The sequence below is a fragment of the Neoarius graeffei genome, chromosome 21 (genome assembly GCF_027579695.1).
Source record: "Neoarius graeffei isolate fNeoGra1 chromosome 21, fNeoGra1.pri, whole genome shotgun sequence".
Lineage (NCBI taxonomy): Eukaryota > Metazoa > Chordata > Actinopteri > Siluriformes > Ariidae > Neoarius > Neoarius graeffei.
Genome location: NC_083589.1, coordinates 51,105,653 through 51,249,831, shown reverse-complemented (window position 1 = coordinate 51,249,831; position 144,179 = coordinate 51,105,653). Strand labels below are relative to the sequence as shown.

Below are 144,179 nucleotides of genomic sequence, written 5' to 3'. Positions count from 1 at the left end.
AAGGAAGGAAGGAAGGAAGGAAGGAAGGAAGGAAGGAAAAGAAAGAAAGAAAGAAAGAAAGAAAGAAAGAAAAGACAAAGGGGAAGGAAAAAGAGAAAGAAAGGAGAAAGAAGAAAAAGAAAGAAAGAAAGGAAGGAAAAGAAAGAAAAAGAAAGAAAGGAAAAGAAAGAAGAATGAAAAGAAAGAGAAATAAAGACAAAGGGGAAGGAAAAAGAGAAAGAAAGGAGAAAGAAGAAAAAGAAAGAAAGAAAGAAAGAAAGAAAGAAAGAAAGAAAGAAAGGGGAAGGAAAAGAGAGAAAGAAAGGAGAAGGAAGGAAAAGAAAAAGAAAGAAAGAAAGAAAGAAAGAAAGAAAGAAAGAAAGAAAGAAAGAAAGAAAGAAAGGAAGGAAGGAAGGAAGGAAGGGAAAGAAAGAAAGAAAGAAAGAAAGAGAAAGGAGAAGGAAGGAAGGAAGGAAGGAAGGAAGGAAAGGGGAAGGAAAAGAGAAAGAAAGGAGAAGGAAGGAAAAGAAAAAGAAAGAAAGGAAGGAAGGAAGGGAAAGAAAGAAAGAAAGAGGAAGGAAAAGAAAGAGAAAGAAAGAAAGACAGAAAGGGGAAGGAAAAAGAGAAAGAAAGGAGAAAGAAGAAAAAGAAAGAAAGAAAGAAAGAAAGAAAGAAAGAGGAAGGAAAAAGAGAAAGAAAGGAAGAAAGAAAGAAAGAAAGAAAGAAAGAAAGAAAGAAAGGGGAAGGAAAAAGAGAAAGAAAGGAGAAAGAAGAAAAAGAAAGACGAAGGAAAAGAAAGAGAAAGAAAGAAAGAAAGAGGAAGGAAAAGAAAGAGAAAGAAAGAAAGACAGAAAGGGGAAGGAAAAAGAGAAAGAAAGGAGAAAGAAGAAAAAGAAAGAAAGAAAGAAAGAAAGAAAGAAAGAAAGAAAGAAAGAAAGAAAGAAAGAAAGAAAGAGGAAGGAAAAAGAGAAAGAAAGGAAGGAAGAAAGAAAGAAAGAAAGAAAGAAAGAAAGAAAGAAAGAAAGAAAGAAAGAAAGAAAGGGGAAGGAAAAGAAAGAAAGGAGAAGGAAGGGAAAGAAAGAAAGAAAGAAAAAGAAAGGAGAAGGAAGGAAGGAAGGAAGGAAGGAAGGAAGGAAGGAAGGAAGGAAAAGAAAGAAAGGAAGGAAGGAAGGAAGGAAGGAAGGAAAAGAAAAAGAAAGAAAGAAAGAAAGAAAGAAAGAAAGAAAGAAAGAAAGAAAGAAAGAAGAAGGAAGGAAAAGAAAGAAAGAAGCATTCCATCCATCGCTGAAAATTAGTGTTAGTAAGAGTCATTCCAGGAGAGGGTTCTCTGTGTTGGAACAACAGCATTCTTCTGTCAGTTCTCAGCCCTGTTTAGTCATTAAAGTGCTCTGGCCTGCTGGATCTCAGTGTCAGCACAAGAGGAAAAACATCATTTTGCCCGAATGTTCACTCAAAGAAAACAGTCATGGAGTGGAGCTATTTCTAACCTGCTGGCTATTTATAGACTGTTTTATAAGAGAGTAATGCAGACGTGCCGTGCAGGCATTAAGAGGATGGAGAGAAGTTCATGGCCCAGAAAAAAAAAATATTCAGATTCAGTGAATTAGTTATTGGTACATGACAACCAAATGAGATGCACATAACAAGGAGAAACCAGCTGGCTAAAGCAATACATCACATATTGAGAAAGGAACAGAATGGAAGGCGTGGTGCTTGTTGGGTTTTTGTTTGTTTGTTTTTAAATGCAACAGGTAATCTACCGGGCGGCACGGTGGTGTAGTGGTTAGCGCTGTCGCCTCACAGCAAGAAGGTCCTGGGTTCGAGCCCCAGGGCCGGCGAGGGCCTTTCTGTGCGGAGTTTGCATGTTCTCCCCGTGTCCGCGTGGGTTTCCTCCGGGTGCTCCGGTTTCCCCTACAGTCCAAAGACATGCAGGTTAGGTTAACTGGTGACTCTAAATTGACCGTAGGTGTGAATGTGAGTGTGAATGGTTGTCTGTGTCTATGTGTCAGCCCTGTGATGACCTGGCGACTTGTCCAGGGTGTACCCCGCCTTTCGCCCGTAGTCAGCTGGGATAGGCTCCAGCTTGCCTGCGACCCTGTAGAACAGGATAAAGCGGCTAGAGATAATGAGAGATGAGAGAGAGGTAATCTACCCTAAAGTGACATCCTTACTGCGTGTCCTATGATCTTTGTTAGTACGGTCAGTCAATCTGAGAATAATTACCACACATCAAGAGAATGATTTTTACAAAATAAACATCACATATGGGCCACATTTATGAATGTTCTAGTAAAATTATGTGCAAAAACCTTCATAGGTCAAACTGAAAAAAGAAAAAAAAATCCCACCATATGTATGCTGAATTTCTTTGTCCTCAGGTGCCTATTGATAAATGCTAATTTATCTGTACATTACATGAACATTCACGACATAGCCGATTTACACAAAGCTCCATAAAAGGCAAACCTCACAGAAAACTGAAAATGACAAATGAGAAGACGAGTGAAACTGAAAGGGCATCATGTACTAAACCTTTTCCATTAATGCAGCTCAGCCACTGTAGCGTGACCAACACTAAATAGCTCTGGAAGTCAGCCATGTTGGAGGATATACACAAACTTACATGGCGCACATTTACTATAGAAGATACGCTCGAGAGGTTTTTACGCTCAATAATTCCTTTTGTTTTTTCGCTATGCCAACGCTTTGTGCTGTAATTGGATGCGGGCACAACTCTATTCGAGACAAGGGGACTTATAAGTTCTTTAGAATTCCAGCAATTAGAAATAATCAAGGAGAAAAACAAAAGAGCTGTCCACAGAGCGTAGACGTCAACGACTGTCCAACATAAACCGGGCTGATCTACGTGAAGAGAAAGCAAAAACCACACGAGTCTGCCGTGAACATTTTATCAATGGTAAGTGCTACAAACTAGTTATTAACGAAAGATCACAATATGTAAGAAATATTGGATGGTTTAATAGCCTGGTCGTGCAGAAACTCGCCGCTGTCAAACGTGACAAAGCCATGATCATCGAGTGTGTGATCTGGCAATCAAAGGCTTCTACGATTGTTTCATTTTAAAAAGAGCTGTATATAATTTTCAATGACGCTGCTTTTATTTTGCTTTTTCTTTCCATTAAGGAAACCAGTTGATCTCTACAATTTTACAGATCCAGACTGGGCTCCAACACAAAATATGGGCCACAACCAAATCAAAGATGGTACTAAAGCAGGAGCTCGAAATGCGAGGCTAACAGAGCGCAGAAAGAAACACAAAATTATTGAAGAATCTTCCCAAATGATCACAGAGTCAATCGAACAAGTCAATCCATGACCTCAAACACTGCAGCCTCCTCACCTGGTGAGTGCTCTTTTATAACTAATGCCGCTTTTCCACTACCAACGCGGCTGAGCCGTGCCGTGCCAAGTCGAGCTGAGCGGGGCTGTTGGAGTTGCATTTCGACTACAACCGCGCTGAACCGTGCTGGCTGGGAGTGGGTGGACACATTGGGTGGAGTTAGCGAAAGTGGGTGGACGTCATGTGATGTCGTTAAGCAGCGCAAACAGTGACATCAGTGACAGTGGCGGAACAAGTCAGAGCCGGGCCGGGGGCGGGGCAAATGACCGGGCCCTTTATTAAAGCTTATCATAACATCATTTTAGGCTACAAAATGTCCGCAACTGCGGTGTTTACCAATTTCAACACTACCGGGTGCAACTATGTTATTTAGTACATCAAGTCCTTCAAACGAACATGTAACTCAGAAACAAAAAACATTAGGATACTGTACATGGCTCATAATAAAACATCAATAGCCTATACTGCGCACATTATTTGAAGGGCATACGAATGAGCGCTCAGAGGTTGCAACGGTGACAGGAAGAGTCAGAAATAAAAGGAGGGCGGTGCAAACCTCACTGAATGCACTGTGTTTACCAATTTCAACACTACGGGGTGCAACTATGTTATTTTGTACATTAAGTCCTTCAAACGAACATGTAACTCAGAAACAAAAAAACATTAGGTGACATACTGTACATGGCTCATAATAAAACATCAATAGCCTACTGCGCGCATTATTTGAAGGGCATACGACGAGCCTTGCGCTCCGCGAACTCGTGCACGATGCTCTGTATGTCACTGATTCAGTGAGCTTTTAAGCGGTAGTCTCACGACCCGAATAGTAAACAATAAACATGGAGGACATGGAGTCGTTAGTGTTGCTGGTCTTGGTGCTGTGGCTTGTTGTCACCGACAACGCCAGCAGATACTGGCAAGAGCGTATAGATGAGGCGAGGCGCATAAGGCTTCAGAAATTCTCGTAATTCGTAATTCTTCTTCTTCCGGGTTTGCGGTGTTTACAGATCCCAGCGCGCTCGCGGGGCGTGTGAGGACACTCCTCCTCACCAATCAGTGCACAGGGGAGTGTCTGCTCACGCCCCCAGCCTCACTCGGCACGGCTTGGCTCGCTTCAGCCCCACTCCAAAACCGTGCGAGTTTTAGGGGCTGAGCAGGGCTGAAGCGAGCTGAGTCGTGCTGGTTTTTGGTAGTCGAAACGCGAGCCGTGTCGGGCTGAAGTGAGCTGAAGCGAGCTGAAGTGAGCTGAAAAAGGGTAGTGGAAAAGGGCCATAAATATGTTAATATGTTCTATAGTGTGTTAGAGCCCTGTCATTTGAAGCTGTCAAAATGATTGTTTTTAAAATAGATTTGAGAAATGACTACAAGCTTCTAAATGTAGCTATTCATTGCCCTCCACTCTGTACTCTTACCACTGTGTGTGTGTGTGTATATATATATATATATATATATATATATATATATATATATATATATACACACACACACACATACATACACACACACTAGTGCATCTCAAAAAATTAGAATATTGTGAAAAAGTTCAATATTTTCCATCAGTTATTTAAGAAAGTGAAAATATGTTATATATTATCGACTCATTACACATATACTAAAATGTTTCAAGCATTTTTCTGTTTTAATTTTAATCAGTATGGCATACAGTACAAAAACATTAAAAAAAAAAAATCTCAAAATATTAGAATATTTCATTTCGAGTTTGAATAAAACAGTATGAACACAGTGTATCTCTTGGTCTAGTTCAGTACTAGCCTGGACCCGCCCATCCTAAGCGTGACGCAACACGAGGGTCTGTTGCGAGCTTAGTCTGGCCAGGCAAGCTATCTACAGCTCTTCCAAGCTCCCGAAAAATCGGGAGCCAATCAACTTTGAGCATCTCCAACGGCCCTGGGTAGAGGCGTGTTCAAGGCACTGATGGAGAGCTTTGAAGTCGCGTTAGCCAGGCTAGTTCAGTACTAGCCTGGCTAACGCGACTTCAAAGCTCTCCGAGCTATTGGTCTGGCCAAGATATTAAGCCCAACCGTTTCCCAGAGCCCGTGGTTGACCCGCCTCCCTGAAATGCCTCAGTTTGCTACTGGTCGAAGCCAGAAAAGGCTGTGACGAAGCTTAAACCAATCACATCACTCTTTCCTCTGACGTATGTGACGCGACGGGGCTAACTGGTAGATTAAACCATAGACATCCTATTATTAAACTCTTACCGAAGCCGGTCGGAAGCAAGGCGAAAACGTCCTTTCTTTCAATAAATACCTCCAGGGCTGCTCTTTGCTCCGTTTTCAATGAGAACTTCCCGTTGAATGCTTTCAATACAGCATCTATGCGTAATAGATGCGGAAGCGTGAATGAAGCGCTTCCGGCATAGATTCTGTAAACAATCTATGGCTTCCGGTCGCAGTTCTACTACGTCAGTGCCTTGAACACGCCTCTACCCAGGGCCGTTGGAGATGCTCAAAGTTGATTGGTTCCCGATTTTTCGGGAGCTTGGAAGAGCTGTAGATAGTTTGCCTGGCCAGACTAAGCTCGCAACAGGCCCTCGTGTTGCGTCACGCTTAGGATGGGCGGGCCCAGGCTAGTTCAGTACACACAACCACAATCATGGGGAAGACTGCTGACTTGACTGTTGTCCAGAAGATGATCACTGATGCCCTCCACAAGGAGGGTAAGCCACAAAAGGTCATTGCTGAAAAGGGTCGCTGGAAAAGGTACACAAGCAACAGGAATTGCCGCAGTCTTGAGAGGATTGTCAAGAAAAGTTGATTCAAGAACTTGGGAGAGCTTCACAAGGAGTGGACTGAGGCTGGTGTCAGTGTATCAAGACCCATCACGAACAGACATCTTCAAGAAAGGGGATACAACTTTCACATTCCTAGTATCAAGCTACTCCTGAGCCAGAGACAATGTCAGAAGTGTCTTATCTGGGCTAAGGAGAGAAAGAAATGGACTGTTGCTCAGTGGTCCAAAGTCCTCTTTTCAGATGAAAGTACATTTTGCATTTAATTTGGAAATCACGGTTCTAGAGTCTGGAGGAAGAGCGGAGAGGCACAGAATGCAAGGTGTTTGAAGCCCAGTGTGAAGTTTCCACAGTCTGTGATGATTTGGGGTGCCATGTCATCTGCTGGTGTTGGTCCACTGTATTTTATCAAGTCCAAAGTCAACACAGCCATCTACCAGGAGATTTTAGAGCACTTCATGCTTCCATCTGCTGACGAGCTTTTTGGAGATGCTGATTTCCTTTTCCAGCAGGACTTAGCACCTACCCACAGTGCCAAAACTACTACCAAATGGTTTGCTGACCATGATATTACTGTGTTTGATTGGCCAGCCAACTTGCCTGACCTGAACCCCATGGAGAACCTATGGGGTATTGTCAAGAGGAAGATGAGAAACACCCAACCCAAAAATACAGATACGCTGAAGGCCACTATCAAAGCAACCTGGGCTTCAATAACACCTCAGCAGTGCCACAGACTGATCACCTCCATGCCACACCGCATTGATACAGTAATTCATGGTAAAGGAGCCCCAACCAAGTATTGAGTGTATAAATGAATATACTTTTCAGAAGTTGGACATTTCTGTATTGTAAATCCTTTTTTTGATTGATCTTAGGGAATATTCTAATAATTTGAGATACTGGATTTCTGATTTTCATGAGCTATAAGCCATAATCATCAAAATTAAAACAAAAAAGGCTTTAAATATTTCACTTTACATGTAATGAATATAGAATATATGAAAGTTTACCTATTTGAATTAAATTATGAAAAAAAGGAACTTTTTCATGGTATTCTAATTTTTTGAGATGCACTAGTATATATATGTTTGTATATTGTATATCCTCCAACATGGCGGTCAATGACACAAGCAGTTTTGGTCACGTGGTCGCAAACGAAGAATAGGGAATTACTTTTGTCCGAATCTATGGATATGTTTTTGGATTGCTTTCTTTCAAGTCAAGGATCTTTCAAGTCTTTGTCATTCACGTGTGTTTACGTCATTGAGGTGCCATTTTCAAGCTACTGTTACACTAAGCGGTACAGTGAAAGTAGCACCAAGGAACTTTTCTATTTTTACTTTGACACTCTTTGGGAACAGTGAAAGCAGTAAAACTGGAGAAGCAGAAGGAAAGTAAGAGGATACCATACCGAGACAAACTCAGCACAGATACCAGGGATTGTCGTTTGGATAAACTGTCGTCTATTAACACCATTTTACCAATAATCACGCTATATTAACACCTATCTTGTTCACGATGCGTTTAACTCTGAACAGACCCAAAACTATAAATCTCTTGAAGCCCACAGATATTTCCCCAATGGCTGGGTGCAGGAATTTTTACATTTCAACTGACGGATTGTGACACCATAGTCCTAACAGTAAAGGCAACCTGGTGTAATCAAGGAATCTTGTGCTTAGCTACATAACATAGGATAATTGGTAAACATTTTAGAGTCTTACAAAGACCATCCATCCATCCATCCATCCATTATCTGTAGCTACAGGGTCGCAGGCAAGCTGGAGCCTATCCCAGCTGACTACGGGCGAAAGGTGGGGTACACCCTGGACAAGTCGCCAGGTCATCACAGGGCTGACACATAGACAACCATTCACACTCACATTCACACCTACGGTCAATTTAGAGTCACCAGTTAACCTAACCTGCATGTCTTTGGACTGTGGGGGAAACCGGAGCACCCGGAGGAAACCCACGCGGACACGGGGAGAACATACAAACTCCGCACAGAAAGGCACTTGCCAAACAAACAAAAAAAACCCAACCTTTTATTGAATATTCTAAATCTCCAGTTATTTATCTTTAAAGTAAGAGGTCATTTGTTAAATTTGGTGCAGCGAATCCAGAGAAATTAGCAAAAATGTTTAAGCCATCATCATCATCTTTACAAAAAATCAAGTTTGGAGAAAATCATCTGTAAATTTTGTGCTAAAGTGAAATGAATGCATAGTTCATGCTTATTTGGCCCATAAAGTCATATTTAGGTTGTGTTACAGTATAATATTTTGGTGATTGATGCATTATAGATGAAGGAATGTATTCATGGCAAAAATTCGATAAACAATACTGTATGTGGGTCATTTTTAATGTACTTTCTTTTCAAACTGCCATCTCACAATGAACTTTTGAGACACTGGACTCATTTTGTAGTGACGCACCACATATAAAAAAAAAAAAATCAGAAAAAAGAAACACCCTTCGATATACATTGAAAGTCGGGAATTGTTAAAAATGTGAGGATTTGCCGGGAAGTGGATGCATGAGAACACTGATCGCATGACAGTAGGCCAAAACCCCAAAAATTACAGAACAATTCACAAAACAGCTATTTATTCTCGACACCTGGCTTCATCAAATTTTGACGGTGGTGTTCCCAGAAATGTTGAAATCAGTGTTTTGTAGGGGAAAAGAAACACTAGTTAAGACAACATCCCCAAATTTTTACTCTCTAAATCACTCAATGCATGTTTTTCATCATTTTGATGAAGGGTGCTGGTTATTCTGGTTTTGAGTCAATGTCTAGGACATTTATTTCCCCATGTGTTTCTCTGTCTACACTCTTATTACACCTGGATCGGCTCATCACGCAATAACTCAGCGTTGCTCTTCCTTCTGGAGGCTGCAGATCAGAGCTGAAAAGGGGAAAAAACACATTCTTTTATCCATTCAAAGCTAAATGAGGAGAAGTGGAGCTATTTCTGCTGTGCTAATTACTTATAGATTGATTTCTCGTCTTTTTTAACAATTTACCAGAAATTTTTATCTGTTTATAGTTACACGTAATGTTGTGGAACATCTTCGAAACCAGTTAGTTCCTGTCATCACTTCTAACAGCTATAAACAGTGATTTCCTTACCAGCCTCCATTTTAAATCTTAATAAGACAACAACAAAAAAAAGCTTGTCATGTCTTCAAGACCTTTATCTTGAAGACTTATATTTACATCGTACCCCCTTTTCACATCTGTTTAGAAAAATGCCAATGTGGCATGGTCCCTCCTGGGCCTGCAGATCAGACCAGAAAAGGAAACGACTCATTTTCTTCACAAGGGCGAGTCTGAATTTCTATTTCTGCTCGGCCAGTTATTTTTAGACTGTTTTCAAGCTGTTTATGAGAAAAGTGCAGTTGAGATTTGTGGAGGAGCAAACATTAGAAGGACAGAAAATACTTTATAAGCCTGGAACAAGAGTCTGATTCAATTAATCAATCCATTTATTAATACCATAAAATTTGTTAAAATACTGAGACGAGGGAAATGCGGAGGCCTTAGTGGATAAAAACTGTCATTAATTAGTAGACAGATGATGCAAAAAAAAAAAATAGAATATATTTTATCATCATTGAACAATGAAATTGGATGCAATCCTTCCAGTACAACATCTGCTTATAAAAATTAAAATATAGAAGAAATGTCCATACAATATATATTAACAACTCTAAAAAGACATACATACAAGACATTCACCTTCAGCAAACCAGACTGATTCTTAAATCAGTACAATCACCATTTTTACACAACACAGAACATATTTAACACGCAGATTTAAAAAAAATAAAAAATAAATCATGATGGTCATCTAAATAAATAAATAAATAAATAAATGTCATTGATTGATTAATTAATTCATTAAAAAAAAAGAAAAAAATGAAGAAAAAGGACAAATATCTTGGCCAAATGGTTAGAGGAAGCAGCTTTGGGACCCAAAGGTGATTGGTTCGATTCCCTGGACCAGCAGGAATGGCTGAAGTGCCCTTGAGCAAGGTACCTAACCCCAAGTTGCTCTGGGTATGTTGTATGTTGCTCTGGATAAGAGCATCTGCTAAATGTCATTAACATAGTGAAAAAAAAAATGAAGAAACCATTTATTTATCCTCTACTGATCTTTCTTACAATAACTACTATGCTAATTAATACTGTCTTTTCTCAAAACACCGAACAAAAATTAATTTGAAAGGATTTTAAATATAAATGCAAAGATTTGATAAAATATGAGGTTGCACATAAGTAAAATAAAAATATATATAACCCCGATTCCAAAAAAAAGTAGGGACAAAGTACAAATTGTAAATAAAAACAGAATGCAATAATTTACAAATCTCAAAAACTGATATTGTATTCACAATAGAATATAGACAACATATCAAATGTTGAAAGTGAGACATTTTGAAATTTCATGGCAAATATTGGCTCAGTTGAAATTTCATGACAGCAACACATCTCAAAAAAGTTGGGACGGAGGCAATAAGAGGCTGGAAAAGTTAAAGGTACAAAAAAGGAACAGCTGGAGGACCAAACTGCAACTCATTAGGTCAATTGGCAATAGGTCATTAACATGACTGGGTATAAAAAGAGCATCTTGGAGTGGCAGCGGCTCTCAGAAGTAAAGATGGGAAGAGGATCACCAATCCCCCTAATTCTGCGCCGACAAATAGTGGAGCAATATCAGAAAGGAGTTCGACAGTGTAAAATTGCAGAGTTTGAACATATCATCATCAAAAGATTCAGAGAATCTGGAAGAATCTCTGTGCGTAAGGGTCAAGGCCGGAAAACCATACTGGGTGCCCGTGATCTTCGGGCCCTTAGACGGCACTGCATCACGTACAGGCATGCTTCTGTATTGGAAATCACAAAATGGGCTCAGGAATATTTCCAGAGAACATTATCTGTGAGCACAATTCACCGTGCCATCCGCTGTTGCCAGCTAAAACTCTATAGTTCAAAGAAGCAGCCGTATCTAAACATGATCCAGAAGCGCAGACGTCTTCTCTGGGCCAAGGCTCATTTAAAATGGACTGTGGCAAAGTGGAAAACTGTTCTGTGGTCAGACGAATCAAAATTTGAAGTTCTTTATGGAAATCAGGGACGCCATGTCATTCGGACTAAAGAGGAGAAGGACGACCCGAGTTGTTATCAGCGCTCAGTTCAGAAGCCTGCATCTCTGATGGTATGGGGTTGCATTAGTGCGTGTGGCATGGGCAGCTTACACATCTGGAAAGACTCCATCAGTGCTGAAAGGTATATCCAGGTTCTAGAGCAACATATGCTCCCATCCAGACGACGTCTCTTTCAGGGAAGACCTTGCATTTTCCAACATGACAATGCCAAACCACATACTGCATCAATTACAGCATCATGGCTGCGTAGAAGAAGGGTCCGGGTACTGAACTGGCCAGCCTGCAGTCCAGATCTTTCACCCATAGAAAACATTTGGCGCATCATAAAATGGAAGATACGACAAAAAAGACCTAAGACAGTTGAGCAACTAGAATCCTACATTAGACAAGAATGGGTTAACATTCCTATCCCTAAACTTGAGCAACTTGTCTCCTCAGTCCCCAGATGTTTACAGACTGTTGTAAAGAGAAAAGGGGATGTCTCACAGTGGTAAACATGGCCTTGTCCCAACTTTTTTGAGATATGGTGTTATGAAATTTAAAATCACCTAATTTTTCTCTTTAAATGATATATTTTTTCAGTTTAAACATTTGATATATCATCTATGTTCTATTCTGAATAAAATATGGAGTTTTGAAACTTCCACATCATTGCATTCCGTTTTTATTTACAATTTGTACTTTGTCCCAACTTTTTTGGAATCGGGGTTGTAAAAGATGAAAAATAAAAGAAAGTTTGAAAATGTCCATTCCTTTGCTAAAAGCAGATTCTAGCCTCAAGTAGTGGTGATACCTGATTATTATCACTTCACATTTATAATTGAGCAATTCCAGCGTTATGGACGTGACACTTGAACTCAAAATGGCAACAAATGACCCAGTGCATGTTTTATTGTCTCCCAGTATTTAAACAGGTGTTGCATATTTTAAGGCTGTACCATACTGGAGAAGTGATAGAACAAGAACAATTCCCATAGTACATCTAGGGCATGCCAGAAAATGCCAATAAAAGATGCGTTATGGATGTGACAGAAAAAGTATCACTTTTCTTGGGTGACTGTACATTTTTATCAAACTCTGTGAAATTGTAAACCTAATGTCGAAATGGAGATATCCATTTGATAGAGGGGTCCAAGGTGAATATTAAAAAATCTTTGTTTAAAATATTTTGTATTTCATGCAGAGTTTCGGAAGGAAAAGTCAGCGTTATGGATGTGACGAAATTCCGTTATGGATGTGACGCGTCTGAAATAGACATGGCATATGTTTAGAAAATCAGCAATTTAACCACCATAACCCTTTGAAAAACTCTCTAAATATCAGCTAAAACTATCAAAGTTCTTAAATAATATTTAGGATGGCTATTGTTTTGCTGTTTTGTGGATTTTAGCATACATTTCTGTGGCTTGTGGCAATAATATAGAATTGTACATGATCAAAGTTGATTTTAGCTTGGGGTTTACATTATAAGAAAGAAAGACTGACAGTGACACATTAGGTTGGTTACAGATTGGTTCAACTTAGTCACATCTGTAAAATACAGGCCGAGGTGAGATCTCTGAGTGGTTTTGATGTATTAAATGTTGCTTTATTTTTGCACGGTGAGGTTGACATTTACATGGAATTGCCCATTTGCAGAAAAATAAATAACTTCGAGAGCCACCGTTAAATCATGACACAGTAACCACTCGGCTATAATTGCCTTATTTCTGCTCAGCAGGCTGATAAAATAGTGAGGAGTAAATCCAGTGTGACCGCTCCTTTAATCTTGGTCAGTAATGACCCATAATGATTCATTATGGCACAATATCACAAGGTACAGAATTTTCTAATCTGTTTTTCACTACCTGCCCCTTGGGTCACAGGCACTAATTACAACTGGCACGAGATTAGAGCACAAGCTTCAGTTTCCGTTATGAGCTAATTTTGTCAACACAGCACTGAAATTCCAGAAATAGAGAACGTATGCAGTAAAAGCATAAGTGAGAGGATATTTTGAAATATAACTTGAGTGAAATAAGTCAGGGGCTTAAATAAACAGCGCTCAAAAATGTTGCATGTGTGAAGATGCTATGATGAAAGCTTCTATCTGGCAATGCACTGGAGATTAGAGCTGGGCAACGATCATATCATGATACGAGTACACTGTCAGAAATAGGGGTACAGTAGGAGTCCATTTCTATCCAATCTACACTAATGTACCCCCCCAAGGATCATTATTGGACCTCAAAGTAACTATGGGTACCTTTTTAGGGCCAAAAAGGTACATATACAGTGGATATAAAAAAAGTGTACACACCCCATTAAAATGATCGGTTTTTCTGATTTAAAAAAAAAAAAAATTAGACCACGATCAATAATTTCAAAATGTTTCCCACCTTTAATGTGACCTATAACCTGTACAATTCAATTGAAAAACAAATCTGTTAGGGGGAAAAACACAAAAAATAAACAACGTACAATAAGCTGGTTGCATAAGTGTGCACACCCTTAAACTAATACTTTGTTGAAGCATCTTTTGATTTAATTACAGCATTCAGTCTTTTTGGGTTCACACCTGCCATCAATTAAAATGACTCTGATTAACCCCAAATAAAGTTCAGACATTTACTCAGTGGCATCCTCCAGCAAAAGCCAGGGTTCACAGAGAGCTTACAAAGCATCAAAGGGATCTCATTGTTGAACGGTATCAGTCAGGAGAAGGATAGAAAAACATTTCCACGGCATTAGATATACCATGGAGCACAGTGAAGACAGTCATCAAGAAGTGGAGAAAATATGGGACAACAGTGACATTACCGAGAACTGGACGTCCCTCCAGAATTGATACAAAGACGACGAAAACTGGTCAGGGAGGCTGCCGAGAGGCCTACAGCAACACTGAAGGAGCTGCAGGAATTTCTGGCAAGTACTGGTTGTGTACTGCATGTGAAGACAATCTCCCGTATTCTTCACGTCTGGACTATGAGGTCGGGTCAAAGAAAAACATCCAGGCCTGGCTAAATTTTGCAAAAAAAAAAAAAACATCAACTCTCCCAAAAGCATGCGGGAAAATGTGTTATGGTCTGATGAAACCAAGGTTGAACTTTTTGGCCACGATTCTGAAATGTATGTTTGGCGCAAAAACAACACTGCGCATCACCAAAAGAACACCATACCCACGGTGAAGCACGGTGGTGGCAGCATCATGTTTTGGGGTTGTTTTTCTTCAGCTGGAACAGGGGCTTTAGTCAAGGTGGAGGGAATTATGAACAGTTCTAAATACCACTCAATTTTGGCCCAAAACCTTCAGGTGTCTGCTAGAAAGCTGAAGATGAAGAGGAATTTCATCTTTCAACACGACAATGACCCCAAAAAAGTTTTGGAATGGCCCAGCCCGAGCCCAGACCTTAAATCCAATTGAAAATCTGTGGGGTGACCTGAAGAGAGCTGTGCAAAAAAGACGCCCTCGCAATCTGACAGATTTGGAGCGCTTTTGCAAGGAAGAGTGGGCAAATATCGCCAAGTCTAGATGTGGCAGGCTGATAGACTCCGACCCAAAAAGACTGAATGCTGTAATTAAATCAAAAGGTACTTCAACAAAGTATTAGTTTAAGGGTGTGCACACTTATGCAACCAGCTTATTGTACGTTTTTTTTTTTAAATGTTTTTCCCCCTAACAGATTTGTTTGTTTTTCAACTGAATTGCACAGATTATAGGTCACATTAAAGGTGGGAAAAGTTTTGAAATTATTTATCATGGTCTCATTTTTTTACATCAGAAAAACCTAACATTTTAACGGGGTGTGTACACTTTTTATATCCACTGTATGTTCCCAAGCAGTATATAAAGGGTACAAATAAATACCTTAGAGTGTACTGAGCCAGTGACAAGCCGGTGTAGGCCTAAAGGTAAAGTAACATACTTTATTTTCTGAGCGTGTACAGCAATAAACTGAGCGCTAGTTACTGTACATATCGGCTTTTGTAATGATATTCGCGTTGGCACATTGATCGTTTTATTCCTACAACCGAAAACTATAAAGTGCAAGCTCTACGTAAAAATAATCAATGATATGGTATTGAGGAGTGGAAATTATACTGCCGCTCTGAAGTGGATTATTTTCCAATAACAGCATTTATTTGTTTCGCGGTCCAGTTTCCATCAAATCCTGTGCTCTGATTGGCTGGCGAGCGGGTCCGTATCCTACGATACGGACCCCAGTTACGGACCCCGGTTATGGACCTCTGGCGACTCGCTCGTTCACAACAACAACAAACATAGTAGCATTTTTTGTCAACATTTATCTTTTTTTTTATAAGATTTATTTATAAGATTATCAAAAATCTTATACATTTTTGCCAGCATTTCTCAGGAGAGTAGCATTAATTTTACAGCATGGATAGCGATAACGACAGTGTTCACAGCGAAAGCGAGTTTTACTACCCTGAGGAAGAAGAAATAAAAGAAAACATTTCAGGAGAAAGCTAAAAACCTGTAACTGTTGCTAACGCCGAGCAAAAACATGGCTGAATCCTGAATGACTCAATTTTGTATAAATAGGGGACTACATAGGCGGCAAAATGTTTTTTTTTTCCTGCCATGGAAGTGCACTTGTATACCGAGGAGGAAGCAATTTGCATTACAGCCGTGAATGAGGATTCAAAATGGCGGCTCGGCTCGGTTTTCCCTTTCGGGCGCTCTCGTTTTCTGTTAGAATTTGGTAAAGAAAAAAATATATATATTATTTACCAGCTTAAGGTCGGTCCGTATGGTCAACTACCGCGACCTCGGCCTTGAATACTGACCTCAGCCCAGAAGGCCTCGTTCAGTACTTTCAAGACCTCAGTCACGGTATTTCATGATACGGACCTCCCAGCTGGTAAATAACATATGAAGTGTGTTATTCCTCTCACAGCACAGCGAACTGCTTACTTGAAATTAATTTGTAAGTGAGCTCATTTTCATCACTTCTGTTATAGCAGCTATAAACAATCCTTCCTTCACCAGCCTCTTTTTTCTCTCTCTTGAAGTTAATAAGACGGAAAAAAAAAGAAAACACAGCTTGATATGTTACAGAGAAATCACAAAGTCTTCCGTAGTGAAGACTCTCCCAATGGTGGAAAACTGAACACTGGTGAATACTTTATGTAGCAGCAACACAAGTGCCATTGTTCACATACTAGCCTGTATATTCTACGTACATCTAGAAAATTAAAAGCAACGTCCACTAGATGGCGTGTCAGCACCAAACCATCCCTGTCCATCCGGATTGCAAATCGAACTGGGGTGAGTTTCCCAAAAGCATCGTAGCACAAAGATCATCCTTAAATGGTAGAGCAAACATCACAATGAACACTCTCTCTCCTAGTTAAGATGCTCTTCGCGTTAAGAGGCTTTTGGGAAACCTACCCCTGTACAATAATTTCATGCACAGTGAAGTTAAATAGACTGATTGGGTTTTTTTTGTTTGTTTGTTTTTTAAACTTTCCACTGTTGTCATGATCTGTGTCTCGTATTGAAATCTCATATCTTACATTCAACAGTCTTTACTAATCTAGAAGACTGGCACACAAAACGGGCCTTTCGGTAAATCTGAACGCTGGGCGAGAGGTTTTTACTTTTCAAACGCTAAACGTAATAGGAAAAAAGTGTGGAACAGTGCACGAGTATGTGATTTGTGACAATGCTAGTCTGTTTGAACTGGAGGCAGCAGAGCTGAAGACGCTGAGATTCTCATTGGGAGTGATAACGTTGGACAGGATTAGAAACGAGTGTATTAGAGGGACGGGACATGTAGGATGGCTTGGAGGCAAAGTGAGAGAGGTGAGATTGAGATGGTTTGGACATGTACAGAGGAGAGATCCAGGGTATATTGGGAAAAGAATGCTGGAGATGGAGTTGCCAGGTAGAAGGAAAAGAGGAAGAGTAAAGATGGGATTTATGGATGGGGTGAAGGAGGACATGAGGACGGCTGGTGGGACAGAAGATGATACAGAGGACAGGAGGAGATGGAGGAACATTATCTGCTGTGGTGAGCCCTAATGAGAACAGCTGGAAGAAGAAGGAGGAAGAAGTTTGTTTAGCGAGTCGCAGACACAGTCCCTGTGTCCGAAATCGCTCACTTGTTCACTACTCCCTACTCACGATATAGGGAATTACTATATAGAGGACTATATAGTGAGCTCATTGGTAAAATGAAAAAACGCTTTCTGACGCTTGTCCGTCGCAGTTAAAACGTGCCAGATCAGTCGGCTGGCGGGTTTTCAAAATAATAAATACATGCATGTATTTTTGCGATAAATCCATATTATACTGAGCGTATTTCCCACATTAATCAATACAAAGTGCCTGCATCTTTCAGTTTTTTTTAAATCAAGGCTGAATAATTTCTTCTTTGCTGCTGCCTTTTATTAAATCAAATTTGAGACTTTTAATTTGATTTCTTTCAGCGCGACTGCAATGCATGATGGGATATATTGCTTGGTTAGTGACCATTGGTTGTACACTACTTTTCGTGATGCATTGTGGGATACTTTGAGTGCACTATACAGGGTGTAATGATCTTCACTATCATTTCAGACAGCACTACAAAATGGTGTCCTCACTATATAGTGCCCTATATAGTGAGTAGGGAGCGATTTCGGACACAGGGAGGGTCACATGGTGCTGTTCTGCTGCTGCAAGTCATGCTGGTATTCGCTTATATTTCTGAGAACAAGGATGTGGGAAGTAGGGGCACTGATACCCCTTTTCCACCAAATCAGTTCCAGGGCTGGTTCGGAGCCAGTGCTGGTGCTGGTTCACAACTCATTCAACTTGCGAGCCAGCTGAGAACCAGTTTGCTTTTCCATAGCTCACAATGCTAAGGGAAGCCACGTCATTACGTCGCTATATACACGTCAGTTACGTCGCTACGTTTGCATAAACCTTGGCGCGAATATTGAAGCAAAAACAACCCAGAAGAAGCCGCAGCAGCAACAACAATAATAATAATGGATGACTTTGCGTTTGTACAACTGCTGCTTCTCGTCGCTTAAAAATGGCGATCTTTCGCAGTCTTATTATTGTTGGTCTTAACAACTCCGCCCCCCCGCTGACGTAAGCGGTTCTTTCCTCTGGCCCAGCAGAGAGTTGGTGCAGCCTGGAACCAGTTTTTCTGGCCCCAGAGCCAGTTCTTTGTCAGTGGAAACAGAAAACCCAGTTCCAAACTAAGCACTGGGCCCGAACCAGCCCTGGAACTGCTTTGGTGGAAAAGGGGCATGAGTGTGCAGGAGATCCCACAAATTTCAGGATTTCTTTCATTGCAAGTGCTAATAATAATAATAATAATAATAAGCAACAACAACAAAAACTGTAAAACTGAATATTTTCACTAGTTTTTGAGTTTGTATGTTGGCTATACTGTAGTATTCCCCTTACACCATGGCGGTTTATCAATGTTTACAATTTTTATTTCTTTAATAGACATCCATCCATCCATCCATCCGTTATCCGTAACCGCTTATCCTATGCAGGGTCGCAGGCAAGCTGGAGCCTATCCCAGCTGACTACGGGCGAAAGGCGGGGTACACCCTGGACAAGTCGCCAGGTCATCACAGGGCTGACACATAGACACAGACAACCATTCACACTCACATTCACACCTACGGTCAATTTAGAGTCACCAGTTAACCTAACCTGCATGTCTTTGGACTGTGGGGGAAACCGGAGCACCCGGAGGAAACCTACGCGGACACGGGGAGAACATGCAAACTCCGCACAGAAAGGCCTTCGCCGGCCGCTGGGCTCGAACCCAGAACCTTCTTGCTGTGAAACTGTTGTGGAATGTCCATGAGACTCGAGTCAATGAAGGCAACATACATGCTGCTTAAAATATCTGCGCCTTCAACCTAAAAACCCCTTTCCCACCTCATGTCCCTGTCTCAGGACCTGCAAAAGCAATGCCCCGAACACCTGCAAGATCAATGCAGCTGCCATCTTGTAGATATGTACATGTATTTAAAAGCAAATATAATCCAGCTTTTTAAGTTATAGTTTTATCTCTAACTGTTGCAAAGTGCTGACACTGGAGACTCCTTCCAAAAACGTGAAATAAACATCTCCTTGGAGAAAACATCACCATATCGACAATTGTTCTTGTTTAAATGTTATTCCTGTAGAAACGTGAATGCATTAGATGAGCACATGGATGGATATAAACCTGTGATCTGAATGACGCATGGCACTACAGTCAGAGCTGCTGTAATAGAAAACTAATCATCCTCTCCTGATTTCAAAATCATGCTAGCGGAATGGAATATATCTGATATACCACGAAAAAAAGCCAGACAATATTATTACTATTACACATACATACTCTTCATATCAGCAGATCAGCATTCTCAAAGGCCAACGCTAGCTTAGCCGCAAGTTGGCACGACAGTGAAGTCACCTTCCAGCCGGTGTAACGTTAATCAGTAACACAGGCTAACGACTGAGAAACTAATATTTCTGTCTCCAGACTCCTCTTCTTCACGCTCACCACAGCATTTTCCACTCAGACTTAAGTACCGTATTTTCCGGACTACACGTCGCTCCGGAGTTTAAGTCGCATCAGCCAAAAAATGCATTATGAAGACGAAAAAAACATATATACGTCGCACCGGACTATAAGTCGCACTTTTTTGAAGGGTTATTCTATCCATAGAATCTGTGATTGTATCTGATAAGCGGCGCGTGGTTACTGCGCGACTGCATTGTTTATTTAATAAACGAACAGCTGAGCAGTGATGACGCACCCTTTGCCCTGTAAGTAGCCTAGTCTGATTATTTTAAATATCTACTACTATCTTTAATACTATCACTATCGTTATTACTAATAGCCTATATTATTATTATAACTAATATTAGTAGCCTATTACTGATGCATTAATCAGTTTGCTTTTAGAATATTTTTACCGGTAGGGCTTATTATCGCCCCATGGCTCTTTCATCTGTGTTATTAAAGCTGTAGTCATCATCGAGGAGAGTCATTCTTCATTTTTGTCGAATTTTATTTCATTAAATCAGAGGTCAAGTAGGCTATAGGTATATCATCTCCAAAGACAACCGTCTAGTGAAAAAAAAACAACCGCTTTTAAATCCCCTACTTAAATCCTTAAAAAGAGTAATTTAACTCATGTCTTGTGTGATCTGCTCTCCAATGGTGAAATAAACCGGTTGTGATATGAGTAGTCTGTTATTTTAGAAGATAAATTTAATATATAATTTAATATATAGCCTAATAAAAATAATATTTTATAACATATCACAACATATTACTGTCTGTAACTGTTCGTCACTAAAGCGTTTTCTAAGATAATAATGTCTGATATTATTATTATTTTTTTTTACACACACAATAAGCGCGTGTGCGTAAAGTTATAGTAAACCACCCCCCACCTTTTTTTTTTTTTTTTTGAGTCGCCGGACCCACCCACCTCCTGCGTTCCGGGACCTCCCATTTCACAAATTAAGCACTGCCTAAAATCATTACATAACTTATTTAAATAACTATAGCCCTATCATTAATAATAAAACACAGGTCAATCAAGTTTATCAAGCTGATGATTTCACTCCAAATCAGCAAATCCATTGAATTCCTCATCCTCGGTGTCGCTTCTGAACAACTCTGCCAATTCCAGCGGCAGACGAAGTGCCGTTTCCTCTTCTTCTGCGTGGCTGTCGTCAGACTCAGCATCAGCTCCAGTTATTCCGCGGTGAAAAAAAAAAACCATATATACGTCGCACCGGAGTATAAGTCGCATGGCTAGCTGAACCATGAAAAAAAGTGCGACTTATAGTCCGAAAAACACGGTACTCATTTCCCAGTTGAATTTACTGAATTACTTTTAAAATCAACATCGACAGCTACACACAACGGAGCGAAAATTTCTGGCAGCCACAAATCTCTCAAAATCTTCCGCTTTTAACGAAGCAAACCTGACGGCCGTGTTTGTTTACAAATTGCCACAGTCACTCGCTAGCACGGAAGTTTTATATCTCCGATGTGTCTCTTTTCCAGTTTTTCGATGTCCGTTGATATGTTTTTCTCTTGTAAATATGCATAAAGAATATATAATGGAGTTTTGGTAGCCTTTTGGGTGTTCAACGCATCTTTGGTTTCAGTTTTTAGTTTATTTATTTAGTGCTTAATTATAGCATAGCTAATCCTAGCAGTAGCGCTGGATTAGCCTCGTCGTCTCTCTTTCCCGGCGGACAAAGAAATGATTGTGCGCATGCACAGCAGAAAAGTTTTGTCACTGGGGGCGTCATGGCTCAGGTAGCTAAGGCGCCATACCATAAATCCGGGGACCCGGGTTCGATTCCGGCCCGAGGTCATTTCCCGATCCCTCCCCGTCTCTCTCTCCTGCTCGTTTCCTGTCCTGTCTCTACACTGTCCTATCCAATAAAGGTGAAAAAAAGCCCAAAAAAAATCTTTAAAAAAAAGAAAAGTTTTGTCACTGGATATTTACATGAGCTCTGACGCGTCACGTCATGCTGTCTTGACAACAATAACAACACTGCACGCTCATTCTCCATTGGGGAGAGTGGCATAATACATGGAGGATAAGCGGTATGATAAGAATATTGCATGCCATCAATAAACCCATGAGAAGGGAACAGAATACATGTTTTTATTCCATGGAAAAAGTGTCTTGTATGTATACTAAACCACTGATATTCACCCTGCGAATATTCAGCGAATAATTGTTAAATATAACGATCTAAATACACCACAATAGCACTGATTCTGAATTGTGATATGGAGAGAATGTGGATATAACTAAAATAAGGATGCAGATGTGACCGGGCCTGCAATCTTTCACTCCGAGCACATCATTGGTCCTTGTGTGTTTACATTCTCGGACGTGCCGTGCGACAACACAACATGCTGTCAGGTAGGTCTGTGGACCAGTTTCGGATGAAGCTGCCAGAATGTGCTTCAGGCTGGTGGAGTGTTGCTCGCGCTACACAGCTGTAGTCAAGGTTACTAATGTACTGCCACTTCTGAGCCTCGTATATTGCGTTCAGAGAAGTTCCTGAGTGCAGGCAGCTGGTACGATCACGTACTTCTCTGTCCTCTGGCTTTCACAACTAAACAGCTTTGAGGATGTCTAAAGTGCTTTGCTCTGATATTTACAATAGCTAATGTTTTATTTAATAGTGCGGTTGGATTGTGCATTCAAAGACCAAGACGTCCTCTAAAGCACCAAGTGCATCTCCAAGAGTCCTTATGAATAATATTCAGATAATAAGTATAAGGAAAGATGTTCAGGTAAGAAATATAACCTTATTGTTGGTGTACTGAAGCTCTGAGTCACGCCAGCCCTGAGTGTGTGTGTGTCTATGTGTATCTCACAGATATGAGAGGTAGCGTATGATAAAATTGGGAAGGTCCAGTTTGGTGATGACTTGCGGCGCTCTGGTGCCCAGGACATTCCTCAGCGCGATACGGCTCAGCTCCTGCAGAGACAGAGGACAACCTGCAGGAACACACACACACACACACACACACACACGCAGCAGCTGAGCATCAAAACAGAGCCATCGTCAGGTTGACGTTCTAATACGGATCTTCCTTTTACACCTGCTAGTCTTATAAAACCAGTTACATGCCTGCATTTAAGAGGACTGTGCACAAGTCTTAGGCACATGGAATGAAATGCTGTAACGCAAAGATGCCTTCAAAAATAACGAAATGAAATGTTTCAACATTAAATAAATACTATAGTGGGCGGCACGGTGGTGTAGTGGTTAGCGCTGTCGCCTCACAGCAAGAAGGTCCTGGGTTCGAGCCCCAGGGCCGGCGAGGGCCTTTCTGTGTGGAGTTTGCATGTTCTCCCCGTGTCCGCGTGGGTTTCCTCCGGGTGCTCCGGTTTCCCCCACAGTCCAAAGACATGCAGGTTAGGTTAACTGGTGACTCTAAATTGACCGTAGGTGTGAATGTGAGTGTGAATGGTTGTCTGTGTCTATGTGTCAGCCCTGTGATGACCTGGCGACTTGTCCAGGGTGTACCCCGCCTTTCGCCCGTAGTCAGCTGGGATAGGCTCCAGCTTGCCTGCGACCCTGTAGAAGGATAAAGCGGCTAGAGATAATGAGATGAGATGAGATAAATACTATAAACAGTAATCAGTAAGCCGTAATAAGGGTAGTATCTCACTGGGCTGCGACAGCCCGTGACTAGTTGGAGACACAACAATTGCGATAAAATATGAAAATTAGCGACAATTTTCACTTGGAATCTCACTGAACTGATATTTGCATATTTTACCGTAATTGTTGTGTCTCCAACTAGTCGCAGGCTGTCGCAGCCCGGCTTTCCCTCGGCAGGCAGGGAAGTAGAGGAAGCCTCATGGAAACTGACTTGAGAAGGGTTCGTGACGGCTTTGCGACACCAGCAACTAGCGGCTATTTTGAGAGAAATTTTGTCGCACGAATTTTTTGAACATGTTCAAAATTTCAGCGATGAAGGAGCGACACTTTGCGACTCATGCGAGGAAACCGAGAAGCCCCGCGAATGTTTCAAGACACTTTTGAAACTCTCTCGCGAATGATGTTCGCAATTTGTCGCAAGCTGTTGCAGCCCAGTGAGATACTGGCTTAAATGAAACAAAGTTTGTATTCGGCGTGAGACGACCCTTTGCTGGAAAAAATTAATTAAAAAAAAAATTGTAGCCTCAGGTACAGCGAGTGCAGTTTTATGTGGAAATGAGCTGTAGGTTTTACTGAGCATCTTCCAGAACCAGCCACAGTTCTTCTGGACACTTTGTCACACTCGCGTCTTAAAGGCGTCACGCAGTGGCGATAAAAGTCGCATTATTCTGCACCAGAATGCTTTCGAGATTCAAAATAAATTGACCGTCGATTTTTCAAAAGCTTCCCGCGGTTGTAATCGGTCCTTATTTGGTCATGCCCATCACTTGAAATTTCCCACGTTCGCAGCGCCCCCTCTCGGTCAATGGAACAGCTGCGTGACGTCATACCAGTAACCACTCGGTGCAGTTGCAATGGCGGACACACCAGAAAATAGGAGCGATGCTGAGGAAATTAGCTTTGATTTTACCGATACAGAAGAAGAAAATGGCCCACAAGTAGAGATTTTGACAGCTGAATGTCCTGGTGGTATCCAGCCTTACAGATTTGAACCTGAGCGCTCATCTTCAGAAGAAAATGAGGACAGTTCTGACGACGACAGAAACTTAGACGAGAATGAAGAAGACCGGCGACTTGAAGACTTGTTTTGGTTGTTTCTCTGACTAAATCACTACTTGTGTGTATTTTTAAAGACCATTTTCACTTGAATTAGAATGCTGTGTGATTAATCTATGATTATGTGTAATACTGATAGCTGTAGGGGGTGAAAGTATAGCTAGAAAGATTGAATTCTAGCAACTTGACAGCTTGCAATCTCGCGAAATGCAGTGGGCCTTCTGATACAGTAGACCCCTTGATATTCCAGTTTTCATCATTTTCCTTTTATTGCGGTTGATTTTAACTTGATATTCAGTATGTTATAGGCTGGGAGTATTGAGCTTTGTATTGTATTGTTTAGTAAATGTACAATCGTCAGTAATAAGTGATAATTATTAGTTAAAGGCAGCTCTGTGGCATAAATCACTGTAAAATTTGGACACAAGTCCAAATTTGGCCTTTTGGTTTCTATCCTATAGATCTATTTTGCTCTCCCATGATGATCTTAGACCTATTAAAAGCGACATGGGGTGTTGTACATAATATTGCAAGATCATGGAGGTTTAATACATCATTTCATAGTGTTTTGAGTGTTCAAAACTATCCACAAACTGAATAAATCCACAAAATCCACAATGTAAACAACTCTGGTAAACGCACGCTATACAGAAAACATGGCGACAGGCCAGCATCACCCAAGGGAGGTTACTGGTATGACGTCACACATAAGTTGACCTAGTTAACGGCTGGCTGCCTAAATTTGGCTGTGCGCGTCAACTTTAAATGCTTGTAGCGGGCGCATCGTGACACTGAGATCGCGGGAAACCGAGGGGCTTGAATAACCCACCAAACCCGACATTTTGACACGATATAGCCTGATTGCTGAAATTACCGCACGACGCCTTTAATTTTGCACCAAAACCCAGCAGCGTTCATTATGTTTTTGTCTGAAAAGTGGTCTGTTATGTAACAGGCTGCTTTCTTTCTTTACTGACATGCAAACATTTTCTGTAACGTTTAACTTTGTGCCAGAAAACTAATGTTTGGAAATCTAAAATGTTTTGTACTGGTTCCATAAATGTAGAAGTCATCAAATAAAAGTCTATAACAAAGTTTGTATGAAAAAAAATAAATAAGGTGCCTAAGACTTTTGCACAGTACTGTACATTCATCCATCTATGAATATATCAGAGGGGAACCGTCAGGGTCTTCTAGGCTTTCAGAGAAGCCCAAACATATCAGCATTTCAAATGTTTTATTCAATTTCTTTCATTCTTTCCGAATTTCATGATAATTATTCTCTTCTAATTTTAATTCGGCCTCATTTTCTATCAAATTTGCTTCAGAAATGAAAGGGTTACTGTCCTGAAAACGTTAAAATAGAGTTATCCAATGAGATTTTTTTGCCTGTTGTCTCTAGACTGAGAAGAGTTTAGAGCTGGCTCACTCATTGGTTAGGACTTCATTGGCGGAACAGAAGGCCATGGCAGTGTATGTTTATGTAGGAAGTGACAGACGAATGAACCAATCAGATCTTGAGTTATAGTGGGCGGGAACAAAAATTTATCGCCCTAGGCCTTCTCGAAGGCCAGCGTTAGCTTTACTGCGAGTCATTCATCAGTAGTGTTAGCGAATGCTAATAAAGCGGTCAAGCCAGTGCTATCGAGAGCAAGTAGCACAGACTAACGACTGAGAAACTACGATTTCTGTCTCCAGACTCTTCTTCCACACTGCACGCTCGCTACAGTATTTTTCACTCAGACTTAAAGCTATACGGCCTTTCGATTTCATAAAATCGGTGAAATTTAGTTCCCTCTGAAATTTGGTCATTGTGAAATATGTTTATTTCTGTAATATCTCAAAAAAAAAAAAACCCAGGCCATTCTGTGGCTGGGAAGTTATTTAATTTGAGGTGATTCCCGAGCAAATAATGTGCATGAAATCGCTCACTTCCTGCAGTCAAGCAGACAGAGGAAGTCCATGTACGCATGTGCAGGTTTACCTTCTTCTTTTCCTCCTTCGTTTGGGTTTTATGGCAGCTGCCATCCAGTGTTGCATTACTGCCATCTACAGGTTTACCTTTGACCGTGCACTGAGTTTCATCATTCTGTCGCTAAACGAACAGCTGATCACACCGAGGTGCTCGCTGAGCGCCGGTATTTATTAGCTTGGTCCTGCGTTTCCTTTCCTTCGCAACATAATGTCTTTTCTTCTCGCTTTCCGTTACTGTAGTCAGTCTTTCACGTTTCATTCGCACACTCACGTCCTCCATTTTCCTTTCCTGTTTCAAATTTGTATCCCACAATGCCTTGCGCAAACGGGGAAAGCCCACCATGTGATGCATGACGTAGTATCTTGAATTGGGTCATGGTGAAGCAGGAAAAAATAGCGGAGAATTTACAGCCACGTGGCCCTAAATTCATTAATTGCTCTATTTTTAAAAACTAATAAAATTGGAAGTCTGTGATTCGAATTCAGTAGCTTTCGGTCCACTCAACAAAAATAATTGGGTCTCAGGGAGAATTCTTTTTATGACCTACACTTGAAAAATCTGAAAGGCAGTCTACCTTTAAGTATTCATTTCCCTGTGTAATTTAATTTTAAAATCAACATCAACAACTACACATAATGGAGCGACCTGGCAGCCTGCCGCTAATCCCTTGCAAAATCCTTTGCCCTGTTGCTTTTTTGGCGTGTCTGGCTAAGGTTTGTCTGAGCTCAAGTCCCAAGCTCTAATAGTAACAGTTCGCCACTGGAATATATACATGTCGCAGAAGTGCCAGGATTGCTAACAAGAAAACCTCAGGAGATAAAGGAAAAGAGGATTTTTACACAAAAATCCGAGGCTATGATGGTCAGCTTCATTCGAACATACCGGAGCACCTTCTTGTTTTCTACAAGGTTCATGTATTCACAGGTCAAAGTTCACCTTGATAAAGTTAGTGAGATGTGAAAGGAACCACTGCCAGAGCATGTCCTTCATGCCCTTGCACCTTGAGTGAAAATTAAATTCCCTGAAGGGGAAAGGTCTCAGAGAGAACGTACAAGACATTTGTTTCTGGCAGTGCAGAGTTTTGACCTACAACTGTGAACCTTGGTCTTGTGGGTCAGTAGAAAGCAACAATGTGGGACTGTGGTCTCTTTGGTCAGAAAACCACGGAGGAATTGCTTATTATTAAGTACCAGAATTTTGCCTCAGTGTTATCAACTTCAAATATCTTATCCCTCTATATATCAAGTCAAAGTCCCTCTGAGGCCAGGATCTGGTCTTCCCAGGCAATCTCCTGCCCCAGTACTACTCAGCTCTTTGAAGCGCATGGGTGTGGCGCCAATCTCCGTTTCTTTCACCTTCAGCCTCTCGCCTATTATATAGCTAGAGTTACAATGGGGAGCCAATTCTCTGGTAACTGCGAAAGTTTGACTCCCTACTCGCATCTTAATTGCAGCATGCCTTACCAAATGGCAGTAGGTACCAATTTTATGATGGTTTTTGGTATGACCCGACCGCGAGTAGATTGCTCTGGTTGTAGATTTCCTGGTTGAGAGGTGGACATGCTAACCACTAGGCCAGCTCACAGTACCCCCCTCTCAGATCTCCTGGTTGAGAGGTGGACATGCTAACCACTAGGCCAGCTCACAGTTCCTCTCTCTCTCAGATCTCCTGGTTGAGAGGTGGACATGCTAACCACTAGGCCAGCTCATGGTTCCTCTCTCTCTCTCAGATCTCCTGGTTGAGAGGTGCACATGCTAACCATTAGGCCAGCTCACAGTTCCTCCCGCTCTCTCAGATCTCCTGGTGGACATGCTAACCACTAGGCCAGCTTACAGTAACCCCCCCCCCGCCCAAGATCTCCTGGTTGAGAGGTGGACATGCTAACCACTGGGCCAGCTCACAGTTCCTCGATCTCTCTTTCTCTCTCAGATCTCCTGGTTGAGAGGTGGACATGCTAACCACTAGGCCAGCTCACAGTTCCTCTATCTCTCTTTCTCTCTCAGATCTCCTGGTTGAGAGGTGGACATGCTAACTACTAGGCCAGCTCACAGTCCCCCCCCAAAAAAAAAAATTCAGTTTTTCCTCTCTGCTTGCTAGAATTTTCTTGACAGCAATGTTTTCATCGCTGATACACTAACTGGACTGAAATTCATTAATCAGTGTGCATGTACTGTACATAAAAAATTAAACACAGCTGCAGGGAAAAAAAACTCTATAAATACAGAAGTACTGTATATATCTTAAAAAAATCTTCAAGCATGTTGCTTTGGCTCCGGATAAAAAACATCCTACAGAAACTCACATTAAGTCTGGGTGGTCAACGCCACGGTCTTGAGCCTCATCCGTCACACACTATTATCTCCAAGTACATTAGCAGTCAATAAATTAAAATGTCACATTTGTTTAGACACATTCATAACAGCATTACCAGAGCACAGCACCTGCCCGAACCAGTTTACATTCTTTAATAATGTTTTGGGGCATGTGCTGCTAAGATGTGGCTGCCACAGGACCTCACGAGACAGCCCTGAGAGACATTCCATACCAAGAGCGCTGTTCTTCCATACTCGAACCTGCTTTGTGATCTGATCTCCATCCTCATTCTGTTTATTCCTGCTCTATTCCAAAACATCCCATTAAGTACCAAGGCTACATGTTGGATTATGAGCCACCACAAACAGCAAGCCAGACCCTTTAAACCAGATCTGCTGCACAAAAACACTTCAAATGTTTCTAGGAGACGTGACATTTCTGTTTTTCTATCGAGTACAGAATCAAGACTAGGAACTACTGTAGACTCATCACCATTAACCTTGAAACTACTCTGCTCTACCGCTGTTAATCATTGTTATTTCAGTCCTTATGTTAATAATTTATGCTTATTATTCATATCTGTTATCATTAAATTTCTTGTGAGAGAAGTATAAAAGCAAACAGAAAGCACGTGGTGAAAATTAAACCAAATGCGCCACCTGGTGGGAATTCCCTGAATTGCTGATTCAAACAAAAATTTGAGTGATGATTTGGGTAAATTAATGCGTATACTGTACATCAATGGATCGCAAATTAAAAGGGAAAATGGTGGACGGCATTTATTTTTGCTGGCATGGATTGACTACGCTTAATCTCTTTACTGCAATTCATCACAAAGTTCCTCCTACTGATCACCTTGGTGGTGTAGTGATTAGCACTGTCACCTCACAGCAAGAAAGTTCTGGGTTCGAGCCCAACGACCAATGGGAGCCTTTCTGTGTGGAGTTTGCATGTTCTCCCTATGTACGTGTGGGTTTCCCCCACAGTTCAAAGACTTGAGGGGTGTTCACACGGCAACTTTTACTCCGGTGTAGCACCGGGGCTGCCCCGGTAGAGCGTTCACACGGTACAAAGTTATACCGGTGTAGCCCCTGAAAGCTGCTTAAACTGGTGTAAATCTAACCCTGCTCAGGAGGTGGTTTAAGAAATTTACTCCGGAGTAAATGCTAGTTTGCGGGGCAGCACCGATATAAAATGGGACGTCTGAACGCTACAGGGGTAGACTCGCTACGCGTGAGGAGAGTCGATTACATACGGGCATTGCATAATTTGTATCCTGGTATTTTGCGCTTCCAAAATGGCGAATATCAACAACAACAGAACTGCGTGTCTTCCAGTGTTGCCAGATTGGGCGGTTTTAAGTGGATTTTGGCAGATTTGAACATATTTTGGGCTGGAAAACGTCAGCACTATCTGGCAACAGTGGTGTCTTCATCCACGTTGTTTTCCCGGCGCTTGGTGATGCCATGACAACCGGGAAAAGTACATTTTCACGCATGCGCATATTTCATTTCCGCATTATTACTATCGTATAGCACGGTCGCAAAAACTGCCGTGTGAACGCAAGTGGGGCTGCACCGGTGCTAACACGCTTCTCTCTAGTAAGCAGGTTTGTGACGTGTGAACGCTCCACAAAATTTACACCGGTGTAAGATACATCGCAACAAAATACATCGGTGCAGCATCGATGCAAATATGTGCCGTGTGAACACCCCTACAGGGTTAAAGGGGAACTGAAGTCATTTTTAAACTTGCTTTATTTCTTAATTAACGTGTTATTCAATTACGTTTTGGGTTTTAGTAACCTTATATCGTGACTCGTATTGGGAACTAATTGCAATTAAATATTATACTTATCGGCCTATTCGGTTTTTAGCCGTGTTGAATTTAGTGCGTTTGGTCCACGGCAGGCGTCGCTTATCCGCGTGATCTTCACGAGACTTGTGCGAGACTTCAAAACGTGACGTGTCAGCGCCGCCGTTTTGAAAACTGTTTTCCAAACGAAATATTGCACAAAAACGAGTTTAAATGACGATTACTGCCGACTTTTTTCAAACTTTCCTGATTGCTATCAAAACAAACAAAATTTCCGGCTTGATTACGTCAGCATTCAAAAGAGGGCGCGCGCGTCTTTTGACAACGTTGGCAGATGTTGGTCACTTTGATTTCCGCTGTACGTTTTACTTCCGTCCTACGATGTCTCGAACAGGTCTCAACGAGTCTCGTTTACGGCCGTTGCTTTGACATATGGACTGATATATTACAGAGCATATTTCAAACACTCATAACCTGCTATAGCAGCGACAAAATAGCGATCAAAAATGCGTTCCTATATTTAATAAAATTAGATAAATAGAATTTTGATGATAAAAAATTTGCCTTAAGTTTTCCTTTAAGTTAACATGTTGCGTGCGGCCTTAGGCTGAAGTGCCCTTGAGCAAGGCACCTAAGCCCCAACTGCTCCCTGGGCGCTGTTGGCATGGCTGCCCACTGCTCTGGTATGTGTGTGTTCACTGCTTCAGATGGGTTAAATGCAGAGAGGAATTTCACAAGTGTACGTGTGATGCATAAAGTTGTTGTTCTTCTTCTTTATCCTTTCACAAAACTGGATAGTTGATTGAAAAAAAAAAAACATCTGGTCCTCATCTCATCTCATTATCTCTAGCCGCTTTATCCTTCTACAGGGTCGCAGGCAAGCTGGAGCCTATCCCAGCTAACTACGGGCGAAAGGCGGGGTACACCCTGGACAAGTCGCCAGGTCATCACAGGGCTGACACATAGACACAGACAACCATTCACACTCACATTCACACCTACGGTCAATTTAGAGTCACCAGTTAACCTAACCTGCATGTCTTTGGACTGTGGGGGAAACCGGAGCACCCGGAGGAAACCCACGCGGACACGGGGAGAACATGCAAACTCCACACAGAAAGGCCCTCGCCGGCCCCGGGGCTCGAACCCAGGACCTTCTTGCTGTGAGGCGACAGCGCTAACCACTACACCACCGTGCCGCTCACATCTGGTCCTTTCCCAATATTTATGAATTGATTTAACGGTCTGTTACCACATGATTTGGAGAACTGCATGAATAAGCAGGTGTCCCTAATAAAGTGGCCAGTGAGTGTATACTCAAATACACATTCCTAGGGGCAATTTCAAACCTAATCAAACACTGCTTCGGTATTGTGCCGCTCCGATCATATAACAGTAAAGTCAATTTTTATTTTATCTCCTGTGAAATATGACTTCATCAAAGCGCTTGTACTTCAAAACATACACTACCGTTCAAAAGTTTGGGGTCACTTTGAAATGTCGTTATTTTTGAAAGAAAAGCACTGTTCTTTTCAATGAAGATCACTTTAAACTAATCAGAAATCCACTCTATACATTGCTAATGTGGTAAATGACTATTCTAGCTGCAAATGTCTGGTTTTTGGTGCAATATCTCCATAGGTGTATAGAGGCCCATTTCCAGCAACTATCACTCCAGTGTTCTAATGGTACAATGTGTTTGCTCATTGCCTCAGAAGGCTAATGGATGATTAGAAAACCTTTGTACAATCATGTTAGCACAGCTGAAAACAGTTGAGCTCTTTAGAGAAGCTATAAAACTGACCTTCCTTTGAGCAGATTGAGTTTCTGGAGCGTCACATTTGTGGGGTCGATTAAATGCTCAAAATGGCCAGAAAAATGTCTTGACTATATTTTCTATTCATTTTACAACTTCTCATTCTCATCATCTCATTATCTGTAGCCGCTTTATCCTGTTCTACAGGGTCGCAGGCAAGCTGGAGCCTATCCCAGCTGACTACGGGCGAAAGGCGGGGTACACCCTGGACAAGTCGCCAGGTCATCACAGGGCTGACACATAGACACAGACAACCATTCACACTCACATTCACACCTACGGTCAATTTAGAGTCACCAGTTAACCTAACCTGCATGTCTTTGGACTGTGGGGGAAACCGGAGCACCCGGAGGAAACCCACGCGGACACGGGGAGAACATGCAAACTCCGCACAGAAAGGCCCTCGCCGGCCACGGGGCTCGAACCCAGAACCTTCTTGCTGTGAGGCGACAGCGCTAACCACTACACCACCGTGCCGCCCCATCTTACAACTTATGGTGGTAAATAAAAGTGTGACTTTTCATGGAAACCACAAAATTGTCTGGGTGACCCCTAACTTTTGAACGGTAGTGTATTTGCAATCCAAGAAACCTTAAAGTACACACACACAATTTCTTGACCTATTATTCCTTTGGGAACTTAAGGCACTAACTTATTATAAGTTAGTCCGAATCTCCCTCTTCCTTTTAGATAAGCTTTCTTTGGAAAAAAAAAAAGTTTCTATCATTTTCCCCAAGAATTTTGATGACATTTTCCAGAACCTTTTTATGATGGTATCCGGTCTTTGTATACCCTTCACTCACAAACATCAGACGTTTTGTTCACGTTTCACTGAATGCCGTAGCCACATGAGCAACCCAGCTGAGTTTTTTTTATATACTTGGATATTTTCTCTGCTTTACATTTTATCAAAATCTTCTTTGTGTTCTAGTCGAGTCTTGAAACCTCGAGTCCGAGTCCAGTTCATTAAAGTCCAAGTCATTAAAGAAAATTTCGAGTCGAGTCCGAGAACAAGACTCCACCTGCACCATTTGACGGTGGCTGTTGCTGCCTTCATGTGAAACCGTCTCTGCTACTGTGTTGGACTAACGTTACTGCTCGACTGCGCCATTTTAGTTGTTCATCGCTCAGCAAGCCCCGCCCACTATCAACAGGGCAAATAACATGAGAGAGGGTTAACACTAGCTAGTTCATCGCTCAGCAAGCAAGCAAGCCCCGCCCACTATCAACAGAGCGATGAACATAGCGTGTCACTCCCTTCTCTGGGTGGAGTCTTGTCAAATGACGAGTGAAGTTCGAGGTCGTCCCTTCGATAGTTCTACATATGGAACACATAGCGGTGCATTTTTTCCCACCGCACGAGAAGTCTGTATTGAGGTATTTCACCTGACGTCACAGGGTCACGTGACGCCCCGGTGTCCGCCATTTTGAACGTCAAGCTACATACTAACGCTGCAGACAGATAGGGAGAACCAGCTTGAAAAAAAAAACGTGTTACAGACACCTAGAATAGATTAATTTGTCAGTAAGCACTCTATAAATAACCATGGTGTTTGCTTGTTGTGCTGTGGGCTGCCACAACAGACAGGGACAGCGTGCAGGACGCTCCTTTTACCGGTTTCTAGTGATGGGAATTTCGGCTCTTTTTCGGGAACCGGCTCTTTTGGCTCTTCTTACTATAAGGAGCCGGCTCTTTCGGCTCCCAAACGTCTCCTGAGATTTTATTTTTGATTTAATTGCTGCAATTAACTAGTTAATTAATTACATTATTATTTATATTTTATCAATAGGATGTTTTCCATTTTATTTTTTGTAGCCATTGGAAAGCTTTGTAAAGTATAGCAGTGTAACAATGTTCTAGCTATAGAAATAAATCTTACTTACCAATTAATAAATTATTTTCGCACAAACATAATGCAAAACTGTGTTATATTACCAATATAAAATACACAGCTGATTTTCCCCGCCTCAGGTGCCTCACAGACTCCTCTCCCCTGCGCTCCACAGCTTTAAGCATGACACCAATTTTCGTATTTTCGCAGCTGTGAATGACATCAACCCCCCAACCAAAAAAAGTAGGCGTACACCATGCTACTTTTTTTTCCTTTGAATGGTAATAGACAACACAAAGACGCAATCGGACAGCAACTTTTTTTGTGAAAGTCTCTCTCTCTGAGGCACCTAAGGACAAAAAACTAATTCGGCTCCCCAACTCGGCTCCCACCGAAGAGCCGGCTCCCGTCGTTCACTTCTTTGAACCGGATCGTTCGCGACCGACACATCACTACCGGTTTCCTACTGACCCAGACAAGAGGGCCAAATGGATTGCAGCTGTGAAGAGACAGGATTGGGAGCCAAAAGAGTACTCCAGACTTTGCAGTGATCATTTCATTTCAGGTTAGTTTATCAGTTAACGCAATTTTGATAAAATATATAGCAAAAAGTAAATGGGTCAGTGTTTGTTAACCCATCTGAGCAGTGAAACAAGGCAGTGTTAATTTGTCTAGGGTTGCATGTAGCAGACATCAGACATAAAACGCAATAACAGAGGCTAGAAAGAAACGGGACACAGAAATAAATAAACAGGGCTCCATACCAAGGCTGGGTACAGTGTTTGTGATAAAAGACAGATCCAATTTAACACGAATCGCAGCTTACTTTCTTGTTAAAATGTGCAAAGGTCTCCACCATCTCATACCGCCTTGCACTGAAGGACTTAAGCGTGCCGTCCAAAGTGGCTGCGTCACGTGACTTGGTCACGTGGGTGAAATACCTCAATAAGCAAAGCGGACAATCCAAGGGGCGTCTCTCCAGGCACTTTAGTGCCATTAACGTTAGTTTGTTCCTGAACATGACGTATGAACAGGTGAATGTGCATTCTCTTGGATGAAATTAGTATAAAAAAATTAATGTAGATATAAATATCTTACGCCAAATTATTATGGCATGTTTCAAAAAAATAAAGAAAAAATCAGAGTCCTCGTCTCCAATTTACGAGTCCGAATGCAGTTAATGCACGAGTCTGAGTCATCAGTGCTCAAGTCCAAGTCAAGTCACGAGTCGGACTCGAGTGCTACAACAAGCCTGCTGTGTTGAACTTCCATGCCCAATACAAATACAGCCCTTTAACCCGCTTCACTTCTTTAGCGTTCGAGCATCGTGTTACTCACTCTCGTAATGTTGCAGAGAAAGACCAGCTGGTGTGTCAGGCCTGGTGTAGTCGATGGGTTTCCTCTCGTACTTATCTTTGGCGTAGATGTTTGCCCCGAACTCCACTAGAAGCTTGATCATTTCTGCGTTGTTGGCCTTTGCTGCATGGTGTAGCACTGTTTCGTGCAGCCGGACTGCATTTACTTTTGCTCCTTACACAAACATATGAGACAAAACATTAATATGGGGCCAAGTTCTCAAATTCACATCCACATTTCTGAACAGCTCCTATAGAGATCTTGCAGTCACGTGACCGGAAAGTACACAACCGCCATCGTGTCGGTCAAAAACACCGCTGAATACTGCTGCACTCGTGTACAGAATGGATCAATTTCAACCGACGGACTACACGGCTCATTTTTCTAATGAACAGATAACTAGATATATGTCTAAAATAAACGATCTACAGATTTGTGACCCTTATGGCTTACCGGATGGAGTTTTCACGACCGGATTTTGAACTGCCAGCGGAATACCCGGACGTGTATGATTACCTCATCAACTTTCTCTCGCTGTTCAGTGGTGAAGCACTGCGTGCTTATAAATCTCTGGACAGTTTTCTTTACAGAAATTCAGGATTTGTCAGCGACTCAGATGTGGCATCTTGTAAACAAGAAAATAATCCTCATTGGATGGGTAAGTCACTTAAGTATTGAGTATAGCACTGACCAGCCGATTATAGAATAAAATAAGGTAATTCCAAATCGTCCGTCTTGTTTACATGGATCTGGCGTTGGAGAGGTAGAGGCTTAGCAGTGGAGGTTTGAGTAGCTGTTTTCTGAGCTTAGTCAACAGGCCGGCTCTGCCTGTAGCCTCGCTTTTGCTTCTGCTCCCGGCGCCGCCTCCTTCGCTTTGCTTCCAATAACAATCCACGGAGACCTCGCTGTCTCGTCCGGAATGTTTTTTTTTTTTCTCGTCCGGAATGTTGTGCATGCGATGGAAATCGCTACAAACCGTCATTTTCTGCTGGAAACCAATGTCCAGTAAGTCCATACGGTTGTAGTGGATATTGAAGTCCGGTACAGACGAACAACACGCAAAAATACACACAAAAAACGTGCACAGGTAGGGAGAGCTTGTAGCCGCAGTCGTTGTAGTAGAATTGTATATAGTAGGGTTTTCCAGAAGAAAAGGTAGAAGTAAAAGCAGAAGTAGAAATAGAAGGCGGAATATGGCGTTTGACCGACACGATGGCGTCTGTCACAATCTGGATCGGCTGTGACGTCACATGCAAGTGCTCCATTGCCAGAAATCGTGCCTTATACTACACAGCACACTACGCAGTACAACAAGAGCTGTCCATTTAATAGTCACATGGAGACTATTCAGTGTTTCGGAAATCCCACAATGCACTGCAATAAGAAAATAAGCTCGTTGCGCCTTGGAGGGAATAAGGAATAGGTCAGGATTTCAGACACAGCTTTTTGTTCCTACCTGCCCTGAGGAGCACCTTGACACACTCCAGGTGCTGCTTAGCGCAGGCTACGTGAAGTGGTGTGCCGCTGTACAGTTCGTAGGTTTCCAGACTGGCTCCATTTGCTATCAAGAGCCTTGCACATTCAGCGTTTCCTGCAGGTTTAGAAAAACACACATGGCACGTAGTCAAACGCAAGTCACGTGATCACTTTAGCCGCAGTGAAAAGATCGAGTGCCACTCTGATCCTCACCTCCTATGCAGGCCTCGTGAAGCGGGGAAGTGGTGCGAGAGGTAAGGGCGGAGTTAACCTTGGCCCCGTACTCGAGGAGGATCCGCGCACATTCAGCACTCCCAGCAGAACAGGCCTCACACAGCGGAGTGCTGCCGTCCACGTTCCTCGCGTCCACCTGCAAAGCAGCGCAAAACCACTAATATATATTCAAATAGGCGGCACGGTGGTGTAGTGGTTAGTGCTGTCGCCTCACAGCAAGAAGGTCCTGGGTTCGAGCCCCGGGGCCGGCGAGGGCCTTTCTGTGTGGAGTTTGCATGTTCTCCCCGTGTCCGCGTGGGTTTCCTCCGGGTGCTCCGGTTTCCCCCACAGTCCAAAGACATGCAGGTTAGGTTAACTGGTGACTCTAAATTGACCGTAGGTGTGAATGTGAGTGTGAATGGTTGTCTATGTGTCAGCCCTGTGATGACCTGGCGACTTGTCCAGGGTGTACCCCACCTTTCGCCCGTAGTCAGCTGGGATAGGCTCCAGCTTGCCTGCGACCCTGTAGAAGGATAAAGCGGCTAGAGATAATGAGATGAGATATATTCAAATAAAATATATGTGAAGTGATAGCGTATTCATAACACCAGATTATTCCCTGATTTCCTCCCATTTCTACTGCATATTCCACAAACCTTTTCATGTGCCTCCATACACGTCGCTTTAACCTAGTACACACTGGGACAAGGCCGTCCTTGTCACCTTTCTCTAACTTTGTACCTTGATGATGTCAAGAGGAAATAGCATTCGCACTTACTTGTGCGAAGACTGAAGAAACAGGTCATTTTCCATTAGGGTTAGACCACAAAACTTGATCAGAACTAACATTTCACAGCATCACACTGACCAGCTGCAGTTTCAGGAAAACAATCAACAACAGTGAGGTGTGACGCAGTGTGACCTAACCCCATAAATTTATTTTCCAATAACAGCACAACCTGAATTCCTCCTATACCACAGCAGCTTGCCAACAAATACAATTTCTAAATTAATCCAGAACGGCATGTACGTTTTATCCATTTATAATTACATTTAATGTTGTCAAACAACTGCAAAAAAAAAAAAAGTTATTACTTGCACGCTGAAGTCTTTTTCTTACCAGGCTTTCTTTTGTGCTTCTTTCTGTCTCTAAGCCTGACGCAAGTATATCGCTTGGGACAGGAATGATCGTACAACCCCGATTCCAAAAAAGTTGGGACAAAGTACAAATTGTAAATAAAAATGGAATGCAATGATGTGGAAGTTTCAAAATTCCATATTTTATTCAGAATAGAACATAGATGACATATCAAATGTTTAAACTGAGAAAATGTATCATTTAAAGAGAAAAATTAGGTGATTTTAAAAAAGTTGGGACAAGGCCATGTTTACCACTGTGAGACATCCCCTTTTCTCTTTACAACAGTCTGTAAACGTCTGGGGACTGAGGAGACAAGTTGCTCAAGTTTAGGGATAGGAATGTTAACCCATTCTTGTCTAATGTAGGATTCTAGTTGCTCAACTGTCTTAGGTCTTTTTTGTCAAATCTTCCGTTTTATGATGCGCCAAATGTTTTCTATGGGTGAAAGATCTGGACTGCAGGCTGGCCAGTTCAGTACCCGGACCCTTCTTCTACGCAGCCATGATGCTGTAATTGATGCAGTATGTGGTTTGGCATTGTCATGTTGGAAAATGCAAGGTCTTCCCTGAAAGAGACGTCGTCTGGATGGGAGCATATGTTGCTCTAGAACCTGGATATACCTTTCAGCATTGATGGTGTCTTTCCAGATGTGTAAAGCTGCCCATCCCACACGCACTAATGCAACCCCATACCATCAGAGATGCAGGCTTCTGAACTGAGCGCTGATAACAACACGGGTCGTCCTTCTCCTCTATAGTCCGAATGACACGGCGTCCCTGATTTCCATAAAGAACTTCAAATTTTGATTCGTCTAACCACAGAACAGTTTTCCACTTTGCCACAGTCCATTTTAAATGAGCCTTGGCCCAGAGAAGACGCCTGCGCTTCTAGATCATGTTTAGATACGGCTGCTTCTTTGAACTATAGAGTTTTAGCTGGCAACGGCGGATGGCACGGTGAATTGTGTTCACAGATAATGTTCTCTGGAAATATTCCTGAGCCCATTTTGTGATTTCCAATACAGAAGCATGCCTGTATGTGATGCAGTGCCATCTAAGGGCCCGAAGATCACGGGCACCCAGTATGGTTTTCCTGCCTTGACCCTTACGCACAGAGATTCTTCCAGATTCTCTGAATCTTTTGATGATATTATGCACTGTAGATGATGATATGTTCAAACTCTTTGCAATTTTACACTGTCGAACTCCTTTCTGATATTGCTCCACTATTTGTCGGCGCAGAATTAGGGGGATTGGTGATCCTCTTCCCATCTTTACTTCTGAGAGCCGCTGCCACTCCAAGATGCTCTTTTTATACCCAGTCATGTTAATGACCTATTGCCAATTGACCTAATGAGTTGCAATTTGGTCCTCCAGCTGTTCCTTTTTTGTACCTTTAACTTTTCCAGCCTCTTATTGCCCCTGTCCCAACTTTTTTGAGATGTGTTGCTGTCATGAAATTTCAAATGAGCCAATATTTGGCATGAAATTTCAAAATGTCTCACTTTCGACATTTGATATGTTGTCTATGTTCTATTGTGAATACAATATCAGTTTTTGAGATTTGTAAATTATTGCATTCCGTTTTTATTTACAATTTGTACTTTGTCCCAACTTTTTTGGAATTGGGGTTGTATATTATCTTTTAGCATACAGTTGAAAGGAGGGCATTAGGTCCTGTTTGGTATTAAGCCCCACCATATTGAAAATGTATGGACCTTATTACCAGCATATCAGATGTTATTCTATCCATGTTCACTGGATATGACAGGGCTCTACGTTAACTATGAGACATGGCTGCCCATTCGGGCAACCATTTGTAGAAATCTGGTTGCCCGAACTCAGAACATGGTTGCCCAAATATTACATACTTTTTTCCTTTGAATATGCCACAAACACATATGCTTACAACACAATGTTCACTTGCATACTCTACTAATGCATCTTAAAAGCTTATTTTGTTGATTTTCTTATCCTTCTTTGTGTTCCCTTGGTTTCTGGGTTCAATTATATCGTGTCTAACCACTTTTTGTGTAAACCACCATGAATGTGCAGTCATTATTATTACTCCCATCAGCATGATCAGTATCAGTTGAATGGCTGGTACTAGCTCTGGGCTCATCTGATTCAACATCCAAATTGGGATCATCTTTGGAGAGTTTGCTGGGTGGCCCAGGTTCATTCTCAGGTTTGACCAACTTCAATCCAGGAAACTCTGAATACCAGCTGGGAATAACAGTTCTTTGCCTTTTCACCTCATACAGTTTCTTTGAATCCACTGATGAGCTTGACTGAGTTTTCTTTTTCTTCTCTTCCTTGTCTTTGTTTATTTTAAAACCAAATTTCTCCAAACCAGACATAAAGTTTGTGACTTTAATCTCATCTCATTATCTCTAGCTGCTTTATCCTGTTCTACAGGGTCGCAGGCAAGCTGGAGCCTATCCCAGCTGACTACGGGCGAAAGGTGGGGTACACCCTGGACAAGTCGCCAGGTCATCACAGGGCTGACACATAGACACAGACAACCATTCACACTCACATTCACACCTACGGTCAATTTAGTGTCACCAGTTAACCTAACCTGCATGTCTTTGGACTGTGGGGGAAACCGGAGCACCCGGAGGAAACCCACGCGGACACGGGGAGAACATGCAAACTCCACACAGAAAGGCCCTCGCCGGCCACGGGGCTCGAACCCGGACCTTCTTGCTGTGAGGCGACAGCGCTAACCACTACACCACCGTGCCGCCATCTAAGCGTAATCCAAATGAACAATTTAAAAATCACAGAAGCAAAGTATACCAAGTGTCTGTACTTTATATTATTCTACTCTTACCTCTTACAGTTTTCGAAACTGAAACCTCAGAACCGAGGCTGGTATATACACGCTGTCGCCATGACCGAAACTCTTATTTCCTGGAAATGGCCCGGCGCTAGAGCTCAGTGGAACGCACTTTCTGTCTGTAATAAGCATAAACATGTCTGAAAGCGATTTCTTTAGTCTCGTCCATTTATTTTGAATGGTGAATCAAATTGTATACACTCACCGGCCGTTTTAATCGGAACACGTGTATGCGCATGGGCACTGTGCAATCGTTACATTCTTACAGCACGATGAAAACAATACTTACTCCGTTAAGGTAAAAATGCTCCGTTTCTCAAAATCCAGTGAATGTGGATAGAATAAAACAGTATGCGTCAGCCCTGTGATGACCTGGCGACTTGTCCAGGGTGTACCCCGGCTTTCGCCCGTAGTCAGCTGGGATAGGCTCCAGCTTGCCTGCGACCCTGTAGAACAGGATAAAGCGGCTAGAGATAATGAGATGAGATGAGTTATTCCACTCAATCTCGTTGTACACGGCTCATAGCCAACTCGGTGCTACCTTGTCGGCGATCAGCTCGTGTACAACTTGATTTCGTGGAATAACTGTTAATTATTGCAGATTCCTCAGGAGCTAGTCGGAGTGTGAGATAACTGAACCCAGTAGAATGAAATAGAAATTGAAAGTTGGACTCTTCTGCTGTGGGTTTATTGCCCCACCCCTGTGTGGAACAGTCTCTCCTGTAAAAAAGATGACTTGTTGGAAAACTCTTGCACTTTTATCATTGGATTTGATGCCAGTTAATTTATAATTATGTGTCTGTTTGTTCTAGGACACTGTTAATAAATGTTACGTTCTTTATACCGTATAATTTTTTTTTCAAAAACAAAAAAACGTGTGGGGCCAAATGCCCCCTTTCCCCGACACAATGTAAATAAAAAAGGTGAATCCATGGATTATTGTCTGAACAAGCCTTAAACAGGTCACCTTACAGTCAATCATCTCTATTTTCTTAAAGGGGAACTGAAGTCATTTTTAAACTTGCTTTATTTCTTAATTAACGTGTTATTCAATTATGTTTTCGGTTTTATTAACCTTATATCATGACTCATATTGGCATATTATATTACACTTATCGGCCTTTTCGGTTTTTAGCCATGTTGAATGTAGTTCGTTTGGTCCACGGCAGGCATCGCTTATCTGCGCGATCTTCACGAGACTTATGCGAGACTTCAAATGTGAAGTGTCAGTGCCGCTATTTTGAGAACTGTTTACACAGCGGCCAGATCGCCATATCATTCCAATTTAGATTAATTCTGAGACTTGCCAGCTTCATCAGTGACGGAGATTATTCCATACGACTTTGAACCAACGTGGAGTAGAGTTAAGTAGGATAAGGACTAGTCCGCTGCGCTGGTATTTGCATCATGACTGTCGCACAATTAAAATGTGCCGGATCAGGTGGCTGGTGGGTTTTCAAAATAATAAATACCTACATGTACAACCCCGATTCCAAAAAAGTTGGGACAAAGTACAAATTGTAAATAAAAACGGAATGCAATAATTTACAAATCTCAAAAACTGATATTGTATTCACAATAGAACATAGACAACATATCAACTGTCAAAAGTCAGACATTTTAAAATTTCATGCCAAATATTGGCTCATTTGAAATTTCATGACAGCAACACATCTCAAAAAAGTTGGGACAGGGGCAATAAGAGGCTGGAAAAGTTAAAGGTACAAAAAAGGAACAGCTGGAGGACCAAATTGCAACTCATTAGGTCAATTGGCAATAGGTCATTAACATGACTGGGTATAAAAAGAGCATCTTGGTGTGGCAGCGGCTCTCAGAAGTAAAGATGGGAAGAGGATCACCAATCCCCCTAATTCTGCGCCGACAAATAGTGGAGCAATATCAGAAAGGAGTTCGACAGTGTAAAATTGCAAAGAGTTTGAAGATATCATCATCATCTACAGTGCATAATATCATCAAAAGATTCAGAGAATCTGGAAGAATCTCTGTGCGTAAGGGTCAAGGCCGGAAAACCATACTGGGTGCCCGTGATCTTCGGGCCCTTAGACGGCACTGCATCACATACAGGCATGCTTCTGTATTGGAAAAATCACAAAATGGGCTCAGGAATATTTCCAGAGAACATTATCTGTGAACACAATTCACCGTGCCATCCGCCGTTGCCAGCTAAAACTCTATAGTTCAAAGAAGAAGCCGTATCTAAACATGATCCAGAAGCGCAGACGTCTTCTCTGGGCCAAGGCTCATTTAAAATGGACTGTGGCAAAGTGGAAAACTGTTCTGTGGTCAGACGAATCAAAATTTGAAGTTCTTTATGGAAATCAGGGACGCCGTGTCATTTGGACTAAAGAGGAGAAGGACGACCCAAGTTGTTATCAGCGCTCAGTTCAGAAGCCTGCATCTCTGATGGTATGGGGTTGCATTAGTGCGTGTGGCATGGGCAGCTTACACATCTGGAAAGACACCATCAATGCTGAAAGGTATATCCAGGTTCTAGAGCAACATATGCTCCCATCCAGATGACGTCTCTTTCAGGGAAGACCTTGCATTTTCCAACATGACAATGCCAAACCACATACTGCATCAATTACAGCATCATGGCTGCATAGAAGAAGGGTCCGGGTACTGAACTGGCCAGCCTGCAGTCCAGATCTTTCACCCATAGAAAACATTTGGCGCATCATAAAACGGAAGATACGACAAAAAAGACCTAAGACAGTTGAGCAACTAGAATCCTACATTAGACAAGAATGGGTTAACATTCCTATCCCTAAACTTGAGCAACTTGTCTCCTCAGTCCCCAGACGTTTACAGACTGTTGTAAAGAGAAAAGGGGATGTCTCACAGTGGTAAACATGGCCTTGTCCCAACTTTTTTGAGATGTGTTGTTGTCATGAAATTTAAAATCACCTAATTTTTCTCTTTAAATGATACATTTTCTCAGTTTAAACATTTGATATGTCATCTATGTTCTGTTCTGAATAAACTATGGAATTTTGAAACTTCCACATCATTGCATTCCGTTTTTATTTACAATTTGAACTTTGTCCCAACTTTTTTGGAATCGGGGTTGTATTTTTGTGATAAATACATATTATATTGAGCGCATTTTCCACATAATCCTCACTAAGGGTTCGGACAGCACTACAAAATGGCGTCCACACTATATAGTGAGTAGGGAGCGATTTCGGACACGGGGAAAACTTCCGGCTTGATTACGTCAGCATTCGAAGGAGGGTGTGCACGTCTTTTGACAACGTTGGTCACTTTGATTTCCGCTGTACGTTTTACTTCCGTCCTACGATGTCTCGCACAGGTCTCAACGAATCTCGTTTACGGCCGTTGCTTTGACATATGGACTGATATATTACAGAGCATATTTCAAACACTCATAACTTGCTATAGCAGTGACAAAATAGTTGTCAGAAATGCATTCCTACATTTTATAAAATGAGATAAATGGAATTTTGATCATAAAAAATTTGCCTTTAGTTCTCCTTTAAAAGCTGAGAATGATCTCACCTGATGAGTAACTCAGAGAAGGAGGGATTAAACCTGGAGCGACCAAGTGTGTAGATGAAAGGGTTTAGAACTAGCAAAGGTATGTGGTTGTGTGTGACTGTAACCTGCGCTCCAGCATCCAGCAGCAGCCTCACACACTGTGTCTGTCCTCGAACAGCTGCCTCATGGAGAGGTGTGATGGAGTCGACAGCTACGACATTCACTGAAGCTCCACTCTGGATCAGACTCTGCAAATAGGACACCTGGCCGTGATACGCAGCCTTGTGGACCTCTGTCCTCTCCGACCAGAAGCCTAACACACACACACACACACACAAACACAGAGTGTAAAACACTTATCACACTGCAGGGGCAGCACGCTGGTGGACGGGCATCACAAGCCCTGAATGCGCCAGGATTTCCGGTTCAACTCTTAGCTTGGTCTGTGTAGGGTTTCGCATAGGTTTCTTCCCCCCTCCCAAAAACATGCCAGTAGGTGGACATGTACAATCTAGATGGATTTGAGCCTGTATCGTAAAAGCAAGTCACTAGGTCAAGATGAATATTATTGACAACAGACTTAAAAGTAAAATCTGGATTCATATGAAGATAAGAATCCATGGCGATTAATATCACAATAACAATGAAAAATTCAATTTCAGCGCTGTGTTTACACAACAATTCTATTTAAATCTCATTAGTAAGTGCATGCCACTGTAATGACGGGGTATCCAGTAGCCTGGCAAGCCAGACTAAATGTGAATATTTAGTCTGGTCTCGGTCGCAGACATTTCCGAAGGGTGTGGGAGGAACAACCCGCTGTCTTTCAAACTGTCTCTGTGCGTATAGGCCAACGCTCTGACCAATCAGCGCAACTGTGACTGTGACGTAGTCAGAGCGACAGAAAGCAGTGGGGGAGACCTTGAAATAAATAATTTTTCAAAATGCGTATTAATTAATAAACAAACAGGTTCTAGATATTAAGAAGTTTGGAGATAATGACCACAAGTTTGGAGTCTGTACCACATACTTAACATACACTCTTATTTTTTTTTTTCCAAGTGTTTTTCAAGGGTTTGCTTAAACTGTTTTTGAGAGTTTTTATTTAGTGGTGTTTGGTGAAATAATTTCCCTTAAATTTAAAATAACGGGAAAATAAGAAACAATCAAAAAGTAATGTTTCAAAGCTGTTTATTAATTCTTCGTACTGCACAAACTAGCCCCATCCTTTTGGCTACGAGCGGAGCCAGCTGGTAGATCAGACTTTTGCCATAGCCGGTCGGCAAAACAGCGAAAACGTCCTTCTTGAAAAGGAATGAGCGGAGAGCCTCTTCCTGCTCATGTTTCAACGAAAACTCCAAGTCTAATTCTTCTAAAACTGATTCCAAAGCGGAGTCAAACGCGCGCTGTTCACTAGCCGTAGCCATCTTTCCTGTTGTGCTTTCTCCAGCGTCGCGCAGCCTTGTCGTCACTCCTGCAAAAGCCCGCCCAAAGAATCCAAACAAAAACCTTGCGTTGTGATTGGCGGGCACGATTTGATGCCCGGGGTGTTTTGTTGATATGGTGCGAGGCTAGACCCACTCGTCGGCAAAAATATTTTTGGCCGCTAGGCGGGTGGGTCTAGTTTACTAGGCTAGGTATCCAGTGGTTTAATCCACAATGTTTTAGCCCCATCTTCAAGTGGTTTAGTCCCATGTTTAAATGTGAGTAAAGTTGATCAAACGTGTATATAATAGATCATTCTAGATTTAAAGAGAACAGAGCTTTTTTTTTAAAGGAAAGTTTGAACTTGAAGTTTTTGACTGAATTTTTCATTTGACTTATGCGAACTAACTTAAAGCTAGATGACCTTTCGATTTCATAAAATCGGTGAAATTTAGTTCCCTCTGAAATTTGGTCATTGTGATATATGTTTATTTCTGTAATAGCTAAAAAAAACCCAGGCTGTTCTATGGTTGGGAAGTTATTTAATTTGAAGAGATTCCCGAGCAAATAATGTGCATGAAATTGCTCGCTTTATGCAGTCAAGCAGACAGAGGAAGTCCGTATGCGCATGATCACCTTCTTCTTCTTTTGGGTTTTATGGCAGCTGGCACCCAGTGTTGCATTACTGCTATCTACAGGTTTACCTTTGAGCGTGCACTGACAGTTCCATCATTCTGTCGCAAAACGAACTGCTGATCACACCGAGGTGCTCGCTGACCGCCGATATTTATTAGCTTGGTTCCGCGTTTCCTTTCCTTCGTATATAACATAACGTCTTTTCTTCTCGATTTCCGTTACTGTAGTCAGTCTTTTAACATTTCATTCGCGTCCTCCATTTTCCTCTCCTGTTTCAAATTTGTATCCCACAATGCCATGCGTGAACGGGGAAAGCCCACAACGTGATGCATGACGTAGTATCTTGTATTGGGTCATGGTGAAGCAGGAAAAAATAGCGGAGAATTTCGGGCCATGTGGCCTTAAAGGAACAGTCCACCGTACTTCCATAATGAAATATGCTCTTATCTAAATTGAGACGAGCTGCTCCGTACCTCTCCGAGCTTTGCGCGACCTCCCAGTCAGTCAGACGCAGTCAGACGTGCTGTCACTCCTGTTAGCAATGTAGCTAGGCTCAGTATGGCCAATGGTATTTTTTGGGGCTGTAGTTAGATGCGACCAAACTCTTCTGCGTTTTTCCTGTTTACATAGGTTTATATGACCAGTGATATGAAACAAGTTCAGTTACACAAATTGAAACGTAGCGATTTTCTATGCTATGGAAAGTCCGCACTATAATGACAGGCGTACTAACACCTTCTGCGCGCTTCGACAGCGCATTGATACTGAGCTCCGTCATTATAGTGAGGACTTACCATAGCATAGAAAATCGCTACGTTTCAATTTGTGTAACTGAACTTGTTTCATATCACTGGTCATATAAACCTATGTAAACAGGAAAAACGCGGAAGAGTTTGGTCGCATCTAACTACAGCCCCAAAAAATACCATTGGCCATACTGAGCCTAGCTACATTGCTAACAGGAATAACAGCGCGTCTGACTGACTGGGAGGTCGCGCAAAGCTCGGAGAGGTACGGAGCAGCTCGTCTCAATTCAGATAAGAGCATATTTCATTATGGAAGTACGGTGGACTGTTCCTTTAAATGCATTAATTGTTCTATTTAAAAAACTAATAAAATTGGAAGTCTGTGATTCGAATTCAGTAGCTTTTGGTCCACTAAACAAAAATAACTGGGTGTCGGGGAAAATTCTTTTCATGACCTACACTTGAAAAATCGTAAAGGCAGTCTACCTTTAAAGTATTTGAAACTCTGACTAACTGAATCAAATCAAGGGTTTGCATGTTGAAATCTACGCAGCTCAACAGAGCACTTTCAGAGGACATTCGAAATTTAAATCCTAAGAATTTCTAAGAACGATATTCCGGTTCACCGGTAATAATTCAGCGCGATATCGAATTCTCATGTGGCGTGAATAACCGCCGATCATAATTTGGAAAGATTTTGAATTCCTCGTCTTTAGTATGTTCAGTCATGTCACATATCAGATGTTAAACAAACAGAAGCAATAATCCTTCCTCCACAGAGCGATGAAAAGCTGAACTGAACGCTTCGTGTCAGGATTTTGTTACTGACGGTATTAATTAACTTTGCCATGAAATCGACATGCATGTAAACAACAAAATCGAAACTACTCGTATTTCGGAGCAAATCACAAAAACATAAGTTTCACTTGTCCAAATGGTTATATTTTGGCTTCTGCTGATCTTTTGAAGATAATCTGAATGGCATAAAGCTATCTGAAACAGAATTAAGAAATTCTTGTAATGATTTTTAAAATCACGGATGGTGTTTTAGCCCCACGTACAACATTCCTGAAGATGGGGAGAAAGCATCAGGGGGCTAAAACACTGGGGGGGCGACGCCTCCGGGGGGCTGAAACACTGGGGGGGCGACGCCTCCGGGGGGCTGAAACACTGGGGGGGCGACGCCTCCGGGGGGCTGAAACACTGGGGGGGGAGACGCCTCCGGGGGGCTGAAACACTGGGGGGGGAGACGCCTCCGGGGGGCTGAAACACTGGGGGGGGAGACGCCTCCGGGGGGCTGAAACACTGGGGGGGGAGACGCCTCCGGGGGGCTGAAACACTGGGGGGGGGAGACGCCTCCGGGGGGCTGAAACACTGGGGGGGGAGACGCCTCCGGGGGGCTGAAACACTGGGGGGGGAGACGCCTCCGGGGGGCTGAAACACTGGGGGGGGAGACGCCTCCGGGGGGCTGAAACACTGGGGGGGGGGAGACGCCTCCGGGGGGCTGAAACACTGGGGGGGGGGAGACGCCTCCGGGGGGCTGAAACACTGGGGGGGGGGGGAGACGCCTCCGGGGGGCTGAAACACTGGGGGGGGAGACGCCTCCGGGGGGCTGAAACACTGGGGGGGGAGACGCCTCCGGGGGGCTGAAACACCGGGGGGGAGACGCCTCCGGGGGGCTGAAACACCGGGGGGAGACGAAACACTGGGGGCGACGCCTCCAGGGGGCTGAAACACTGGGGGGCGACGCCTCCAGGGGGCTGAAACACTGGGGGGCGACGCCTCCAGGGGGCTGAAACACTGGGGGGGCGACGCCTCCAGGGGGCTGAAACACTGGGGGGGGGGGGGGGGGGGGGCGACGCCTCCAGGGGGCTGAAACACTGGGGGGGGGGGGGGGGGGGCGACGCCTCCAGGGGGCTGAAACACTGGGGGGGGGGATGCCTCCGGGGGGCTGAAACACTGAGGGGGGGCGACGCCTCCGGGGGGCTGAAACACTGGGGGGGGGGGCGACGCCTCCGGGGGGCTGAAACACTGGGGGGGGCGACGCCTCCGGGGGGCTGAAACGCGGGGGGGGGGGGGGGGGGGATGCCTCTGGGGGGCTGAAACACTGGGGGGGCGACGCCTCCAGGGGGCTGAAACGCTGGGGGGGCGACGCTTCCAGGGGGCTGAAACGCTGGGGGGGGGTTTTGACACCTCCAGGGGGCTGAAACGCTGGGGGGGGGTTTGACACCTCCAGGGGGCTGAAACGCTGGGGGGAGACGCCTCTAGGGGGCTGAAACACCGGGGGGGGGCGACGCCTTCAGGGGGCTGAAACGCTGGGGGGGCGACGCCTCCAGGGGGCTGAAACGCTGGGGGGAGACGCCTCCAGGGGGCTGAAACGCTGGGGGGAGACGCCTCCAGGGGGCTGAAACGCTGGGGGGCGACGCCTCCAGGGGGCTGAAACGCTGGGGGCGACGCCTCCAGGGGGCTGAAACGCTGGGGGGAGACGCCTCCAGGGGGCTGAAACGCTGGGGGCGACGCCTCCAGGGGGCTGAAACGCTGGGGGGAGACGCCTCCAGGGGGCTGAAACACCGTAAACCTAATGAACGGAGCAACATGGCGCTGTTCTCAGAACCGATTAAAGCTGTAATTAAAGCTTTTGCACTTACCGATATCACCGATAAAATACGGCCTTCCTGTTTCCATCTCCATCTTTCACCTCAAATATTATATTATATTTATATTATAACACGCTTTAGAAACCGGCTCGTATTCAGTTAGTAAGCCGCATAAACGCGCCATGCCATGTTTACAAACACAATGTGAGTCACGTGATCATGTTCCTGTTCCGTTTCCGGTTCTGCCGGAAATATGGGACTTGTAGTTCAACTGCTCAGAACTCTCCCACTGATACTACACTTCCAAACATCAACGGAAAGTAAAGGTAAACAAATAAATAATAATAAAAGTTGGAACGTATCTAAAGTCTCTCATGATTTATAATCATTAAAATACTTTTTTTTGCATTAATGTGTGAATCCATTCATCACTTCGCGCTTGATGTTATCAAAAACCTACACTTTAATCGCACAAGATTGACTGAGCCCATGCAGTTCCCTGAGAGCGTCTAGAATGTTCCACAGGACGCCGCTTCATCCAAATATCCTGAAGATGACAGGAAGAGCAAAGCTCAGTTCCTTCAACCTGTGTTCTTTATTTTGAGTTTGACCGATTGTATGATCCTGTTCCCTAAATTATAGTTTAAAAGCATATTATAACTAAATTAAAACAACAACAACAACCCTGTTACTGTCAGCAAATACATGCAGCTGTAATCATTTCATCAAATTTCCTGAAGATGCTCAGATGGCAGGAAGAAAAGTTATCTTGTGATATTGACTTATGAAGTGATTTTGAAAACACAACCATGGGACCTAAATTATAGACTGAAAGTATAATTGAGATTCAATGTTGAAAAATGACAAGAAATAAACTTTAATTGCAGATGAAATGGCACCATAATGGTGGAATCATCCGGATGATGGGGGAAACCCACCCAGAATCATTATTTTACAGTTTATCTACAAACAGAATAATGTCATTATTTTCCTGTTAAAATCCCCTAAAGAAAATATTACAGCTCAGAATGTTTTCAATCTCTAGTTAATTCATGTGAATGTGTCTCACTGATATATCAAATTACTTAAAAGTTTAAAAGACACTAAAGAGCAAGATAAATAACCTGCAAGCTGATTAAAAGTCCACATTTATATGACATTCTGAAGCAGATTATTTTTCACTCTTAATATTCAAACATACTGTCATGCCAATCTTTAAAAAAAAAATAGAGAGGTAACAAGAAAAGTTGAGTGAAGGTTCCTCTTTTTTTTCTTGGCAAAACAAATCCCAAAATATTTCAAGTTTCTGAACTGAATCCAGCACTTCAGTGTTTTTTTTTTTTTTTAATATTACACAATTTCTACACTCACCGGCCATTTTAACAGGAACTTGTTCCCTGTTCTTGGCTGCAGGACTGGAATCCAATGTGCTCCTGCATGCTGAGATGCTTTTCTGCTCACCACGGTTGTAAAGAGTGATTATATGAGTTGCTATATCTTTCCTTCATGGCAGTTCAAACCAATCTGTCCATTTTCCTCTGACCTCTCTTATCAACAAGGCGTTTGTTTCCACCCACAGAACTGTCGCTCACTCACTCGGTGTTTTTTTGTTTTTCACACCATTCTGTGTCAACTCTAGAGACTGTTGTGTGTGAAAACTCCAGGAGATCAGCAGCTTCTGAAATACTCAGTCCATCTGGCTCAAACCAACACCCATGCCACAGTGAAATTAAGTCACACGTCGAGATCACCATTTTTCCCATTCTGATCTTTGAAGAAGTGAACATTAACTGAAGCTCTTGCTTATGAGTTGATGCATTGTGCTGCTGTCAAGAGACTGGCTGATTAGAGAACTGCATAAAACAGCAGGTGTATATATGAGTGTACTGTATATATCAGGGGTCATCAAACTACGGCCCGCGGGCCGACACTGGCCCACCATCCCCCTTTGACCGGCCCCTCTGCCCCCCACCACTTGAACCGGCCCTGTGAGGCAATCCCCAAAAGTGGTCATGGCCAATTTTTTTTAAATTGCTTTTTGGCAAATAACATGTCTGCATCTTGTATTTTGTTGATTTTATCAATTAAAATTGATATTTAGTTATAAAATGAACTATTCATATTTTCCGAATTTTCGTCATATGCTCGCGATCAAGCAGTGACAGGCAGCGCACACGCAGAGAACTGTCAGTGTTCAGGACAGCAAAATGGCTAGCGGTAAGTGAAAAGTTGACAGAGTGTGCAGAGTTTTTAAAGAACAGTGGACCACCGATTATTTTTTCGTTCAGTGTAAGGACCGTGCAGTTTGTCTTGTATGTAAAGAAAGTGTGTCAGTTTTCAAAGAATATAATCTGCGTCGTCACTACTAAACCCGCCACAAAGAGTATGCTAGTTTGCGAGGGCAAACAAGAGAAGACAGGATTCGGAGGATGAAATGCGGACTGGCTGCACAACAGAACGTATTCCTTCGCCAAACCCAGATCAACCAGGCTGCTGTCCGAGCTCGCTATAAGGTAGCTCACCTACTAGCTACCCATGGAAAGCCGTTTACTGATGGGGACTTTGTTAAAGTATGTATGCTTGCTGTGGCCGAGAAGGTGTGTCCCGACAAGAAGGATGCGCTCAACGCGGTGAGTCTCTCCGCACCTACTATGACCAGGCGAACCGAAGATTTGGGGGACAACATGTATGACCAGCTGAATGAGAAAGCGTCAGAATTCGAGTTTTTTGCTTTGGCCATGGATGAGAGCAATGACGTGCAGGTCACAGCACAACTGCTGTGATCTATTGATCTATTGCTCATGTTATTATAATTTCACTGTTTTTTTCAATATATTTATTTTATAGGCCTATTTATTTGACCTTTATGAAGTGCTGTACACAATTATTATTAATATTATTAATAATATCAACAGGCCGACCTACAATTTATAATTTTCCACTCACCTTTGCCAGTGTCAATCACCTCAACTAGGCAGATGTTTCTTACCTTGACAGCTTTGATGTTATTTTTATTAGAAAATAAATAAATGGAATATCTGTGGTATTTCAAATTAAAACAAAGTATGAAGACTCGATTACTACTTTTGCAAACCACTAGTAAAGATAAACAAATATGTGCCAGGAATCAAGTGTTGATATAGTAGTGGGGGATATAGTAGCGTGGATCTAGTAGTGGGGATGGCCGTGCCAGGCTAGTAATCTCTACTACACAATGAGGCCTGCTGGTGGTCATATTTGTCTGGGTCATACAATTCTACGTTATATAGCTGACCTGACCCCAGCCCCCCCATCACAGTCAGGAACGACAATGTGGCCCCCAGAGAAAAAAAGTTTGGTGACCCCTGGTATATATAACAAAGAGTTTACGTACACTGTAATTAATTATCCATTACATGAGACACAGGACTTATTTCTAAAGAAACAAATGTAAAACTGAACTTGTATTCAATATCTTCTGCACATTAAATCAAATATTTGCACATTACATCAAACAGTTTGATTAATGCACCATGAAACAATGGACAATATTTCTCACAGCGTACAGTACTATATTTAAGGACAACAACATAAAAATGTTTAGTTGACTTTGCGTGTGCTCGTTATTGCCATTTTCACAGTAACACAAACTCGCATGGAGTAGTTTTGCTGTATTATTTGTAACAGAGGTAACTGATGATGCGTTGAGAGATGTCTAGTCTGGGGATGACCTGCAGCGCTCTGGTGCTCAGGACACGCCGCAGTGCGATACGACTCAGCTGCTGGAGAGACAGAGGACAACCTGCAGGAACACACACGACAGCAAAACTCATACTCGTCCCTTCACAGAAATAGTCCAGTGTTTTTTTTTTTTTTAAATTAAACTAATCTCTATCCCATAACATCTGTAACTGATGTGTGATTTCCAAGGATAATAATGTCAGCATGTTTTTCTGTACTAGGGAAAGGATAGATAACGTGTTTATTTATTTATAACGGATGATTAAGGGCAGTTGCTGAATTCCAGAATTAAGCATCCCCATGGGTGGCATGGTGGTGTAGTGGTTAGCACTGCTGCCTCACAGCAAGAAGGTTCTGGGTTCGAGCCCAGTGGCCGACGATGGCCTTTCTGTGTGGACTTTGCATGTCTGCGTGGGTTTCCTCCGGGTGCTCCAGTTTCCCTCACAGTCCAAAGACATGCAGGTTAGATTAATTGGTGGCTCTAAATTGACCGTGAGTGTGAATGGTTGTGTGTCTCTATGTGTCAGCCCTGTGATGATCTGGCGACTTGTCCAGGGTGGACCCCGCCTCTCGCCCATAGTCAGCTGGGATAGGCTCCAGCTTGCCCGTGACCCTGCACAGGATAAGCAGTTACGGATAACGGATGGATGGAACATCCCTGTGTTTATTCCTGGTTATAGTAAAGATCTTATGATTTTGAGCTGAATTTAAAAGTATCTTAACAGAAGAATTAATGAATGTTCTACAAAAGTATATATGTTTTGCACAAACATTTATTACGTTAATGCTCCAACAACTGCCCCTAGACTTCCATTATAAGCGAGACTTCATGCAGAGAGGTTTTTTGGGGGGGGGTTCCCCTCAAACAAAATGTTTTCTTGTGATAATCATACACACGCTACACATGCAGTGCATAGAGATTAAGTTAAACAAAAACAACATTGGACTATTTCTTTAACAGGCTGCATTTTTTATGTTTAGCATTTTTTTATAAAACATGACTGTATTCTCACTCTCGTAGTGCTGTAGACAGATGTGAGATGGGGATCCAGGGGTTGTGTAATCTATTGGTTTGTGTTCCAGGTTGTCCCTGACATTAATGTCTCCACCAAACTCCACCAGTAACTTGATGAGGTCCGTCCGAGCCACTCTCGCTGCGTGGTGCAGAGCCGTCTCATGGAACTTTATGGCATTCACACGGGCACCTTTAAAATGATTCCATTTCAAAACTTTGTATTAAAAAGGAATACGAAGCAGCTTGATATTTATTTATTCTCATACAACTGTCAATCTTTTAATAAAACACTATACTAGGCTGATCATGTCATTATTGTTACACCTCTACAGTAAGTAAGGAATAAAACATGACAAGGTGTGCTATAAGAGGAAAATAATCACTGACGAGATGGTGTTCCCTTTACTACTCAGGAAATGATCTTATAACAGCAAGTGTTTTATTCCTCTTATACCACAGCAATTTGTAAACAAAGGCATTTTCTATTTACAGCCCCAGTTCCATAAAAGTTGGGACGCTGTGTAAACTGGAAATAAAAACAGAATGCGATAATTTGCAAATCACGGAAAACCTATATTTCATTGAAAATAGTACAAAGACAACGTATCAAATGTTGAAACTGAAAAATTGTATTGTTTCTTGAAAAATATATGCTCATTTTGTTTTGAATTTGATGTCAGCAACATGTTTCAAAAAAGTTGGGACAGGGGCATGTTTACCACTGTGCTGCATCACCTCTACTTTTAACAACACTCTGTAAACATTTGGGAACTGAGGAAACCAATTGTTGTAGTTTTGAAAGAGAAGTGCTGTCCCATTCTTGCCTGATATACAATTTCAATTGCTCAACACTTCAGGGTCTCCTTTGTCATATTTTGTGCTCCGTAATGCACCAAATGTGTTCAGTGGGAGACAGGTCTGGATTGCAGGCAGGCCAGTTTAGCACCCGGACTCTTTTACTACGGAGCCATGTAGAAAGTGGTTTGGCATTGTTTTGCTGAAAGAAGGAAGGGCTTCCCTGAAAAAGATTTTGTCTGGATGGAAGCATATTGCTCTGAAATGTGTATAATATCATTCAGCATTAATGATGCCTTCCCAGATGTACAAGCTACCCATGTCATGTGCACTAATGCCCCCTCATACCATCACAGATGCTGGCTTTTGAACTGTGCACTGATAACAAGCTGGATGGTCCCTCTCCTCTTTAGCCTGGAGGACGTGGTGTCCATTATTTCTAAAAAAGAATTTCTACTTCTGATTCGTCAGACCGCGGGACAGTTTTCCACTTCGCCTCAGTCCATCGTAAAAGAGCTCGGGCCCAGAGAAGGTGGCGGTGTTTCTGGATATTGTTTCTATCTGGTTTTAACTTGCATTTGTGGATGCAGTAATCAACTGTTTTCACAGACGATGGTTTTCTGAAGCGTTCCTGAGCCCATACAGTGATTTCCACTACAGACACGTGTCTGCTTTTAATGCAGTGTCGCCTGAGGGTCTGAAGATCACAGGCATCCAGTGTCAGTTTTCAGCCTTATTTCTTGCATACAGAGATTTCTCCAGATTCTCTGAATCTTTTAATGATATTATGTACCATAGATGATGTGATCCCCAAATTCTTTGCAAATTTTACATTGAGGAATGTTATTCTTAAATTGTTGTACTGTTTGTCCACGCAGTCTTTCACAGAGCGGTGAACCCCTCCCCATCTTTACTTCTGAGAGACTCCGCCTCTCTGGGATGCTCTTTTTATACCCAATCATGTTACTGACCTGTTGCCAATTAACCAAATTAGGTTTTGTTTTTTTAGCATTACGCAACTTTTTCAGTCTTTTGTTGCCCCGTCCCAACTTTTTTGAAACATGCTGCTGACATCAATTTCAAAATGAGCACATATTTAAAAAAAAAAAATACAATTTCTCAGTTTCAACATTGGATGTGTTGTCTCTGTACTATTTTCAATGACATATAGGGTTTCTGTGATTTACAAACCTTCACGTTCTGTTTTTATTTATCTTTTACACAGTGTCCCAACTTTTTTGGAATTGGGGTTGTATTAAAGACTGATACAGTGTAATTTTTATCAGTTTACAGTTACGTATAATGTTGTGGAATGTCTGTATACCAAGTTAGTTCCTGTTATCACTTACGTTATATGCAGTAATATCTATCAAAAGGTGTTTCCTGTCAGATTTTTCACTCTCTTGAAGTCAATAATAATAAAAAAAAAGCTTTCATGTTATTAAAAAACAAAGTCCTGTGTCATGATGTCTTTCCCGTGGCAGAAAACGTGGGACAAAGCGCGGACACTGAAGACTCCAACCATAAATACAAAATAAACATCTCCTTATCGAAAACGTATATCAACAATTAAATATCAACTCATTTATTTTAGGCTTAGATTATGTGGCACATAGCTGTGAATTATGTTACTATAGAAACAATATCATATACAGCATTAGAATGAGTTTGTTAATATTAATATAAACCTGTGATTTGCCTTACAGCCGGAACTACTTTCAGAGTTGCTGTTAGAAAATTAATCAACATCTTTTAGCCAATCAGAACAGAGAATTCAACATCATTGTGGTATAACAGATAATAAAGCATTCAGTGAAGAGTCTGTAGCTGTCCTCGTCTTTTTCTTTCTCACCTGCATTGAGCAGCTGTACGGCGCACTCCAGATGTGCTTTAGCGCAGGCGGCGTGCAGCGGTGTCCCAAAGTGAATGTCGAAAGCCTCCAGCAGGGCTCCATTTGATAAAATCAGCTTCACACATTCTGCACTACCTGTACCCAAAATATGCAAGCATCCCAACAGTGGTTTATAATGTGCGCGTGCATGTGCGGATGCCGATCTCACCAATACACACTGTTCCTCTGTCCTCATGGTTACACCAATGACTGAATATATGTGTCTTTGGGTTACACAAGCGCTTAGGGCTGCACAATTAATCACAATTTGATCAACACTCTGCTCCCCGTGCTCCCGAGTCTCACCTCGTATACAGGCCTCGTGCAGTGGGGAGGCAGTGAGGGCTGTCAGAGAGGGATTCACGGACGCTCCATGCTCTAGGAGCAGTCTCACACTCTCCACACTGCCTGCTGCACACGCATGGCACAGAGGGGTGCTACCATGAATGGTCCGTACATCCACCTAAAACACAACACACACTGGGATAGTGGTTTTAAGACAATACATCTGTGAAATAATCTGTTTTTAGATACAAAGTTCGGAGCGGACAGAAGAGACAACACAACCTGTGCATCGGCGTTCAGAAGCACTTGAACGCACTCTGGGTGATCCTGTATGCAGGCTTCATGCAGAGGGGTTATGTTGTCTACCGTCGCTGCATTTACTGAAGCACCAGTATCAACCAGAATCTGGAGCTTCTCAACTTGTCCTAAAGACGCAGCCTCGTGTACTGGTGTCCTCTCAGACCAGAAGCCTAGAGGAAATGTTTAGGAGACCTCGTGTATACATTACTCTACTGTATAATTCACAAACTGCAATATTGACAAATACAGTGGTTAGACAGCTGAAGGTTCGGAGGGAAAAGTGGTTGAGTTTAGGTACATTAGACTAAGTTAGCGCAATGCCAAACAACTGAGAGCCAAAACTAACTGACAGGTCTCTGCTCGCATCTCTGCTTGCCTGCATGACATCCAGACCTGGATGGACAACCAGCACCTGAAGCTCAACCCAGGCAAGACGGAGGTGATTTACATTCCCACTTCATCCTCTCTACCCTTGGGCTTTGTCATCACTCTGGGGGACATCTCTTTGTCACCTATCCACAGTGTGAAGAACCTAGAGGTGGTGTTCGATGACAAACGAACATCACTGCAGTGATCTGGACGTGCAGATTTCTCCTTTACAACATCCGAAGGACACGCCCCTTCCTCACCACCTACTCTACTCAGCTCCTGGTCTAAGCACTGATCCTCTCGCACTTGGAATACTGTAACTATCTCCTTGCTGGCCTCCCAGAATCTGCCACCAGACCCCTGCAGGTCCACAGCCTCCCTTGTTCTTCCCAACCTGCACTGGCTACCTATCGCAGGAGAGGATCAGTGCTTGGACCAGGAGCTGAGTGTCCTTCAGATGTTGTAAAGGAGAAATCTACAAGTCCAGGTCACTGCAGTGATGTTCATTTGTCATCAAACACCTCACCACCTACTCTACTCAGCTCCTGGTCCAAGCACTGATCCTCTCCTACTTATAGGTAGCCAGTGCAGGTTGGGAAGAACAAGGGAGGTTGTAGACCAGGCGGGCTGCAGGAGTCTGATGGCACTGATCCTCTCCCGCTTAGAACACTGTAACTATCTCCTTGCTGGCCTCCCAGAATCTGCCACCAGACCCCTGCAGCCCGCCTGGTCTACAACCTCCCTCATTCTTCCCAACCTGCACTGGCTACCTATCGCAGCTCACATTAAATTTAAGATATTGGTGCTAGCTTACCAGGCAGTCAAGAGGTTAGGTCCAGCATACCTCTAGAGATTGATCCGCCCCTACATGCCAGCCAGATCCTTATGTTCCGCTACTACTGGTCATCTGGCCCCTCATCCTCTCTGCTCCTGCCCAGCCCACTCTAGACTGTTGTCTGTCCTGGCTCCCCATTGGTGGAATGATCTTCCCATTGAGGTCAGAACTGCTGACTTCCTGACCACCTTCAAGCGCAGACTGAAGACTCACCTCTTCCCTTCTTCCCTGCCCACTGTGTAATCACACAGCAGTCTTGACCAACCCAGGCTGTGTACTGTCTAGCCAGGTCATGATGACTCAGTGTTCACCGATGCGGTTTTATTTTTCTCCATTTAGTTGTACTCATTTGTATGGCTGGCTTGTTTTCCTTGGCTGTTTGCTGCTTGTTACTTCAACAGAATATTACACTAAGTGTTATTCTGTCACTTGTTTAGCTGGCACTAGAACTTTCTTGTCTAGAAGTTCAGCACTTATTGTACATCGCTCTGGATAAGAACGTCTGCTAAATGCCTGTAATGTAACGTAATGTAAAAATGGCATGCTGGTGGTTGTGATTTTCATAAATTGCACATTTCTTCTGTAAACGTTGTACAAATGATTTATGAATAGTTACTTATGGCCGGGTTCTTGCCCGAACTGATAATCGCATCATCAGTTTTTCTCTGGCTAATCAGACACAAGGTACGTCACCACTCTTGCTGGAGCAGTTGGGGGTTGGATGCCTTGCTCAAGGGCACTTGAGCCAGTCCTGCTGGTTCAGGGAATCGAACTAGCGACCTTTTGGTCCCAAAGCTGTTTCTCTAACCATTTGGCCATGGCTTCCCCCTGAGTTATGAATTATGAGATTTATGGATAAATCTGTTCATATCCAGCTCGATAAATGCAGCACAATAATTTGCTTAGTCAAATCAAATCAAAGTGTTCTGGATGGAGACAGGATATTAGGAAAAGCTATTTCAGCTGAATGAAACCAAATGTAAGGAACTCAGGATGAGCTTTGAAAAGAACAAGCCAGATTTCAAGCCGATAGTAGTTAATGGAAAGTCAGAGACGGTGAACATTGTCAAAGTTTTAGGCCTGAACATTACCTGTGATTAAAAGTGAAATGTATATATACAGGAGTTAGTTATGAAGACCTCTGTTAGACTGTATTTCTTGAGGCAACTCAAGAGATCCTCCATTGCACCAAGCGAGTTAATACTGTTTTACGTCACTTATATACAAGTAATCCTTGAATATGCCTGCCAAGTCCATCACCGTGCCCTACCGGAGTGCCTTTAGGTGATGATCTAGAAAGGCTGCAGAAACGGGCTCTCAAAATCACCTATCCTGGTTTGTCTTACAGAGAAGCCCTTGGGCAATCTGGTCTTTGCACACTTGTTGGAAGAAGAGAGGCAATGGCATTCAAACTGTTTGGTGAAATTACGTCTAACCCAGCATTTCTCGACCTTTTTTCAGTTACGGCACCCTTCAGAAGTATGCAAATTCTCAAGGCACCCCCAAATAACATATACGCAGTCACGCTGACCCCGGCAGTGACATTGTGACATGGGAAAGGGGGCCGTGAGACAAATTTTGATGATGCATGAGGTGGCGATGATCTGCATTAGTGTAACTATCATTTTTTGGAATTTTAATTCATTTTATTTATTTCAGTGTTAGACGATAACATTTTTTGACAGCACCCCTAACGAAGCCAGACGGCACCCTGGTTGAGAAAGGCTGGTCTAACCCACAGCATAGGCTCTACAAGCTCCTCCCTGCAAAGAACATTTGCACTTACACATTAAGGAACTCTAGGAAGTTTGCCTGCCCCCCTTGCAAGACTGAACGCAGTCTTAAGAATAGTTTTAGAATGAGTTTTGCATTTACAGTACATCTTAATATTTAAATTCTAGAATTTTAAAGTCAATAATTTATATATCCCATTATCTCTAGCTGCTTTATCCTGTTCTACAGGGTCGCAGGCAAGCTGGAGCCTATCCCAGCTGACTACAGGCGAAAGGCGGGGTACACCCTGGACAAGTCACCAGGTCACCACAGGGCTGATAGACACAGACAACCATTCACACTCACATTCACACCTACGGTCAATTTAGAGTCACCAGTTAACCTAACCTGCATGTCTTTGGACTGTGGGGGAAACCGGAGCATCCGGAGGAAACCCACGCGGACACGGTGAGAACATGCAAACTCCGCACAGAAAGGCCCTCACCGGCCACGAACCCGGACCTTCTTGCTGTAAGGCGACAGCGTTAACCACTACACCACTGTGCCGCCTAATTTATATATATATTTTTTCTCTCATTCTTATGCATTTGTTAGCTTAAACATAATTCAGCCAATATGGCTGCAATGTTTTAGTAAATTAAGTCTCTAAGCAAGGGCTCTTGTGAAAATGGACTTTTTCTTGTGAGAACTTGAGTCGAAACCCGGTGGACTCTGCCAGGAGGTTACAACTTGGCTGCAGATGTAAATCAGCACAGAAATGTTTGCATGAAATTACATGTTTTGCTTTGTCCATATAAGAGGACAGACAGAGGACATATGATGAAGAATACTGTGTAAAGTACAACCCCGATTCCAAAAAAGTTGGGACAAAGTACAAATTGTAAATGAAAACAGAATGCAATAATTTACAAATCTCAAAAACTGATATTGTATTCACAATAGAATATCCCCCTAATTCTGCGCCGACAAATAGTGGAGCAATATCAGAAAGGAGTTCGACAGTGTAAAATTGCAAAGAGTTTGAACATATCATCATCTACAGTGCATAATATCATCAAAAGATTCAGAGAATCTGGAAAAATCTCTGTGCGTAAGGGTCAAGGCCGGAAAACCATACTGGGTGCCCGTGATCTTCGGGCCCTTAGACGGCACTGCATCACATACAGGCATGCTTCTGTATTGGAAAATCACAAAATGGGCTCAGGAATATTTCCAGAGAACATTATCTGTGAACACAATTCACCGTGCCATCCGCCGTTGCCAGCTAAAACTCTATAGTTCGAAGAAGAAGCCGTATCTAAACATGATCCAGAAGCGCAGACGTCTTCTCTGGGCCAAGGCTCATTTAAAATGGACTGTGGCAAAGTGGAAAACTGTTCTGTGGTCAGACGAATCAAAATTTGAAGTTCTTTATGGAAATCAGGGACGCCGTGTCATTCGGACTAAAGAGGAGAAGGACGACCCGAGTTGTTATCAGCGCTCAGTTCAGAAGCCTGCATCTCTGATGGTATGGGGTTGCATTAGTGCGTGTGGCATGGGCCGCTTACACATCTGGAAAGACACCATCAATGCTGAAAGGTATATCCAGGTTCTAGAGCAACATATGCTCCCATCCAGACGACGTCTCTTTCAGGGAAGACCTTGCATTTTCCAACATGACAATACCAAACCACATACTGCATCAATTACAGCATCATGGCTGTGTAGAAGAAGGGTCCGGGTACTGAACTGGCCAGCCTGCAGTCCAGATCTTTCACCCATAGAAAACATTTGGCGCATCATAAAACGGAAGATACGACAAAAAAGACCAAAGACAGTTGAGCAACTAGAATCCTACATTAGACAAGAATGGGTTAACATTCCTATCCCTAAACTTGAGCAACTTGTCTCCTCAGTCCCCAGACGTTTACAGACTGTTGTAAAGAGAAAAGGGGATGTCTCACAGTAGTAAACATGGCCTTGTCCCAACTTTTTTGAGATGTGTTGTTGTCATGAAATTTAAAATCACCTAATTTTTCTCTTTAAATGATACATTTTCTCAGTTTAAACATTTATGTTCTATTCTGAATAAAATATGGCCAGCCTGAGACAGAAAATATACATTTGGACAAAATTTATATATAAATATAAATACAGCATTCATTTATTATCTGGGGCAGCTGACTGTCCTTGACTTTTTAATTTTATCCAGTCAACATTTTGTGTTTTATACAAAGCAGATAAACAACGTTATCTTTCTTCCAAATAAGGAATAAATCTGCTTCCTGGTCAACCCGGAAATGAATCATTTCAGCTCGAGGAAAGTCTGACTCACCGATTTCTCCAAAACTCGTCCTCACTGCACGTGAATCCATATTTATGGTTAGTGTGGTGTTTATTATTATTATGGCCAATATGATCAGACACAGTGGTACAGTCCATCACCCCCGCTGAATGGTTTAATCCCCGGAGCCAAACTTGAGCTAGCATGAAAACCCAAACACCTTCCTTCAGTTTCCTTCTCACACACAGCTGTGTTTAGGACTAAACTATTACTTTCAAAGAAATAACATAAAACTGAAGATTACGATTCAAATCAGACTTTCTAGAAATCATGGAAGGTTTTTTTTTTTAATGGTCCTGCCTGCATCTTTATTTGAGATATTACAAAAGCTTTTCTTTTATTTCATAATAAAAGTCTCCTCAAGTCAAGTTTATTTGTATAGCGCTTTTAACAATAAATATTGTCGCAAAGCGGCTTTACAGAATTTGAACGACTTAAAACATGAGCTAATTTTATCCCTAATCTATCCCCAATGAGCACGCCTTTGGCGACGGTGGCAAGGGAAAACTCCCTCAGACGACATGAGGAAGAAACCTCGAGAGGAACCAGACTCAAAAGGGAACCCATCCTCATTTGGGCAACAATAGACAACATCTCATCTCATCTCATTATCTCTAGCCGCTTTATCCTTCTACAGGGTCGCAGGCAAGCTGGAGCCTATCCCAGCTGACTGCGGGCGAAAGGCGGGGTACACCCTGGACAAGTCGCCAGGTCATCACAGGGCTGACACATAGACACAGACAACCATTCACACTCACACCTACGGTCAATTTAGAGTCACCAGTTAACCTAACCTGCATGTCTTTGGACTGTGGGGGAAACCGAAGCACCCGGAGGAAACCCACGCGGACACGGGGAGAACATGCAAACTCCACACAGAAAGGCCCTCGCCGGCCCCGGGGCTCGAACCCGGACCTTCTTGCTGTGAGGCGACAGTGCTAACCACTACACCACCGTGCCGCCCCCAATAGACAACATGTTAACAGTTTTAACATAAAGTCAGCTTCGTTGATGCTATAAACCCCCCACCGACAGAAACCCGAGCGCAAAACCGTTCACGACAACTGCAGTCCCCAGCCACAAAAGCACCACTGCAAGAGTCCAGAGCGTCCTCCAAGCGCGACCCCCAACTGTCCACATGGGGCCGTCCTCTACAGGAGCGATGCGATGAGACTCCAACCAGACACAGGGCACCAGGATGGATCAGGCAGGTCCAAGGAGCATAAGAGGTCAGCATGTCGATCCCAGGACCGACATGTAACTCAGTGTGAGAATATTAATTACACAGGCTCCTCTATTTTCTTTCAAGGGGGGGGAAAAAGTCTCTTCAGCAAGAAGGTCCGGGTTCGAGCCCCGTGGCCGGCGAGGTCCTTTCTGTGTGGAGTTTGCATGTTCTCCCCGTGTCCGCGTGAGTTTCCTCCGGGTGCTCCGGTTTCCCCCACAGTCCAAAGACATGCAGTTAGGTTAACTGGTGACTCTAAATTGACCGTAGGTGTGAATGTGAATCGTTGTCTGTGTCTATGTGTCAGCCCTGTGATGACCTGGCGACTTGTCCAGGGTGTACCCCGCCTTTTGCCCGTAGTCAGCTGGGATAGGCTCCAGCTTGCCTGCGACCCTGTAGAATAGGATAAAGCGGCTAGAGATAATGAGATGAGATATATGTAAAGGTACACAACCTTTTAAGCACAGATATAGTGTCTTTCGTAAACTTCAAACCTCAATACAGTATAACCTACAAAATCAGCATTCTTGTCCCAGCCCATAATAATTCAACTTTACCCAAAAATGTAATCAAGATAGGGCAGTACTGTGGTTAGCACTGTTGCCTCACAGCAAGAAGGTCCGGGTTCGAGCCCTGCGGCCGGCGAGGGCCTTTCTGTGTGGAGTTTGCATGTTCTCCCCCTGGCCGCTTGGGTTTCCTCTGGGTGCTCCGGTTTCAGTCCAAAGACAAGCAGGTTAGGTTAACTGGTGACTCTAAATTGACCGTAGGTGTGAGTGTGAATGGTTGTCTGTGTCTATGTGTCAGCCCTGTGATGACCTGGCGACTTGTCCAGGGTGTACCCCGCCTTTCGTCCGTAGTCAGCTGGGATAGGCTCCAGCTTGCCTGCGACTCTGTAGGACAGGATAAGTGGCTACAGACAATGGATAAATGTAACCAAGATACTTCAAAGTTTAACACAAAGCCATGTTCTTAGTCCACTCCTTTACTCACTCTTCACACAGGACTGTTCTCGCATTCATAACTCAAACCAAATGTACAAGTTTGCAGATGAGACAGCTGTGATAGGGTTGATAACCAACAGCAATGAGGCAGCCTACAGAAAGGAAGTTCAGGCCCTCACATCTTGGTGTCAGAACAATGACTTGTTCCTCAACTCTAACAAAACAAAGGAGCTTGTCATTGACTTCAGAAAACGACCGGTTAAAACAAATGCCAGCCTGGTGATCTCTGGAGAGGAGGTGGAACAGGTAGAGAGCTTCAAGTACCTCAGTGTTCACCCCTCAGAGGACCTGACATGGGGAGTGAACATCGGAGAGGTGGTGAAGAAGGCCCAGCAGAGACTCTTCTTCCTGTGATCTCTGAGGAAATCTAGGCTCTCACAGAAGCTCCTCACCAACTTCTACCAGTGCACCATACAATGTGTTCTGAGCTATGGATGCATAGTGTGGTTCTCCAGCTGCACCTCAGAGGAGAGGAGAGGAAAGATCTGCAGCGGATCATCAGGACTGCATCTAAAATCATTGGTACCCCTCTCCAATCCCTGGAACAGATTTACTCTGCCAGGCTGAGAAACCGCGCCACAAAGATTAGGACTGACTGCATTTAGCCCGGACAATGTCTTTTCGACACCCTTCTCTCTGGCAGGCTTAGGGTCAGAAAGTCACAAACAGCAAGACCCCAAAATAGCTTCTTCCCCAGGGCTGGAAAAGCTCTGCTGGAAGCCTGATCCAGACTTGGACTCTCATTCTGCACCTTACTGTGTCTGGTTACGTTGTATAATTACATACTGCTGCTTATATGCCAATATGCTGCTTTTTAAAAGGTTATGTATAATATTTATATGCTGTTGTGATCTGAGCCCTCAAACAGTGTTTCGTTGTATAGTAATGTGCAATGACAAAGAATCTATCAAATGGTCTAATGATTTGAGAAGCAGCTTTGGGACCAAAAGGTCACCAGTTTGATTCCCTGGACCAGCAGAAATGGCTGAAATGCCCTTGAGCAGGGGTCATCAAACTACGGCCCGCGGGCCGACTACGGCCCGCCATCCCCCTTTGACCGGCCCCCCAGCCCCTCTGCCCCCCACCACTTGAACCGGCCCTGTGAGGCAATCCCCAAAAGTGGTCATGGCCTATTTTTTTTAAATTGCTTTTTGGCAAATAATAACATGTCTGCATCTTGTATTTTGCTGATTTTATCAATTAAAATTGATATTTAGTTATAAAATGAACTATTCATATTTTCCGAATTTTCGTCATATGCTCGCGATCAAGCAGTGACCGGCAGCGCACGCGCAGAGAACTGTCAGTGTTCAGGACAGCAAAATGGCTAGCGGTCAGCGAAAAGCTGACAGAGAGTGCAGAGTTTTTAAAGAACAGTGGACCACCGATTATTTTTTCGTTCAGTGTAAGGACCATGCAGTTTATCTTGTATGTAAAGAAAGTGTGTCGGTTTTCAAAGAATATAATCTGCGTCGTCACTACGAAACCCGCCACAAAGAGTATGCTAGTTTGCGAGGGCAAACAAGAGAAGACAGGATTCGGAGGATGAAATGCGGACTGGCTGCACAACAGAATGTATTCCTTCGCCAAACCCAGATCAACTAGGCTGCTGTCCGAGCTCGCTATAAGGCAGCTCACCTACGAGCTACCCATGGAAAGCTGTTTACCGATGGGGACTTTGTTAAAGTATGCATGCTTGCTGTGGCCGAGGAGGTGCGTCCCGACAAGAAGGATGCGCTCAACGCGGTGAGTCTCTCCGCACCTACTATGACCAGGTGAACCGAAGATTTGGGGGACAATGTGTATGACCAGCTGAATGAGAAAGTGTCAGAATTCGAGTTTTTTGCTTTGGCCATGGATGAGAGCAATGACGTGCAGGACACAGCACAACTGCTGTGATCTATTGCTCGTTATTATAATTTCACTTTTTTTTCAATATATTTATTTTATAGGCCTATTTATTTGACCTTTATGAAGTGCTGTACACAATTATTATTATTAATAATAAACAGGCCGACCTACAATTTATAATTTCCCACTCACCTTTGCCAGTGTCAATCACCTCAACTAGGCAGATGTTTCTTACCTTGACAGCTTTGATGTTATTTTTATTAGAAAATAAATAAATGGAATATCTGTGGTATTTCAAATTAAAACAAAGTGTGAAGACTCGATTACTACTTTTGCAAACTACTAGTAAAGATAAACAAATATGTGCCAGGAATCAAGTGTGGATATAGTAGTGTGGATGGCTGTGCCAGGCTAGTAATCTCTACTACACAATGAGGCCTGCTGGTGGTCATGTGTGTCTGGGTCATACAATTCTGTGTTATATAGCTGACCTGACCCCGGACCCCCATCACAGTCAGGAACGACAATGTGGCCCCCAGAGAAAAAAGTTTGGTGACCCCTGCCCTTGAGCAAGGCACCTAACCCCCAACTGGTCCAAGTATCGTATGTCGCTCTAGATAAGCGCATCTGCTAAATGAATGTAATGTCACGCAGGAGTCCGTTTAAACGTGAACATGTTTGAAACATCCTTTTCCAGGAGTCATCTTTTACAAGCTAATGTACATTTTCGTTCATATTCACTGTGAGGTCCATGAAAACACAGGTTGCTAAGGCTGAAGCGGAAGAACTTGAGCATCCTGCACAAAGCCCTGAACTGAACAGAACCCCAGGCCTCCTCACCCACTCAAGTTCTCGTGGCTGAATGAATAAATTCCCACAGGCACGCTACAAAACCTAGCGGAAAGCCTTTTCCAAAAAGTAGAAGTTCTAACAAGAGCAAAAGGGAAATAAATCTGAACAAGTGTCCACAAACTTTTGCCCATAGAGTACTTGCTAACCATACTTAGAACTCAACCCTCTATTTTTGGTGCAAAAGAACGTTTGTAAAAAAAAAAAAAAAAAAGACCATTACCCAAGATGGGTTAACAACTTCTTGAATGGTTAATGCAAATGCTGAAAAGAGAAATTCAGTTAATACTTCTATTTAACAGCACCACAGTAATTCTTTCAGATGACGCGAGACGTTGATTTTTAGATTTGCAGTGAATTTTGTGATGCGTTAAATCTACTCTGAAGAAAAACACAAAGCACAATCACACATGTTTATTACTTAATGTCTTTACTTTAGCAGTACAGAAATTATACATGTGAGAGCCCCATCTGCTCAGCACAGTTCTTCCATTCATTAAAACACTGATGACATTTTGCACAGGGCCCCTGCCACGTCAATACTGCAGTAGACATTTGGTCCTTTCTAAAGCAAGAGGGATGTAAAAGTAGAACTCGGCCACGTTTCTCGTGCGTTTAAGAGCTTTTTCTCTCGGCTGCTAAAATAAGAGCACAGTGTTCAAGCAGCTTCACAGACTAACGTTAAAGGAACAGTCCACCGTACTTCCATAATGAAATATGCTCTTATCTGAATTGAGACGAGCTGCTCCGTACCTCTCCGAGCTTTGCGCGACCTCCCAGTCAGTCAGACGCGCTGTCACTCCTGTTAGCAATGTAGCTAGGCTCAGTATGGCCAATGGTATTTTTTGGGGCTGTAGTTAGATGCGACCAAACTCTTCCAACATTTTTCCTGTTTACATAGGTTTATATGACATGAAACAAGTTCAGTTACACAAATTGAAACGTAGCGATTTTCTATGCTATGGAAAGTCCGCACTATAATGACAGGCGTACTAACACCTTCTGTGCGCTTCGACAGCGCATTGATATCCAAGCTCCGTATCAATGCGCTGTCGAAGCGCGCAGAAGGTGTTAGTACGCCTGTCATTATAGTGCGGACTTTCCATAGCATAGAAAAATCGCTACGTTTCAATTTGTGTAACTGAACTTGTTTCATATCACTGGTCATATAAACCTATGTAAACAGGAAAAACGCGGAAGAGTTTGGTCGCATCTAACTACAGCCCCAAAAAATACCATTGGCCATGCTGAGCCTAGCTACATTGCTAACAGGAGTGACGGCGCGTCTGACTGACTGGGAGGTCGCGCAAAGCTCGGAGAGGTACGGAGCAGCTCGTCTCAATTCAGATAAGAGCATATTTCATTATGGAAGTACGGTGGACTGTTCCTTTAAAAGTCTGACATTTTCGTCCTAAACATTTTGTGTACACTTTAGTGTTTTAAAAATTACCTCCAAAAGGCTTCTCCGACGTGTAGAATGACTGAAAAACTGCTTTTAAAAAGCAACACCACAGAGCAAAAATGTTACCTCTTCGAAAAAACACACTCTTGGCACTACTTTATTGCTCATTTTCAACTTGGAGGCAGTTACACACGCTGGAGGCTTTTTGAAGGTAATGTTTACCATACAAACTAAAATGTGCAAAAAATGTCATTCAGAAAGGCTGGAGCTAACCATCAAGTATATATACACACACATGCATGACTGGTGGCCCAAGAAATCACACACTTCCTCTTTAACAAAGATGTAAAGGCAAAAGCTGCAAAACTCCTGTCCCTTTTAACAGTTATGCCAAACTCTTCATTATCATCATGTATATATAATCCTCATTTGTATAAATGTTTAGATCAGTGATTGGATAAGTATTATTAAAGGAAAAGGTTATATGAATTTGGTGTTCTTGCCACCTTCCTTATATTTGCAAAGCAAGGTTTGGACATAGTGCTAGCTACAGTGCAGTAACTAGTAAAAGCACCAATCTGTAAGAAAATACAACGTACTGAATCTGATGAGGTTGGCATCGAAAGCTGGTAACTGCAGCTTAAAAATCAAGCAAACTTGACACCTCTGTTCGAGAGACGATCGGTAGGTTTTTGTATACAACTATAAAAAATACTTCTGCTTGTGTTTAATTCACTCTTACTTGTGCCTTTATATATTTACCACTTGAACACATCTGATGATTTGGCATCTTTAGACTAAATGCCCTCCCTGCGCGAACAGGGTGAAAACACAATGATGGCAACTGAATACAGGACGTCAACCAACAATCAGTGCAATATGTCTCATAACCTGATTATACAAAGCAGACCACCTGACCCATCTCCCCTTTTAAATGCTAAATCTGTAACTGTATACATGAACATCCTTTATTTTGGAAAAAAAAAAAAAAAAAAAAAAAACAAAAAAAACAAACCCTCATCTGAAATAATCAGCTAGCCCATTTTGGTTTCCTTTTTTTTTTTTTTTATTTTATTTTTTTCCCTCTCCTTAAAGATTACCATCCTCTGAATATCTGATATCCAACAGTGTTAAGAGCTCAGTTACTGATCGCCCGCGTCGCCAAAGATGTCGTTCTTCTTGCGCTCCATCTCGGCAAAGTCAAAGTCTGTGCCGGTCATACGCTTGTAGACGTCCTTGATGTCATCACAGGTGGTCTCGAAGTGGGTCGTGGCATCGTAGGAGCGTGAGATGAAGATCTGGGGTCAGACAAAGGTCACAGAGTTCATTAAACTCTGGAGCAAGAGTGGTCCAGATGTGTGAAAGGAAAAGTAGTTCAATGACTCGGTTCTAAACACAAACCAGCTCGACTTCTGTCGCAGATCCTGTGTTGTTGCTTGCCCAAATACATACAATTTTATTTTTAGCTGAAGCAGAGTATATACACCAATCTTTGAGTCAATTTACTACCATTTAATACCTTTTTTTACTACCTTCAGATTTTTTTTTTTACAACCACCACGACATCGAATTGCACCAAGTATCAATCAGAAAGATTTTGTGACATGCAAACGTTGTCATCAACTCAAATAGCTGCGGAATGACGCAAGTCATTATAGAAACCCGAGAAAACCAGGCACTGTTCTTGTTTACATTTCAAATCCATCCGTTTCGGGCGTGTAAGAAAAATATCCCCGTAAACTCCGCTTTTCCATTTAAAGAGCCGAAAACTCTAAGTCTAACAAATTGGCCAAGTGAATAAAGCGTGTGTAACAGAAAAGGCTTTCCGTTATGATGTCTGTCTCCACCTGCGTGCGTTTGCGCTGACCGCAGTTAACCGGGTGCAGCTGAAGTGTCAAATCACCAAATTAACAAGGGGCAGCGCAAACGCACGCAGGTGGAGACAGACATCATATTATCATGTTAATGATTTTGAGGCACACTTTACAGTATGCCTGCCTGTCGTTCCCGACGACAGGCCTTATCCAAGCTTGAAAGCTTGGATCCCGGAGCCAGGATCGGGAAAACTTACATTTCCCCATTTCTAAACTTTTTGCCACCCGCTAGAATTCGATGAAGAGATACTGGTTCACTTAGCACTGCTTTCCGTCTCCACTTGGACTTGGCTATGCGCACGCAGACGATTTCAGATTTCTATCGACCAATGAATACAATGCATTGATATGACGTCAATATCAAGTTCATATCACACATTCATTTTTGAAGTAGCGGCGCAAGCAAGAAAGGATTTATTTTATTTTGCCTATTTCATCAAAATGAAACCAGTCATTGTCCAAAAGAAAAAAAATACCTATTCTTTAAAAATAATACCTTTTGACCAAATTTATCACTTTTTAAGGCCATTAAATTTTGCGTTTTTGATTTATCACTTTTTAAAACCCCGCGGACACCCTGTGAAGGCAGCTCCATCAGACCAGAGACTAGCTACATGACAAGCCTAGATCACAACCGGCCATACGTGCTCCTACGGCCGGTCTACGTGCAAAAAACGCATGGAGGGCGCGCGTGCGACGTGCTGATTTTCGAGCCGTAGACCGGCCGCAGAGGTTCTTTGTCATGTCAAACAAACTCTACAGGCGCTTACGTTTTTTTTTCAGGTTGCAAGACAAACTTACGGCCAACGTGCGGCTTTCTCCACGTACAAAAAAAACGCAGCGATTTGGGAAACGCCAAAAATTGCACGTCCAGTTGTGACCTAGGCTATAGGTGAAAATCAAACTCTAATTAAAAACAGGTCTCATCTTTTCAGAGTCAATAGCACTCATCAAAACTAATATGAAGCATCGTTGTGAAACGAACCAAATCAGATCATCAAGGACGTAGTAGCTCATCAAAACCATGACTACTGAAACGCGACAGAGGACCAACCTCCACGACAAACTGTTTCCAACAGGAAAGTCAACAAAAGGACTAAATTTTGTTCCCCGAGAGAAGACTGACCCAAAATGTCGATCGGAACTGAATTCGCATGATAAATCAGAGGAGATATAATTCTAGTCAGAAGAAAAATGTTAAGTTGACCTAATTGCTCGCAAAAATTTGACAATACAACGACCAAGACTACGTTCAGACTGCACCCTGAAACGACCCATATCAGATTTTTTTTGCCCATATGCGACCTGTATCCGATTTGTTATTGACAATCTGAACGAGACAGATACGATTTTTTTTCACATGCGACCCAGGCCGCTTGGATATGTGGTCCTAATTCCAATGCATATCCGATATTTTCACATGCGACTGCAGTCTGACCGGACAGGTCGCATTCATGCCACCTACACGTCATCAAGAGACAAACGTCACTATTCTGCGTTGGCTAATCCCGACTCTTTGGTGGAAAACAACATTTGTACAGTTTTCAGAATTTAAACAGACTTTTATAGAATTGATCAAGCTAATGGTGGATTTGGTAGGGACCTGGATGTTGATCTGTTAGCCTGATTAAATAAAACAGTTTCTATAACTGATTTATAACTTAAACCATCCTGTATTACAAGATTATAAGATTGTTCTGGAAATTTCCAGTAATTTGACACCTTCGGTCTCAGTCTGCTGCCCACATTAATCAGATTATTGTGTGAGTTCCGCCACCACCACAAAAACCACATCGCCAGGTCTCGCCTCATCTCCATCGCAAACTGCACTGGTGTTTCTGCACCTTGAGCCAGCGCTGAGAGAAGCTGCAGAATTCAGCTGGCTATAAACAATCTAAATAAATATTTATAAAAATGTAGAAAAAGTTTATTAATATGATGAAATAAATATGTGCAAATTATTAAGCCTGAATTAAGAGTTTGGTAATACAGCGGCCGTATCCCAAATGACTGCCTACTGAAGCTCGAGTGCACTATATAGAGTTTAAAAATCCATTACTTCCTAGTAACATGTAGTGCACTTATATAGAAATTAGAGAGACATTTAGGAGTCAACCCTCGTTACCAGGCGACACGTTTTCATTTCAGTTCAGAAACAAAAACACAAACGAGACCTCACACTTTAACACTAACCAGATAATTAAACAAACAAACAAGAAAGTCATTAAACTTGAACAGTGCGCTTTTTTGTTTACACGCATTACGTAGATGTGCTTATTACGTGTCAATTTGCGCATGCGGGACACTTTTGGGTCATTTTCCGTTCATATTGGAGATCGCATACAAGTCTCATATAATTGGTAATGTGAACGGCCTAACAAAAAAATTGGATTTCACAACAAATCGGATATGGGTCGTTTCAGGTTGCAGTCTGAACGTAGTGCAAGTGCTGTGCAGAAACTTCAGCTCTTTCAAATAAAACAATCAGAACTGAAATCCATCAAGAACTGAGGGAGGAGATACAATTCAACTGAAAAACAAAGCTGTGAACAAATTGTTTACAACAGGACAAATCAAACAAACAACCAAGTTTTGTTCCCCGAGGGAAGATCTACCCAAAACATCGATCAGAACTGAAATCGGGTGAGAACTAGTCTGGTTAACACCAGACCATATCACAAGTGCGAAAGTTGCGAATGTCTATCATTTGGCGTATACGTAGCCCATGGCCAATCATGGCAGTTGTACCTGGTGACGTAGTTAGAGCGACGAAGAGGCGAAGAAGAGAAGGAAAGAGAAAGAGAAGGCAAAACAAAAATAGGAAAACAATGGCACCGAAATTATTTCACTTGTGATATGGTCTGGTGTTAACCAGACTAATTCAGAACAGTGTCTAAAGCTTGATCGGAAGTTTGGTTCGTATCGCTCGCCGCCATGTTAAATGTGATCCGTAAACAGTCCCAAATAAACTACAAGCTTCCGTTTGTCGAGTAGTACGCGTCACCGTCTTTCCACCCCTCCCCACTCTCTGATTGGCTCCCTAACTCAGGCGAGCCTTTAGACCATAGTTTCCATGCTGTCTTTTCAGATCGGAACAATTGTGCAAAGCAGCATGGGATTTCCCAGGCTAGGTGAGAACTGCGAGAGATACAATTCGAGGGAAAAGTCCGAAAACTCGTTAAGGTGGCCCGATTAGCAATTCATTAGCAAAATAGACAATACAATGACCAAGTGTTGTACAGAATGACTAGTTCTTTCAAACGAAACAATCAGAACTGAATTCCAGTGAGAACCGAGGGAAATGTGATTTAACTGAAAATAAACAAAGTTGTAAACAAGTTATTTTACAACGGGTAAATCAACAAAACAACCAAGTTTTGTTCCTCAAGAGAAGATCTACCCAAAACATCAATCAGAACTGGAATCAGATGAGAAATCAGAGAGGAGAGAGAATTTGAGTGAGAGGCCTGGAAAATTTGGTATAATTAGTAACTTGTTGGCAAAAAAATAAACAAATAAATAAATAGACCAGACGACCAAGTTTTGTATGGAGTGAGGAGTTCTTTCTAACAAAACAATTGGAATGGAAATCCGTGGAGAGCAGACGGAGGAGGAGATGAGATTTAACTGAATTGTGGACGATGGACGCCACGCCATGGCAACAGCTCATCGGCCTTATGGTCAGATGAGCCAACAAACTGATGTGCGTCTTATTTATAGCTACAATCTAATCATTAAAAGGTTAAAGGTAACTGTTGCTTCCATTCGGTCATATTTGCTTCTTTTCCAAGTAAGAAATTTTATACAACTGGATGGTTATTGATTTTAGTCGAATACCACTGCTCTATAGCACGGAAGCTGAGAGAGGCCCATCATATAATCCTTTTTTTTTTTTTTTTAAATTCACCTTATCCCGAGATAACGACATAATTAATTCGAGATCTCGAGTAAACAGCTGAGAAATGGTTCATTCAGGTGCGCCAAGAGACTTGTGATATGCTGACTTTGGGGCTATTTCTCATTCTGTATAGACGCAACTTTGGTCATTAGAATGTCTGGAATAATCGATCACCTAATATTTTGATCAGGGGTTGACACAGGGAGAGATTGCATCAAGTCTTTTAATAAGGGATAATTTCAAAATTAGTCCGCCGCACCTCCGCGGAAGACTGGCCCCCATCTCTCTCAAGGCATCGTAAAAAGCCATTTCTGCTCTGTTACATGTCCACCAATTTCTAAGTCTTCGTTGTCTGACCCACAGGGGGCGCAGCTCTGCTAGAAATCTCAGCTGTTTTCTCGAGATCATGAAATAATTGTTTTTTCGAGATCACAGAATAATTGTTTTGTTTTCTCGAGATCTCAAATTAGTTGTGTTGTTTTCTCGACATCCTGAATTAATTATGTCGTTATCTCGGGATAACAAGGTGAATAAAAAAAAAAAAAAAAAAAAAAGAAGATTATATGAAGGGCCTCTCTCGGCTTCCGTACTATAGCATGCTCAAGGCTTTGATCATTTTTATTTCTATTTAATGAAGAGTAAATTAGCATACAATAATCCATCAGAAGGCCAAATTAACAAAAACACACTAACCTGGCTGTCAGTTCCCAAGTCAGTTGGAGCATAAAGATCACTGATGCTCACAAATCTGTGGAAGATCAGATGGGAGAAATAAACAGGGAGCATGTTGTATTTTCCCACTACATCATATACAATAGCTTCAGCATAGTAATCACATGTCCAACACATACTTCTGCTCGATAGGTTCCAGCAGGTCCAAAGCTGGTTTAATTTCCTTCTCAGGGTCGTTAGTTTCCACGGTGGTGCTGGCGATGGCGATGTATTTACCCTGCGCTGCCACGTTGTGTGCATACGAGATCATGCACACGTAGATATCTACAAACATTGAAGGAGAAAACATTGTAAATTGACGTCAAAATGAAACCGACAAAGCCCCATACACCACTGGCAGAAATTCACTTCCTGTGTGCCTCACCATGCTTCCTGTTGACCTGGTTCTGAGGGATGATGAGCTGGCAAGAGTTGGCATCTGAGGTGTTCTTAATGGGGTGGCTTAAGATACAGATGACTCGGATCACCTTGCCGACGACTTTGGCCCGGTCCGTGACGTAGCTGGGGTCGCAAATCAGCTGCTTACAGCGGGCAATCTGAACACACGACGTACAAAGTTTAAAATCCTACCATTTCCATGCCAATTATTCATTCATAACGTAGCATGCATTACATTTTTGCACTGTATTTATGATTTGTTTACTCCATATTAAAAAACACAGTATTGAGAAGCAGAACGAATTTTCTTGTACATGGAAAAATCAAAGCTTCTGATCCTGACAAACTACACTGCAGCACAGACATAAAACAGAAATGCTGCGCAATGATAACGAGTCCGTGATCACATGGATATGCACGTGTAGCTTCAGCCTTCTGTTCATCACAGATTTTTATGACCTGCACTTGAAAAATCTGAAAGGCAGTCTAGCTTTAAAATTTCTAATTAGAACTCATGCTCACATAAAACAAACCGGGACTGAGATCATTGCCTTCGGAGAGTTGAACGCATCTGCTCGTCGCCATTGTGGGGATGTTTACTAGTAACGATGGTGTTGGTGGAGGTACCCACGAGGCAGGTGGTAAAGAAAGCCAGCAAAATGTACCGTTAGTCTTGATAAACAATTCTACAGTCAAATGCAGACTGTGCAAGACTACGCTACGCTTTAAGGGAACGTTAATCACTTTCATATCACATTGTATGAAAGTGTATCGGCATAAGGATTTTTTTTTTTTTTTTTAAATTCTACACCCGCCCGTTTCATAGATGGAACTTAATGGCATTCCTCCTGCAGTTATTTCTGTTGTCCTCTGAAGATAAATCAACTTTAAATAAGAAAAGTCTTGCACTGTGCCATAGTTAAGTCCATCATGACCAGCGCTGTGTTTTTAACCCTTTGATGCAAAACATATGCACACCCCTTCTAATGCACAACATGGGTCAAAAATGACCCGCATTCATTTTCCAGGTTATTTCATGCTGACTGAGACCCCGTCCACACGTAGCCGGGTATCTGCTAAATCGAAGATATTTTTCTACGTTTTGGCCTGTCATCCACATGAAAACACATCAAAAACGAATATTTAAAAAAAAAAAAACTCCGGGCAAAGTGAAGATTTTTGAAAACTCCGTGTATGCCTTTTCGTATAGACAGAGATAACCGGAGGTTTGCGTTTTAGAACGTCACAATCTGCACCAAAAAAAAATGACAAATCTGCCCTGACGTCAAACGTGCGACCTTTGTTTACTGCAGAAGCCAGATTAAGCATGGACAAAGAGTAATGGATCGGAGTAGTGCCTTGAAAGCGTTAATTATTGTGCAGGTGCTATTCTGATGTGATTAGGGGGTAGGATTTGGGGAAATAATGCCATCTACAGGTTTGGAATGCTTATGAACGTGATTGAAAACGCAGATGTTCGGTTATGTGTGGAAGGGATTTTTTTCGAAGACGAGGTGGTGTGGATAAAACATTTTTAAAACGTTCGGTTTTAAAAATACCCGGCTACGTGTGTACATGGCCTGAGTTTTTCTTTGCTCTATCTTTTGAAATCAATTTATTTTATGATTGAATATTCCAAGTATTCTTTAAATATCTTGTTTTTAATTACCACAAATCATTAAACTTTTTCTTTCCTACTTTATGAACAAAAATACTTTTTATATTACTACACATGGGTCATCCAAGTGTGATTTAAAATTAAATGTCTTAATACTATAATAATAATTTGTTTCAAGTAATTACTTTAGCAGTGAATGGGGCCAGTTATTTATTTATTAACTATGTAGTTAGCTAAGCCAACTACAATAAAATTAGCTAACTAAAGTAGAATATGTCAACAGCTCGGTAGCTAATAGTAATTACTTGTAACTTTGACAAGTAATCTACTCTCAAGGGAACCTAAACATAATCAATTTTTTTCTAAGGTAATGTTCGAACAATTGAAAAACATTACTTCCATGTATTAGATGGGCAAAGGGTGCTGTGCTGAGCTGTGAAATGTCTGACACAAGCACAATTCACAGTTCCCACCAAACGCTGGAGTAAATGCATGCGGGTCGGTTCTGACCCATGTGTGTAAACTTGATGTAGAATTACAAAAGCTGTGCTTGTTCATAACTTAAGAAAGGAAAAATAAAAACGACGATTTGTGCTAAACAAAAACAAGATATTTACTGCATATTTGGAAAAGTAAATGACAAAATGAATTTATTTCAAAAGTAGATCATAGAAACACTCAGCCATACATGAAATAACCTGGAAAATGAATGCAGGTCGTTTTTGACCCATGTTGTGCATTCGAAGGGTAGTGATACAAAAAGGGTTTTTATTCAAAAAGTAAGAAAGGAAAAATTAAAATAAGGATGTACGATGATCAAAAACAAGTTAATTGAGGAATACCTTGAATACTGAATGATGGAATTCATTTATTGCAAAGATATAGAAGATAAAAACTCAGCCGGGTCACTTTTGACCCATGTTTTGCATCAGAGTTTTTTAAAAAAAAAAAGTGCATTCAGTGCAGTGGGTTGGATTATACTATTCAAGGCAGCTGACAGTTTCCAATCCAAACTCGCACGCTATTGAGGAATTAAGCGTGGTGGGGGCTCAACTACCAGGTTATTAAAAACATGCAAACACATTCCACAAGCTGCAGCAGACGGAGCATCCTCCATCCAAGGAAGGCTACTTGTAGAGCCATAAGGAGTCTGGTCAGCAGCATGAGCTTCAAACTCCATGCACTCCCAGTTCTAGAATCAACTGCTTCAGCTGAGCTGCCAGGTTATCAACATGAGTGCATTTTACAAATTATTACACCATTTAATGGTGTACCGTGATACACAGAATTATAATTGTGCTGATTTAAGTGCCCTTGACTGTTTATTTTATGTCCTTTTGCTCCAATAATAAAATAGTCTATTTCTTATCTAAAAGTGTTTATACTGTTTCAGTTATTCTATTTTTATTTATCGCATTGCCTGTTTGCACCGTGGGTCAGAGAGGACTGATAGTTCATCTGTGCTGTATGTTGAGCATGTATCGAATATTTGACAAAGTTGACTTATTCATTTCCACCAATCACCGAGGAGCCTGAGGCCCTGTCCACACGGCAACGGATTCAGGTGAATCTGATAAAATTGTTTATCGTTTTGGCCTGGCGTCCATACAGCACCGGCATTTTGGGTGCCCCAAAATGAAACCTTGAGAGAACGGGTCCCAGAGTGGAAAAATCTGGCAACGGCCCCGTTGCGAAGTCGTCTGGATGAGTAGAACGGATTTGTTTACGATGACGTCACAACCACATGACTGAGTGCTTCACGCCGGGTAGAAGTGTAACGAACTCGATGCGAGTTGTCAACAAATCCTATAACTAGTCCAAACACTGCAGAAGCAGTAACCAAAACCGCGCACCGCCCGTGCGCTTTCCAAAAACAAAACCAATCCTGCTAGGAAAAATGGGGGGGAGGAGCGATCTCACCTCTTCAGATGTTGGTTTAAGTCCGACAATGCATTCCTCAAAAAGTGCGTAGAAGAAAGTAATCCATCAACGTGTAGCATTCAATTTATTCCAGACCATTAAAGAATTCTGGAGGATATCAGAATGTTGGCGTACCAGCTTCCATCTACCCCCATTCATTCCTCCTTCCGCGTCTTTTGTTTTACGCTACTGATTATCATCAAAACTTTATGTGGCTGATGCTACAGAAGGGGTTTATGCGCATGCATCTACTTCTATTGTTCTGGTGTCTCCGATGGGACCGTCTTACAGCGCACCTAGAGGTGTGGCATGTGCATTGCATCATTTTCAGCAAGCGTTCCGTTGCCATATAGACCTGAAATGTAACTGATCCGTTGCCCATGTGGACGCGATATTTAAAAAAAAAAAAAAAAAAAAAAAACAACTCATTGCTGTTGTGTGGATGTAACCTAAAACGCACTGAAGCTGGAAACGTGATTTACAGTCTGTTCATCAAAGTCCAGTTTGCTGTCAACATTTAACTGCACGTATAAAACAGCTGAAAGAGATTTCCTGCATCACTTTTGCTTGAACAACCTGCTTGTTCTGAATTAGTCATGCATGCAGAATTAATTCCTCACCTCTCCCTCAGATTTCACGCCCACTATTTTGCCATTCTCTACAACGATCTCTTCAATTGGCTTGTTAAGCATGTAGGTTCCTCCATAGATGGCACTTAACCTGGAAAACGCAAATATTAAGGTTTTCTTTTTTTTTTTTAAACACAAAAGATGAAAATATTTGTTACAGCTTCTGAAAGCACTAAACCAAAACCCCTGGGCGTGTGAGAAGAAAGGCCGACCTGGCAAAGCCCTGAGGCAGTTCTCCCAGACCATACAGCGGGTAAAGATAAGGGCTCTTTCCATATCTCGCCAAGGACTCGCTGTACAACTTAATCCTGTTTATTGCGTCGAGGCAGGGCTGATCCAGATAACTAGAAAGAGACAGAGAGAAGGAAAGAATAAAGTCGCACACTAACCTCAAGAGAACACATCCGGCTCCCTGCTATCCACTCTGTCGGAGTGAGATTTCTGAGCGCCGAGACAACTCACCTGTCTGTGCGGTAGAGCGCGATGGCATGGCCTGTGAAGTCAATGACATCCTGGCTCAAGTCAAACTTCTTGTAAACCTCACGCATGGTCGTCTTTTTGGGATCCATACCCTCCATAGTTTTGGGATCGTTCTCATCAAAGTTGGCGACGAAGACCAGGAACTTCCGGAAACGTCTCTTCTCAAACAGCCCCATCAGGCCTAGAGAGAGAGGGGGAAAAAAAAAAAATTGTATAGAAATGCGTGAGACTGGTAGCCCAGGAGTAATAGGGTTATACCCGGAACAAATTAGTAACAAGCTGAAAATTTCAGAATACCTTTAGGAATAACATACTAAAAGTCCCTGGAAATCCCCCTTGTGCTCTCTGAGAAATTCAAGATGGCGTCCAAAATGGCCGCCAAATGGAGATCTGCCCATATCTCAGGCCCGAAACAAAATATTAATGCAATTAAAAGGTCAGAATATATGTTCTGTAGGGTAGGAGAGTAAATTCCAACATGTGTATTAATTACATTGTGTATTAACATTATATAATAACAATGTACACATTATTATAACAGTACATTTGTGTATAATGTGTTCGCTTGCCATGTCTGGTTAGATTGCCATATTTTTGGCACTGGGAGTTTCACTAAAACCAAAAACATCATGAACTCCAAAACATTACCTTCAATCCATTATAACAATTTATTTACATACAATTGTTCATTATAACAAGAAGCTAATCCAACACAATAAATCATGGCGACTGAGTGTTCCTCAAATAATGAACCTATTTACAAGAAGACAACTGGTCATTGTTCTATAACTTTCAACTTCCACAATCAATAATAATTACAGACTTATAATTGTAAATCTATACATGTGCTATTTAATGTACACTACCGATTATAGAGTGTGGATCCATTGGTTACTTGTTCACTCCGTATCATCCTATTCTGTTCACAAAACAACAAACACAATTACTAGGGGTTGGAGCACTTACTTTCATTAATATTAAAGTAAATTGGTGGTGTAAAATGAAAAAATGGCATGTTAAAAGGTCATGCGGAGTTTAGTCATTTTTTGTCCGAACACACTGGCATTGCTAGTAGCAGCGCTCGAAACTAACGGTGTCCCGATGTCCCGGGGACCATAAAAAATGTCATCGGGACACAAAATTATCATATCTGGGACAATCCCGGGACAATGGAAAAAAAATAGATCTAGAAAAAAAGTTCTACATTAATATTATTTACAAAGCCGTAACACGTACGTAGACATTCACCTAATTTGTCAATTTTAATTTTAAAACGTTAACAGCAAAAAATACATAGTAGCTACACTTTCGATGCACCTGCATCCGTAGGCTACAGAGCAGCGCATTCTGTTCTAGAATCTTCGGCCGGAGTCCGCATTATATGGACTTGGAATGGAATTGCTAGCGCGCACGCTGCGCCGACTCTTGCCAGAACAAAAATGCTTAAGTGGTTGAAGCGGACCGACCGCGGGGAAGAAACTGAAAGCCCAGACATAACGTCTCCGGGACCTTCAGGATCCAAAGTGTCATCGCCTGGTCTGCAGGCAACGCTAGCAACTGAATGAACTTAATGAACACTGTTAGACACGTTATAAAATACAACAGGAATGATGTGGATGATATTGACGGAAGATACCGTTCAACAGAATAAGTGAGTTTTCTTGGTGTCTTTCTAGTTCAGAAAGTTTAGTCAGTCAGCAGCACAACTAGGCTCGGACCTGGCACTATGCTGATGGTGCTAACATTTACACCCGGCAGCGAAAGTTCATAAAAGGGATAACGGAAAGTTCATAAAAATGGATAACGGAAAGTTCATAAAAATGGATAACGGTAATGGTGAAAATTATAAGTTGGCCTTATAAGTGCCAACAGATATTCAAGGTATAAGTAGATGAAATGAACATAAAAGGGGTCTTATTTTCAACTAAAGTGTACTGCAGATGTAGGGAGTTGAAACATTTTCTGAATGAGCTAGTTGGCCCCTTTAAATAAACGGGTATCTATTCATACAGTGAGATCGCCAAAGTTTAATAAACTGAAAATGCAATAACTAATTTTGAAGTAGATGATGTATAGGACATGTGTCGCTTGTGTCTTGTGACTTATTGTAAAAATGATATAAAGGGCTCAAAATCGCATAGTTACAAATATAATAGTAACTTCATATGATAAATATTAACCACTGGTTATTTCAGAGAGGAAAAAAATGGGGACACTATTGCTTCCATTCGGGACAATACAACACAGAATTCGGGACCACTGGGGGACACAAAGAAAAAAAGTTAATTTTGAGCCCTGGCTAGTAGTAAAGACTGGCGCTAGAAACTCAAAGATTAATTTTTTTCCACCCTTAAACAAGCTTGAATAAATTCCCTACTTCATTGATGGTACAACAAAGGTCCAAGCATTACAACTGAGGCACTGAGAAGTGTTTAAGTCTACTCATTGTTTATAAGCAAGAGCTTTTCCTGAGGCAGACCTTTTTGTCATGAAAGTCGCTGGAATGTTGAAGTGTACTGAAACAGCTTGCCATTGTAGTTTTAGAAGATAGAGTTCTCAAATTTAATTTCCCTTTAATATTTCATCAAAGCTTAAAGATGCACTAAATATTAAGGAAATTGATGTCTAATTGTTGTCTTACATTATGTTCATGTATGTAAGTAGCCTACTAAGCTAATCTGTCAATCATGTCAACCATCAAATTCCACATTAATGACCTTGTAATCTTGGTTAATTTTAATTTCAACAGTGTGACAATGGTGAATTTGCATTGCTTGTATGAGAGAACATATAATTTAACATTTTAATTGCATTTATATTATGTTTTATCCCTGAGATATTGAAAAACCTCCAATCGGTGGCCATTTTGGACGCCATCTTGAATTTCTCAGAGAGCACAAGGTGGATTCCCGGGGACTTTTAGTATGTTATTCCTAAGGGCATTCTGAACATATTCTGAAAAATTCAGCTTGTTACTAATTTGTTCCGGGTTGGACTCAATTTTGAGCCAATGCTCTTGGGCTATAGACGAGAGAGCAACACCTGCTGATTAGGAGTGTTCGAGGAAGTGCAGTGCACTTAACTTGTAAACAATATGATGATCACCACAATGCAGTGTCCCGTGTTTTTTCAAAAAAAAAAAAAAAAGGGGGGGGGGGGGGGGGGGGGGGGTTTACACCGATATTTAAAATGTTCAAAAACCCACTTCAAGATATCCCTCTCTCATTTACCTATAACATATTTGAATGTCGTACACAAAAGCCAAGCAACAACTTTATTGCTTCCCTAACAAATTCAATCAATAAATCAAATTTGACTAGTGCTACAGTTTGTTTAAAAAAAAAATAATAATAATAATTAGTATGCATAAATGACATGCATGTACTTGGAACCATTTAAAATCTCACTCTACAAGAATTTTAAAGGGGAACTGAAGTCATTTTTAAACTTGCTTTATTTCTTAATTAACATGTTATTCAATTACGTTTTCGGTTTTAACCTTGTCGTGACTCGTATCGGCATATTATATTACACTTATCGGCCTTTTAGCCATGTTGAATGTAGTTCGTTTGGTCCACGGCAGGCGTCGCTTATCCGTGCGATCTTAATGAGACTTCAAACGTGAAGCGTCAGCTCGGCCATTTTGAAAACTGTTCACACAGCGGCCAGATCGCCAAATCATTCCAATTTAGATTAATTCTGAGATTTGCCAGCTTCACCAGTGATGGAGATTATTAGCCTGGGCCCGCCCATCCTAAGCGTGACGCAACACGAGGGCCTGTTGCGAGCTTAGTCTGGCCAGGCAAGCTATCTACAGCTCTTCCAAGCTCCCGAAAAATCGGGAACCAATCAACTTTGAGCATCTCCAACGGCCCTGGGTAGAGGCGTGTTCAAGGCACTGACGTAGTAGAACTGCGACCGGAAGCCATAGATTGTTTACAGAATCTATGCCGGAAGCGCTTCATTCACGCTTCCGCATCTATTACGCATAGATGCTGTATTGAAAGCATTCAACGGGAAGTTCTCATTGAAAACGGAGCAAAGAGCAGCCCTGGAGGTATTTATTGAAAGGAAGGACGTTTTCGCCTTGCTCCCGACCGGCTTCGGTAAGAGTTTAATCTACCAGTTAGCCCCGTCGCGTCGCATACGTCAGAGGAAAGAGTGATGTGATTGGTTTAAGCTTCGTCACAGCCTTTTCTGGCTTCGACCAGTAGCAAACTGAGGCATTTCAGGGAGGCGGGTCAACCACGGGCTCTGGGAAACGGTTGGGCTTAATATCTTGGCCAGACCAATAGCTCGTAGAGCTTTGTCGCGTTAGCCAGACTAGGAGATTATTCCATACGACTTCGAACCAATGTGGAGTAGGGAAGAGTTGGAAAGACGACAGGATAAGGACCAGTCCATCATGCTGGTATTTACGTCATGACTGTCGCACAATTAAAACGTGCCAGATCAGGCGGCTGGTGGGTTTTCAAAATAATAAATACATATTATACTGAGCACGTTTCCCACATAATCCTCACGAAGGGTTCAGACAGCACTACAAAACGGCGTCCTCACCATATAGTGCCCTATATAGTGAATAGGGAGCGATTTCGGACACAGGGAAAACTTCCGGCTTGATTACATCAGCATTTGAAGGAGGGCGTACGCGTCTTTTGACAACACTGGTCAGTGATTTCCGCTGTACGTTTTAATTCCGTCCTACGATGTCTCGCACAGGTCTCAACGAACTCGTTTACGGCCATTGCTTTGACATATGGACTGATATTACGTAGCATATTTCAAACACTCATAACTTGCTATAGCAGTGACAAAATAGCGATCAAAAAATTTATTCCTATATTCAATAAAATGAGAAATATAGAATTTTGATGATTAAAAAAAAAAAAAAAAAAAAAAATTGCCTTCAGTTCCCTTTTAAGTTTTGAAAATGAATGTTTTAACCCATGGACGCCTGAAACGCCCGCAAAAAAAAAAAAAAAAGTCTGCAAATGCCTAAGCCAGTTTTTAGAAAAGGTCCCCATCTGCCTGAGGGTTTTCTGAAATAAAAATAATAAATTGAAAACACCTACGAAAAATTCAATATCTCAGCCTCTGAAGCACATAAAGACATGAAATAAGTTGCATTTAAAAGATAAAATTCTCTGCTTTTATTGGATCATGCTCATTCAGCATTAACGCTAACATTTTTATAAAAAAACAAATCTGGCATGCGTCTTGAAAATAATGACAAAATCAACAATGCTGCGTTATGCAGCACCCAGCATTTGGGGCAATGCTGCGTTATGCAACAACCGGCGCTAGGGGCAATGTTGCGCAACGCAGCATCCGGCATCAATGGGTTAATACAGATATACATTGACAACTTTATTCATCCCACATACAGCCACGCTTTAGCGCCTGGGGAGCAGTTGGCGGTTAGGTGCCACGCTCAAGGGCACTTCAGCCTAAGGCCGCCCTATATTAACCTAACCGCATGTCTTTGGACTATGCAGGAAACTGGAGCACCCGGATACAGGGAGAACATGCAAACTCCATACAGAAAGGCCCCTGGACTTGAACCCAGAACCTTTGAGACGTGTAGTGGTTAGCACAGTCCACTGTGCCACCCTAAAAGAACTGAAATTATATTGAGTATGAAAGCAGGAATTATTTTTTAAAATAATCTCTACTGTACACTCTGGTAATGGCACGACAAAGATGCGCACCTAAATGGCGTCCCATCCCATAACACACCGAACTCTCTCTACTTTCGCCCAGATCAACGTATTGGCTTTGACTGTGTGCATCATTATTGCACACCAACTTGTGTCTCATGTCCTCTCGACTACATCACCACATCAATGCCTTAGAAGACAAAATTCACGATTGGACCGTATTCCGCATCCAGTTCAAAACATTGTCGATTTCAAATGGAAGCAAACAATTAGACGATTTTTTTTTTTAAAATAAACTATGCGTCAAACCTAGTACTAAACTCACTTTTTTTTTTGTATTGCAACACATTGTCAGAATAGGATTTCAGGCTTTCGTCTAAACGGGGGAACAGGGGCGCTGCGCCCTCTTACTCTCAGCGTGCGCCCCCTTACCGACTCCGTGAAAACATCCCAGCAACACTACGTGACAATGTGTCTCAGGGTTTTTTCTAGAAAAATTTAGTATGAGGGCGCTCACCATGGCGAGGAAGCGAAGCGGGGGGGATGGTGCCGGTTGTCCCCCCCCGCCGTGCAAAGCCTTTGAAAAATGCTCCAATTGGACATTCTGAGGCTATCGGAGAGGGAAATTGTAACAAATTGTTTGCCAACATTGAAAAAGAAAGAAGTAATCATCTTCTGCCCCGGACAGTCTTTGGCTTTCTTCCGCTTCGTGCCGCGGGATGACATCTTTAAATGCCCAAGTGTCAACAAAAACAACTCGCGAACTACTTCTGTCAAAAGCTCCCACGCCGGTGGCTGAAAGGCCATTCAGTCTCGAGAAATCTCGCTCTACAAGTCAGCTGACCTTGTATGTAACCCATGTCAAATCTCGCGAGAGCAGCCGCGACAAGTAAACATGGCGCCTCAGTCTGGAAAACGCCAATTCGGATTGTTTTTGCACCGTCTGGCGGTGTATCTACTATGATTGGAATATTTTTGGAGCAATTATAACGTATTTGATGATCAGACACATTGTCACGTGGTGTTGCTGGGATGTTTTCACAGAGTCAGTAAGGGGGCGCACGCCGAGAGTAAGAGGGCGCAGCGCCCCTGCTCCCCTATTTAGACGAAAGCCTGTGTCTGATCAAATACGTTATAACTGCTCCAAAAATATTCCAATCATAGTAGATACACCGCCAGACGGTGCAAAAACAATCCGAATTGGCATTTTCCAGACTGAGGCGCCATGTTGTTTAGTTGTCGCGGCTGCTCTCGCGAGATTTGACATGGGTTACATACAAGGTCAGCTGACTTGTAGAGCGAGATTTCTCGAGACTGAATGGCCTTTCAGCCACCGGCGCGGGAGCTTTTGACAGAAGTAGTTCGCGAGTTGTTTTTGTTGACACTTGGGCATTTAAAGATGTCATCCCGCGGCACAAAGCGGAAGAAAGCCAAAGACTGTCCGGGGCAGAAGATGATTACTTCTTTCTTTTTCAATGTTGACAGACAATTTGTTACAATTTCCCTCTCAGATAGCCTCAGAATGTTCCATTGGAGCATTTTTCAAAAGGCTTTGCACAGCGGGGGGGGGACAACCGGCACCATCCCCCCCGCTTCGCTCCCTCATACTAAATTTTTCTAGAAAAAACCCTGGGATTTGGCCGTGAATATCAGACCTGCAGAGCCTACTTACTGGAAGCCAGAGCCTCAGTCTCAGTGGAGGGCACTTTGTAGATTCCACCCTTCTTGTAGACAAAGCTGCCCTCGATTACTTTGAAGTCCAGGTAACGCGTCACCTGCGTGATCAGCAGCATGCGCACGAGCTGACCTAAACACACAGACAAGATAATCAGAACCGCTCCGATTTTCATCTTATTAATAATCAATCAGTGGCACAGAGGTACTGATAAAAACAATCACTGGGATATTCATATGATCCTGTCTGAGTGAGCTGGCAGAAGTGCGACATTATAACTGATTGCTGGGCAACAGGATCAGCAGTGTTACTGAAGCTTGGCACGTGTGCGCGCACACAATTTCCAGATTATAACTCTTTAATTCCTTTGGCATTGAGGTTTTCCTACCATTTGCCATGAGGAACTTGGGGATGAGGTCCACATTCCAGTCACGACCTTTCCCCATCGACTCCGGAGGGGCACCGGGCAAGGCAAAGCGCTTGTACAGCTGAGAGAGGAAGGGAAGCACTTTATAAATCACTGCGATACATTAACATTAAACAAACCATGGGGGGGAAATAAATAAAATAGTGCACACTTGTGGGAAAAACAAGAAGGTGGAGTGATGCAGACAAAACACAAAATGGTTTAGTGTTACCACCCTGACGTTGACCGTTTTCCAATAACAGCATGTTCTGGTTTTATTCCTCATGCACCTCAGCAATATGTCAAAGAGAACAATGAATTTGTTTATATTTATTAATTAGTCACAATTCATGTTGTGGAACGTCAGACGAATTAATCATCATAGAAGCTATAAAAAAAAAAAAAAAAGGTCTCTCTCGACGGAGTCTACGGGAGGGTATTGTTTTCGGTGGGGGTCCTTTGTTAAAGGTCCCATGGCATGGTGGTTTGTTGATGCTTTAAACGGGCTCGTGGAGGTTTCCGAATGTTATATCCGCAGCCTTTCTCGAAATGAACCCTCGGCACGTAAATATAGCCTCCTGGGAGAAAGCCCCATTTCAGCACTTTTCCCAGTGCGTCGTTTTGCTAATGAGAAGCAGGAGGCGGGGAAGGGTAGAGGGTGGAGGCGGGCCATGGGGGAGGGGCTTGACCAAGCTGCGCGCACACATACTCGCTGCTATCAGCGCCTGTAGCCACGCTGCTAAGACAAAACCCCGTTCTCCCTCGGACTCCTTTCGTAAACTCAACGTGACACAGAGAACAGAGAGTGAGAGTGTTCGGAGTGGTAGTTTACGAACGTATAATACCCTAGGCTTGAACACGCACTCCATAACCAAAGAGGATAGAAGCAGCAACTAATCGCTTATCCAACAGAAGACATGCACTGCGGAGCAATAGTCAAACATAAGCTCATAAGTTACAGTCAATTTCCAGACTAAACTCAGTTTAACAGAGCATGCTGCATGCTCTTTAGTTTTGTAGCGCAGATTACCTGGCTAACTGCAGGAAGCGGTTAGCAGCACAGCTAATGTAGCCATTGCTAGGCTAACGCACCGATTTTAAAACACGGCAAAACGACCAGTTATACACTTACTTGTTCGGTGTTTGTGGCTGATGCGGCAGGGATGCTTGGCACGGACCCAGGCTTCAGTGACAGTTGATGTGCAAAACCTGCCCTGTACTGTCCCAAGTTGTGGAAACATTCCTCAGGAAAATGCTTCCGACAAACATACACCGTCTTAGGTAGACTCGACGGCGTATTATTGAAGTAAATAAAATTAAGCCACTGCGTCTTCAGGGGCTCTCCCGTCGGCAGTAAAAACAGACTCTTTTCTGTGTTGTCACATCCATGTACAGCGCAATTTCCATGTTTCGCTCGCTGAGGTGATGCCATGTTGTGTCCTCTATGGTCTCCTCACTACAACTGGGCGGGGCAATCCATACAGTGGGTGGGAATCCAGAGGGGGGGCGTGAGGATCATCTCCCTTGCTGACGTAGTAAAGGGAAGAGCTCATCAACGCGCCGTTTTGACGCGCCATTCTCAAATGTTGGGCATAGTTTGGTTTACACATTATGAAATTTCTAGCCACTGGGGTGACTTAAGAAGGTCAGAGGAACTCATTTTAACGTTAAAAAACCTCAGAAAGTGAAAATTTCATGCCATGGGACCTTTAATGCTATTACAGGAAAACGGCTGGACCAATCTTCATGAAACCTTCAGGATAGATAGGCAACGATCTCAAATAGAACCTCGAACATTTTGAGGGTCATCCAGTCAAGGTCACCAAAAAGGTCAATTTTTTTTTCCCACGATATCTTCCTTCATATTCATTCAGATGTGTTTTGATTGGCTGAGAGCAGTACGGCGTTTTAATGAGAATCAGAACCATGTTTATTGGCCAAGTATGTTCACACACAAGGTCAAAATCAAAGTCACCATTGGGTTTTTTTTTGTGATACATCTTCCTTCATATTCATCATAAGTGCTACCAGGCGAGGTTCGTTTTGCCTGGCAACACTTAAAGATCTCAGTTAATTTATTCCTCTGAAGACAGAAAAATGGAAATCGTACTGAATTTTCCTTCATAACAGAGACGCTCTCTGATAGCAGTAGGTTCCAAGAGTGAATGCGAAACACGACCTCATTCAATCTCTTGCCCTGCCTACTATTTCAACGAGAAAAATCAAATGACATTTAAGTGTCAGGCGGAAAAAAAAAAAAAAAAAGTCATTATTTTGAGACCATGCACATCACCACCAGGGACAAGCTAAGAAATGAAATCCAGCCAGTTCCTGGAACTCTGGGCTACTGATCAAGAGCTCAAATGTAGAACTAGGGATGGTGAAAACTAAAAAAAAAAAAAATAAAAAAATTAAAAAAAAAAAACTTGGCCGACCACCGAGCCTCATTAGCCGGTTAAAGTCGGTTAACCTACGAGTTTAAAATTCTAGAATTGGAATTATTACAGGGATGCAAACGGCACGCCTTTTGGCGGATGCCGCCCTCTCCACGGCTGAATCACGCAGATCCGACCTTCCTTTCCCAAGGGGGGGGGCGTTGGAGCGTCCGACCACAACTTCTTCAAAGCAAATTCTGCATATAAGCAAATGCCGCCACAATCCACGAAACACAGGAAGTACAAGCACGAGAAGAAAACAGCAAATCAGAAAGCTGCACACGCCCGCGCCGAAGCCACGCAAAATTTAATGTACAGTTTAATAAACTGATTGTGCAGCTTCCGCGCAAACGCGCACAGCCCCCCGATCCACTGCCCTCCTCCCACACCCCCCACGCCTCATGGACTGCAACGGCACCCGCCTATTTAGTAATTTTAATACAGAATCCACCTTGAAATTACAATCAGACACTCCAACGCCTCCCCCCCCCCCCCCAAAAAAAAAAAAAAGTTCTGCACGATTCAAAAAAAAAACCAAAAAAAACAACAAGTCAGCATCTGCGCCTTTAGTTTGTGTGGAGAGAGATGATCTGCAATAACATGCATTGTTGGCTACAGACCGAAAAATACTTTCAGAATGCACTGGCCAAGGCAGGACTAAACTCCATGTGCCTTCTAATAATAATTTAAAAAAAAAACAGAATAGTAATTTGCAAGCTAAAAAGCCTGTGTCTGCACTTTTCTTTCGCCGAGTGGCAGCTGGGCAGGACATGACTGAATAGGTGTTTCTGATTTGTCAGCCGTCTTTAACTGGGGCGGGACATGACTGAATGGGTGTTTCTGATTTGTCAGCTGTCGTCCTTACACCGTATGGCATGCCCCAAGCGTCTACAACACGGAATTCCAGGTTCTCCGCTCCAAAATCGGCAGCTTCAAAACGATTGATTTTTTTTTTTTTAAACCAACAACCAAAAAAAAAAAAATTAACCGGTTGACTTTGATTCGGTCAACCATCGGTCACACGGTCATCGGTTAACATCCCTATGTAGAACACTCAGGATAAAAGCACATGCCTGACGAATAAATGTACATACAAGTTGTCTAAAGCTTTTTGAACAGTTAAATGGACTTACATCCTCCAGAGGGGTGATGGAGGCGCTGTCTCCTCCGTAGTAAGAGTTCCTGTCCATGTGCAGGACCTTCTTTCCCTTCACAGACATGATCCCGGACAGGATGCATTCCTGTGAGAAACAGAAATCCCAGGTACAGCATGTTTACATACACAACCTCCTGTACACACAACAGCATATTCTATAAAAGCAGGGCTCTACCATTTCTCTACATCAGAAAAATTGAGAGGAGCTTAAACACACAAACAAACAAACAAACAAACAAACAAGCGACACCCCACGATGTCAGGGCTGCAATTTACAAAAGTGCAAAAATGGTGCGAGTTCTAAAAGGTCTTTATACACTGGATACAACATGAAACTGTGATGCGAAAGAGTGAAATTTCACAGTATGCACACAGTCTTCGGCAATTTTTTCAGCTTTCCGTGCTCGTTTCACACTGATCTCGTGCTGTGACTGTCAGTAGGATCTTGAGTGATTGATGGAGTTGTCTAGAACTGAAGACGACAATAATTATATACATGCTCAAGAACGAGAAAGTTTTGGGGATGCACATTGTTGGAACAGAGACGACAGCAAGGAGAGTTTCGTAATCTCATTCAAGAGCTGAAGCTGAGTGACGGCGATACACAGAAGCTCGCTGCTACATTCGTGGCTGTATAGCCGGCTGTCACCTACGTCACCATGAGATGTCCATTCCGCACAACATGACTGGTGGATGCCTTTGTTTGCGAAAGCTCAGAAAAAGAGGGAGAAAAAAAAAACAAAAAACCTTTTTTTGGTGTATGTTATTCACATTGTGCGAGAAAATACTCCACAAAATCAGTTAAAAAGAATTATATGACCAAAATTTGTCCAACAAGGTGATTAAAACCGTTACCATTTCAACTTTAATCCTTTCCTACAAAAAAAAAAAAAAATTACAATTGACTGCATCTTAAGACAGTTGCTATGACTGAGCATTTACAGATTTAAGAAATCACTAGTACAGATTAAGTTGAGTAATTAAAATGCAAGACTTAAACCCTGTGTCTGAAATAACCCTCATTCACTAATCCCTACTCACAATAGAGGGAATTACTATATAGAGGACTATATGGTGAGCTCATTGGTAAAATGAAAAGACACTTTGACAAGACTCTGCTGTGCTGTTATTTACGTCATTGTCGGACAGTTAAAACGTGCCAGATCAGTAGTCTGGTGGGTTTTCAAAATAAATACATACATGTTATTTACCAGCTGGGAGGTCCATATCGTGAAATACCGTGGCCGAGGTCATGGTATTTCACCATATAGACTGACCTTAAGCTGGTAAATAATATTTATTTTTTTCTTTACCAAATTCTAACAGAAAATGAGAACCGCCATTTTGAATCCTCATTCACAGCTGTAACGCAAATTGCTTCCTCCTCGGTATACAAGTGTACTTCAATGGCAGGAAAAAAAACAAACAAAAAAAACTACAGTTTGCCGCCTATGTAGTCCCCTATTTATATAAAATTGAGTCATTCAGGATTCAGCCATGTTTTTGCTCAGCGTTAGCAAGTTACAGGTTTTTAGCTTTCTCCTGCAATGTTTTCTTTTATTTCTTCTTCCTCAGGGTAGTAAAACTCGCTTTCACTGAAGACTGTCATTATCGCTATCCATGCTGTAAAATTAATGCTATTCTCCTGAGAAATGCTGGCAAAAATGTATAAGATTTTTGATAATCTTATAAATCTTAAAAAAAAAAAAAAGTTGACAAAAAATGCTACCATGTTCGTTGTGAACGCGCAAGCTGCCAAAGGTCCATAACCAGAGTCCGTAACTGGGGTCCATATCATAGGATACGGACCCGCTCGCCAGCCAATCAGAGCGCAGGATTTGATGGAAACTGGACCGCGAGAAAAATAGATGCATGTATTTTTGTGATAAATCCATATTATACTGAGCGCATTTCCCACATTAATAAATACAAAGTACTTTGCGTCTGCTGCATCTTTCAGTTCTTTTAAATCAAGGCTGAATACTTTCTTCTTTGCCGCTGCCTTTTAAATCAAACTTGAGGCTTTTGATTAATTCCTCGCTCAGCACTGTAACTTATTCTTGTATTTCATCTGTCTTATTCTATTTTAGCTTATTTTCTATTCTCTTACTATTTAATTGTACTTGAACATCTGTTTATAATACGTTTCTTCCTCCATCTGTTCATCCCAACACATTTTTTCCCCAGCATGACGGTATATATTGCTTGGTTAGTGACCATCGGCTGTACACTACTTTTCATGATGCATTGTGGGATACTTGGAGTGCACTATATAGGACGTAATAATTCTCACTATACATCTGGACAGCATTACAAAATGCCGAACTCACTATATAGCCCACTACATAGTGAGTAGTGAGCGATTTCAGACCCTTTAGGGAACTTGTCGAAAACTCTTAGCCCTTTAGACAAAAATGCCCCTAAAGAGACAAAATGATAGCATGTGTAAGGCAAAGCCAGTGGGAAAGAATACCAAAAGCAACATCCTTTTTCGAGGTGGCACAACATTACACCACCACTCCTCAAACACCTCTTTAATTGTTGAACAGGACCACAAGATCTCAAAAAAATAAAATCCCTCATAAAACAGCACGTGTTCGCCTGCCTCCTGAATCTGTAATGTGATTAACTCTAGTTATAGAGATCATGTGATGAAGCGGACTTTATACAGAGCGTGCTGTACGTCCCATCCGCACTAAACCAGGGCATACCTGCCCTGCTTGTTAACTTCATCCTGAGGTTGTTTTCCGATACACTGCTGGCATGAAAACAAAAGCCAGAGGATTCCTCTAAAAAGGAAGTGAGCCAAGCCACAGGTCTGAATGCAGCTCAGCTCTCAGAGCACTAAAAAAAAAAAAAAAAAAAAGTGTTCGAGACTAAATGAACATTGCTTCCTTTGCCAAAGTGGCTAAATTCAGTCTTTTCTAGATCGAGATGAAGGAAGAAACGCACTGCTGTGGTCCAGCAGAGAAAAGGCAGACTGAACTCCGCTGTGGAAGAGTAATGCATGTTGTTGGTTTCGTTCCCTACCAGAATATCCTCAGCCCCATCCCATGACTACAGGCCAACAACCACTCCCTAAAACAAACCACCAGCTTTCACTGCCGCAAGCCCTCACTACTAACCGCTTGCTCTTTTTTTCATGCTCTCAGTGCCTAGAAATGCAACGCAGCTATAATGAAAAAGCGCAAAAAAAAAAAAAAAGCGCCACTCACCATCTCTATGAGAAGCCTCGTGTGTACCGCCTGTCAAAAGCAACGAGCTCCGTTACACAGAATCAGAAAACCAAAGTCGGGGAATTTAAGAGAGTTTGAAATGTTTTTATTTTTAGATCTAACTGATAAAGGCCAAAGATGTGTGTGTGAAATTGTGTGAGCAGAGTTTTCACACAGCAAGATACATATACCGTAGCGCACCGTCATTTTTCAGATTAACAAATGATTCACAGCCTGCCCGATGGAGTGAAAGGTAAGCAAGCTGTAGACCTGCTCAACACTGAAAATTTTATTTACACAAAATCAACTGCTCAAATAAGGCACAATATTTAAGCTTTGTACAGGCTTAGCGAGCTGTGCAGCCGTGTTTTACACAGCCAATTCTTAAAAGGGAAAAAAAAAAAAAAAAAACCTCAGACATAAATCCCCAAATGCAAGCTATAAATTTTATACTAACCTGTGCTAACCAAAACTGTGTGAAATTATTTTGTACATTTCCGTGGACATGATCATCAACAGTCAGCAGTTTCCCGGGGCATGTGCTTTCCATATACGGAAGTTAAATCAAGAAAAAATAAATAAATAAAAATCAACTTTACCACCAAAAACGTAGCGTTCTTACTGGCCAGACTTTGAAAACGGGGCTTGAATGGAAGCAAAATACTATGAGTTTTGAGAGCGTTTCGCCAGCGAAGCTAGGCAGGTTTAGAATGAGGAGGTAATGTATTTGGGCCATTATTAAAAAATGTTCTGTTGCCGGTCCACCGGCCGGGTGAGTGCCGTTTGTGCGGTTGAAATTTTTTTTTTTTTACGCCGGTCTTTCGACATTTTTTTTTCGGGTTTGTAAATCTAAAATCAAACTTGACATTTACATTAGTGCTGTCAAAGTTAATGCGTTACCGCAATCTCAATTTAACGTGATTTATAAAAAAAATAGTACCGTTAACGCAAATTCTAATTTGGCCCTGCGAGTCACCCGTAGTTCCTGTTGAGGCTTGTCACGCGCTGCTTCAATAAGTGTGAGTGATGGAGAAAGGCATAGACAAACATAGACGCCGCCTTCTGCGTAGAATCATACGTCATCCTCGCCGCCATATTGGATGTGGCAAAGTGGAGATTCTTCAACCGTCTCTGGTATAGCGTCTAGACAGTAGCCGAGAATAAAGATGCCTCATTCATGTGCTGCGTTTAACTGTACCAACAGGTTTACCGTCCAAACGAGATCACATGGGATTACCTTTCACATGTGAGACTGGAAAAATACTTTTCAATACTGTTCCTTCAGTCTTCAGTTTCCTAGCTCATCTCATCAGTAGGTGTAGAGTTATAAGCAGTGAGAATTAGATAATACAGCGCCACACTATGATGAACGTTTTTATTTTTGTTATCTGTTTTTTTTCTTCTTTTATGGCAAATACTTCTCTTCAAAAGAAACTAATGCAGAGTAAAATAAAACTTTATTTTCACAGTGATATGCACTTTACTTTTCATCCCTTGGTTTTCTCATCTAATATGGAAGTTATGGATGTCAGTGGCTGTGACAAGACGTGTTGTGCTCTGCAATAAAAAAAACCAAAAAAACAAAACATTGGTACAAAGCAAGCCCATTCACTTTATGCTGATAAGAGAATTACAATGGTTTTTCATGTGACAAAAGTGTGCAATTAAATTGCGATTAATCGCGAGTTAACTATGACAGTCGCGACATTAATCATGATTAAATATTTTAATCGCTTGACAGCACTAATTTCCACATTCCCAGGGCTTTCCACTAAGACTCATACTAGCCAGCCATGACAAATAAGTAGCCAGCCGGGGGGAGTAAACACAAACTCCTGTGCACGCAGTTCCCAGGGTTAAATGTATTTTCCACAGACCATTTATTTATTCACTTGACTCAAATACAAAGTAAAATGGCAGTAAATCTTCTCTCTTTTCTTGCGTATTGCATCATGAGGCATTCCTGGCTTGTAAATCTCTTATTTTCGGTGCATGACACATTCATGCAACTGAGCATGCTATGAATTAACAACAACGGTCTGCAGTGGGGCTACACAATTACACACTCAGCCAACATTTCTCCATTTGTGTATGAAAATACACTCCAACGACTCAGTATGGTTTCATTTACAACCAACGGTGTCTTCTGATGCCAGCACGTAATTGAACGAGAGAAGACTGGTTTACCGGAGACAAAGTAAGCGTCATTTCTGCTTCTGTTCCCTCCGACGGCCCCGACACACTACTGCCTCCGCCGAGTGCGCGCGCACTCTGAACTGAATCAGCTCTGCGCATGCACCATGTGGCACCAAAAAAAAAAAAAAAATGGCAGCCACCATGAAGGAAGGAGATCCGGAGTTTTCAACATTTGCTTAAGTGTGAAATCGCAAAATGGTATTCTAGCGAACAACAAAATAAAGATTCAGAAAAACAAATCATTCAGTGATCATTTTAATAGTGTAATTTCATCCAAACTAGGCCTAACGCTCGATTTATAACTACAAAAATCCGTGTGTCAGACATTTTAAGTACCTTTGTAAAAGTTTTGCAAGTTTCAGTTGATTAAACTGTCATTTTATTAAATGTGTCTGCTTTTGTAATAAAAAAAAGTACTGAAAGAAAAAGCAAACAGCATTGCAATTTCATAAAAAAACCTCCAGACTGAAAATTTTTTTGCCCACCCGGTGGACAGGAAACGGATTTTTTTTTTTTTAAGGATGGCCTTGGATAAATATCTTCGAGTTTATCATAAAAGCATGATAAACATACTGACAGAAACTTTATACTTTACACTTTCCTATGTGCCTACTGCCAAATAACAGTTTTTAAATAACCTAAATTAGATGAAACATAAAACTTGTCACCTTCCTCATTCACACCGGACTCGGTGCGCTGAGAGCCCACTTCCTCATTCATAAAAGACTGTTCCCATGGTAACGGCATGATAATCATTTTCACTCTTTTGGTTTCGAGCGGTTTCTCTTCTGCCAAGATTCACATCTTAAATAGTACTTCCACAAGTTACCATTACTGAATTTTTTGTATTGCTTACAGTATTTACATTTCAAGTAACTACAGGAAAAAATTATTTCATTTGTAACTTAAATTTCACTTATTTTTCCACTCCTGTTTATTGCACTTAACAGAATCAAAATTATTCCGAACAACTTCTAATATATAATATATACCCGCCCCTTAAGTGTAGGAAGTTACACTCCCTACTTTCAGAAAAACACTCCCAACCTTCCCAATCCTGGCAAAGCCCCTGAACAAGAGGGATATTTGGTAAGATTTAGCACCATTGATTTTCTCATCCCGCACCTTCCACACATACCTCAACAACGGTAGGTTATTCCAGCAGTGTTTCCTTGGAAACAAAACAGGCGCCCAAAAAATTAAATAACTATGTAAGGTATTGTGTGGCACTTTATTTCTATTTAGTGGTAAGTGTTAATATCCAATTACTTAAGATCTATTACGCTACCGTTCAAAAGTTTGGGGTCACTTTGAAATGTCCTTATTTTTGAAAGAAAAGCACTGTTCTTTTCAATGAAGATCACTTTAAACTAATCAGAAATACACTCTATACATTGCTAATGTGGTAAATGACTATTCTAGCTGCAAATGTCTGGTTTTTGGTGCAATATCTCCATAGGTGTATAGAGGCCCATTTCCAGCAACTATCACTCCAGTGTTCTAATGGTACAATGTGTTTGCTCATTGCCTCAGAAGGCTAATGGATGATTAGAAAACCCTTGTACAATCATGTTAGCACAGCTGAAAACAGTTGAGCTCTTTAGAGAAGCTATAAAACTGGCCTTCCTTTGAGCAGATTGAGTTTCTGGAGCATCACATTTGTGGGGTCGATTAAATGCTCAAAATGGCCAGAAAAATGTCTTGACTATATTTTCTATTCGTTTTACAACTTATGGTGGTAAATAAAAGTGTGACTTTTCATGGAAAACACAAAATTGGCTTTTGAACGGTAGTGTACATAATACACCACTTAAGATGCAGCTCGAGATCAGGGTCACTGATTAGACACGCAACTTCTACTGCCGTTTTAAAACCGATGCTATATCTGAGTCACGTTCCCCCCCCAAAAGCATTAGAAAGTGAACCCATCCGAGTGTACATGCATTTAATAAAGTATTCAGATACAGCCCTTTTACAATCAGAGAGCTTAAATACACACACACACGTCTTAAATCTTCAGTGGAACACTTGGCTGATTTTTTTTTCTAATTTTTTAAAAATAATATTTTTCAAATTATCTGTAATTGTGTCAAGTTAATTCCTGTTCGCTTGTTAACAGCTATAAACCGGCTTAATTTTTCCTTTCTTGAAGTTAATTTAAAAAAAAGCTGATAAACAAAAAATAAATAATTACAGCTTTAACTCTGACTCATAGAAAGCACTAATATGGGAGACTCTTTCCAAAAGTGCGAAATAAAAAAGAGCATGTAGGGAACTATCAACAATTATTCTATCCACGTTCACTGGATGAGCAATCGCATGCTCCGAGTGGCTACTCTACTACTAGGATATCAGCTCATATACCGCGAGGAGAGAAAAACAAAATGGCAGAGCATGTTGCTGAACCAACCGAGGATGAAAAAAAAAAACCCTCAAAAACAAAATCCCAAAATATGGAATCAAAGTATTTGATGGTAAGAATGTCTATTTTTCAAGAACAATAACATTTTTCACAAACTGCGCCCATCATTTTGCCAGTTTGTTTACATTCTTCATCTTTAAAATTTGATTTTTTTTAAAGTTTTTATTTATTGAATTAATTTTAAAAAAAGCTGTTTCTCAAAATCCAATGAATGTGGATATAATAAAACAACCATCCCTACTCACTCATATCGCACATGGCTGAAAGCCGACTCAGTGCTATGCTCCTCGTCGGCTATCAGCTCATGTACGACTCGATTTTGTGGAATAACTGTTAGACACTTAAAACAACTTTCCATCCAATCAGAATCAAGAACTCAGAAAACTGCAATTAAGCATAATTATTGACCTATATAAAAAGTTGAATAGTAAGAATTAGAGCCATGTTAGAAATCATTTAACTAAAGACAGACACTGTCTAAAGGCCAAGCTAACAAATGTTGGATGAACTACAAATTCCATAATAAATCAACTTCTGGCACCATCACCGTCCTCGACCTGGATATGTCCAGCGTACAAGGAGAGAAAAGGTTACTCAAGAGAAATCCTCCTGCAGTGGTGCACTTGGTGTAATACTGAAGTTCTGGACGAGTTAAATGTTAACAGAAGTCCCGCAAAAATCAGCTGACTGCATGCAATACACGCCTGGCTTTTCAGTCACATGAAAAAAGTGTTGTCGTCTCAGCTAAACTGACATTTTGACTCCTTTTTGATGGCGCTGGCTGCCTGCTGAGACTCAGATATTTGTCCGTCAGTCGGCTCCAAATGTCAGCATGCTGTCACCAATTCTGCCACGGCTTGCTGCTTCAGAAAGTGCTGTCTCCCTCCTCTGTTCATTCTGTTTTCTTCTTGGACAGTGCAACACTTGCTCAGACTTTTTTTTCCCAGTGATGACTCAGTTCATCCCACTCCCTCAAGTTACAGACAACTGGCACTCTGTATTGGACTATGACGTGAGAAACGAGTGCTTCCATGCTATTCATTTAGAGGACAGACAAGCGGCAATCAGTGCAGTTTGAGTTCCGTGAAGGAGAAAGAAAGACAAAAAAGCAGACAAACTACAATAAGGCTTTTGGCAAGCACAAAATGCTTTGGGGCGGGGGAGTAGTACAAAATGCCTCTTTAATTAGGTGACTTAACTTAGTAAGATGTACTGAACTCTACTAAAAATTCTATAAATTCATGTGATTGTCGGTTGACGTTTGTGCATCACAATTTTTCTTTTGCAGAACTAACTACACGTTACACTTTCATTTCCTTGCCGTTACATGGCCATGCATATTTCTGAATAGTACAGAGAATATAATACAGCGCACCTACAGCAAACACTTCACACCCAATTCCCAACTTCCTCTTTCGTTGTGCTGCACTCTGCAAAGCCAGGCTGGCATTTAAAGGTTTCCTGAAACAACTCCGGGTTGTCACTCGCACATCCAGATCCACAACAGCACCACTGGAACATGCAATCAACCAGCAAGGCTGTGTTTGCTTGATTACACCAGCATCCTAAGATTTTTCCTGCTGTTATTAAACCAGTCTCTTACTCGATGGATCAACATCAACCATGATATTACGTTGTGCTCCTGTGCATGAAATAAAACCTAGCGATTTCTTTCAAGGTTTAATATTAATAATAAAAAAAAACTGGAAAAAGGAAAAAAAAAATATCAACTCGATCTAAAAGAAAAGACAGATTTTATAAGAATCAATTTCATGCACAATGACACTGCAGAAATCTGATCCTAAGCATGATGCAAAGGGTTTAAAATGCTGGATCAGCATCAGATCAGACGTGATGCGTTTCACAATTGGATCCAATGATGTAATCGTGATGTTGACAATACAACGTGTCCTATCTTGCACACAAACACTATTTGCTGAATAAGCTCAGAGGGTATGAAGCCAGAAGAGCATTACAGCCTGGAAACACTTTAAAGTGCACATCACGGGTAAATTCAGGAGCAAGATCGATGTAATTCTATTTTATATTAAACTTTGGTCAAATATCTGTCACATTTTGTGCAGTTTTTTTACCTTGCGCAATGCCAGAAAAATTCAGTTGGAATCAAGCCATTCGAGGCGACTTCGTCTGCCTCTGAAAAAACTTGCCATTTGGATTTACCGGCAGACACTGATTTTCGTGACGTCGCGTGTGGGACGCCTCCTTCTGAATCCTACGCCAGCGCTGGTTTGTTTATGAGAAAACGACCTGGTGGTTTTCTGCAAACTTCAACGTTATCACGTAATTATTAAAATGGTTAACAGATGTATCGTAGGAGGGTGTAGCAACACCAATCTTGATGGGATTAGTACTCGTCGTTTTCCAAAAGACCGGACAATGAGAGAGAAATGGGAGCGCTTCGTGCGAGGCACCCGGAAAAACTGGCTACATGCTACAGCATTATTTGCGGTGCTCACTTCACAAGGCCCAATGACTGAGAACTATTTGCAGTGGGAAATGGGCTTCGTGAGGCAACTTGATCTGAAAAAAGACGCAGTTCCATCTGTCAGAATGCCTAAAGCAACACCGTCTCCATCTGTGTCAGCGTCACCAAAGGAGCCAGCCGTGTTCTTCTCCCCTGACAGAAGGCGAAGTGCCGCATCCACTGAGGCCCTCGAAGCCGAGGACCAAGCAGAGCCGAGAAAAAGACCAAGAAAATTGGCAATTCACGAGTTGACTGCTGCCAGGGTAAGAAATAATTCCGACATCTCATTGTATTCTTCATCCAACGGTGAAGTAACATTGGGCTCAGGTGACAATTCCATTTTTCAATGCAAAATCGCTCGCTGCTAAACTTTGTCTACACAGGCTGTGCACTGAAACCGTGCAAGCTCTCGCAGCCTGCTGGCAGATCCGCAGGTGACGTCACAAATCTGGCTCCAGACTCTCTTGGGATTTTTCCAGCCAGACGCGTTTTATTTTTTTCTGCTGTAGACAGATGGCCTTGTGCAAAATTACCCTTCTGGATGAGTGTGTAAAGGGACATACTTTCATATTTAAAAAAAAAAAAAAAACCACACAGAAATTGGTCCAGGATATGCACTTTAAAGACTGGCATGTGTGTGTAGTAGTTTGCCTCGCATCATTCATACTATTCCGTCAATAAGACCTTGTGATAGGGCTGGGCGATAAAATGATAACGATACGTATCGCGATAGACATACTTGATATCAATAGAAAATGCGTTCGATAGAACGTTTCGATAGAATGTTGTTGTTTTTTTTTTTCCAAGAAACAAGCGTTAGCCAGAGCCCTCTCTGGTTTAGGTCCGCTTTCAATCAACTGTTGCTGCGAAGCAAGCTTGGTTGCATGAGCAAAGGCACTCGTCCTCTGGTGCCTAGCAACGCATAGGGAGTGACACGCTGATAGCCAATCATGTAACAGTATCGCGTCTGGTTGCGCCATCTCGTTGTCTCATGGCCGTGTTTATTTTTTTTCCAGAAACAGCGTGGCCAAGAAAAGAAAGATGAGTGCCGGAATGAGCGAGGAACTTGTGGATAAAGTCAGTAAGGTCAGATGTTACAGGTGTAAAGTCTTAAGTCTACCTCAGTTTTACTTTAATTTCTTCTATGTTTACAAAACACTATTTTTATTTTATTAAACCTTCAATGAAAATATACTTGAATAGTTTAAGAATAGTCTAAGTCTACCTCAGTTTCACTCAATTTCTTTTATGTTTATAAAGCACTGCATATTTTTATTTATGTTTTTAAATGTTATTCACCAGAGGGTGAATTTTTTTTGCACTAAACTTGCAGTAAAAATTTAAAAATATGACAGTCCTTCTCACATAGCAGGTTTTGCCATGTTTACATTTAACACTCTGCTCATGTTTTTATAACACTTGAGTTTTTTAAGCACTTTATTATTGATAATTGCTCAGTTTTTGTTGTGATCGTAACATTGAACATGCGTGTTGACATTCCTTGCTTATTGGCTGTCAGAGGAAGTTTAAAATAAATGTTTGAATTTAGTATCGTTCCCTCCTGGTCCTTATTTTAAATAGGTCATAAAATGTTTCAATAATTATCGATATCGACCAATATGAAACACTTTTATATCGTGATACAGATTTCAGCCATATCGCCCAGCCCTACCTTGTGATATAATCTACTGCAGGAGTTTCACTGCTGAGCTATCGATCGATAGGAGCCATCTGCACACAAAGATCGGATATCAGAAACCGATAAAACGAGGGATCAGAGCATCTCTAGTGAAATATCCTCCACTGCAGATCACGAGGGCAGCAGGTAACGTCGTCTGTCTGGAGCTTCACATGAAGGGAAGTTTCTTCGGGGTTCTCTGGTTTCCCTCTCACCTACCAAAAACATCTTGGGAGGTGAACCGACTACTCGGAACGCATGTGTGCCTGGTGTAATTGATTCCCACCTCATACCCAGTATCCCCAGAATAAACTCCAGATCCTCCACCACCCTGATCTGACTGAAGATGGATGATGATTCTCTCTCTCACTACATTCAGTCTAAATAAGGAAGTTTCATAACCCAAGTTACACCTGGACAAGTTAGGGGAAAAAAAAAAAAGTTATATGAAACCGGAAATGAGGTTTCTGTAATTTAAATTCTGACGTGTACACACACACCTCTGTGGACTATTGTTAAACATGACTAGAGTCCAGATGAATTGTGTGAGGAGTTAATCTATAATAAATGAGTGCAGCTGTTTATTGCTTACAAACGTTTAACAACTAATTATCTTTCGCTCCAAGCACTGCTTTTCACATAAACTATTAAAAGTGGGAAAACAACCATCTCAAACAAAAGCCAATATTAAATACATTTTTAAAAAAGTGGAGGTAAAAAGGCTAGCTAATGTAGCTAACTAAGCTAATGAACACCAACAGACTGCAAACGTCACATCCGCGAGCTACTTTTTTTTTCCGCTTCGAAAGCTAATAAACATCTAATTACAAAATTTTGTCGTTCTTAAATTTTTTTTTTTACAGCTAAAAGTTGTACAGCTCGCTGTCCAGTTAGCTCGGAGAGTGATTACAAGCTAACAAGCAGCTAGCAAGACTTAACTAGCCATCGAGCTAATTAACGAACAGAGTGGAGTTATCGATTCAATTTCAACGTTTACATGGAAAAGTCTAATAATATAACACGACCAGCAACTTATTACTGCCGGAAAGTGGAAAAAAACTAAATCAGCTAATCGAGGAGAAGAGGGGGAAAAAAAAAAAGCTAACCGTTTGGCGCTACTTAGCAAGGCGATGTCAGAGAAACAAACCGATTACTCATAGACGAGGGCGGAATCCGAAATGGCTCTTTATTAGAAATGTAGTGCACTATAAAATCATACCCAACCTATATACTATATAGTGCACTAAAATAGTGAGCATGCAACTATTTGGAATTATAATAAAGCTAGCTAGCTAGCTAACTAGCCAGCTAAGCACTCCAGCTAGCTGATCAAGTCAGGGCTTAGCCTCTCGTTATATACAATACAAATTCAGAAAATGGGTTAGCTTTTATCAATACAAGTCTATACCGTAAGTCCAGTTCCCAAAACGATAACGTCGTATTCTTCATTCATTTTGCTTAGCGAGTTTTAATCCCCTTTTCCTGTGCGTCGGGCCTGAAGAAGAAAATGGAGCTCAGCAGCAAAGCTGGAAATGAAAGAAAGGGTGGGACGTTAAACAGGCTGGATGAACCGGGTGGGAGGGACATGTGCATATGTGGGCGGGGTATATGCGTGTGGGAGGGGCTGATTATTTTTTTTTCGTGCCGAAACACAGAGAGAAAGGACAATATTATCAATCAATTATTATTAAACACATCCATGTGGTATTCTCAACTTTGATTGGTCAGACGACAATTTTAAAAAGATTTAGATTTCTGTAACAGTGATTCCTACCAATAAGTTCTGCATGTTAGCGCCGCTAGTGTAGTGGTATCATGCAAGATTCCCATTCTTGCGACCCGGGTTCGATTCCCGGGCGGCGCATTAGTTTTCCTCTCATCATTAAAATCATAAAATCGGTGAAACTTAGCTCTTTCTGGAATTTGGTCATCTCATTTCATTATCTCTAGCCGCTTTATCTTGTTCTGCAGGCAAGCTGGAGCCTATCCCAGCTGACTACGGGCGAAAGGCGGGGTACACCCTGGACAAGTCGCCAGGTCATCACAGGGCTGACACATAGACACACAACCATTCACATTCACACCTACGGTCAATTTAGAGTCACCAGTTAACCTAACCTGCATGTCTTTGGACTGTGGGGGAAACCGGAGCACCCGGAGGAAACCCACGCGGACACGGGGAGAACATGCAAACTCCACACAGAAAGGCCCTCATCGGCCACGGGGCTCGAACCCGGACCTTCTTGCTGTGAGGCGACAGCGCTAACTACACCACCGTGCCGCCCTTCTGTAATAACTATTTAAAAAAAAAATAGTCCATTCTGTGGCCGGGGAAGTTATTTAATTTGATAGGCTTCCCGAGCAAATAATGTGTGTGAAATCGCTCGCTTTGCGCAGTCAAACAGACAGGAAGTCCATGTGTGTGCATGCGCAGGTTTACCTTTGAGCGTGCGCTGACAGTTCCATCATTCTGTCGCTAAACGAACAGCTGATCACACTGAGGTGCTCGCTGACCGCCGATATTTACTAGTTTGGTCCTGCGTTTCCTTTCCTTTGTATATAACATAACGTCTTTTCTTCTCGCTTTCAGTTACTGTAATCGGTCTTCTACGTTTCATTCACACACTCATGTCCTCCATTTTTCTCTCCGGTTTCAAATTTGTATCCCACAATGCCGTGCATGAACGGGGAAAGACCACCACATGATGCATGATGTAGTATCTTGAATTGGGTCATGGTGAAGCAGGAAAAAATAGAGGAGAATTTAGGGCCACGTGGAGATAAATTCATTAATTGTTCTATTTTAAAAAAAACTAATAAAATTGGAAGTTTGTGATTTGAATTCAGTTGCTTTCGGTCCACTAAAGAAAAATAACTGGGTGTCGTGGAAAATTATTTTTATGACCTACACTTGAAAAAATCTGAAAGGCAGTACAGCTTTAATACACAAATACATACACTGTGCTGCTCTCCACCTTATATAATCCAAGTTGGATGTTTATATTAATGTACATTTCCAGTACTTTGTCATTTTTGTAGTATTTCACAGGGACGTGTATGGCAGACGCTCCACACACACCACGGATTGAAAACAATGGCTAGTTGTTTCTATAAGGTGATGTTTGCTGAAAATTCTTGGAAGGAGTCTCCAGTATCAGTCATGGGTAAAACTGGAAATGTAAGTTTCCTGACTTCCTGGGCTTTATGGTAAAATGGCAAGCTGTATTATATATATATATATATATATATATATATATATATATATATATATATATAAAACATAGACACGAGTGCTTTACTGGGAAAATTTTTCATACGAAATACATCACAGATCTGAATGACATATTTCAATAATATTGGCTGGCATTGACTGGTATATCAGATATATTCTATTCAGCTAGCATGAGATTGAATGAGTCGAAGACGAGTTCACTATCATGCTAGCTGAATGGCATACACTATATTGCCAAAAGTATTCACTCACCTGCCTTGACTCACATATGAGCTTAAGTGACATCCCATTCCTAATCCATAGGGTTCAATATGATGTCGGTCCACCCTTTGCAGCTAGAACAGCTTCAACTCTTCTGGGAAGGCTGTCCACAAGGTTTAGGAGTGTGTTTATCGGAATTTTTGACCATTCTTCCAGAAGCGCATTTGTGAGGTCACACACTGATGTTGGACGAGAAGGCCTGGCTCTCAGTCTCTGCTCTAATTCATCCCAAAGGTGTTCTATCGGGTTGAGGTCAGGACTCTGTGCAGGCCAGTCAAGTTCATCCACACCAGACACTGTCATCCATGCCTTTATGGACCTTGCTTTGTGCACTGGTGCACAGTCATGTTGGAAGAGGAAGGGGCCAGCTCCAAACTGTAAAAATAGGCTGCATGCCTAAGTGCTTGATTTTATACGCCTGTGGTCATGGAAGTGATTGGAACACCTGATTCCGATAATTTGGATGGGTGAGCAAATACTTTTGGCAATATAGTGTATATCTGATATACCACGTAAAAAGCCAGACAAGATTATTATTATATATACACACTCTCGTCATATCAGCATTCTCAAAAGCCAACGCTAGCTTACCTGCAAGTTGGCGTTGTTAGCGCAGCAGTGAAGTCACCTACAGCCAGTGTAGCATTCATCAGTAGCACAGGCTAACGACCGAGACTCTTCTTCCACGCACACTCACCACAGCATTTTCCACTCAGACTTAAGTATTCATTTTCCTATGTAATTTACTGAGTTACTTTTGAAATCAACATCCACAGCTACACACAACGGAATGATCTGGCAGCCAAAATTATCTCAAAATCTTCTGCTTTTAACAAAGCAAACTTGACAGCCATGTTTGTTTACAAAATGTCACAGTCTCTCGCTAGCGTGGAAGTTTTACATCTTCGACATGTCTCTTTTCCAGTTTTTCGATGTCCATTGATATGTTTTTCTCTTGTAAATATGTATGAAGAATATCTAATGAAGTTTTGGTAGCCTTTCGGGTGTTCAGTGCGTCTTTAGTTTGAGTTTTCAGTTTTTTATTTTGTGCTTAAACCTAGCACTGGATTAGCCTCGTCTTCTCTCTTTCCTGGCCACAAAGAAATGATTGTGCGCATGCGCACCAGAAAAGTTTTGTCATTGGATCTTCGCATGCACTCTGATGTGTGACGTTGTGTTGTCTCGACAACATGCAATATGATAACAATATTGCACGCTCATTCTCTATTGAGGAGAGTGACGTAATACATGGAGGATAAGCGATATGATCACAATATTGCATGCCATCAATAAACCCACTGGAAGAGAATAGAATACATGTTTTTATTCCATGGAAGAAGTGGCCCGTATGTATAATAATTCCCAATATTTCACTCCGATGACGTCACTCACAGTGTTTTCCCGCTGACTAGACGCGCGTTGTCAAAATGGCGAACCGGTTCAAAATTAAAATCTTTTTGATTTATAATATAAAGAACATTACACGGTGGCATGAAGATATGAAGTTTATCTTTTCATGTTGAAAAATATATCATTCGTTCGCTTCACTCACTCATGAAATATGCATTCACCGCTCAAAGATAAACTTCATATCTTCGTGATAAATTTCATATCTTCATGCAGTCATGCATGGATAAAAAGTATGGTGTGCCATTCTTTAACAGATAACAATTGTTAGTGTCGGCAAATTGCTGTGGAATAAGTGTAATAAAACACTTTCTAGCATTAGTGTTGCAGGACTTGAGATCGATCTTGGTCTCAAGATCACTTTGTGAAGGGCCCAGTCTCGTCTCAGCATTGACCACATTTTTACTCAGTCATGTCTCGGTCTTAGAGAACTTGGGATTGAATTTCAAGATTGATCAAGATCAAAACTGCAGGGATATCACTAAAGTGCTTCTCATCTCATCTCATCTCATCTCATATCATCTCTAGCCGCTTTATCCTGTTCTACAGGGTCGCAGGCAAGCTGGAGCCTATCCCAGCTGACTACGGGCGAAAGGCGGGGTTCACCCTGGACAAGTCGCCAGATCATCACAGGGCTGACACATAGACACAGACAACCATTCACACTCACATTCACACCTACGGTCAATTTAGAGTCACCAGTTAACCTAACCTGCATGTCTTTGGACTGTGGGGGAAACCGGAGCAGCCGGAGGAAACCCACGCGGACACGGGGAGAACATGCAAACTCCGCACAGAAAGGCCCTCGCCGGCCCCGGGGCTCGAACCCGGACCTTCTTGCTGTGAGGCGACAGTGCTAACCATAAAGTGCTTCTGCCTTTTCTAATTTATTTGTTAACATCAGTACTGTGACTGGCTATAAAACTGCCTGCTTCAAATACAACCATTAATATTGCATTGATACACTCTGGTCTTGGTCATGATTGGTTTAGATGGTCTTGACTACAACATTACATGACATGTTACGTATGGCAACATCACACCACCCTGTTGGTGGTTATTTTCCTATAACTGAAGACCTCGCTGTTTTTTATTCCTTTCTTTACATTTGCCAGTACATTTTTTAATGAGGTTTTAGAAGACTCCAGTTTATTCATGAACATTCTTTCGGTGCATTGTTGAAGCCTTAAAGTGCATATTCTGGACCAATTTTGTTTTTTTTTTATATGAAAGAATGTCCCTTTACACACTCATCCAGAAGGGTAATTTTGCACAAGGCTATATGTCTACAGCAGAAAGAAAAAAAATAAAACACGTCTGGAAAAATCCCAAGGGAGTCTGGAGCCAGATTCGTGACGTTACCTGCAGAAGCGCCAGCAGGCTGCGCAAGCTTTGCACGGTTTCAGTGCACAGCCTGTGTAGACCAAGCGCTCCCATTTCTCTCTCATTGTCCGGTCTTTTGGGAAACGATGAGTACTAATCCCATCAAGATTGGTGTTGCTACACCCTCCTACAATACATCTGTTAACCATTTTAATAATTACACGATAACGTTGAAGAAATTTGCAGAAAACCACCAGGTCGTTTTCTCATAAACAAACCAGCGCCAACGTAGGATTCAGAAGGAGGCGTCCCGCACACAACGTCACGAAAATCAATGTTTGCCAGGAAATCCAAATGCCAAGGTTTTTCAGAGGCGGACCAATTCGCCTCAAATGGCTTGATTTCAACTGAATTTTTCTGGTATTGCGCAAGGTAAAAAAAATTGCACAAAATGCAAAACGTGACAGATATTTGACCAAAGTTTAATATAAAATAGGAGAATTACACTGATCTTGCTCCTGAATTTACCCGTGATATGCACTTTAATGATTTCGTTTTTAGGGTCAAAAATATAAATATTGTACTGAGACATGTATGAGTTTTCTAAAAAAAAAAATTTATATTATTGCCAAAGTACACTTTCATACAGTTTGCCACCTACAGCCATACTATGATAATTAGATCCTATAGAACGTATCTCATGCATCAGATCTTTAGTGTTTATAATCTGATTTAATTTGCACAGGTATTGCTTTACAGTAACCTGTAAATACTGTATTCTGTGCCTCATTTATAAGGCTTCCATAGAAAGAACTTCTTTTAAAAAAATAAAATAAAAAATAAAAATCATTGCCATGTTGCTTAGACTCTGGGACGAGGTATAAGAATGTTTTAAAAGTGTCAGTGCTTTTTACTTCACCCCAAAGCCTCACTTGGGGGTAGTTTTAACAGATAATAGCTAACGAACCAAAGACAAAAAAACAAGTATACATTTCTACACAGAAGTGCTTGATTTATTTCAAATACATTTGCACAGAACTGCTTTAGTATTATAATTTAATATGATTTATCTGGACAGCTGTTTGTTAAGGCTCTGGTTCTTCAGGTGCCTCAAACACTCTGGTTACGTCTGGTTTCTTGGCGTGCTGTCTAGCCGTATTGCCCGTGTTATCCTCTGTATCCGTGAGTCCGAGCTGTAACAGGGTGCGTGCTGTGATCGCATGCTGGCCGATGCACGCCATGTGTAAAGCTGGGGATTATAGAACAGTGGATCATTTAAAATTCACTATTTACCAGTGTTTTTTTTTTTTTGTGACAGTTAAGATATTCATATGTGTACAAAACAGTAATACAACTCCACTAAAACCAACAAGAAGTGTCCAGTAGATCCCACCAAAGTTCTTAAACGTACTGTATTTTTAAGTTTCTTATAGTTGCCTTTGTTTTTTCACGAGACGAGGAGAAAAACAAAAGCAGAAGAAAAAAAATTAAAATAAAACTTCAAAAGGAAAGGAAAGAGAAAAAAAAAATTAAGCATATTATTAAGCATGATGTACTAACACATCCAAACCGAAACCCAATTTGGCAGCAAAACAAGAATGAATACAGAGGAGAAAAATAAATAACTAAACAGAAGGGGGGGAGGAGGAAGAGAGAAAAACAGTCCAATGTGGAGAGAAACAAAGCTGTCAAATTTCTAACCGGTCAAATAACACCAAAGCTCCGAAAAAATTTGGTGTGCTTGAAAATCAACTCAATGTGAAATCAACCAAACAGAATGAAAAAGATTCAATATTACAAAAGACTGAACTCTGGTGCTGATTTCAGCAAACAATCTGGGTGTGAAAACTTCTTACCTGACCGTCCTTTCTTATCCCGAGCATGAAGATCAGCACCCAAGTGCAGCAGGGTTTTTATGGTGTTCGTGTGTCCTTCCTGAAAAACACACCAGACCAGAGAGTGAGTTCTCTAATGGCCCTTTTCCACTACCCTTTTTCAGCTCACTTCAGCTCGCTTCAGCCCGACACGGCTCGCGTTTCGACTACCAAAAACCAGCACGACTCAGCTCGCTTCAGCCCTGCTTAGCCCCTAAAACTCGCACCGTTTTGGGGTAGGGCTGAAGCGAGCCAAAGCGAGCCGAGTGAGGTTGGGGGCGTGAGCAGACACTCCCCTGTGCACTGATTGGTGAGGAGGAGTGTCCTCACATGCCCACACACGCCCCGCGAGCGCGCTGGGATCTGTAAACACCGTAAACCCGGAAGAAGAAGAATTACGAATTATGAGAATTTCTGAAGCCTTATGCGCCTCGCCTCATCTATATGCTCTTGCCAGTATCTGTTGGCGTTGTCGGTGACAACAAGCCACAGAACCAAGACCAGCAACACTAACGACTCCATGTCCTCCATGTTTATTGTTTACTCTCCGGGTCGTGAGACTACCGCTTAAAAGCTCACTGATGTCACTGTTTGCGCTGCTTAACGACATCACCTGACGTCCACCCACTTTCGCTAACTCCACCCAATGTGTCCACCCACTTCCAGCCAGCACGGTTCAGCGCGGTTGTAGTCGAAATGCAACTCCAACAGCCCCGCTCAGCCCGACTCAGCACGGCACGGCTCAGCCTGACTCAGCCGCGTTTGTAGTGGAAAAGCGGCATAAAAGCACTGTACCATAACACTTACCATTAGAGATAGTAATGGAGGTTTGTCCCCTTTTTAGAAATTATATCCAAAGGATTTACCACTTTACCCGACGTTAAAGATGTGACTGAGAGAATCTAATGCATATTAATTCAGCCTTTCATCAGACCCAACATTAAGCCAGTCCAAACTCTGAAGCAGATCTTATCACAACCACAAGCCCGCATTCCAAAAAAGAAAACCATGGGCGTCGTGTACCAGATTCCTTGTAAAGACTGTAATGCTCGGTATATTGGTGAGACTAGACATTCACTTGATACAAGAATAGAAGAACGTAAGGCAAGTGCTACCTCGGCTTTAGCAGACCATGCTAACAGCCTGAGCCATGATGTAGCATGGGATAACAGCAATGTACTCACTTTACTCATTTCTCAAGACCATCGGTTAAAGAGAAAAATAGCCGAAGCATGGATGATCGCTAGTGATAGCAATGCACTAACCAACCAGAGACTGGGACAGGAAAATACCTGAAAGTTCTCACACACACACACATACATACATTTTATATATATATATATATATATATATATATATATATATATATATATATATATAATTGAGTCGTACATGAGCTGATAGTCGATGAGGCACATAGCACCGAGTTGACTATAAGCCACATTCGACAAGATTGAGTGGAATAATTGTTTTATTCTATCCACATTCACTGGATTTTGAGAAACAGAGCATTTTTATTTTTTGCAAATTCAATCAATAAAAACTTTATACAAAATGTCAGACAAAATAATTTCCGCTTAGAATGTAAACAAACCGGCGAAATGACAGGAGCGATTTGTGAAAAATGTTATAATAATAATTCTTGAAAAAAAAAAGATACGTTCTTACCATCTAATAGTTTTATTCCATATTCTGTTGCTTTTTTTATTTTTGGGGTTTTATTTTCGAGTGGAGTTTTTATTTCGTCCTCGGTTGGTTCAGTAACACGCGCCGCCATTTTGTTTTTCTTCTTCTTTAGGATTTTTTTTTGGTGGCTGGCAAACCAACTTAAAGGTGCATTATAGCCACCGACTGGGCTGGAGTGTGGAACAGGAGATATTTGGGGGGGAGAGATACCCTATATTCTTGCAGCTCTTTCTGTTTCTTTTAAATACTTGATAAAGCGCTATATCTGACTTGATGCGCGCCGCCATTTTGTTTTTCTCTACTCACGGTATATGAGCTGATATCCTAGTCGTAGAGTCGCCAGTCAGAGCGTATGATTGCTTAGATTCAGTGAATGTGGATAGAAATATATATATAAATGAGAATTTTATGTAAGTTTTTTTATCCCTCGCTGGCTGAAAGGCCCGAAGGGGGATTATGTAATGGTGATTTCCGTCCGCCTGTCCATCCTGGGAAGGGTGCTCACCTTCTGAAATCAACTCCTCTCACAATTTTTGGACGAATTTCTCAAAGCTTGGCAAAAGGCCTTGTTATATGACAGTAATACACATTGTGATTAATTTCGTTTGTGAAAATTTGACCAGAGTTTTGACCCTTGATTAAATAACTTGTACTTTGACAATTTCATGAGTTGTACGTTCTACTACAATCAACTCCTCTCACAATTTGTGGAGGAATTTCACCAAACTTGGCAAAAGGCTTTGTTATATGACAGCTATACACATACTGAAATTTTGTTAAATTTGGGCAAATTTTACCAGAGTTATGTCCTTGATTATTAACAAACTTGTACTTTGGCAATTTCATCAAGGTGTGCTTGCTTTCTGAAATCAACTTCCCTCACAATTTTTGGAGGAATTTCATGTAATTTGGCAAAAAGTTTTTATCCCCCGCTGGCCGAAAGGTCCGAAGGGGAATTAGGTCGTAGCGATGTCCGTCTGTCCATCCGTCCTAGGAAGGGTGTTCACCTTCTGAAATCGACTCCTCCTACAATTTTTGGAGGAATTTCACAAAACTTGACAGGATTCTTTGTTATATGTCGGTAATACGCGTATTACAATTTCGTTAAATTCAGTCGCATTTTACCAGAGTTATGGCATAGTTGCCAGTGGGGGATCTTGTGCTCTCAGAGCACTCTTGTTAGTTTATCATCTCGTAGCATTTATCTATCTATTTATTTATTTTTCCCTCTCTCAATTCACTGTTTCTTGTAAATTATTTTATTTTACAAGCCCGTGACCCATCATAACGCATGTGACCGTTTAGTTGTCGTTGTTATTATTTTTGATTAAACCGGTTTGTTGACGTTTGTAAATACACTTTCCATTCTGTCTGGCCCATAGGTCCGAAAGCGCAGAATAAAACTTCATAAATTTATGTGGAAGACATATTTTCATTGATTGAATTTGAGAAATTGTTCAAAAAAGCCTTGACCTTAGCAGCATAATGAAGAGCTGTGAGCTCCAACGCTGTGGCTCTCACATTCACGTCAACGCTAAGCTCGTGGACGAGGAAACGCAGCGACTCCTCTTGGGCTGTTACAGAGGCTTGGTGTAAAGGTTGCGCTCCTAGAATATCTACAGCAGTTGGACAGGCCTATGTACGACACACACACACAAAATTAACTATATTTTTATTTAGTAATTGAGGTTCAAATAAATTTGCCAGTCATATTGTCTTTTACTTGGTGCTTCTCCAGCAGCAGCTTGGCTACATCCAGATGTCCATTTCTCACAGCGTCCATGAATGGTGTAACTCCACAGCTGTCTTTCTCATCAGGCTTATAATCACATCTGAATAAGACAAAAGAAAGTTGGGTTTTTCACTACCGTTTTCTAACACAATTAACAGAGATACAAACCTGCTCGGGCTACACAAATCTCAACTCTTACATTCAGTCGTTTGGATAAATCACATGAATTTTACATCCGACACAAATAAAAGCAGCTCTGAGATTAGACACATTTTGTTTTTTTGTTCCGAGTCTCCAGGGTTAGTGCTGGCGTTCGTAACTTTCAGGTTTATGAAATGCGAAAGTCTTCAGGACAGAGGATTTTGCCCTCTGCGTTTTCTCAGTAACATAACAAGCTGCAATTTTGCTTTATTCACAATTTCAAGAGCGAGAAAGAGAAGCCGGTGAAGGAATGGCTATTTATACCTATTATAACGCAAATGATCACAAGAACTAAACTTTGCGGACATCCCACTACCTTAAATGTTACTATAAACTAAAAAGTACAACGTGTCGTGCTTTAATTACAATTTAAAAAACTGCAATAATTGGAAAATCGCTGTGGAATAAGAGGAATATGCGCAGTTATCGGAAAATAATCCACAACTGGGTGGTGTGATGCGGCTTGCAAGAAGCAGTCAGTGGTACTATGCCATCTTGTCTTGTTTTATTCTTTATAGGTTGCCTTCTCAACACTGTATGATCACAATATCATCGTTTGTCCATATTGTGCAGCCTTATAATATTTCAAACAGAATATACAATATCAGCCACTGACCTCTCCAGAAGAATCTTGACAACTTCCAGACATCCATGCATTGCTAAAAGACAAGTTGGGAATTAAAATAAGGCAAAAAATAATGTTTATCATGTTACATTGATTGATTATCTAAATATTAAACAGTAATAGTGGTAGAGTAGTTAGCTGGATCGAATATCACATTTTATTCAATCAACGTTCATTGAATATGAGCAATCGCACGCTCTGATTGGCTACTCTACAACTACGATATCAGCTCATATACCATGAGTAGAGAAAAACAAAATGGCAGAGTACATCAAATCAGATATATCGCTTTGTTATCAAGTATTAAAAAAAAAAGACACACAAATAGTGAAAAGAATATAGTTCCCCCCCAGTATTTCCTGCTCTACACTCCAGCCCAGTCGGTGGCAGTAATGCACCTTTAAGTTGGTTTGCCAACCGCCAAAAAAAACCCTAAAGAAGAAGAAAATGGCGGGAGCGTGGTATTTTTTTTAATTTTTATTTATTTTTTTTGTTTGTTTGTTTTCGTCTTCCCAAAAACTTTATTTAGAACATATAGATACAAACAAACAAGGCACTTCAAAGTCACATACAGCTCCTTCTTTTGGTTGAGCAAAATAAAAATAATAATATAATAAAATAAAGAATAAACAAAATATAAATGGCTCTCTCATATTAACTTAAAGGTATCAAGTAATGAAAACAATTTAAGGGCTTTTTTTTTTTTTAAATCATTAATCAGCTTTAACAACTTACTAAGGACCTTAAGCTTATTCCTCCACCTAATCAGACAGGGTTAAATGGCGGAGCGTTTTGCTGAACCAACCGAGGACGAAATAAAAACTCTACTCGAAAACAAAACCCCCAAAAATACAAAAAAAAAAAGAAACACCATATGGAACAAATGTATTGCATGGTAAGAACGTATCTTTTAAAAAAACATTTCAAGAATTATTATTATTATAGCATTTTTCACAAACTGTTCCTGTCATTTCACCAGTTTGTTTATGTTCCAAGCAGAACGTTTGGACGTTTTGTATAAAGTTTTAATTTATCAAATTATATCGTTTTGTATAAAGTTTTAAATTTATCAAATTTGAAAAAGATAAGAATAAAAATGGTCTGTTTCTCAAAATCCAGTCAATGTTGGATTGAATAAAACAGTTATTCCACTCAATCTCGTCGTACGTGGCTTATAGCGGACTCGGTGCTATGCGCCTTCTCGGCTATCAGCTTATGTACGACTCGATTTCGTGGAATAACTGTTAAATATCTGAAAAATAAAGAGCAATCCAAAGAAAAAAATAATTTCCAGCTTATTATATAAAAGCGGGCGGCACGGTGGTGTAGTGGTTAGCGCTGTCGCCTCACAGCAAGAAGGTCCGGGTTCGAGCCCCGTGGCCGGCGAGGGCCTTTCTGTGCGGAGTTTGCATGTTCTCCCCGTGTCCGCGTGGGTTTCCTCCGGGTGCTCCGGTTTCCCCCACAGTCCAAAGACATGCAGGTTAGGTTAACTGGTGACTCTAAATTGACCGTAGGTGTGAATGTGAGTGTGAATGGTTGTCTGTGTCTATGTGTCAGCCCTGTGATGACCTGGCGACTTGTCCAGGGTGTACCCCGCCTCTCGCCCGTAGTCAGCTGGGATAGGCTCCAGCTTGCCTGCGACCCTGTAGAACAGGATAAAGCGGCTAGAGATAATGAGATGAGATGAGATTATATAAAAGCCTAAAGAGCCGACAGAGCTGGTAATGATAACACTTTACTTAATAGCAATCATTATCATCATAATAGCTCTTCGGGTTACATGGCACTTCTTGCTGTGATGCTTTTGGGAAACTCGGGCCAGAACAGCGACATGTAAGGATTTGTTGCATGGTGATGGTTTTCGCAATGACAATCATTTTCTCTGCCTGCTGAGTAAAACGAGCTTCTTATTTCACTTTTATGATGTTTATTACAACCCCGATTCCAAAAAAGTTGGGACAAAGTACAAATTGTAAATAAAAACGGAATGCAATAATTTACAAATCTCAAAAGCTGATATTGTATTCACAATAGAACATAGACAACATATCAAATGTCGAAAGTGAGACATTTTGAAATTTCATGCCAAATATTGGCTCATTTGAAATTTCATGACAGCAACACATCTCAAAAAAGTTGGGACAGGGGCAATAAGAGGCTGGAAAAGTTAAAGGTACAAAAAAGGAACAGCTGGGGGACCAAACTGCAACTCATTAGGTCAATTGGCAATAGGTCATTAACATGACTAGGTATAAAAAGAGCATCTTGGAGTGGCAGCGGCTCTCAGAAGTAAAGATGGGAAGAGGATCACCAATCCCCCTAATTCTGCGCCGACAAATAGTGGAGCAATATCGGAAAGGAGTTCGACAGTGTAAATTGCAAAGAGTTTGAACATATCATCATCTACAGTGCATAATATCATCAAAAGATTCAGAGAATCTGGAAGAATCTCTGTGCGTAAGGGTCAAGGCCGGAAAACCATACTGGGTGCCCGTGATCTTCGGGCCCTTAGACGGCACTGCATCACATACAGGCATGCTTCTGTATTGGAAATCACAAAATGGGCTCAGGAATATTTCCAGAGAACATTATTTGTGAACACAATTCACCGTGCCATCCGCCGTTGCCAGCTAAAACTCTATAGTTCAAAGAAGAAGCCGTATCTAAACATGATCCAGAAGCGCAGACGTCTTCTCTGGGCCAAGGCTCATTTAAAATGGACTGTGGCAAAGTGGAAAACTGTTCTGTGGTCAGACGAATCAAAATTTGAAGTTCTTTATGGAAATCAGGGACGCCGTGTCATTCGGACTAAAGAGGAGAAGGACGACCCGAGTTGTTATCAGCGCTCAGTTCAGAAGCCTGCATCTCTGATGGTATGGGGTTGCATTAGTGCGTGTGGCATGGGCAGCTTACACATCTGGAAAGACACCATCAATGCTGAAAGGTATATCCAGGTTCTAGAGCAACATATGCTCCCATCCAGACGACGTCTCTTTCAGGGAAGACCTTGCATTTTCCAACATGACAATGCCAAACCACATACTGCATCAATTACAGCATCATGGCTGCGTAGAAGAAGGGTCCGGGTACTGAACTGGCCAGCCTGCAGTCCAGATCTTTCACCCATAGAAAACATTTGGCGCATCATAAAACGGAAGATACGACAAAAAAGACCAAAGACAGTTGAGCAACTAGAATCCTACATTAGACAAGAATGGGTTAACATTCCTATCCCTAAACTTGAGCAGCTTGTCTCCTCAGTCCCCAGACGTTTACAGACTGTTGTAAAGAGAAAAGGGGATGTCTCACAGTGGTAAACATGGCCTTGTCCCAACTTTTTTGAGATGTGTTGTTGTCATGAAATTTAAAATCACCTAATTTTTCTCTTTAAATGATACATTTTCTCAGTTTAAACATTTGATATGTCATCTATGTTCTATTCTGAATAAAATATGGAATTTTGAAACTTCCACATCATTGCATTCCGTTTTTATTTACAATTTGTACTTTGTCCCAACTTTTTTGGAATCGGGGTTGTAAGACTTACATCATTGCCATAACCCCATGAGTGATGAATAACATCTCTGACCCTATAAAACTTGACTCCGGTATTTCGCCAACTTATGATCAAAGGAAATGAAAGCAATCTTTATTACAGCTAATGTTTGTTAGAATAGTATCTCGGAGCTACTTATTTAATGAATTATATTGTAAATCATAATAAGCACATGGCTGTTTATAGTACGAAATACAATGGCATTGTATTTTTGGCATTGTGATGTACAAATCTATGCTATATTTCTCAGTTAGAGTGGATTATTTTCGGTTCTCCTGCTGTCCTACCAGCGGTATGTAGAGGAGTCCGGCGTGTCTTGCTCTCGGTCCTCCACACTTCCGGCCGGACGTACAGAAGGTGCTTTATCACGGCTGGATCACCCTCTCGACATGCAATATGGAACGCGTTCCAGCCGTCTTTATTCTGCAGTGTCGGGTCAGCACCGTGGTCCAGAAGTACTCTGATAACCTCGAGGTTGTGGCGTGTGCAGGCCATCATCAGAGGAGTCCTGAAAGGATTTGTGTAAATTGATTCATTTCCAGTAAATCCATGTGCTTTATTCCTGTTATACCAGAACAATTTGCCAGCGCTTATAATTTATATTTATTAAAGAATGACACGATATTTATCAGTTTATAGTTACCGCTAATGTTATGGAAAAGTTACAAAACACATTCCTGTTATCTCTTATGCTACAGCAGCAATAGTCTATAGCAATAGCAATAGTCCTTCCCTCACCAGCCTCTTTTGTTCTCTTATTAATTATACAAAAAAACAAAACAGTTTATCACAATACTAAGAAGACGCAAAAGCACACAGTTCTCTGTCCTGAAGATTTTCCCGTGAAGGACAACTTACTGACTGTTACAAAGCACCGACATAGGCGACTCCTTCCAGAAATGTGAATAAATGTCTCTTTACAGAAAACTTAACCACACCAGCAATTATTTTTCTTTGCACGTTTTTAACCAGTTTATTATTAGGCAAGATTATGTGTAGCGTCTGGCATGTAAGTTCCAGTGTTCCAGCCGTGAGTGACAGAAACTATAATTTATTCAAAGGAATGCGTTGATATAAACCTCTGATTTACAGCAGCACTACAATCAATCAATCAATCAATCAATCAATCAATCAATCAATCAATCAATCAATCAATCAATCAAGGCTTCATTTACCATCGATATGTACAATAAGTCAAAGACTTGTAACAAATACATTCAAACTAATAAAGGAGCCAAATTAAAAATATTTTAAAAAAAAGGATTAAGTTACCAGAGAGGCGTCTACAATTATCGACAGTCCATAATTATCAACACCTTTTCAGATTTACCAATAAAAAACAATTTTACAAAGGTGAGTTTCAGTTACAACAGTTATTATTGGTTAATTAAATCAACTGTAAGACCCGCCTCGCCCTTTGATCTTGTCATCTGATGACGCAGCTCGTTACCTGAGATGGAATTTTTTTCAGCACGATCAGTAATTTGAGGAAAACCCGGACGTTATCATCGCAGATAAGCATGGTGGAAAGGTCATGGACATGTTTTTACTCCTCAAATTCACTGATATTTCATGATCTCCTTGTCGAAACCTACTTTGTTTCTTACTCTTTTATTTGACAGTCGCTGTTTTGTATCTAAACGCGCGTTTGAGAAGTCACGCGCGTGAGGTGTCGATAATGGCGATCACTTTCACCGGTGTCCACCATTATCAACACGCTGTGGAATTAAGGGACATTTACAACTGTTATGGATCGATCTTTGTGGAACATTGTTGAAGTAGATGAAGTACTTTAAAAAAAAATAAAAGTGCTGTGAGTTAAAATTTTTTTTTTTTCTGATTCATAACAGAATGGAATGTTTATAGAGTATTTGGAATCTGATTGCAATAAATAGAATTGGACCAGAATTAAATTCCTATCATATAAAAAAGTACATGCTTGAAATATTCAGATTTTTCTATTCCATTCAGAAAAAAAACAACAAATATATATTTTTTGCAGTTTGTTGTAAATATCTACCACATACAGTTAGGTCCATATATATTTGGACACTGACACAAATTGTTTTTTTTTTACCTGTTTACTGAAACATATTCAAGTTATAGTTATATAATGGACATGGACATAAAGTCTAGACTTTCAGCTTTCATTTGAGGGTATCTACATTAAAATTGGATGAAGGGTTTAGGAGTTTCAGCTCCTTAACATGTGCCACCCTGTTTTTAAAGGGACCAAAAGTAATTGGACAATTGACTCAAAGGCTATTTCATGGGCAGGTGTGGGAAATTCCTTCATTATGTCATTCTCAATTAAGCAGATAAAAGGCCTGGAGTTGATTTGAGGTGTGGTGCTTGCATTTGGAAGATTTTGCTGTGAAGAAAACATGCGGTCAAAGGAGCTCTCCATGCAGGTGAAACAAGCCATCCTTAAGCTGCGAAAACAGAAAAAACCCATCTGAGAAATTGCTACAATATTAGGAGTGGCAAAATCTACAGTTTGGTACATCCTGAGAAAGAAAGAAAGAAAGAAAGAAAGAAGGAAAGAAAGCACTGGTGAACTCATCAATGCAAAAAGACCTGGACGCCCACAGAAGACAACAGTGGTGGATGATCGCTGAATAATTTCCATGGTGAAGAGAAACCCCTTCACAACAGCCAACCAAGTGAACAACACTCTCCAGGAGGTAGGCGTATCAATATCCAAATCTACCATAAAGAGAAGACTGCATGAAAGTAAACACAGAGGGTTCACTGCACGGTGCAAGCCACTCATAAGCCTCAAGAATAAAAAGGCTAGATTGGACTTTGCTAAAAAACATCTAAAAAAGCCAGCACAGTTCTGGAAGAACATTCTTTGGACAGATGAAACCAAGATCAACCTCTACCAGAATGATGGAAAGAAAAAAGTATGGCGAAGGCGTGGTACAGCTCATGATCCAAAGCATACCACATCATCTGTAAAACACGGCGGAGGCAGTGTGATGGCTTGGGCATGCATGGCTGCCAGTGGCACTGGGTCACTAGTGTTTATTGATGATGTGACACAGGACAGAAGCAGCCGGATGAATTCTGAGGTATTCAGAGACATACTGTGTGCTCAAATCCAGCCAAATGCAGCCAAACTGATTGGTCGGCGTTTCATAATACAGATGGACAATGACCCAAAACATAAAGCCAAAGCAACCCAGGAGTTTATTAAAGCAAAGAAGTGGAATATTCTTGAATGGCCAAGTCAGTCACCTGATCTCAACCCAATTGAGCATGCATTTCACTTGTTAAAGACTAAACTTCAGACAGAAAGGCCCACAAACAAACAGCAACTGAAAACCGCTGCAGTAAAGGCCTGGCAGAGCATTAAAAAGGAGGAAACACAGCGTCTGGTGATGTCCATGAGTTCAAGACTTCAGGCAGTCATTGCCAACAAAGGGTTTTCAACCAAGTATTAGAAATGAACATTTTATTTACAATTATTTAATTTGTCCAATTACTTTTGAGCCCCTAAAATGAAGGGATTGTGTTTAAAAAATGCTTTAGTTCCTCACATTTTTATGCAATCATTTTGTTCAACCCACTGAATTAAAGCTGAAAGTCTGAACTTCAACTGCATCTGAATTGTTTTGTTCAAAATTCATTGTGGTAATGTACAGAACCAAAATTAGAAAAATGTTGTTTCTGTCCAAATATTTATGGACCAAACTGTATTACAATATCAGTAGACATTTTATATTTTGGTTCGAGGAATGACATGTGACCTTTGACCTGGATTTTCACGTGGTTATAATGTCAATTCCCTATTGATATTTATTGGTAAACTACAAAACTAGAAATTAATACAAACAACAACGACTGATTAACAAAATGTGATCTACGAAAATACTGAGAAAGTGGGTAGAAAGTGGAATAAAAGATTTTCTGACGCAGGTTAAACATTATCAGTTAATTTGTTTACAAACATTAGAATTACTTCCTCATTTACGTACGCACCGACATCGATATATTTATATAAAAGATATTTTGTACTAAATACAAGTCTATGTAAAACAAATTTTAAATAAAAACTGTTTTATTAATTTAATACCACATACTGTTTTTTTTTAATATAAATAGTCATCTGGATGTCAATAATTGTGGAACAGTGTCACGTAATCTGATACGCTAAGTAATCAGGAATCAACTCTTTTTTTTTTTTTTCCAGTGGAAGTTTGAGTAATTATTCATGAACAATTTACATATTGAAAATCTTTTCTACTTTTGCAACAGCCGAAAGATTGTTAAGGTGTCGATAATTGTAGCCGCCGCTCTATAATAGATAAATATCAAATATATCATTATATCAAGGAGGTCTTACTATATCTTCTTCTTCTGGCTGCTCCCGATTAGGGGTCACCACAGCGGATCTTTCGTCTCCATTGCTCCCTGTCTTCCGCATCCTTCTCTGCTACACCTGCCACTTTCATGTCCTCTCTCACCACATCCATGTATCTCCTCTTTGGCCTTCCTCGTTTTCGTGTGCCTGGGAGCTCCATCCTCAACATTCTCCTTCCAACATGCTTTGCCTCCTGTCTCTTCGTTAAGGGTACGGTCTCCAATCCGTACATCACAGCTGGTCTCACTACTGTCTTATACATCTTACCTTTCACTTTCGCTGGGACTTTCCTATCACAAATGACTCCTGAAATCCTTCTCCAACTGCTCCACCCTGCCTGCACTCTCTTTCTCACCTCACTATCGTAGCTCCCATTTTCCTGCACAGTTGACCCCAGGTACTTGAATTCACCAACTTTCTTTACGTCTACTCCTTGCATCTTCACTACACTCTCATCCCCATTCTCGTTGATGCACATGTATTCTGTTTTGCTACTGCTCACCTTCATTCCTCTTCATTCCAATGCATACCTCCATCTCTCCAAACCTCCTTTCTACTTTCACCACATATCACAATATCATCTATAAACATCATGTTCCATGGTGACTCTTGCCTCACTTTGTCCGTCAAGCTATCAAGGAGGTCTTATATAAGACATTAAATTTAAAAAATTTAAAAATTAAAATGTCGACAATCAGAGCTGCTGTTAGAGAAAATTAATCAACCCCTTCCCAAATCAGATTAGACAATTCAACAGCACTGTGGTTTAATTAGTATATATAATCAGGGAGCATATGTAACCTCATCTCATCTCATCATCTCTCGCCGCTTTATCCTGTTCTACAGGGTCGCAGGCAAGCCGGAGCCTATCCCAGCTGACTACGGGCGAAAGGCGGGGTACACCCTGGACAAGTCGCCAGGTCATCACAGGGCTGACACATAGACACAGACAACCATTCATACTCACATTCACACCTACGGTCAATTTAGAGTCACCAGTTAACCTAACCTGCATGTCTTTGGACTGTGGGGGAAACCGGAGCACCCGGAGGAAACCCACGCGGACACGGGGAGAACATGCAAACTCCACACAGAAAGGACCTCGCCGGCCACGGGGCTCGAACCCAGACCTTCTTGCTGTGAGGCGACAGCGCTAACCACTACACCACCGTGCCGCCCATATGTAACCTACTTTGCAAAATTTGCCAAGTCTTGTTTCTCAGTATTAACCCTTTATTTACATCCCAAACAAATTATTTTTACTTGTTGTAATGTCCGCAATCACCATTTTCACCAAAAAAAGGAAATGCTAAATATCGCATGTAAAAACATGAAAAAATAAAATCATATATCCGTATCACTTAAGTCCATTATAACATCTGTATTTTTTTTTTTAATTACCAGTTTACTAACGGGGCGGCACGGTGGTGCAGTGGTTAGCGCTGTCGCCTCACAGCAAGAAGGTCCTGGGTTCGAGCCCCAGGGCCGGCGAGGGCCTTTCTGTGCGGAGTTTGCATGTTCTCCCCGTGTCCGCGTGGGTTTCCTCCGGGTGCTCCGGTTTCCCCCACAGTCCAAAGACATGCAGGTTAGGTTAACTGGTGGCTCTAAATTGACCGTAGGTGTGAATGTGAGTGTGAATGGTTGTCTGTGTCTATGTGTCAGCCCTGTGATGACCTGGCGACTTGTCCAGGGTGTACCCTGCCTTTCGCCCGTAGTCAGCTGGGATAGGCTCCAGCTTGCCTGCGACCCTGTAGAAGGATAAAGCGGCTAGAGATAATGAGATGAGATGAATCAGGGAGCATATGTAACCTCATCTCATCTCATCTCATCATCTCTCGCCGCTTTATCCTGTTCTACAGGGTCGCAGGCAAGCCGGAGCCTATCCCAGCTGACTACGGGCGAAAGGCGGGGTACACCCTGGACAAGTCGCCAGGTCATCACAGGGCTGACACATAGACACAGACAACCATTCATACTCACATTCACACCTACGGTCAATTTAGAGTCACCAGTTAACCTAACCTGCATGTCTTTGGACTGTGGGGGAAACCGGAGCACCCGGAGGAAACCCACGCGGACACGGGGAGAACATGCAAACTCCACACAGAAAGGACCTCGCCGGCCACGGGGCTCGAACCCAGACCTTCTTGCTGTGAGGCGACAGCGCTAACCACTACACCACCATGCCGCCCATATGTAACCTACTTTGCAAAATTTGCCAAGTCTTGTTTCTCAGTATTAACCCTTTATTTACATCCCAAACAAATTATTTTTACTTGTTGTAATGTCCGCAATCACCATTTTCACCAAAAAAAGGAAATGCTAAATATCGCATGTAAAAACATGAAAAAATAAAATCATATATCCGTATCACTTAAGTCCATTATAACATCTGTATTTTTTTTTTTAATTACCAGTTTACTAACGGGGCGGCACGGTGGTGCAGTGGTTAGCGCTGTCGCCTCACAGCAAGAAGGTCCTGGGTTCGAGCCCCAGGGCCGGCGAGGGCCTTTCTGTGCGGAGTTTGCATGTTCTCCCCGTGTCCGCGTGGGTTTCCTCCGGGTGCTCCGGTTTCCCCCACAGTCCAAAGACATGCAGGTTAGGTTAACTGGTGGCTCTAAATTGACCGTAGGTGTGAATGTGAGTGTGAATGGTTGTCTGTGTCTATGTGTCAGCCCTGTGATGACCTGGCGACTTGTCCAGGGTGTACCCCGCCTTTCGCCCGTAGTCAGCTGGGATAGGCTCCAGCTTGCCTGCGACCCTGTAGAAGGATAAAGCGGCTAGAGATAATGAGATGAGATTATCAACTTAAGTTTAACATTTAAGTAAATACAGAAAATAAAAAAGCCGGAAATATTTGACACTATTGCTACAGAACTTGAGAATATTTATAGCTTGTCTACATTCCAGAACTCAGCTCACAATCTCTCATTTCAGAAATTTCTGTGATCCATTTATTACTAAGCTGCTAGCAGTTTTTTTTTATATCCAAACTACATCAAGAAGTCACACTTTGCCTAAGGATTCAAACACAAAACACGAAGATAAAAGCAGTTATTGGTAACACGTATTATGACCAGAAATAAAGCAGAATGAGCGTTTTCTAAGAGCATGCATATTAAGCTACCTTCAAATGTGTCCACATGTTTATGACGCAATGAACTCTATCATTTGATATTCCGTATTAATGAATAAGTAAAAAACGAATTCGAAATATTATATTTGACAGGTTTCAAATTTTCATCTCATCTCATTATCTCTAGCCGCTTTATCCTGTTCTACAGGGTCGCAGGCAAGCTGGAGCCTATCCCAGCTGACTACGGGCGAAAGGCGGGGTACACCCTGGACAAGTCGCCAGGTCATCACAGGGCTGACACATAGACACAGACAACCATCCACACTCACATTCACACCTACTGTCAATTTAGAGTCACCAGTTAACCTAAGCTGCATGTCTTTGGACTGTGGGGGAAACCGGAGCACCCGGAGGAAACCCACGCGGACACGGGGAGAACATGCAAACTCCGCACAGAAAGGCCCTCACCGGCCACGGGGCTCGAACCCGGACCTTCTTGCTGTGAGGCGACAGCGCTAACCACTACACCACCGTGCCGGTTTCAAATTTTGTCTTATAAAAAAATATAAGCATTATTAAGAATTAGCATATTAGCACAAAGCATATTTACAGGATCTGTGCAAGGATGAGGAATCCGTTGTGGTACGTGGTTGTGTATGGAGAGTGCAAGCATCAGACATTTCAGTAACTCTATAACTAACAGGTTCACTAGTTATCTACAGTTTGTAAGAAAGAGTTATATTCTTAATTATGGCAGACGTCTGAGACAAGCATGCAAACGTACACATAGGCAAAGATAGATACACAAAAAAGCGACTAACTTGCTGAAATATTTTCGCAACAAATCTCAGAGTTATGGGACCCCAACAGAAAATCAGTCACCTTGTGAAACTGTGGGTGGTAAAAGAGAGCAACTGGACTTGCTTGAGATGCCGACAATCCAACATTATCCCCACTAGCCTACGCCTGTATTCAACCGTCAAAGGACACAGAGCTGAAATAATCCTCCAGAAAGCCCAGAAGCAGCTGGGCAATTCCATGTAAATGTCAACCTCACCATGCAAAAATAAAGCAGCATGTAATACATCAAAACCACTCCCAGAGATCTCACCTAGGCCTGTATTTTACAGATGTGAATAAGTTGAACCAATTTGTAACCAACCTAATATGTCACTGTCAGTCTTTCTTTCTTATAATGTAAAACCCAAGCTAAAATCAACTTTGATCATGTACAATTCTGTATTATTGCCACAAGCCACAGAAATGTATGCTAAAATCCACAAAACAGCAAAACAATAGCCATCCTAAATATTATTTAAGAACTTTGGTAGTTTTAGCTGATATTTAGAGAGTTTTTCAAAGGGTTATGGTGGTTAAATTGCTGATTTTCTAAACATATGCCATGTCTATTTCAGACGCGTCACATCCATAACGGAATTTCGTCACATCCATAACGCTGACTTTTCCTTCCGAAACTCTGCATGAAATACAAAATATTTTAAACAAAGATTTTTTAATATTCACCTTGGACCCCTCTATCAAATGGATCTCTCCATTTCGACATTAGGTTTACAATTTCACAGAGTTTGATAAAAATGTACAGTCATCCAAGAAAAGTGATACTTTTTCTGTCACATCCATAACGCATCTTTTATTGGCATTTTCTGGCATGCCCGAGATGTACTATGGGAATTGTTCTTGTTCTATCACTTCTCCAGTATGGTACAGCCTTAAAATATGCAACACCTGTTTAAATACTGGGAGACGATAAAACATGCACTGGGTCATTTGTTGCCATTTTGAGTTCAAGTGTCACGTCCATAACGCTGGAATTGCTCAGCTTCTCAACGAGAGAGTGAGACAAGTACATTTCACCATCGATGCTCTCCAGAACAGGACTGAACTGATGTTTGAAGAGTTGACAGTACTTCTTCCCAGTGAAGTTTTGGAACGAGTCTCTGAGTTCGCTGAGAAGGCAAGGCAAGGAACGACAGATGTGCAAATTTCAAACATTGCTGTCTAAAACCACCTCCTCCAGCAGGACAGAAGTGCTGACTTGGAGGAAGAAATCTGACCAGGCTACACAACCGGACATAGAAGAGAAATGGGTGAAGAACTTATCCGACAGGGTACTCACCCAACCAGAGAAAGATGTTTTATCCAAGGGACTTAACTTTGCAGTTTCACCAGAGCGGATACCAGTGGTAGACCTCATCACAGCCACAGAGTCAGCCATCAGAAACAACAATCTGACCAATACAGAGGCAGAACACCTTAGACTGAAGATATCAGCTGCTCTGCCCAGTGCAAAAGCACCCCCCTCCAACCTCACCAGCCAAGAAAGGAGGGCTCTTACATTGCTTCAAAGAGACCGGAACATCACCATCCTTCCTGCTGACAAAGGGAGATGCACAGTGGTGCTAAACACAGCGGACTACCACTCCAGGATGACCAGTCTCTTCAGCGACACAACCACCTATGAAACCTTGAGGCGAGACCCCACCAGTTGTTACAAAAAGAAAGTTGTTAGCTGCCTGCAACAACTAGAAAAGGACCAAGCCATCAACCGATCTCTGTAGTACAGATTGTACCCTGGGGAAGCCGTTCCTCTCATATACGGACTCCCCAAGATTCACAAGGAAGGAGCTCCACTCAGACCTATCATCAGCAGGATAAACTCTGTCACCTATAACATTGCCAAACACCTAGCCACCATCCTGGCTCCTCTTGTTGGGAATTCAAGCAAATCCAGTTGCTCTCTTTTACCACTCACAGTTTACTATGACCTGGATGACTGAGAATCTTCACAGACATGTCACCTTGTTAAACACTTTTTTTCATCAATCTTGAAACAAACATCTCATCTCATCTCATCTCATCATCTCTAGCCGCTTTATCCTGTTCTACAGGGTCGTGGGCAAGCTGGAGCCTATCCCAGCTGACTACGGGCGAAAGGCGGGGTACACCCTGGACAAGTCGCCAGGTCATCACAGGGCTGACACATAGACACAGACAACCATTCACACTCACATTCACACCTACGGTCAATTTAGAGTCACCAGTTAACCTAACCTGCATGTCTTTGGACTGTGGGGGAAACCGGAGCACCCGGAGGAAACCCACGCGGACACAGGGAGAACATGCAAACTCCGCACAGAAAGGCCCTCACCGGCCACAGGGCTCAAACCCGGACCTTCTTGCTGTGAGGCGACAGTGCTAACCACTACACCACCGTGCCGCCCATTGAAACAAACATACTTTTAGATAAAGAATCTATAGAGTAACAAACTCCTAAAAGTAAAAAGTTATGTCGGTTGAATAGACTGAGCAGCACACCACACCACCTCTGAGGTTCGAACTGATCCCACTCAGTAGTTTAGGTCCTTTTAGGGTTAAATGGGTATCTAATGTACGAACCATGCTTTTGACCTGAGTGAAAAGGTTGTGTGCCACAAATAACACTGATTATAGATATAATAATTGCATATTAATGATGTAATACTTTTATACCAATTTCCGATGTGGTTTCAGGGCTCTTTTTATGCGCAAAGTTCCCCTGCATAATTAACTATGAAACAGCAGCCTACAAACATAACAACAAGTCCAGCTTTCAGAGGTGGACACAGTACCCAACTTCATTACTTAAGTCAAAGTACAGATCCCACCAGTCAAATGTTACTCCGATACAAGTGAAAAGTTGTACAGTCGAATTTTTACTCAAGTTAAAGTACTTGCTTTTAAAAATACTTAAGTATTAAAAGTACATTTTCCGTCAATGCATTGTTGTATTATTGCCACAACGCTTACAATACAGAATGCCGCTACCAAGGACAGAAATGTGGATTCACAAAATGAACGCATGCTGTGCCATCATGGTGGTTTAATGTTAAGCTACGTAGCTAGTCAGTGAAACTCCATCTGATGCTAGCAAACTCTTTTCAATCTTGAAATCATACTGGGTAGCTAACGCTACTAGAAAAGAAACATTTCTACATTTTGTTTATTTGGCAAGATTATGCTAAAACATTTCTGAAAGGACTTCAGATAAGTTAACGTTATTCATCTTAGCGTAACTCTGTTTTTACATGCTAACTAACAGTGTCCAAGTTAACTAGCTGTGTGTTAACATTAGCCGTGGACAAGGCGATGGCAACTTGGCAGGAAAATCCATAGAAAGTCATTTGACTAACCAGACTGCATAGCTATTGCAACATTATCGCTAGCTCTAAAAGCTCAGATGACTTCGTTGCAAGCTTTCTCTTGGAATAAAATGTTTATATCCCTCAACACAGGTCAGACGGCGAGTTTTTGTAGGCTGCGATGTGGTTCGTTTTCAGCAAACAAAGCAAACTTTTAAAACGAAATGTATCTTTAATCCTTTCAGAAAACTGAAACATGGGTTCTATTTAAAGCCATGGGTGTGTGCGTTCTCCAGAAGAACCGCCTCCTTCCATTCTGCCATCAACCGATCATGTTAAATAATGCTGCTGAGAAATAAGTGAACTTGATTTGATACAGTCTATGGATGTGACGTGACCCTAGTGATTATTGATAGGCTGTCTCAGTGTCACCTGCGAAAAAAACATTCACATTTTAGAAAAGAAAACTAGAAAAGCACTCGGAGAGCGCAGACCTCCGCCAAGAATCCTTTAAAAAAATCCGGGTTCCAGAAGGTGATCCGGATCACCGCCAAAATTTAATGGATTGTTACTTGTGCCCAGTCACACCTCTGGAAAAAAAATTCAGAGCAGTCCGTTCATTACTTTTTCCGTAATGTTGCTAACGGACAAACCAACAAACAAACAAACCAACGCTACCGAAAACATAACCTCCTTGGCGGAGGTAATAATAATAACTAGAATGCACTTCCGGAGAAAATGCGAAAGTGTGCTTGCTCAGGCACGCCGCCATGGCGACCCGGCAAGAGAGGCGACCGCACGCCCACACGACAAGTTTTGTGTCAACACGCGAAAGTTTGGCCAAGACACAAGGCGGATTCTCATACGGAGATGACAGGCTGGCAAGGCTCTTTACAGGGACATCCCAGAGCATCACTAACATGAAAATTTAGATGTAATTCTAAATCCGTAAAGAGATATGACCCAAAACATGTTTTTGCTCATTGTGGCGCCCCCTAGTGGCCAAATGACACCAAATTTGATGAGGGTACGTGAACTGGTGCCCAAAGTCATCTCAACAAATATGGTCTTGATACGTCAAAGCGTTTCTGAGATATGAGCCAAAATACGTTTTTGCTAATTGTGACGCCCCCTAGTGGCCAAATGACACCATATTTGATGAGGGTAGTTTGGATGGTATCCAAAGTCATGCCACTAAATATGGTCTTGATACGTCAAAGCGTTTCCGTGATATGAGCTCACTTCCTGTTTGGTGGTGTCGCCATCGATTTTGATTGGCTGCCATGGGCGAATGCTTCGACGTATGACAGCGAAAGGAATATCATTCATTAGGCATGGACTGGAGATCATGTGTACCAAGTTTCGTGATGATCGGACAAAACATGCGGCCAGGGTCACTCTACCTTCACTTTGGACAAAATTCAAAATGGAGGAAAATCTAATTGGCGGAGAATGACCTCATAGGGTGCGTTGGAATCGTCCACCTCCAAGGATTCCAACGGCACCAGAGTTATAAAAATCGGACATATGGATCAAAAGTTACATGCATGAACACATGTACGACTGTGATCAGTTGGTGGCGCTAGAGCGTGAGACGTACCAACATGAAACTTGACGAAATCAAACAGGGTCCACTCCTCTATCAGTGTACCAAGTTTTATGACTTTACACCTTACGGTTTGGCCTACAGAAGGAAAAATCTGTTTGGGCGCGCGACGCAAAATTAATTTAAATGGGGAAAAATTAATCCTTTAAAAAAATCTGGGATCCAGAAGGTGATCCGGATCACCGCCAAAATTGAATGGATTGTTACTTGTGCCCAGTCACACCTCTGGAAAAAATTTCAGAGCAATACGTTCATTACTTTTTCCGTAATGTTGCTAACAGACAAACCAACAAACAAAAACAAACAAACAAACAAACCAACGCTACCGACCTCCTTGGCAGAGGTCAAAACAGTCACTTCATAGTAACAAGTAACGAGGAACTTGCTAGAAATGTAGTGGAATGAAAAGTACAATATTTGTCTTTCAAATCTAGTGAAGTTAAAGTCATAAGTTTCCAAAAAAATAATAATCAAGTAAAGTACAGATACTCAAGAAGTGTAGTTAAGTACAGTACTCAAGTGAACATACTTTGTTACTGTCCACCTTTGCCAGATTTATGAATTTATATTTGAACTTGTAAATTATTACCAAAAACAAGACTTGGCAAATTTTGCAAAGTAGCCTCCAAATATATAAATGTTATTTACCAGCTGGGAGGTCCGTATCATGAAATACTGTGGACGAGGTCTTGAAAGTACTGAGCAAGGCCTCAGGGCCGAGGTCAGTATTCAAGGCCGAGGTCACGGTATTTCACCATACGGACCGACCTTAAGCTGGTAAATAATATATTTATATTTTTCTTTACCAAATTCTAACAGAAAACGAGAGCGCCCGAAAGGGAAAACCGGGCCGAGCCACCATTTTGAATCCTCGTTCACGGCTGTAATGCAAATGGCTTCCTCCTCAGCATACAAGTGCACTTCCATGGCAGGAAAAAAACCCTACATTTTGCCACCTATGTAGTCCCCTATTTATACAAATAAGCCTAGGTCACAACTGGACATACGATTTTTTGGCCGTGCGATTTTTGGCGTTTCCCAAATCGCTGCGTTTTTTTTTTGTTCGTGGAGAAAGACGCACGTTGGCCGTAAGTTTGTCTTGCAACCTGAAAAAAACGTAAGCGCCCGTAGAGTTTGTTTGACATGACAAAGAACCTCTGCGGCCGGTCTGCGGCCAGTTTACGGCTCGAAAATCAGCACGTCACACGCGCGCCCTCCGTGCGTTTCTTGCGTTTTTTGCATGTAGACCGGCTGTAGGAGCATGTACAGCTGGTTGTGACCGAGGCAATAGGAATCATTCAGGATTCAGCCATGTTTTTGCTCGGCGTTAGCAAGTTACAGGTTTTTAGCTTTCTTCTGGAATGTTTTCTTTTATTTCTTCTTCCTCAGGGTAGTAAAACTCGCTTTCGCTGTGAACACTGTCGTTATCGCTATCCATGCTGTAAAATTAATGCTATTCTCCTGAGAAATGCTGGCAAAAATTTATAAAATTTTTGATAATCTTAGAAATAAATCTTATTAAAAAAAAGATAAATGTTGACAAAAAATTCTACTATGTTTGTTGTTGTTGCGAACAAGCGAGTCGCCAGAGGTCCGTAACCGGGGTCCGTACCGTAGGATACGGACCCGCTCGCCAGCCAATCAGAGCGCAGGATTTGATGCACCGAGAAAAAAATAAAAACAAATACTGCCTAACTAATACCTGTGACTAGTGTTTATGTGGATGTTGTTTATTGTGATGTAAGAAAACAAACTATGAAGCTGATTAAAATAAAAAAAACAAACAAAAAACATTGCCTCCTTCGAGCCGGATTCGAACCAGCGACCTAAGGATGTCAGCTTGCACCTCTACAGTCCTCCGCTCTACCAACTGAGCTATCGAAGGGCATGACGGGTAGTTCTGCATTACCCTATATCACAGCATAAACGGATCCGAATCTTTTGAACCAATTCCCTTCAACTCACTGTCCAGAGTCGACTCGGAAACACCAGCAATTTTTGGTAGATATTACTGTACTATTACTCTTGCAGCGTAATTTTATGTTTCCCTAGAAACGTCTTTTCAAAAATATTTGCCACAGTTAATGTAATACGGACAATGCTGGTCATATAATATTCGGTTTGAAAATGGACGTTTGGGAGTTGATTCAGTCGGTGAGCTGAACAAATGATTCGACTCATTGAAAGGATCCAGTCACTAGTACACGAAAAGCAATGGAAAAAGCAGCTTTAATCAACTTCAAAAATTATTATAACGTTTAACTTACCAGTCTGCCTTCTTCAGACAGTCAATTTTTGCTCCTTTATCGATCAGATACCGAACACATTGCTCGTGACTCATGGAAGAAGCTTCATGTAAAGCTCGTTTATAATCATTATTATACAGTTCAACGTCCATTTCCATGTCCTCAATAAAATACTTCACAATATCTAAATGTCCATGCCTGGCAGCATAATGCAACAGAGTGTCTCCAGATTTCCCCAAATGGGCATTTATAGACTGTTTAATTTCACTAATTTCCTGTATTTTCTGTTTAATCTTACACAGATGTCCATCCTGAGTCAACTTGATTAAGAGTTTAAATATGCTTTCATCAGCCATTTTAAAACTTAACTATAATAACAATCATGTAGCCGATAATTATAACTATAATTCATATATAAACACGACACACGAATTTCCTTCTTGGATTTTAATGTTTGTTGTTGTGATATGTGAAGCAAGCAGCAACCTGCACACCATCGATTCAAAATGGCCGCCAATTTCTTTTTCAAAGTAAACCAACATGGCTGAATGAGAGGACTGAAGTGTCCTCGATGCTAACATGGAAATTAGCTAACTAACCTAGAAGAAGCCTGTGGTGACACTTTCCATGACTTTCTGTTCATTTTTATTGTATTTTTTTAACAAGAACAGCAGGCTATGTGTTTACAATCCTTCATACAAGCACAGAATTAAAGAAATAATCAGAATTTTTGAGATATATTTATACAATAGTGAGCAAAGATCTCAGGTACATGCAAATAAACGATGTAGAGCAGGGGTGTCCAGACTAACGTGACCAGACGTCCCGGTTTGACCGGGACAGTCCCGATTTTGAGTTGCGTGTCCCCAGTCCCGACAAAGGTCCGTCGGGACGCTGAAATGCCCCGGTTTACACCAAACACTGTCCCGGTTACAGCGATCACGTTCACACTGCAAGGCTTAATGCTCAATTCCGATTTTTTTGTGAAATCCGATTTTTTTGTGAGGTCGTTCACATTAACAAATATATGCGACTTGTATGTGATCCTCAGTATGAACGAAAAGCGACCTAAAAGTGTTCCGCATGTGCATTGCAGGATACGACGACGTCACACGCAGTGAGCATGGCCAGTGTTTATGGAAGTAACCTAAAGTTTCCTGTGTATGACAGTAGCCAGCATGGAGTACCTGGCGATGATGCAGTTGTTGTTGCGACGGAGCCAGAACATGCACAATAGCCTGATGTTAAGGAGGAGGTTGAGAAGAAAGAGGGCAAGGGTTTTGGCTCAGGCGTTCTGCGGGGTAGTGACTGCAACCTCCGTTCAAAGGAACATCAAAGCCATGTTGTTGTAACTTTTTTTGAGAGACCCGCCGCCTACTTCAGCGCAGAATAGTGACGTTTGTGGCTTGTTGATGACGTGTAAGTCGGATGAATGCGACCTGGCGGTTCGCATATGAAAAGATCGGATAGGAATCGGAATTAGGACCACATATCCAAACGGCCTGGGTCGGATTTGAAAAAATCGGATCTGTGTCGTTCATATTGTCAATAAAAGATCGGATACAGGTCACATATGGGCGAAAAAATCGGATTTGAGTCACTTCAGCTTGCAGTGTGAACGTACCCAACGAAATGTCAATAAAGCTTCTAGCAATTCAGCATCAATGTGCGTGTGTGCTCAGTTAACCTTACAATGTATCTATTTGTATAATGTTGCAATATAGAGGCCGCGTTATAACGTTTTTTTCGCTAGCGGCTGTCACCTACTAGGCGACAATGCCGCACAGATGAGCGCTGGGCGGAGATGTTGTTCGCGCACTTCAAGAGTAGGGAGATTCCTTACAGCAATGTCAGCCAGCTTTGCCAGTTTGCCTACCTGGCACCAATGCTCCAGTTGAGCGAATATTTTCACTCATGAGCAACACCTGGACTGATGAGAGAAGGCTACTCTTGAAGCCTTGCTCATTACCCGGGTTAATTTCGACGATACTTGATCACAGTTTCACAGCAGGCTCTCGGGCAATAAAGAGCTACTGGAGCAAATTCACTCATCATGTAATTATATGCAATAAAATGGCATCTTCTTTAGGGTGGGTGGGTTGGGTGGCTGTGTTTCTGAAACATTTTTGTTGTCTTTCATCTGTCTTTAATCTGTATCACAGATTGTCTTGACTTGTTTGATGCTGTTGTCAACTCAAGGTTCACGTTTTCAAACTAGTTAATAGTCGACACTGGTTAAGATTAAACAGAGGCATTTTGGGTAAAGGTTCAGAGGTGACAACGATTAGGCTCATGCGCTCCTTCCTGTTACAATGCATAGCCTATTGTTTAAAAAACAAGTTAATCGCATAAAATGTTGATGTTAATATGCAAACAATACATTTTCTTGGTGTTTTCACAAAGGTGAAATAAATCAGTTGAAATGTAGGCTGTTGGCCTATTCCCTATCATCACATCTGTTGTCTGATTTTCTTACTTTAACTGAATTGTGATAGAAGTGCATGTAGATAACAAGAAAATACTTTATTCTCTGAAATGTTGATAAAAGTGACTTCTACAAAATTATAAAAGCACGTGTCTGAGCCGGCGCATGTTTACATCAAAACGCATGTGCGTGCACGAGTATCACAGTCACACGCAAAGTGTCCCGGTTTTAGACTCGGGAAATCTGGTCACCCTAGTCCAAACTTATTGCAAAGAGGGCCAGATTTGGTGAGGTGAAAATGTGTGAGGGCCGACCATTCAGCCTGACATTCTTTGAATCATTAACATTAAATGCAAATGAATTATTTAATGAATTTTTTTATTGCAAATGGCATACTTTTCATTTTTTCACATAGAACACAAATAAATCTAAACAAGTTTTTACCAAAATCACTCTGCCTTTCATATTTGAAGACTACATAAAATGAAGAAAAAGTCTGACTCAGGAAAAAAAAAAACTTTCGGGAAGATTAAACATATCTAGGTTCATTTGAAACATTACATATTATTCATTATTTTTTTCGCGGTCCGGTTTCCATCAAATCCTCCGCTCTGATTGGCTGGCGAGCGGGTCCGTATCCTACGGTACGGACCCCGGTTACGGACCTCTGGCGACTCGCTCGTTCACAACAACAACAAACATAGTAGGAATTTTTGTCAACATTTATTTTCGCATTTCTCAGGAGAATAGCGTTAATTTTACAGCATGGATAGCGATAACGACAGTCTTCACAGCGAAAGCGAGTTTTACTACCCTGAGGAAGAAGAAATAAAAGAAAACATTTCAGGAGAAAGCTAAAAACCTGTAACTGTTACACCGAGCAAAAACATGGCTGAATCCTGAATGACTCAATTTTGTATAAATAGGGGACTACATAGGTGGCAAAATATAGTTTTTTTCCTGCCATGGAAGTGCACTTGTATACTGAGGAGGAAGCCATTTGCATTACAGCCGTGAATGAGGATTCAAAATGGCGACTCGGCTCGGTTTTCCCTTTTGGGCGCTCTCGTTTTCTGTTAGAATTTGGTAAAGAAAAAAATAAATATATTATTTAACGGGCGGCACAGTGGTGTAGTGGTTAGCGCTATTGCCTCACAGCAAGAAGGTCCGGGTTCGGGCCCCGTGGCTGGCAAGGGCCTTTCTGTGCGGAGTTTGCATGTTCTCCCCGTGTCCGCGTGGGTTTCCTCCGGGTGCTCCGGTTTCCCCCACAGTCCAAAGACATGCAGGTTAGGTTAACTGGTGACTCTAAATTGACCGTAGGTGTGAATGTGAGTGTGAATGGTTGTCTGTGTCTATGTGTCAGCCCTGTGATGACCTGGCGACTTGTCCAGGGTGTTCCCCGCCTTTCGCCTGTAGTCAGCTGGGATAGGCTCCAGCTTGCCTGCGACCCTGTAGAACAGGATAAAGCGGCTAGAGATGAGATATTATTTACCAGCTTAAGGTTGGTCTATATGGTGAAATACCGTGACCTCGGCCTTGAATACTGACCTCGGCCCAGAGGGCCTTGCTCAGTACTTTCAAGACCTTGGTCACGGTATTTCACGATACGGACCTCCCAGCTGGTAAATAACATATATCTATTAAATGCTCACTGTAAACTTCTAAATTCAAGACATGTGAACAGGAAAATAACACTAACAATTATCTTATTCATAAGTACAAAATAGGGTGCATCAGTTGCACTCTAAAAATGAAAAGTTCCTCCGATCATGATGCATTTTTGTTTTTAAGTTCCGTTTGGTAAGAAAACACACTGGGTGAAATATTTTGACAAAATTCAAAAGTTTAATGGTGGCACCAGGAGCTCAAAGTTATAGAAAAAGCTGCTATTTTATGACTTTTATGACAAAATTTCGATCACTTTTCATGAAACATTATGGCACCTTATAGAGTATACCAAATATCTTAGATGCACATTTTTAGTACATATTCTAAATATATTATCAAGCACAGTTTGAGTTTTAGCTGTTCATTGAATCATTGTTCAACTACTTTTAAACAATACAAATGTATTATGAATCACATTAATGCTTCTCAACCCCTTGCAAAGGTTCTTAACATGATCTCCGGGTCACAAGAAATCAATAAATGGAGTCCAACATTGTGATTCAAACCTTACGCGAAAACATAAAATAAGCGTTTTTTGGCAAAAAATGAACCTCATGGTGCCACCATTAGACTTTTGAATATGGTCAAAAAATTTTACAGGATGTCTTTATTGGTGAAAAGGAACACCCAAACAAAAATGCATCAGATTTTATGAAAGTGAGGGCACCCTAATACAAAACATTGAGGGCCATATGAATCCGTGTATCACTCGTTCTTTCGTTTTTCAATTGACAATCAAAAATCAAAAAACGAAAATATGTTATTTGATTTTGAATTGGATATCAAAAATGAAAAAGGCCGTGTTTTTCATTATTTCAATTTTAGACTCAGATCAAAAATAAGTAATAGAAAAACGTGCTGCCGGACCGAATTTGGATTTAATATTTAATTTGTCAGGTTTACGAGACCCGGTTTAATTGTCAATTGAAAAATGAAAGAACAAATGATATATGGATTGAAAAAACTCAGTGCATATTCAAAACTGTGGTTTTGATCATCTCATCTCATTATCTCTATCCTTCTACAGGGTCGCAGGCAAGCTGGAGCCTATCCCAGCTGACTACGGGTGAAAGGCAGGGTACACCCTGGACAAGTCGCCAGGTCATCACAGGGCTGACACATAGACACAGACAACCATTCACACCTACGGTCAATTTAGAGTCACCAGTTAACCTAACCTGCATGTCTTTGGACTGTGGGGGAAACCGGAGCACCCAGAGGAAACCCACGCGGACATGGGGAGAACATGCAAACTCCACACAGAAAGGCCCTCGCCGGCCACGGGGCTCGAACCCGGACCTTCTTGCTGTGAGGCGACAGTGCTAACCACTGTGCCGCCCCCGGTTTTGATCATCACAAAAAAAAAAAATAAATTCACTGAGATTTTAGAATTTATTCACCTCAGAATACTAAACAAATAACTTGGCTGCACTAATGTGAAGGGTGATATTGAGATGTAGCATGTTTCATCTGGTAGTGCCTCATGAATGAATGAATGAATTTATTTATTTCGAACATGTATAAAAATGTATGTAACTATTTGTACATACAAAAGAAAGAAAACGAGAAATAAAAAAATAATAACATAAAGAGCTAAGACATTACAAAACACCGCACAGTGTTTGAAAAAGGAGTGGGAAGAAGTACAATACTTTTTTAATTTCCCACCCCTTTTTAATTACCCCGAAATCCAAACTACATTAATACACCTTATAAAAATATATACCATATATACAGTTCATGAATATCTATATAAATATATAATTACAAAAATAAATATATACTACATACCATATATACACTTCATAAATGTCTATATAAATATATAACTACAAAAATATATATACTATATACCATATATACACTTCATAAATATCTATATAAATATATAATTACAAATATAAATATCTACTACATACCTATCCCTGTAAATATAAATATATAAACTATCCCCATAAATAAATATATACCATATATACCATATACTCAGTTAGTTTTAATATAACAATCAACCCTATTCTATTTATAGATTTATCCCTCATCATCCTCCGTTAACATACTTCCTCTTCCATATACTTGTTTAAAAATATTTTTTGTACCTTTTTTTAAACAGATTTATATTTGCACTTTGTTTTATTTCTGTCTCCAGTCTGTTCCATAAAGTCACCCCACAGCTCGATACACACATGCTTTTCATATTTGTTCGAACCTTTGGTTTTTTAAAATTTAGGTCTCCCTTTAGATTATATCCCCCCTCTCTCTCACTAAACATTCCTTGTATATTTTTTGGCAATAGATTATTTCTCGCTTTGTACATTATTTGTGCTGTTCTGAATTTGACCAGATCCATAAATTTCAACATGTTTGATTTTATGAATAGTGGGTTTGTGTGATCTCTGTATCCTGTTTTGTTTATTGTCCTTATTGCGCTTTTCTGTATTGTACATATCGGCTGCAGAGTGGTTTTGTAGGTGTTTCCCCAGACTTTGACGCAGTAAGTCAGATATGGCAAAAATAACGAGTAATATAGAGTACGCAAAGATTTGCAATCAAGAATATGTTTTGTTTCCCACAGAATTGCCGAGCACTTTGCCAGTTTTGCTCGTATGTATCCTACATGAGGTTTCCAGCAGACTTTATGATCCAAAATCACACCAAGAAATTTAATTTCCTGTACCATTTCTATCTTAGGCCCACTTTACACGGGGACGGTATAAAACAAAAACGCAAAAGTCCGTTTTCGTTCTCACTTTTTTCCGCGTCTACACGACCGTTTTCAAGGAGGAAATCTGCGTCTATACGGTGACGCATAAATGTCTCCGCTATGTCTGCACGCATGCGCAACATCTTCCGTCTTGTCTGATCTGCACATCTGCGTCGCTGTTCTGTCAAGTTATCCTACCAAGCCTACTACACATGCACGAAATCCAGGAGGGTAGGAAAATTCAACAGTAGTTTTGTCCCACCGATCAGCTGGGCTGATAGAAAATCGGTGAGAATTTCACGCATTTGCCAATTTTTATGTTTTGTGCGTATTGGTCGAGTCTTTGGCCGAGTCAAATAATTTGTAATGACTTGTTTTAAATAATAAAACGGTCTGTATGAGAACTTGCTAGGATAACTTTACAGAACACCGGTCCGGCTGAGGTACTGTAGTGCTCGAGGGAGGAGCAGGAGCAAACTGAAACTCTTTTAATCTGCCTTTATTAAGTAACACTCACTCTTGTTTCGGTGAAGAGAAAAGGCAGTGTCCATCTCAGCAAAATAAACCCGTTCGGCTGCTAGTTTTGTTTTCAGTCTCGGGTTTATGGTTTCATGAGCGGCTTGAATAGGCGGCGCGCGCGTGCGTGTGTGTGTCACTTGGCGACACCAAACTGAGGAGCTCCAGCCGGGCGGGTGAGCAGGAAAACACATCTACTGCATTAAAACACAGAGCAGCTTGAAGGTCCGTTGGATCGATGTAATCAGACATGCTCTTACTTTTTTACTTACTTTCTTACTTCCCGGGTTGGCATGTGCAATATATTACATATGTATGACATAAACGCGTACCCGACGTGAGCAGATCCGAGCCGAGTTTCGCGTATTGGGTAGTTTAGACGGATATGCAACGGGGGCCGTTTTTAACTTATCCACTTTGGAAGGCGTTTTCAATTTTATCCGTTTTTCAGCCTCGGAAACGCCGTCCCCGTGTAAACGAAAGGCACTTCTGATAAAATATTTAGTCGTTTTTACCCGACAGCGTCCTCGTGTAAACGGGCCCTTAGTATTGTCTCTTATCAATTCTACATTACAATCTATTTTGTGTCTCCTAAACAACATGATCTTTGTTTTGCTTAGATTTAATGATAATTTATTTTTGTCAAACCATAGTTTTAGTTTATTTATTTCAGTTGTGATTGTCTCCAAAGTCTGCTGCAAATTCTCACCGGAACAAAAAATATTGGTGTTGTCTGCAACCAAAACAAATTTCAGTACTTCCGAAACTCTACATATGTCATTGATATATAATATGAATAATTTCGGACCTAATATTGACCCCTGTGGTACCCCGCATGTAATGTTCAAGAAATCAGATTTATGGTCACCTATCTGCACAAACTGTTCCCTGTTTCTTAGATAG

The 144,179-nt window shown here is 41.6% G+C and overlaps 4 protein-coding genes and 2 non-coding genes across 7 annotated transcripts; 1 reads left to right on the top strand and 5 right to left on the bottom strand.

Annotated features, from left to right (window-relative positions):
* Positions 1-18,897: 18,897 nt before the first annotated feature.
* On the bottom strand, positions 18,898-50,381 carry asb13a.2 (ankyrin repeat and SOCS box containing 13a, tandem duplicate 2). Its single transcript, XM_060903323.1, has 6 exons — positions 50,236-50,381; positions 44,906-45,093; positions 37,280-37,436; positions 37,047-37,181; positions 35,573-35,764; positions 18,898-22,757 (listed from the first exon to the last, which is right to left on the bottom strand). Exons 1-6 carry the CDS (start codon positions 50,276-50,278, stop codon positions 22,630-22,632), a joined length of 843 nt encoding a protein of 280 aa, XP_060759306.1. The 5' UTR covers positions 50,279-50,381; the 3' UTR covers positions 18,898-22,629.
* A 3,266-nt stretch (positions 50,382-53,647) lies between these two features.
* asb13a.1 (ankyrin repeat and SOCS box containing 13a, tandem duplicate 1) lies at positions 53,648-63,743 on the bottom strand. Its single transcript, XM_060903684.1, has 6 exons — positions 63,443-63,743; positions 58,173-58,360; positions 57,912-58,068; positions 57,567-57,701; positions 54,918-55,109; positions 53,648-53,965 (listed from the first exon to the last, which is right to left on the bottom strand). Exons 1-6 carry the CDS (start codon positions 63,480-63,482, stop codon positions 53,838-53,840), a joined length of 840 nt encoding a protein of 279 aa, XP_060759667.1. The 5' UTR covers positions 63,483-63,743; the 3' UTR covers positions 53,648-53,837.
* A 7,081-nt stretch (positions 63,744-70,824) lies between these two features.
* On the bottom strand, positions 70,825-106,178 carry gdi2 (GDP dissociation inhibitor 2). Its single transcript, XM_060903322.1, has 11 exons — positions 106,042-106,178; positions 92,615-92,722; positions 89,029-89,128; positions 88,638-88,772; positions 81,288-81,486; positions 81,038-81,169; positions 80,817-80,916; positions 76,645-76,816; positions 76,400-76,544; positions 76,242-76,296; positions 70,825-71,074 (listed from the first exon to the last, which is right to left on the bottom strand). The coding sequence occupies exons 1-11, from the start codon at positions 106,084-106,086 to the stop codon at positions 70,919-70,921; spliced, it is 1,347 nt and encodes a 448-aa protein (XP_060759305.1). The 5' UTR covers positions 106,087-106,178; the 3' UTR covers positions 70,825-70,918.
* Positions 106,179-106,426: 248 nt separating this feature from the next.
* On the top strand, positions 106,427-106,497 carry trnag-ccc (transfer RNA glycine (anticodon CCC)). The gene has a single exon. It is a non-coding gene; the product is annotated as a tRNA-Gly (tRNA).
* A 5,350-nt stretch (positions 106,498-111,847) lies between these two features.
* ankrd16 (ankyrin repeat domain 16) lies at positions 111,848-136,414 on the bottom strand. Of its 2 annotated transcripts, XM_060903320.1 has the most exons (7): positions 135,985-136,414; positions 120,818-121,038; positions 116,966-117,008; positions 116,140-116,248; positions 115,890-116,051; positions 112,713-112,791; positions 111,848-112,105 (listed from the first exon to the last, which is right to left on the bottom strand). In XM_060903320.1, the coding sequence occupies exons 1-7, from the start codon at positions 136,317-136,319 to the stop codon at positions 111,942-111,944; spliced, it is 1,113 nt and encodes a 370-aa protein (XP_060759303.1). In that variant the 5' UTR covers positions 136,320-136,414; the 3' UTR covers positions 111,848-111,941. The 2 variants fall into 2 exon arrangements, with proteins under 2 accessions (XP_060759303.1, XP_060759304.1); XM_060903321.1 differs by lacking the exon at positions 115,890-116,051.
* Positions 135,516-135,602, bottom strand: trnay-gua (transfer RNA tyrosine (anticodon GUA)). The gene is given in 2 exon segments: positions 135,516-135,551; positions 135,566-135,602. It is a non-coding gene; the product is annotated as a tRNA-Tyr (tRNA).
* Positions 136,415-144,179: the final 7,765 nt, after the last annotated feature.

Coding starts and splice junctions, on each gene's coding strand:
- asb13a.2 (XM_060903323.1), bottom strand. CDS start 50,278: ATGGAGATGGAAACAGGAAGGCCGTATTTTATCGGTGATATCG. Junction 35,765..37,046: donor CAAGGTGCTCCTCAGGGCAG/GTAGGAACAAAA, acceptor TGTTTGTGTAAG/GAGCAAAAGTAAATGCAGTC. Junction 22,758..35,572: donor TTCTCTGCAACATTACGAGA/GTGAGTAACACG, acceptor GTGTTCCTGCAG/GTTGTCCTCTGTCTCTGCAG.
- asb13a.1 (XM_060903684.1), bottom strand. CDS start 63,482: ATGGATTCACGTGCAGTGAGGACGAGTTTTGGAGAAATCG. Junction 57,702..57,911: donor GCACGAGGCCTGTATACGAG/GTGAGACTCGGG, acceptor TTTTGGGTACAG/GTAGTGCAGAATGTGTGAAG. Junction 55,110..57,566: donor CGTACAGCTGCTCAATGCAG/GTGAGAAAGAAA, acceptor ATCATTTTAAAG/GTGCCCGTGTGAATGCCATA.
- gdi2 (XM_060903322.1), bottom strand. CDS start 106,086: ATGAATGAAGAATACGACGTTATCGTTTTGGGAACTGGACTTACG. Junction 81,170..81,287: donor GCGCTCTACCGCACAGACAG/GTGAGTTGTCTC, acceptor GTCTCTTTCTAG/TTATCTGGATCAGCCCTGCC. Junction 71,075..76,241: donor ACTTGGGAACTGACAGCCAG/GTTAGTGTGTTT, acceptor GTCTGACCCCAG/ATCTTCATCTCACGCTCCTA.
- ankrd16 (XM_060903320.1), bottom strand. CDS start 136,319: ATGGCTGATGAAAGCATATTTAAACTCTTAATCAAGTTGACTCAGGAT. Junction 116,249..116,965: donor GTCAAGATTCTTCTGGAGAG/GTCAGTGGCTGA, acceptor TGTCTTATTCAG/ATGTGATTATAAGCCTGATG. Junction 112,792..115,889: donor CTCTTCATTATGCTGCTAAG/GTCAAGGCTTTT, acceptor TGTGTTTTTCAG/GAAGGACACACGAACACCAT.